Below are 107,436 nucleotides of genomic sequence, written 5' to 3'. Positions count from 1 at the left end.
CACAGCTCTCACTGACTGAGATAGTTATGTTGAAAAAGGAAGAAAGTAAAGAGAAACACATGTGGAAACTAACCTAAATTATTTACCACCAAATCAATAAACGGAGTTAGCAGTTCTGATGTCTGTCACAGCTCCTACAGGCCTTTTATTGGCAGGGGGGATGGAGAGGGAAGGACTTTTACTTTAATGGCTGTAAGAATTCTAAGAATGGCTGCAATGCAATCTAAGAATAAGCCATTATTTTGATGTCACAGACAGGATATATATTTCCATTTCATGCCCCATGACCCTTTCTGTCCCCTATCTCTTCTGGAGTTCTAAGGGGAAGAGGGAAGAAAGGTGTGAGTATAAAAAGCAATTTTCAAATATCTGTGGCAGCAAGTTTCTTTGTAGATAACTTTTTTACTGATGCACTGTTAACTTAACTGAATAACTATACATCATTTTGCATTCATTCCTGTAAATTAATTCAAATTTGTGGTCTTATCTTGGGATTCACACACTCACATTGATGCCACCATATTTCTCCTGTTGAGAAACCATAATGAGAAAATGTCACTCAGAGACAGCAATATTTATCACAATTTGACAACTGTCTAAACAAATTAAAACAATTCTTGAAAGCAACTAAAATAATGAATAGCTGTGAACTTCAAAGGCAACACTTTGCTTTACTAGAGAATAAATAGTGTCAAAAAATGGAAAGTAGCTCCAGCCCCACAGAGGTATAAGAAATCTCCAGTAATATGGCAAGGAGCACATGATAAACCAGTTAGTGTGAAAGATAAAGGGCTGCATTAGCTTAATAATCTCAATAAATCCTCTACTTAAAGAAGTTGAAGCGAGAGCCAAAGCATCTCCCTCCCAAAAGCACAAAGCAGTCAGTTTTGAAAAACTTCTAATTAGAGAAATTGAAAGGTTCAGCTGGATTTTTGAAAGCACTCCAGATATTTAGGAACATGGCTCCCACTGGATGCCATTGATTCTCATCAATCAGTTAAATGGTAAAGAAAAACCCATTTCCCATCCTTCCCTTTGTGTAAGTCACATGACAAAGATCACAGATTTTTGCTTTCTAGAATAGACTTAAAATTCCAATTATTACACAGAATGCCACTGAAATGCATAAGTAAAAAAGTTAATTAAGCTTCATTTTCAGTCAATCCAAAAAGCACTGCAGATCTAAACCCACTGAAGTTAGTACCTCTCTGTCATCAAGGTAGCAAAATTTAAGTCTCATCTCCATAGTAAACATAATTAGTCATTAAGAGTTTTAATGGAAAATCAATAAATTCTTTATTCTGCTCAAAATGTGGTTAGAAACCCACACTTCCATTTCTGTGACAGACTTGTATGAGCTCATTTGCACCATTCAGCCAAGAGAGACAAGAAAAATCAAACCCTGGGATATGGCATCCAGTCCTGGTAGATAGATTAAAATAGGCCTCCTTTTTCCCCAGGGCAGATTACAGTGTCTATTCCTTTGGTAAGATTAAAGGGTGAATTAGTGGTAGGTTCTCTTTACAGAAGTGAATTCCGTACACATCCAGGAGCCACACTCAGCTGCCCCATGAGCTCCTTGTTTTCTCAGTACCAATGATTAAAGCTGATTAATGAAGACTTTAGGCCAAGCACTGTGTCTTCTTGGCTCTCCATTCAACAAGCAAGATGCGATATGACGATCGGAAAAGTGTGTTTGCATATTTGCTTTACCTGTTATTGATTTGGCCAGCAATGCCAAAGTGGTGCTATTGTTTTGTTTAAGAAAGTACTTGACTAAAATATTAAAGAAAGCATAAATATTTTTTTAATGTATGAAAATGACAATTACATAGGTATGGTTATTAAAATAGAAATAAAACTAGCCATAACTTTTCAACTTTTTGTCACTCGGAAAACAGCAAAGTAATCTTATATCAATGCAGATGGGGCAGGAATAAGGGTAAAAATGCCACAAAACTTCATAGACTTTAAATGAAATTCTGAACCTTTACTCCAAGTCAGAAATTCAGATGAAGAAAATTTTTAGAAGTCAGGGAACAATGGATATGACTGAAAGCCTTTCAGATTATGTGAGTCCTGTACCATAACAGAGATTTTTAAGCCACACTCTAGCCTGAAATCAGTGTAGAGTTCGTCTTGGTCAGTGGCATGATGTGATTGAGATTTTCCACTGAGCACCCATTTTTATAATTTTGCCCAATTACTTTCTCACTCATGGCACATAATCCAAAACTTAATGTTCTTAAAATTCACAAAAGATGCAATTTAATAAGGAATAAAAAAAAATATTCCTTACAGGAAATTGATGGTTTTTCAATTCTCACCAGTTCCAAATTGTGAGAAAAAGTTGAAATATATGGCTAACTGTCTGTGAATTTTTTTTTTATTATTATTACTTTATGTGGTCACTATGAACATCCTTATGTGCAAAATTTCACATTTCATTTTTTTTTGTTTTGAAATTATGCTAAGTTAATCCCAAAAAGAGATTCTTGGAACCTATAGCCCAGATAGAATACTTATGTTGTTCTGATGAATCAATATATTTAAAACGTTTTATTTTTAGTCTGAAAAGGAATAGTAATAATTTATTTGGGGGGTCTGCTTATACTGGTCCCTCTTTTTAGGATACTGGTCAGTGGAAATAAGTCTTCCAAACACCCAACTTCTAATCAAAACCAACATTTATTCCTCCGCCCAGCAAATCTAGTTAAAACACTATTGCAACATAATTTTGTTGTTTGTCTATTTGTTTGGGAGGGTTGTTTTGCTTTGATTCACTTTGTTTTGATTCTAGGAGCGAGGGGTAAGGATGAGGAGATGAGGCTTTTGAGTGATTTTTTTCTCTTGGGTACAATCCGCATAAAATAAAGAATTTTTCTTAATGAGATTACTAATTATCCAATTCATGTGTGGAAGCAGCATTCAGTAAAGCAACTAGATTAAATTTGTCTTGAAAGAAGGCAAAAAAGATTTGAACACAAAGTTTTTACCCATTCTACTCCTACACTAGACATTTTGCTTCTGACAGCATTGGAATATTCTACTGGACTATAAATGCCCAAACACACAGTATCTGATATATAGAAATCTTTTTTTTTTACACCAAAGGTGTTATGGGAATGTTTGAAATTTGATTACATGTCACACAGCATAGAGATATCATTGTAGCAGAGACCAAAATGAGCAGGATCTCCCTGATGCTTACATTAGGAAATCTTATACTAGTTTGCAGAAAGGGTGTATGTGTGTATATATACACATATATAGACACATGTATGTATATATGTGTATATATAGGCAATGTTACAGTGTGTGCATGTCTATGTGCATGTGTGTGTGCACGTGTATATTATGCTTTTCTTTTTGCTGTCAAGTAAAATTTGAAATGCTTGCTTTTTTCAAGTCTTATGGGTTATAGTCAGTAATCCAACTGGAATCTAATTTTAGAAGAACATTGTGTAATATGGATGTCACAATTTAGATCCTGTCTTTGTTTTTCCTACCTAAAGACCAGATATTTAAACCATAAGACACCTCTTCATTGTCATCAGGCAAATATATCTGTTTAGATACAGATAAAAAAATACTAACTCTGAGGTCCATATTATGAAAACCTTTATTAAAATTTTATCTTTTATTTCATTTTTCTCCATAAAATTTCTATTAAGTGTGATATTTTTAGGTGTAAGCATCTCTTCAAAGTAAGAATATTGGGTAATATAAACAGAGCAGAAGGAAAACTTCTGTTATCACCTCAACTATTAATTTTTCATTTATGTTTTTTGTAAGAATCATTTATCCCTCTCTACAGCACCCTTAACTACATCAGAAGTGGAAAAGGCTTAGCAAATTCCTATATCCCAAATTATTTATAGTAATTCTTGACTTTTTGTGTTCTTCAGTAACTTTTTATTTTGCCAGCTTGGCTCACAAAAGTCATAAAAAGCACCAATGTGATACTTTTGCTGCTAAACATTCTTTCCCACAAGTATTTAACATACACCCACCTAAAATATCTACATATTCAAACTTTATTGAGGTTCTTAAGAAACAAAACAAATACCGTTGAAAGATTAACTTTTCCCACCATTCTTTAACTAAATCAAAGGCATTGCATTTTATTGTATTTTCCATTCATTAGTATAATTCCATTCCTCTAAAGCAGCAACAAAATACCTGCAGAACAAAAAGGACTCTATCATGACAAATAGGATCGTGCTTCATGTACTCATTTTACAGAAAAAGGTTTAGCCAGATAACTATATATACAACTGATTAAATGAAACTCATATTTTGTAGTATTTAACTTCATAAATTTAAAAATCAAATGAATGTTCCACTCTTCCTGGTATACCAGCATTAACCTGACTTATGGTGCGAAAAAACCCTCACTTTAACAATGATCAAAGAGACAAAGGATCCAAAACCAACAGACTAAAGTGTTATCAATAAAGAGGTAAAATGCCCTTATTTTGTGCACAGTGATGAATTCTATCCTATTTTTTTTACATTAGAATTTCAAATGAAATTGATACAAATACTGCAAAAGAATGATGGTTCTCTTCATTATTTCCACCTAGAGACAAGTTTGAATATAATAAAGTACATGCAAGTGACAGTGCATGATACAGTATATAAATCATACCTTTTCATTTATTACCATTTCTAAGGAATTAGTCCAACAGAATTCTATAGAAATCCTGTGCAAGGTGAAAAAATAATTGTCAAAAGTGTATAACGATAATAGTTGCCTGGTTAAACTAAGTCTCATCAGACATGAGTCATAAAACACTCCACTGAAAGCACACTGGTACTTCATATTGTTCTGAACAGTTTCACCTGTAGTCTGACACCTCACGTTGCTTTTATCACAATGCAATGATTCTGTTTCACAGTTTCTTAATCCTTGGAGTCTTTGGGTTGAATATTAAACATGTTTATCAAGACTAAGGATTTCTGGAAACAAAATGAAAGTAGAAGAAGCAGCACCACCTGCTGCTGATAATCAAATTGTGTATAAGCTTTCTTTTCTTCCAAATTACTGCAAGGCCACCCAGAATGCTCAATGAAGAGATTTATAGCTCTTGGTTTTCAGGACAGCCTTTCCATAAGGAGTAACTGTCCTCCCTTTCTTCAGTGTTGGACCTCAGTTGGTATCCTGACTAAAACTGGGGTTCCCATGATGCAAAGCATGAATGTGGATACATGAATTTCTGATTTCACTACTGAATAATCCTACTATTAACATTTCAAGTCATTATAATCAAACAGTGACAAGTGTTAAGTGTTCATTTACTAGAAACCATTTAAATATCTATTAGAGTTCTAACTGGATTTATTCTTTCTTTTTTATTTTCTTGTGCTTACTCATAATACAATGTCACTACTTGATGACAAATAATATTTCATACTGTGTATGTAACATCATTGTGTTGCAGAATCCCCCAAATACCTCAACAATGTCTTTGTTGCGCTATTCTCCCCATTTAGCACTTACAAGCTTTTCTAGTAACAACCAATAAATCAAAAAAACGGAGCTCTTGATATGTACAAATATAAAAAAATTTCAAGAAGTTTTGCTAGTTTGCAGTTCATGTAATGCCATCTTGACCATTCTCTTCCCCTCTCTCTATGAGCTGTCTAGAACAGTAAACTTTGCTCCATAAATAATAGTGTATTCATGCTTTTAAAGGCTTTTATATGCATTTATGGTAGGTAAAGGTTGGAAGAGGTAGTTGACTGATTTTCACTTTTATCTACTTTGATTTCAGTAAAGGGCTTTGTCACTCTGTATACATAAAGGCTAATGCACCCTTTGGTTTGTAGAATGTACTGAAATGTTTGCAACCCTCTTGGTATCAGGTCCAAAATGTGAAGCATTACTGTTAAGAGGGTATCTTTCTAATGTATTTGTATGTATAGTTTACACCTCTGTGAGGTCTAATAAAGGATTATGGTTAATAAAAAATGCGTTGAAAATTCATCATCCATGCAGATTTTGCAGCAATTTGCATTCTTCCTTTTTCTTCCCTGGCATACACATTTCAATTTTCTCAGAATACACCAAAATCAGGACATACCTTAGCAGGATGAGCAGGCTTCATTCATCCTAAAATAGAACTGGCATGGAAAGTGGCTCAAGAGCCTCGATGAAAGGAAGTGTCAGCAGATGAAATTATGGAACCTATGGATAAAATGGATAGAAGTGAATTACCAGGAACTAACTGTGTTCACGCACAGAGGAACATGACTGAACTCTGCTATACAGAGGTCTCTCAAAAGTTCCTTACCTCAACAGAACTAAGTGGTAGCCAGTGGATATAGACTATTTAAAAAATATCCAAGGGACATTTAAGGAAGTACAAAATACTGTGCCTTGTCTCTCTATCCTTCTGTTCTCAAGAACAGAATCTGTGGGTAGGTGAATAAATACTACATGATAAATATGGTTCCTGCAGGAAAAGGAAGATGGTTGTTGTGAAGTTAGTCAAGGAAGATCAGGGTGATCTTGTATTTTCTAAATGTTTGTAGATTAGGACCCTCATCCAAAGTTCTTTAAAACACTAAACTGTCACGAAAAGAGGCAAATTCTTCATACCTGCTGCACACTGCTGATTGAAAAGCATAAGAGAGACATCAGCAAGAATGGCCAGTAGACAGGTGGAGTGGCACCATATGTGAAATCTTGCTGCAGTCTGTTCCAGCACCCCCACTGTTCAGCCTCTCCCTAAATGAGCAGGAGAAGGGGTGGACACAAAGTTTATTGGTGATATTAAGGCAATCAGACTGATCAGGCATGATGAGGGTAAATCTATGCAGACTGTTCCCAGTTGTCAACTTGTCCTTCATGTGCTTCAAAACAGCTTTCAGGAAGATATTTTTCTATAATTTTCCAGGTGCTGAGGCCAACTTGCACCTCCACAGATCATGGCCCTCTTGGGTGGGTGCAGTATTTGCCTTTTCCAGTCACTAAACTCACACACTTTCCTTAATCTTTCTAATATGATAGAGAACATGCACTAATATCTAATATGATAGATGACAGCACTGTGCAGCTCCCTTACCTCCCTCCTATGTATCCTACGTTGTCCCAAATGCTTGTGTATCTCCATTTGGCTGAAGTGCTTCATAATTCCATCTGCTTTAGTTGTGGGAAATGTTCCTCTCTGCCAGTGTACTTGGGTCCTGGAAGGCCTGAGGACAGCCTTACCACTGCAAAAACAGACTAAAAAATGCCTCTGGCCCAGGAAGACCCTGAATTGTGAATCAATGGAGGGTAGGAGCTTCACTACATGCTGCCTTGTTCTAGTATTTTTCCCTAGATACTGATTTTAAAGAGCAAAACAATCTCCTGGATTGGTTATCCCATATTATCTTTACTCTGACTCCTTGTGTTTTTATCTTGCTGCCACAGTAGACATTATAGATTCTAAATGCACAATCTCTAAGTGCACAATCCCTGAATTAGTATTCTTCATACAAAATTCTCTATATTTAAATATTTACAGGCAATAATGCTTAAACCCACACTGTCTTATTGTAATACTTGAGCAATTTAGGGAGACTTTGGTTTAAAAATAATCACTCAACAATATTCAACAAATTTTCATTCTTACATTCTCATGAGGAGATGCAATTAATAGAGATCACAAACTGCGAGTTTGGCAATGTAGACAAAGAAAAGTTTAAAATTCATTAATTTGTAATCTTAATCACAGTTTTTTAAGGTTGTTAATAATACATATTGCATTACCACAAGTTTTTAATCTTACATCAACAACCTGTTATTAAATACGACTGGATGGTAAGCTATGCTAACTCAAGCAAAATAAGAATTTTCTTATTCATACATTCATAAATATACATTCCCTCAATCCACAGGGATTGAGGGAACGTATAAGAAATTACTAGCGGTTCAGAAAATATAAAACTTCTGTGTTCAGCCTCTTTCTTCAATTGTGTACTTCGTCAGATGCAGAGAATTTAAGTTATAGAAATTTTGATCTAAGAGTTGCTGCATATTAACCAAAGCTGGATATTGACTTACTTGAAAATCATCTTATTTACTGCCCTAACTTGAAACAGTTTTTGGATCACAACTAAAGAGAAAAATCAGTCTAGAAATCCACTGCTACATGAAGACCAGCAGGACTTGTGGAAGCTTAGTAAAAATTAGGACTATCAACACCAGCAGTTAATAACGTCATGGAAGACTTTATTTTATTAGTGCAAAGTTTACACTGAATATAAAGAATTAAACTAATTTTTTTATACATGTAAAACTTCATTAAGCTATGTGTGGTTTTGTCCTATGTTTTCATACTGCTTTACACTTGGCTAAAAATACCCTTTATTCTCACATTATTGCCTAAATTTTGGCTCTTACAACTTTATCTAAGAAGTGTATACAAGAGATACAATAAGTAAAAATACGAAGTCGATTAGTTGTGGTTTTAAGCCAGTGATTCATCTCTGTGAAAAGGAGTTACCTCTGACAAGTGTTTTCCCAACTGAGAGGGTGACAGAGCCATTAACATTCTCCACGGTTCACACATGTTGCACGATGCACCAGCCCTACACAGATTTTCTGCCGGCTTTCTGCAAAGAAGTCATTTGTCATCTCTGTATTTTGACAACCAAAAGGCTGAGAAGAAATTGAACAGACCAGGAAGAGAAGTGTTAGTCAAACTGAGATAAAACAAAGATTAAAGCAGGATTTTCAGATTACCACTGGGCTGGTTTTGTTTGGTTGGGGCATGCTTGGACTTAATCTTTAATAGAACAACCATTTCAATTAAAATACACTGCCTCTGTACCAGACTCCAAGTTCTCCAGGACTTGCTTCTCAGTATGTGCTCTCTCCACTAAGTAATGTTTTCCTTCTTTTTGTTTGCCTTTTCCTTCTGTTCCATATACCACCTATTCTTGCTACATGGTGACCTGATGCAATAAGGAAAATGGCAAATATCTTCCCAGTCCTTGCGACAAAAAAAAGCTGGTAAGTCTACTGATTTGGGCATGCTAGGAGCTAAAGATTTGAAAGCCATCAGGCTGAACATGGAATGAAACCACATTTCCCATTAATTCTACACACACCACAATTAGCTTAAAATGTGGGGGAGAAGGATGCAAAGCCACAATGCCAGAATTTTTGGGATGCCCAGCGCTACAGCATTAAGCATGCCCTCAGCATCTCATGGCACATAACACAACTGTAATCACTTGAAGATATTTTGGGTTCAAAAGCAGATGGAGCAGGGAAAACCAGTTATTTCTACCATTAGCAGACCACAGAGAAGCTGCCAATTTTTTTTCAGTTTTTGTCTAGGCTTTAGTATTCCAGATATAATTTTCCTTAATTCTTTCAAATTATTTAAGTTTCAGTCACATGCATCATTTTTATTCTAATTCAAATTACAGAGAATCAGTCTCTTACCTGTGCTTGAATTCACATGGTTTTTATTAAAACTACCTGCCTGCAGAATTGGTATTCACATATTGTGCAAGGGGGAGTTTTTCTTCATTTCACATTCTTCAAATCCTTCCTTTTCAAATAATGCTTTATATCATTGCCTTTCCTGCAGATTTCATCTGGATATTGTTATCATTGTTGGTACTTCCCAGCTTCAAATATTTTTTTCTACACATAACTCCTAGAGACAAATCAGTCAGTAAATTTCTTGGTAATTTAACATGCTGAAAACAATCCTGTACTGCTTTAAGCACATTCTGTTGTTGTTTTAGTAATCAATAAATGAGCAATTGACTTCAGACAAAACACTTAAAGTAGCCTTTTCTGCAAACAAATCTTACTATCAAACACATTTCCCACTGTTCTTCTTTTGTTTAAACAGCATTTATCTTTTTTTATCCATCTTTTAATCTTCATTCCAATATTACATATTCTCTGCTATGCCAACCAGAACCACTGTACCAGTTAATATTCAAACATGTCTTCCTGTACTTAATATCCCTTTTTGCTCTACCTATTTTGCCATCCATACTGTTTCTAATCTCAAAATCAAGATAATTTAATGGCTGAACTTGCAGCATGCTTACCCTATCCAGGGCCTCCCGTGAGTCAAGTAATTTCACCATCATCCTACAAACTTTGATCTCATGTTCAAATGTGGACACTTCTACTGCCCTCAGCAGTAACCACTGACACCTAGGGTTTTCATTTATATCAGTTCACAGCTTGTATTTTTGTACCCCGTAGAATGCCAGTGGCCAGCAAGTCTGGCTCTGAATACTTCTTTAATTTTGAGGATAAAGTCAACCCTCTTTCTAACCATTCTGAGATAGACTGGAACTCTCCTGGGCACTAAATAAAGAAAATCTCTGGTTTGAATGATTTCTCTTTTAGTCTTTCTGCATTTCTATTTCCTTTCTAAAAGGAAACAGACTGGTTCTTTAAACTTACTTATTCTAAGCTCCAGTGCAGTAACAGAATTACCAGGATAAAAATGTCATCCAAGTCTTTGGCCAAGACTCAGTAATGTATTTTAATCGGTACATAAATATATACCATAAGTAGGTTCCTTTTAAGAATCTTTCCCAATAATAAAAGTGATATTGATAGAATTGCTAAAATTCTTACTCCAGAAGTATTTTTCCCTGTAATAAAAGTCTATTAGTATAGATGCATTCCTGTAATTTTTGTGTATTTGTTGTGCTACTTCAACAGAAGGCTTTGCAATGAGTTTTATTCTTTTTTAATTTCTCTCTTCTTTTTTCTTCCTTCACTGACATTCTTCAACAATATTCAATATGTGGTACATTTAAACTGTATTTCATTTAAGGATTTTAAATTACTATATGCCTTTCAGATAAATTACAAATTATAAACTTCAGGCTTCCTATATTTCATATAGCTCAAAGTTTTTTCCCTGCCAGAGTACAAATCCTTTAACTAGATTTTGCTTGGCTATATTCCATTTATGCTCTCTTAACTTTTCTCTGTTCCTTTTCTTTCTTCTATTCCCTTGTCCAATGCAAAAACAAGAAAAAGACCAAACCCAAATCCACATATTCTCTTTCATTTTCGAAAGAGGATTCTCAAAGAGTAAGGTCATTCACTGACTCCTAGAAACACACAGATTTTTAATTTCCTTACAGCCTCTGTTTAACTTATGCAAGTGGATTTTTACTTTTCAGGTAACATTGTTGATTGGGGAGCTGCCCCCACCATTTGTTGAAGTCAGCTTCCTAGAAAGTGTCTCTATAATGACATGAAGCTAATACAATATAGAACCATATAATATTCTGAATTGGAAGGGTCATCAAAGTTCAGCTCCTGACCCAGCACAGGACAACACCAAGAATCACATCACGAGTCTGACAGCATTGTCCAAAAGCTTTTTGAACTCTGATGACCACTCCCCTGGGGAGCCTGTTCCAGCGCCGTACCACCCTCTGGGTGATAAACCTTTTCCTGATATCCAGCCTAAGCCTCCCCTGGCACAATTTCATGGAGTTCCCTTGGGCCCTGTCACCAGAGAGAAGAGAACAGTGTCTGCTCCTCCTCTTCCCCTCGTGAGGAAGCTGTAGACTGCATGAAAAGAACACTCTGTAAACGTGTGTTTGAATTTTCATCTGCAAGTAATTTTCCAGTACCTTGACAAATATTGCTTCAGAAAACGCCATTTATTACGTATCTTGTTCTGAAACTATCCTTGCTGGCATTATCTTTAGCATTCATCAGTACTGGAAGAGCTTTCTTTTTTACTCTCTGCTTCTTTTTCAACTGTTGCATTCTGCGTGAACAAGTTTCTTCGTACAAAAAAGTATCAGCACTAAACATCCCATCCCTCATGTTCTAATAATTACACATCCGGAGAATCTCTCAGAAAACATTTTCTACACTATATGCCTTCTGTGTGAGATTAAATCTAGGCCATGAGCAAGAAACTTTGTCTTTCTCTTTGCAGTGCTTACTATTTCTTCAAGCTTCCCAGCAACAAATAAACACAGTAATTTATTTACTTAAAGCTGAAAATTTCCAAATAATATTTAATAAACCTCCTTCATTATGCCTCTTACATTCCCATATGTGAGAAATGAATCATACAGTTTTCATTTTGTGGTGGATTGGATGGAATAACTTCCCAATATCACTCAGCACAATAGTGTCAGATACAGGTAAATTGTCCCTGGGACCTTGATTAAAAAAATCAGAATTTAACCCATGACACCACAGTGCTTTTCCAGTATCTTGTGATTTTTTCCTGACTTGTTACATCAGTTTCTTAAACTCTCCAAGCACCAGAAAGACCAAGAATCATTAGATGTATGCAGCACATGCTTGTGCAGATGAGAGATTCTCCAGCTGCACAAAAAGCTGACTTAATGTGCAATATATGATTTGAAAAGGGTTATCAATCTATCAGTGCAAACATTGGAACAAACAAATGCAATTTTTATTTGGAATGTCTCCTCCATTCTAAAAAATTTTGTTCAATATTTGGCTGAAAAGAATCCTCGATAATTTATAATAATACAGAGGATTCTTTCCTATCCAGTTTGCCCCCTTATGCAGAAATGTCTATTATTTGCCCAATTTCAGAATGTTCATACCATTACAGATGCTGCTCAGGAAGAGAATAAACCTGAAAAATTTTAACCTAAAAAGTTTCAGGAAACTGAAAGGCCAAATGGTAAAAATGTAAAAGCTTAAACATAACAGTAAATACAAAACACTCTATGATAAAAGCCCCTCTAAGATGCTCAGTTTAAAAATGTGTCATATGGCACCTCCGATTACTTAAGCCTGAACACATTATCAAGGTGATATGCCATATAATTTGAACATAACAAAAAAGTTGACAGTAACTAGTACAGATAATTACGTTATGAGATCATGGAGGAATAATTCTTTCTACTTCTGGAACTTATCACAGTGTTTTTTCAGAAGAAAATGAAGCAAAATTATCTTCATTTTGCATCAGACAAAAGGGAAAGACCAAATTCTAGCTAATTTGCTAAAAACCAGATAATTAATAACAAAACCAAGAGCAGCACTCAAGAATTCCAAGACCGGTTTTATATTCACTGTTAAAACCAAATATTTTGCTGCAGCCATTCTACTATTCCCAATTTGGGAAATAGAGCATCAAGTGTAGGATAGACCTGATGAGAAAGGTACTGAAACCAGGAGGAAGTGCTGTAAAGGCCTTTGACATTTTTACAATGTCAGTTACAAAGAGATTATCTATCTTTATAATTTGTTGTTTGTTTCTTTAAGATTGCCGCCTTTGTTTGCTGAAGAAATTATCTGTGTACTAAAACACTTACATAAAGTCAGCCCAGGCTTTTCAGAGTAACTTCAAAGAAAAATAAAGCTATTGTATCCATTTGAACATAGTGTTAGATAAGCATCTCAGATGTGTGTGTGTATATACACATATGGAATACATTTATCTCACCTATAACATCCTAAAAGTATGAAAGTCTCAGCCACTGGAATCTACCAGACTGCAAATTCAGAAGGTGACAGTAAGCTGCTATCCTGACACAAGCCTAGAAATCTCACTGAAAACACCACATAGTTCCATCCTCGGGTATCACCAAGTCCTTCTGAACAGAGCTGTAAACAAAAACACATCCAGTTTTCTACAACCATTGTAAACACTTACCATGCACCAGTTTCAATTGAAATCTGAACTATATAGCTACCCATAACAGGTTTCTTTTTATTATTCTTCTGTCAAAACAGTCGCATTGGTCTCCTCAAAAAACATAGATAGAAATTCAGCTACAAAGAAATGGTAAGGGGATTTTGTCTCTCTCTAATAGTCATTTGAGAAATCTATGTCGAGATGGGATCAAAACAGGAACTTAAATCATGAAAGTAATCAGGTGATACTGAATTAGGAGAAATCAGCAATGGCTACATATTTCTCAACTCTTTCTTTGTCAGTAGGGCTGCGCAACAGAGACTATGCTGCCAAAATGGCAAAATCTTCAAAAGAGACAAAAAACCTGAGACCGTTCAAGAAAATAAACCAATACTTATTGAATTGCTAACAGAGATCCCTCTTCTGACCATCTGGTCAGTAAGATTATAAGAATCTTGTATAAGGGAAGCAAGATCTTCAGACAAGCAAGCTGTAACAAGTACACTCTAATTTACCAGCTGATTAAAGTTTTCAAGTTCAATTGAAAAAGAGAATGCTTAAATAAAATCCTATTGTGAATACAATTCCTTCGGTCTCTGGAGAATAAAACTTAATTCATATAAGAGGAAAGACTAACACGCAATTTAAAAATGACTTATCAAAACCAAATGGAGACAATGAAAATGTGAATATACATGAATATTCCTAATGGAATTCACAGAGGGTTTTTATGCTTAATCAAATGAGATTTGGGCAGGTTTTGAATATGGAAAAGTCAATACACTAAATTCACATAATTATTCGTCATGCTCTCTTCTCAGAAGAGGACCGAGATTTTGCTTATTTTAAAGGCTTAGTAATGACATCTCTGTTTACATACTGGGTCAAGAAGAAAGCAGAAAGAGCATGGAAGCATATCATTATAGATTGAAGAGAAACATTCACAGAATCATGAAATGGCTTGGGTTGGAAGGACCTTAGATACCATCTGGTCCCACCCCCCCTGCCATGGGCAGGGACACCTTCCATTAGACCAGGTTGCTCAAAGCCCCATCCAGCCTGGCCTTGAACACTTTCAAGGATGGGGCATCCACAGCTTCTTTGGGCAACCTGTGCTTGTGCCTCACCACCCTCACAGTACAGTACTTCTTCCTAAAATCTAATCTAAATCCACCCTCTTTCATTTTAAGGCCATTCATCTCACCTTAAATTCAAGATCTGAAGATCAAATTTATAACTAAGAAGTTATAGTCCAAATTTTCAGATGGCTGTCTCAAACTTATATTTGGAAAATACACTACATATTATTTCAAGAATTTAAACTTGTCCTTTAAAAAAATGTTTTGCTATAGAAGATCAAGTGTGCAGTTTACATGTTGGCAAAGCAGCATTTTGAGGTGGAGACATTTGTCTCAAACTTCTCATTTCATTGTTCTAGAGCATGCAGAGGACTTCATCCAGGGCAGAAACTTGAAAAAAGAATGTCAGCTGACACAGTTACAGCTTTGGGGTAAAACGATTAATTTGGTTATCTATATAAACAAATACACATCTATCTCTGTAGCATTTTAGACATCATGAAGCACTGAGCAAGTGATTTCTGATTTCCACTAACTTTAGCTTCCAACTTTAGCTTAGCATCTGCTTGATTCACAATAGGAAAAAAAGTAAGAGAGGAACTTCCAAGAAATTTCTATCTTTCTCCACTGTGCATTTGCACTCATCCACCACAACTACTTGTAACTCCTGAAAATTTTCATTTTCAGGCCTTGCTCTTAAAACAGTAGAAAAAAAATGTCCTCTGAAAGTATCATAAACTTATTCTGCCATGGATATGATGAGGTATTTTAAATATTAATGCATTGCCTATTAGACCAAAATCTAGGACTGAGAAATTGTGACAAGGCTTCCCATATAGCAACTTATTGCTCGTGTAACATCATGCTATAGATTCAAAATTACAACCCCCATGTGATAAATTTCACTCATCCTAATACAAAAACACCACAGGGAAGAAAAAAATGAAAAAAGCTCTCATGTTTTGCATATAAATTTCATTAAACAAGGAGAAGAATTCTTCATCTTTAGCAAACTAAATTTACTTAACTATTTATTTCATTTCCAGTGGAGCCAATTCAGAGTAAAATGCATATTCAAAACTAGGGAAGGAAGAAGATGGAATTTCAGAAGCATTGAGGCTTCCACTGGAATGCTGTACTCAGTTTTTGCATCAAAGTCCATAAATTGCATCAAATGGAAAGTACCAAAGGGATGCAAAACTGACCACTGATCTGGGAAACATGATATACAAGAAAACATGAAAAGCTTGGGTTCTTTCAGTCTTGGAAAGAGAGGTCAGAGTAAATGAAACACATAAAAAGATGCCTTCTATTAACTGCATTGTCTGACAGGCAAGTGATATCAATGACTCTATACAGCACAGAAGCACTATTAAACACTTAGCATAATATTACAGATATGCATAAACTTGAGTTCAAAATTCAGATTCTGCACTTTTTAATTCTTCAAGGAAGATGTTTAAACCTGCTTTTAGTATAAATTTTAAATTCCTTTATGAACACAGCGTTATGAAAAGCTACGTAATTTACCTGAAATTAGAAATAATCTGCCTACAAATTTTTAAAGAATATTAACTCTACATGTATGTGGCACAGAAAGCTTTATTTTACATCTGAAAAACAAGAAAATATTTCCTTTGTGCAAAACCAATAGCTGAAATTTGAAGCAGGCAGAGATTTCGGATTCATACAGTATCCTTTCTATGGCTATATTATTTTAGGTTCTGTCTCTGGAAGAAATTCTCGGCAGAGACTCAGGGCTATGCAAGGCATGAAAAATGTTTGGCTCTCTAAAATAAAAAAATTTCTTGAAAATGCATGGTTTTGGTGACTTTCTATCTTTCAGTAACACAAAAATCAAGGCGAGTTCCTTACCTCCATAGCAATGGAAATCCTGGGAGTTTATACACACTTTAAATTAGAGCGTCACTGTGAAGATATTTACAGTTAGTAGGGTATTTCACTGTTATATTTTTTGTTGATTAGAAAAAAAAAAAATTTGATTTCTCCCCTTGGAGTTCCACAGATACAAAGCATCCAAAAGTGAAAATTTTTGCATAATACAGAATTCGGGAAAACCAGACAGGAAAGGAAAAATCAAACATACCGAGAGGAAACCTACAAATGAGAAAGCCTCAGCCTGTGCTGAGCAAGAAAGAGGAGCAGTGGCACCAAGGAGGAAACAGCCTGAGCAACTGAAGCACAGGGAACATTTGCCTGGGATGACTGACCAGGCTATCTCTAATGAAGCTTAAGCAGCACACATTGGTTTCTCTCCCCCTTGATTTTAACAAATCCTATTTTGCTTGCTTGCTTTCAGCCCTGCCTTTTTATTCCTCTTCTACCTCACACTACCCCTGTTTGCTCCTTAGCTTTACTTCTCTAACTTCTTGCAGCAATTTTAGCCTCACTATATTCAGTGAGCTTCATTGAATTTGGCACTCACCTGATGATTTAATATGACAGACACAGAACCTTAAGAAGGTTCTGAGAGAAGCTGCAGCTCCCTGACTTCAGTATAGCTGAGTGTATGACAGTTCAAATGTGCTGCAATTCTGACTAATGGAGTAATACCACTCATATGTTATGTGCAGTAGATGACAGCAGCTCGGAATATTTCAATTATACATCCCTTATATTAAAAAACTAAAAATAGTTCAGCTATAAGCCTGCCTAAGAGCCTCATCCAAAATAAAGTATGATCAGTTGAAGCCTCTCATATTAGTGGAACCAAAGAATGATTTCAGGTTGACTGGTGTTTGGTTTTGTTTGTTTTACTAGAAAGACATAGAGCATGACTATTCTGTAAAGCAAATATTTTTACAGTCCATCAAACTTGTAACAGATAAGTGAAAACACAAGTTGGGGAAAAACAGCTACAATCATTGTGAATGTATTCATGGCATTCAATTCAGAGAGGAAATCAAGACTTTGATGTCTTGTTTTGAGACTGGTTACCCGAACACATAGTGGCTTTCTGTACCTTACCAGCTACAGGTTTAGCTCCTACATATAACAACTGGTGAAGGCACTGTTAAAAGAAAAATCCTGAGTCTGTGCACAAGAATAAACTGGAAACTTATCCTTCCCAACATTATGAAAAACACACTCATGATATGGCACTGAGCTTTAGAGTGCTAACATTCCAAGGCTCATGCACCAGGCAACATTCCTGTCAGCCAATTTTACATGCCAGATGTCTTAGAGGAAATGAGATCCTGGAAGGGAGAAACCAATAGAAAAGAATACTAGATTTATTTCATGAAAACATGATCAAGTTCTCTTAGTACAGAGAAAACGATAGACCAAATTCTGAAGGTCTTAAACTGAGCAAAAATCCCACTACAGTCAAGAAATTTACTGATCATAAATCATAGATTTTGGCTTGATACGACTGATGCAAAACAAGACCTGTAGTATCATGCAGCTAATGAAAAATATTATATGGATAATATAACACTTCTCACAATCACTAAGCTCATAAACACATAGCAAATGGGATTTTAATCATTATCTTACGTGGGTTTCTAAATGAAGCTGTATTGATAAATGAAAATGTTGCCTAAAAGTTAATATGAAGAAGAGCACATGGGACCAACCAATAAGATAGAAAACCCCCCCCTCTATTTCCATAGCTAATCATAGAAGAGTTTGGGTTGGAAGGGACCTTAAAGATGATCTGGTTCCAACCCCCTGCCAAGGGCAGGGACACCTTTCACTAGACCAGGTAGCTCAAGGCCCAACCCAACCTGGCCTTGAACACTTCCAGGTATGGGACATCCACTACTTCTCTGGACAACCTGTTCCAGTGCCTCACCACCCTCAATGAAGAATTTCTTCTTAATATCTAAATGGGGTTCATGCATCTTCATTCTCAAACCATCTACAGGATGCTGTATCCCTGATCCTGAGTACTTGATCAGTACCTTGATATATTTCAGAGTAAGGTGTTTTACTACTTATTTTTATATCCTGCTATTCTTATGAAATTATGATTCTTGTATGTCATACTTCAATGGGAAAAAAAGTGTTCTACTATTGATTCTTTTGCTGTTTTTGTTTGTGTGTGTAAAATTTTGCAGGAAAGAGACTGAAAGTCTTCCACACATTTCTGCAGAATGAGATTCAAAGATGCTTGACCAGAGTGAGATGCCTCCAAGTAAGAACCTGAACTAGAGTAAAAAATCTTAACATTTAGCACTTGTTACTCTATGCAAGCCCCATGAAAAGAATTTTGCCTGATCTGTTTCATTTGAGGTCACATTTCCTGTCCCTCACTGACCTTTATCTATTGAAAGTGCATAGAGAAGAAGAGACATTAGTGCAAATTTGCAACTGGAAAATATCTAACCTTAAAAGTTAAAAATCAATCCTGGGGAAAGAAATTTTGGAGAAGAAAGAGTCATAAGAAATGATAAGTGTTACTGAAAAAAGAAGTTAGGAAAAAACATAAGTAGATACTGTCAGTGGTTTTGCAGTTTAGAAAGGTTAGATTGGAGATTTTTTATTTTTTATTTTCTGAGGTAATGCAGACATGCTGGAAAAGGCAGAGGGAGAAAATGCTTCTCAGCCATTTTGAGGGAGTGAAGAACACACTATCAACCAAAAGGAAATGATTGTATGAACAGGGTGAGCCAATATAGGTTTTTCTAGTGCAGGTTATGTGAAAGGACACACACCTCCTAGTCACAGAAATCAAAACACCTTTTAAATAAATGTACTTTAGTACACCACAGTATTAGTTACAACCACTGCACCTTAAATGTTACACAACTGCAGACACTTACTATATTTTTTTCATTTTTTAAACCATAATGAAAAATATTTAATGATTTTGCACACTTTACACACTAAAATGGCACGCAGAGGTCCTAGGAGATATTTTAATAGAGAGGGGGGAAGAATGCGGTGGTTTTAGGATCAGCATATCTATAATAAAATTATTAGGAATAACAAAAATACATCAATAAGGAAGTTGGGATAAACTTTAGAATTGTATTAAAAAGATTTAAAATATGGTTTCCTCACCTAAATAAAAATAATTTCCAATTTTTGACATATGAGGAAAGGGTGAGAGAACTAGGACCACTCAGCCATGAGAAGAAAGATTCAGGGGAGAATGTGATAAATCTCAGATGCAAGGCAGTAGGGAAGACAGAGCCAGGCAATTTTCAACAGTAACCATTGAAAGTTAAAGAGGCAACATAACATAATGGAAATTGCTGCCATATTTAATAAAAAGCCTTTTTTACTGTCAGAGAGTTGAACACCAGAACAGGTGGGCCAGAGAAGCTGTGAAGTCTTCACCCTTGGAGATGTTCAAGCCCACCTGCAAATTGACGTGAACAATGTGCTGTAGTTGGCTCTGCTTTGAGCAAGGAGGTTGATCCCTTCCCACCTCGATGATTCTATGATTTTGTAACAACAGAATAGAATAAATGAGGTTCTTTGGGAAAAATTATTGTATCTAATTAATGACTTGAATTTATACTTACCAAACGAAGTGCAATAGAAGTACAGATACTTTAGCAAGAAGCGGATAGGTGGACAAATCCAGACAGCAAAGTTTGTTGTGTCTCTTTCCAAAATGACCAGCCTCACTAATTCTAAAAGGACTATGAAAGCAAGAATTATTTTGAATTTCTAGGTCTAACAAGTAGCACCAAGATGTCATCTTATAGTATGTTCAAAGCAATTTAGCTGTATATTTAATGGCATTCAACATCAAGTGCAATGAGTTTGCCTTAGCCACATTAAAAATATGACAGAGCACTGAGAAAATCTAATATTCTTCTGTCCCATAAGGTCTTTACTACGGTTTCTTACCTATTTTAAAGCATTAAGTGTTGATGATTCCGTATCTGAACTTCCCCAAGTTTATGCTGGATTATTGTTAAAAAGAGGTTACTGATTAGCTAAAACAGCAACTGCCTCTTCATGATACCTATCTTGATAGCTTTGCCATAAAAATGGAATCCCATTTTCATGTAAGAACAAACAAACAAGGGAAGTGCCAACAGCGTGATGCCTTCTAAATGGAAATGTCCAGATCTTTTTGGTTTTATTGCCAAACTTCACAGAAGTGCAATGTAGACTGGTGGCTATCAATTAAGCACGATTTTTAGATGTTCCCCTTTGCAGAAGAATTACAGGTGGCTACAATATGCCAAGATGTCTCTTTGAAGATGATTTACTTGTGTTAGAGCCACATAAATCCCTGGAGTGAAGTGTGTCAAATGTAGACATTTTATGTCAACACGAAGATTTAAAGGGACCAATTTTATTTCTAGTATCCCTAGCAAAATAAAAGGTAATTATAAAGAAGAAAACTAAAACTATCAAAATAATGGAGAATGATCAAAATTACAAGAAGAATATTCCATTGCTTCCAAGAAGATGTTCCATATTTGGATTAACACACACATTCCCACGGTGGATGAGCCTTCCCCAACATTTTTTAACATCTTACTTGACCTACATTTAAAACCAACATTCAAATTCTCATATTCTCATGTTTGCAAATTAATAAAATTCTCCTAGAAGTTTCTAGTCCAATGTCCTTGAAAGCACTTTGATGATGAAGAAAGCAGTAACCAGCTGCTGCTTCACAGATGCTGAAAAAGCATGGAACAAATGATACTGATTGTAATGATATGTTGCAAAAGCAATAGCAGTGGAGCACTTCTGTTGAAGACAGCCTTCCTGTTAAACAGAAGACCAAGCACAGACTCTTCCTCTTGTTCTGTATAATATGACTGCTACAGATTGCAAATCTCTTAAAAAGCCAACAGGGTTTCTGACTAAAATTGAAAAGAAATGAGAAGAAATCCAGCTAAGGGCCAAACAATATGAGCTGAGACTCCAGTGTTAGTGGAAATTATATAAAGCTTTCAGTTAGCTTGTAGGAAATGGGAATTGCAATCAGACAACATCCAAGTACAGATTTCCTAAATTTAAGTTAATTTACTGAAATTATTTTATTTTCTTTAACTTTTGCTTGAGACTCATTTCTACTGACAGCTACAAATCTTTCTTACTTTCCTGTGTTCTGAAAGATATATCGATTTTTCTTAAAACATTCAAGGATATTTGATTGAAAACTGGAGGTTTTCTGCAGCCCAAAAAATGCCAACACCGAAAAAAAAGCCCAAAAAACCAAACCACCCAACCAAAAAACCAGGAAAATAAAAACCCAAGGAAAAAACAATATAAGTACCAATTAAGAATTAATTACACAAGATTTCAGTTTTCCAGTAGAGAAAAAAGTGTTCTTACATAGTGTTTGTTGGCCCAGACTAAAAACAATCTGACATGGTGCAGAATGAAGTCATACTAAAATCTTGGAGGACATACAAGATGTTAGCCATCTTAGGAGAAACAAGTAATTCAATCTGTTTGCCAAATTTAACACATTTAGAAATACTGACACTGACAATAACACTTAACATCTTTTAAGAAACCTTGTGTATGCTGAAGTAAACTCCTTTGTGGAGTCTTTCAAAATTTATCACATTTGTACAATGAAGGGAAACATGCAAACAGTTATTACCATTGCTGCTGTAAGTGACAGTTCTCCGAATATGTAACTTATAAACTGTGAATGGTGAATTGTTAACAAACACAGATCTTACGTTCTGTACAAAGGAAAATGAAGTTTTGGAATTGATTGAGTGGGTAGGTAAATAGTTTTATAGAAAAGAAATTCATATTCCTTGCTGAGAGATGATTCCAAAGTTTGCACCATCTCTGAATAGTCAAAGGCCATTGGCTAAACTACAAAGAAACACATTTAATAACAAAAAGGGAGGGCAAAAAATGGGAATAAGTGAACACTTATTTCAGACAAATTCAGATCACCAAGAACAAAATACTGTCACCAAAGGGCATGTAAGGAATTCATCTCCCTATCACTTGGGCTCCTAGAACTCTAATACAAACTACAGTTGGCATTTTTCATTTCTGAACCCATGTTTAATGCAGTTGATATTCACAAACCTGATGGGATCAGCTGCATGACTGAGCAACATCCTCACCGGGTCTAACCTTTTTAACGGGAATCAATCTGATAAGAAGGTAAAAACAACATTTTCTGTCAAAACCCCCTGGTTTTGAGATTACTGACAAACCCAACAGGTAGTCTTCTTAGAGGTTATTGAAGTCCAAGGTGCAGTTACTGTAGTAGTTGAATGCCAAATCAAGAAAAAACTCTTCAGCCTTGTTGTGACTGAGTTATGACACAGCTGGGGCAGTTTCAATATCTTAACACTTAATTCACTGACAGATAACAGGTAAAAAAGAGAGACCCCTTGGGGTGAAACTGTACTGCTTGTTCCTGAGAGAAATATCACCTCTGTGCTGTCTGTGCCTGGTTTTGGATAGGTCATATTGTATGAACCTCCCAAAATTATATCAGTTTTGGTGGGTATGCAGGTATACTTCCATTATCAACAAGGCCAAAGGTGCTGCCAGACTTTATACAGAACTTGACAGAGGCAGGCAGAAGGTGAGCCTTGATTTAAGGTCTTTTAACTTTCTTCTGCCTTTAAGTTCTAAGGGCTGTACTTGGCCATCGTACTGCACTAGATACTCTTTGATAGGGCTCACTTGACCTTATGTTCCTCCTCTTTTCCTGACAATCTTTTTCTTCAATTTGCTGACTGTATATGAGATGCAGTAAAACTTCAGTGACCTTAAATAATTTTGCTTCACTCAGGAAATTTCCACCTTGGTAGCTACATATACCCACCAGCTGAAGGGTTCCAAAGCACAAGCTTCATCTTGCTGACTTAGCTGTTCACAGGGGGAAGCTGCTTCCTAAATTCTAAAAGAAAAATAGCTGATTGAAAAAATGAACCCTGGTTTTTAAACCCATTACCTGCTTTCCATTATTTAATTGACATTTCCACAGGATTCTCTCTTACATGTATTTTAACTGCAGAGCCTGCCTCTTGCCTCGGGACCCAAATCCCCATGGTGCCATCCAAAATCAGATCATGCAGTAGAAGCAGGTGGCTCTCAGCAGAAACAAAGAACTACTCTGACAAAGTTCTATACTGTAACTCTTTTAAAGAAACTGTCAAAGGTAGTTGTTTTTCCTTTATGAGGGTCAATTTTAAAATGCTTTAAAATATGTCCTCCAACTGCAAGTTTCTTACTACATTTTCATTAAAATCAAGATTTTTAATTTAAAAAAAATCACTCTTTTTATATATATACACACACGTGATTAATTCTTACTGCATCTGGAATTGCTTACTGCTTTAATCGATTCTTTAAATTTTAGGACATTTGCTTAGTAAAGGTTACTGTGGGCAGATGAGACAGACTTCTAATGCCTATTTAAATTTAAAAAAGGAGGACATAATGAGTCAGAATTGTGAAAAAATGAAAGAAACTAAATCTAGTAGTTGGGTCTACATTTAACTAGAGTTATTTTAATTGGTTTTGGCAATATAAAATATAAATATAGCTATTTTTGGCAATATAAAATATAAATTATAGCTAAATATATTATCTATTAATTGTCATAACAATGCATTCATCTGGAAGAGAGATATAAATGTCTCTGGCACAAAAAAATTCAAAATCTAAGACAATCCTTCCCCTACCATCTTTTTCAGTGTTTTTCCATCACACTGAAATTCACATTACTCCAAGAAAAAAAAAATATTATTCTAAGTACAAAATAGCCAGACTCAGTGCAAAAGTCAGCTCTTCTGACTAGCTCTTTGTTGTTAAATAGAAAAAAGTTTAGATCTCAACAACAACAAAAAAAGGAAAGAAAATAAACCTGTCTTACTTTCAATTACCAAATTAAATAAATTTTTCATCATCTTTAAATAAATAAAATGCTCATCTTTGTTGCTATCAAAATGCTACCATGACAAATAGAAAACTTAAGTGATAAGAAGCAAAAAAACTGTCCATGAAGAAAATTAGTTTCGTCTCGCAGATCAAGTAGTCTCACAGTCATAAGTTATACATAGAACTTAAAAAAAATAACTGCTGTGGATTTTCTGTTTCAGCAGCTATTAATCTGAAAAACTCAGTAGTTCGAGTATGCTTTTTACTTTTTTAGATTTCTAGTAACTTTCTAGATTTTTGACAGTCATCCAAATGCAGCAGTACATAGCAGCAGCAAGTAGCTGCAGCGACGTTAATATCCTTTCTTGTAAAATAATACATTTAAAAGTCATAGTAACTTCAGCAGGAGTAATTATTTATGCTTCCAAGTACTGTGAGTTTACGCAAATTTCAAAGACATATTTTTGGACTATACTTGAACACTTTTAAACAAGATTTGGAGCCCAGTTTTGATCCAGTCTAAATTTACTTTTAAGCAGCTCTGGCCCACCCAAGGTACACTGACCCAGGCTGATCCAGTAAAGGTTGGCTTTTTGGGGGTTGGGTTACAATTTTTGTTTTCCTGTTTAACGAATTAAAATTGTTTTTAAAATAAACCAGCACATAAGCATGTTGTAAGAGATGTTAGAATAGTGTAACTTCTTGTGTTTTAAGTGTCTAGGCTTAGACAAAAAAGCTGATATATTCCTTCTATTTCACGCTCTATATGGCTGCAAGCACAAGAAGTCTCCAGGAAAAAAAAGAACTAACCATGACAGTGTTATGAACACTGGGCAGAATAAGTGTTTGTCAAGTTTGGAGTAGAAAGAACTGAGGGGTTAAAATTGGTGTTGGGGATATCCTTTCAGTTTTTCACCAGACAGGTATAAGCAATACATTAATATGTAACAGCCTTCAGTAAACAAAACTCTAGATGTAACTTCATCTATATTCATGATCCTGAACTATCTGCTGCTAAATCATGTTCATATCTATTTATGCTGAATATTCCCCATCTAGAAAAAAATCATAATATATAGGGCTGTAGCATCTATTTCAGTGTAGGATAATCAAAACTTATAACTTTGCCAAAAGAATTTGTTTTATCTGTATTTGGCCAAAGTATTGCAACTTACTCAATTTACAGAAACTATATTTCCATGGGATGGACTCTAATTTTTCTTTTTCTTCCCTATAAATGAAATTACAGTCTCTTTCACTTCTTTACTTCCAAATTAATGCTTGCTTTCTTCCTTTTAAATTATCTTATGTGAAAAACCATATACATAGTGAATTCTAGTGAAAGATCTGTGTATATCAGAAAGCAATGGAGGTGACACTTCTCATATTCCCAGTTAAGGCTGCCTAAAAGTCAGAAATGGAGGTATGCCCAGTGACCTTAAAATTTTGTCTTGCCACTTAAAGGAACTCAGGGTTAGCTTTATTTAACCACTGCTAATATTGCCATTATCATCATATCAGCCCATTTAGCCCATTAAAGCAACAGAAAATGAAAAAGTGAACTCTGACACAGCAGCAGTAGAGGCACCACTGCGTCCTACTGACCGCGGGAACACAAGACAACTTCCACTTGCAACCCAACCCAGAAGCTGATGTGCATCTGTCACTGATCTAAAGCCATATGCAAGGTATAGGACTGAGCTGTGGGAGGAAGATCAGAGTCCTGCTGCCTGTGCTACATCTGTTCACAGACACAAATTGCTACTGCCTGTGCTGTGTCTGTTCAAGGACAGAGGAAAAGTTTCAAAACTGAGTCAGTACCTTTCACCAGCACTAAATCCATATTTTGAAAAACAAGACATAAAAAGGCAATGATTATAATATACTAAATGAGAGACAGTACTCTAGGCCAACCATTATTTTTTCCTTCAGGCTGCAATTCTTTATGCCACTAAGCTTCTGGTGACTCACACCACCATATTGTACCAAAAATGCTCTCAAAATGAAAATTGCTAATGACTTCTTTTAGCCCAATACAAAACTAGGAAACAAGTGCAATTCAATGCAGTATTTCCAATAGCATCATTAACATCTTTCCATGTAAGTTTAAACTAATGGCACTCAAAGTTTTATCTCCTGCCTAAAGCTATTGTCATACTTTGAATAGCTATGATATAATATTTGGAAAAGAGTAGCATTCTTGCATATGGCACACTGCTTCACAGAGTTAACATACCTTTTATGTACTTGAATGGGTATTAGTGGAACACAAAAAGTCCTTTCCCTTCTTAAATATATTTCTATTATTTTTATGACTCCACTGCTTTGAAGTATTTGCCTTATTGTGAGCAACAATTTCTGGGAAATCAGTACTCTGATACCTGTTGAATTGGGAATAAACATGAGGAATTAAGAGATCTGTGTGCAGTCGCAGGACCATGATACTGTTATGATCAGAGAGACATGGTATGATGGATCATATATCCATAGAGTTGAAACAGATGGAAACAGGCTCTTTTACAAAGAACAAGCCACAAAGATGAAGCAGTGAAGTTGTCCTTTATGTGACAGAACATTTGGAATGCATGGAGACAACCGAGAGCACTGAAGGGCAGCCTGGCATGGGTGACATTACACTGGATATCTGCTCTAGGCTACTGGCAAGGAAAAACAAGCAAATGAGATCTTCTGCAGACAGGTAGAACAGGAGCTCTGATCAGGTGTACTATTTTCACTCAGTGAAAAGTAAAATATGTTCCTACAAAACTATAAAGCACGCAGATCACCTGACCCTTGGGCCACGGGCAGAAGACTAACATCACATTAATTTTGTGTCTTTTTCCCACTATTTTCAGATCAGACAATGTTAGGTAATAAATTCAGTTTCTATTCAGATACCATGCTAAACCACAAGTACATTTCTCAGTGAATAATCTGCAGGTGAATAAATTACTCAGGTCTAGTGAGGCACATGTAAAATATGCAGTGCAAATGTGCTCACTTCTCATCAGTTTCTGAAGCCAGACAGATATAAACCTAAGAACTGAACAGGATGGTGGGTGTCAGAGAGAAGTACTTGTTCCCCAGCCTTCTGCTAAACAATGGGGCTTTTTGCAAATCAATGTAAGACAGTATTACATTAATGTAATTTTTTCTTTTGAGGGTAAAATCAAATGCCAGTGACAAGAACTACTATTCACCATCATTGTACTAAATTTCCCTGATTACATATGAAATCATTAAACTGGAACAGGAAAAGACTTGTTATTATGTTGCTGGCAATACTACTGTAGTATACTACCTGTCCCAACTATGCAACAGCAGCTGATGAACAGATACACAGCTACATTAAAAAACATTATTAGGAGCTTTGATGGAAATAGAGCAGTGTAATCATTGTAACACAGTGTTAACACAGCACCACTGCTGCTAAAACACAAGAGTTACTGGAGTTAATCACTGGTTCTACTGTTGACATGAATAAGTTAGAAATGGGGTTAAGTGCTTTGTTGATATAAATGCACTTTACTTTTTATTCTCTAAACAGGATGAAGCAAATGTGATTATTTACCATCTCATTTACAGCAGTTCATTGCCACCCATTTCATAAACAGTATTTCTGCTACTGCAGTTTCTCTCTTTCAGAAGCACTTAGCACAAATACACTTCAACAGAATAAATTCTTTACAAAAAATATTTTTCTGGCTGTGTCTATATGTATTTTATATGAAAGGTCACACTGTAGCAAGTGTTCTAGTTAAAATGTGATAATTGTACATTTGTGAGTGCTTCAGAGAGACCTTATTTTGATTCTTTTGCTTAGTGCTTAACTAACACATTCAATTTCTGAAAGTGACAAATGAACCCCGAGAATTAATTACACAAAACCCAGTCACCTTATTTACCTCACCCAAGCCACCGTACACATCAGGGAAGTGAAGAATAAAAGAATGAAGTTACATGATTTAGCTCAAAGCTTCTCTTATTAGTTAAGTACAGGCTCAGCTCCTCTTTTAAACTTTGCCACTCAGTTTCAACTCCTACCACTGAATTACTCATTGCCTTATTAGTTTAGAAGGCATAATGCTCCAAACTCAGAATATTTTCAAGGACTGCAAATACATTATGTGGTAGATAAATTAATTAAAAAAGAATAAAATGTGTTCTATAATTTCCTAATGGTTCTCTTTGTCAAAATTATCCCCCCAAATCCCTTTTTAACCTATTTTCATTCCTCATTTTAAAATTATCTTAGGTTAAATTTGTAACCTCTTCCTTTAGCTTAAAAACAGGTATTGTATATATAGGCAACTATAAAACCTGGTGTTTCTTCACTAGCCTAAAGCTAAAACAATCTAACCCATATTTTAACATTTTTGAAAGTGAATTTGAAATACGCTAGAATAATGGCAAATTACTAGAACAGATACAGAAATTACTTAGAGAATTTTACAAGCTTTATTACACACGGAGAAAAAAACTCCAAACAAAACTGCCAGAAATTATCAGGAAACCTTAAAACTACAATGCTTCTTATGAAAAATGCAAGAATGCTGCATTGGAGAGATCATTCCAATTCTATGAATACACTATATAGAAGCAGCGGAGCATGTTACACTAATGAAAAAATGACCATAGATGTAACAAAAGTTTAAGCTGTAGAAGTGAAAGAATGGTTCTTAGCATCTGGAAACATAATTTTGTATGTCGCATGCCAGAAATAAAGTCGAAGGCAATACCTCTTGCATACCCACATAAGGCAGATGAAAAAATAGCAGAGTTCTGGTTATCACTGTTAAAATTTAAAAACATAGCCTCGATTCTCTTCACTCCAAAGAGTTTTGCTTATATATTAAAAAAAAAAAAAAAATCAAATACTGGGCTGCAGTCACACTCTCTCAGATATGTTGTGCATGAACCTAATCACCTTTGCAGGTATTTCATCTGTTTACAGGACACATTTTCCAATGGGTGAATATGCAGCCAGTCACGCTAAAAGAGGATTGTTAGGCAACTACTGTGCAAGTCAGCTTCTCGCTTTAATGTAGCCACTGGGACACTTCACTACCCAAACACAGGGACTGCACAGACTGAAGAGGGTTGATTTCTCAGTTTTGTGACTATCAAGCACCATATGAAAAACTGTATACAACATACTTCATGCTGACCCGAGCTTTATATGGAAAAAATAGAGAAAAAAAATATATTTCTGCATTTACTTTTATTTCAGGCATTAAAGTTGATTTGCAAATTAAATCTCCTTCCTAACTGGAAAACCCACAGGAACAGAAAGTGCCTAATTTACCATAGGTGTCTATATGAACCTTTGATTAAACTTTGACTTATCTATCAAAGAAAGAACTGATATCTCACCTATTCCCAGACGCATAGGACCATTAACACACAGAGTTCACTTCCATGAACTTCCAGAGTTATCTTGCATTTTCAACTCAATGTCAGTTTGAAAAGTGCATTTCTTTCCTAGGTTCTGCAAACAATATAATTAAACAAGATACAGTTCTAGAAATCTTGATTTTAATTTACAGAATAGCCAGAAATATTAGGGAAGGGCACACCATTTAAAAGCAAACCATGTTTATAAGAAAACACTACAGAAAAATAAAGGAGGAGGATAATTTTTGTGAAGGTGAAGAAGAAAGGAGCCATGGTCCTCTTTGCAGCTGCAGAATGATGTTAGAGATGCAGGTACACAAGGTACTATCAGTAAGTAGAGAGAGCTTCTGTTTGCTCAGCATGCAGGGGTCACATCAAGAAAGGACTTAGAGATGAACAGAAAAAATTAGCAGTTATGAAAGGAACCACTCTTACTCAAACAACAAAAAAAGCACTCTTCTCCAAATAGGGTACAGTGTAAGATCAGCTTGAACAGGAAAAAGTCACATTTACTTCACAGCACAACCCTTCCTCATCAGCAAGACCTACAAGCCTCTAAATCACAAACTAACCTTACAAGCTCCTGACTTGGTGCTTTCCACAGTACCAGCTGGCAGAAGTGATCCTCTAGGCCTTCCCTTTGGAAGCCTTCAAGGACATGTGTTCTTCTGCCCAGAGCAGTGAGCACAACCCTTTCCTACAAACTAGAGTGCTCACAATTACAGTCAATACTTAAATGCTTATCTTACGTCTTATTCTTCTTTTAGAAAAGTAGCCAGCTGCCTCCAAGACCCAGTATTACCAGACATTCAAAAGGGATGCAATGTAACAAAATTTATCACTGACCTTTGACTGCATTATCTACCTTTTGACACCCTTCGTCTACACTAACGTGCTCAGCATTTGGGGATTCCAATAACTGTTGCTAATAATTTCATAAACCACATGACACTTCTCCATGTGAATTTCCCCCCAAATACTCTTACTCTAGCCTGAGTTCTATTCAGTCATATGCCAACAACATTTGCTTTTTAAGCTTGTGACATTTTAACGTGCAAGAGGAGATATTTCATTGTCTGGCCAAGCTAGAAATGTTGAGGCAAAAAATCTCAATGAGACTCATTTTCAGTCCTGGAATACTCAAAGAAAACTAATGTTACTATGTTTTTAATATGTGTACTTGTACACAGTCAGTTTTACCTTAATGAAAAGCTATTGCTGGTCAGTACCAGAAGTATTTTGGATTTATATTCATTTTCTACCTACAAGATCTTTTGGACTACTACTATTTAAATATTGTGTCTGCTTTTTTGACCAAAGAATGCAAGAAAGATGCATTCAGACCTTTTAATTCTTAAAACAATTGTTCTATAGCAGATGGTATAGAGGGAATGCATTCAGTGACCCTACTTATGTACGTCATAGACTTGACATTTGTGAGACCTCAAGACCTCAGCCTCCAACACATGAAATTTCTATATAACAGAGACACCCCATGTTTGCAAATTATTGTAAATCTTGGCACATACATGTTACAAAACACTGCATTTTCATTTCCAGACTTAGTTCAACATCTAAACATACTTTTCAAAAAAACAATGGAGTACATTATCCACATAAATTTCTTATATTTGTATTTTAAACTATAATTCACAATTACTTTTAACATTAATAAACCCTACTATTTCTCTACTTTTTCACTATTCTAGTTCAATATCTGATGATATTGAACTAGAATAATGAAAATAAATAAAATTCTGCTGCTTCCTAGAACAGGTATATGGTTTACAATTATATAACTGTAAGTTTAGCTTCAGTCATCTCTTCTGGTTGATAAAATGCCTACTGATTTGACAACCTTCATCTCTAAATTATTTTGAGAAGAAACAAGTTAGTGTTTAAAATGGGGAGGAAATGTTACTCAGCTTCTCTTGATAATTAAAACCAATTTTTCATTAAGCACTACAGCTCTCACAAAAATATGTAAAGTTTATGACAATACCTAGCAAAATGTAGAGCTTGATTATTTCTAATGAAAAATTATGTAAAGAACTGCAATTAAGTCATCGGAAGCATGATTTTGCATAATCATCATGTGGAAAATACTGCAGGGATGATCTTATTCAATATAATCAATGTCATATGTAACTGTTTAGCTTTTGTACCCATTTTAGGATGCTGATGATAAACAATTTCCTTACCATTCTAGAAATGTTTGCCTGTTTATGAAAGAAAATTCGACAACAGGAAAAAATCTAGATGATTGCAGTTGACACATATTCCTAACATAAAAACACTGTTGGGTTTTTAGATTATCCATTACTTCATTTACAAAAATACTCAAGAGATTATGTAACCAGAAATAATGGTGCAAGGAGAGTGCCAAAAAAGGTCTAATACGTAATTGAGCTTGAGCAGCAGCTTACTATCAAAATATCATCATAATGGTTTGCTACAATGGTTAGAAACCTTTTTTCTTCTCTTTCAACTTACACATGCAAGGAAGCAAATAAAACAGCTTGGCATCTAATCTGGACATTTTCACCTCTTACCACAGAGCTCTTAACATATTACTCCATGACCTTGAGAACAAAAATATTCAGTTTAAAGACAATATTACATATTATATAAAAATCAGAAATAAAGTCAGATTCAGAAGTCAATTATGGCATATTTTTTGTACAAAATTGCCCAGAAGCATAGACCTATACCACATCAGTTAAATTCTCTTTATTTTCTTCAACTTCTGTTTCTATTCATGCTCAGCAACTCCACAGAATGTAATAAATATGAACTTGTTGCACATTCATCAAATATGAAATGAAAAAAAAAAAGCTCTTCACCACTTTCCACCCATGAATATATGGCTAAATATGTGGCACTTCATCATTTCCCACTAACAAATATAATGTTTCCATAGTCAAAAGTCTTGTGTTATATTTTCTGGAATGTTCTATGGCTTTATTAAATATAGTAACATAAAATATGTTAATGCAATTACATTTTAAAAGAAACATCATGATAAATGTGTATGAATTAGAACCCACAAATATAAATACTGAGAAGAGTTGTTAATGGTTAAAACTCTTCATGCAGAAAGCAGTGATATTGCAACAGATTTTTTACTTGGAAGACAAAGTACAAGTTTATCACTTCATGTTAAAAATACTTATGCTAAATGTTAAACTCAGACATTCATTCATTAAGTAAATGAACAAGAATAATTTTCACACAAAAGATCAGAAAAAACCAATTCATCCTGATCACTTACAGATCATGTTATTAAACTTGTTTCTGCTCACTTACACCCTGAAGAAAGTGCTTTTGTTGAAAATTACAGATTATTTGCTAGATGAACTAACAAATCAGGTAGGCAATGCAAGTTAAATATACATCTGCTGAAGGAGGAGATATAAATGAAAAGAAAGTTAAACTAAAAGCATACTAATATTTAGGAAAACCTAAATTTAGAGAACATATTCCTCTGCGGTGTAAAAGTGAATTAAGGATTTTAAATTGGGTGAGGTTGGATTGGACCTCATGGTCTTCTAGTCCAAGACACTGCCCAAAGCAGAGACATTTCCCTTATGTATGGCCAGTTTGTTGAAAGGCTCCCCAGTTCGATCCCGCGCTACTGAGGAAAGTTCTCACTACTCTGGATGCTCCCTCTGGACTCAGGAGCGTGGGATTCTTGAAAGCAAACCTTACGAATAGAGACTGAGGCAATGCCTACCTTGAGTATCCCAGATTTTCCATATCCTTTGGTGCCCAGCACCCTGCACCCATTCAGCAGCAGACACACATTTTCCAAATTCTTTCCTTTTTTTCTGCCGGTAAAACTGTAGAACTCACTTTTGCCCTTCACATCCCTCACCAGCTTCAGTTCCATCTTGTCTTGGCTTTTTCTAAGCCAGTCCCCACACCCTCAAGGCAGCATTTCTCTCTTGTCTCCTAAGTCCCTACTTCCACATCCTATATGGTTGTGACTGAGCTTTCTTATGAGCTTTGTATCAATTAACACAGGCCTCCCATCAGCTTCCCTTGACATTCAGATGAACAAATCTTGAGTTTAGAGGAGGTGATCCAGCAATTCTGGATCCCTCTTCTCTCCGGAACTATCACATAGGTTTGCCCCAAGCAGAACTCTAACCAAAGCAAAGTTTATTCCTCTGAAATTCAAAGCTGTGATCTTATTTGCCCTGGTTTTTTCTTCCAGGGTCCTGAACACCATCATTTTACAGTCACTGCAGACAAAGCTAAGACAACCTTCATACCCAGTTCCTAATTATTGACACCAGGTCCACTAGAGTGCTTTGCATCATCAGGTCTTCAGTCAGCCTGTGTCAAGGAGTCATCACCAGTGAGCTCCAGATGTCTCCTGGAATGCTTGTGACCTGCTTTGCTGTTCTTGCAGCAGGAAGGAATTTATAGATTTTATGATAAAATCCAATCTTAAAACCTGATTGTTCCTCACCAGAAATTGCCTAAAATGTTTATTTAAAATTAATGTTTGCAATTATAGATGGCAACTCTGAGCCAACAGGTAGTGGTCACCAAATCTGATCGTGACTGCATATTAGTAACATCTTAGAAATTGTAAACTAGTCCAACTGAATCCAATCTTAGCAGTTCAGAAATACACCTAAAGGCTGAAAATTCAATAAACACCAACATTTATGCATGAAATCTATGAAATTATTAATAGCTCAAGTTTCCACATATTTTTACTTTGGCATGGGTAAGCAATTGGTAAATGTAATCTCTGCCTCACATTTTGGTCAAGAAAAGCATTTGTCAAAAACATACATGAGATTTCAAGATTGTACCTACATAATATATCCCTACATAATTCAGACAGTGGTGGGCATGGTTTTTTCCCCCTCAACAGTCCCATTTTGAAGGGCTAGCTGGTTTGCAGTGTGATACAGTGAAAAAGGATTCAATACATGGTAAGGAACATTCAGATACTAAGTAGAATGAGACTGGCAAATCACTATAGATCCAGAAAGAACTACTATCCATGCAAAGTAGCAACAAGTCTTCTGGCTGAAGCTGTAATCCTTGTTGGCTCTATTCTTTGCATACATGTAGCACTTATAAAAATTATGATCTCGCACAGAACTATCACAAGTACTCAGCTGCCTCACCCCCAAATGCAGAGCACAAAGGGCAGGAACCCTTGCTCACTTTGCTCACTTAAAAGTCACTTACAACTCAATGTCCACAGCAGGCAGTGCCAGTCAAAATGAGAACAGAGTATGATATGGGAAGTGTGCTGATAACATCTCAGAGGATTAGACTTGCTGTCAGCAAATAATTATTCCTTGAATGAGAGTCAGTGTGGATGCAATTATGAATGGCAGACAGCATCCACCAAATTTGTGAGAGAGAATAATTGCAGCTCCAAACAATACTTCTTACCAAAACTTGGCTACTAAATGAATGACCAAGTTGAAGTCATAATGTTTGGCAAAAGTCATTGCAGCAGTACATTTATCAAAGAAGGTAGTTGTTGACTGCCTTTGGGAAAATGACAATATTTTAAATATGAAGTACATAAAACAAGTGTTAAACATAGGAGTATCCTAGGCTAACTATTTTAATACATTTCTTGGAAATAACTGAGTCTTATAAAATACAAAACTCTGGCTAAGGTAAACCTTTCATGATCCTATAGCAGTGCAAATGATGATTGATATTTCACTGACAGCAGTGCTATCTTCCATAAAAACCATCTCTGATTGAAACAGCATTAGATCATAACTAGAATAAGATAATTTGAAAGCAGGTTGGTTTTGCTTCTAATTAAATAATGTCTGGTGTAAGTCTTTACCTTGTGGTATTGTTCTTTGTAGACCTTGATGCTTGTCTGTCCAGTGGACTGCTGCCACAGCTAACAGTCCTGGCGCCAGTGTATATAGACTTGTTCAAAGCCTGCAGAAAGCACTGGATAACAATCCACCCATCTGGATTGTCAACACTAAAGCAGCAGACATCTGCCAGAGTAATTTGGCTGACTCTGACAGGCCCTCATTTATGGGAATTACCAGGCATGCTGGCATAAAGGGATGTAGTATGTCCAGAAACTTAGCTGATTTCTCCTGGACAGCTTCCATCAGAATCTCCAGTGTGACTCCCATTCTGTGCAGGAGCTCTTGAGAGCTTTTATAAGTATCTGGCTGTACTTTTGAGTATCAGTGGTAGCACAGTCTCTTCTGCAGACAAAGGTAATACACAGTAGAAACTGTATGATTAACAGCCTGCAATTTCTCTTCCTCAGAGTCTGTAAGACAGATGTTTCAATCAGACACAAAGTTCACATACTTGGGATGAAAAAGACCTGACTGGAATTGATATAACAGAAGCAGGTACAATTTGGTTACATTTCTGGCACGGATAATAAAGAAAATATGTTCAAGGATACGAGATTCACTAAATCATAACGTCACTCCTAGTCCTTGGATAGCAACCACAAGCATTGCAGTAATTAGGAGAACACAAATTGTAACGTTCTGTACACCATTGTGCTAATACCACATGAGTAGCACCACAGAAGGTTTGGGTTGGAAAGGACCTTAAAGATCATCTAGTTTAACCCCTTGTTTTTAGAGTAAACAGTAGAACAGCCAAAATCACAGACTGGTATGGCAAACCAAAAAGAGAATACCTGGTGGATCTTTTGTAGGTTTTAAATTTTACTTCACAATAACAGAATAAAAGACAACTGATTCTTTTTCCAAAATGCAGGAGGAAAAACCCAGACCCCACCTTAGGTACATAGCTCATTTCTGTGTGTAAACACCCCTGACTTTTGTGTTTATTTAAAGAATAACTCACAAAATAGCGTATCTCAAAAATGTACCTGACATCAAAAACAGTGTAAAAATATTTCATGGACTCATAATGCAACATTACTGTGCCGTAACTACCAAGACTCCAAACAACTGAGGCTTATACTCTATCATGAGAAAAAAGCATTAGTAGAAACAATTCAGATGAAATTCAATTGTACTTAAAAGAGAATGAAATGTAAAAAAAACCAAAACAAAACAAAACCAAAAACCTAAGAAAAACAAACAAACCCCCAACAACAACAAAAAAAACTTAAATAAAAATTGACATTATTGGTAAAAAAAAAAAAAACAGGCGACAAACAGTAAATTATTTGGATTTTGACAAAGTGCCAATTTACTGAACACTTGCTCTGCAAAAACGGAACTGTGGTAGAGTTGGTTTCATTCTTCTTATATCTCCACGACAGCAGCATGTCAACTCTCATCATGCAAATTGACTCAGATGATTCAGCTCAGTAAGAGAACCTGGACTGACATGTGTGGAACACAACTACATCATCAATAGGATCCATGAACAAAATTGATAATATTCCTTTAACTTAGCCAGACCCCTTTCATACAATAGCAAAGAAAAGAACTGCTGCTCCTCTCAAACACCAGCTGTGGTCAGTCTTAGAATTGCTGTGTACCATCCAGAACACTCACTGCCCTTTAGGGGGCTTAATCCACCAATGGTTCCAGCACCATTGCTAAAGAACTTTCAAGAGTCAACATTTCTAAAAAAGTGTTAGTGCCTTAGTGTTAGTTATGCAAAACAAATTACCTCAGCACTATCAAAACGATATGAACAGTAATGGTGAAGAGTAGAAATCACAGGAATTTTAGCAGGCATGCACTGGATAGCCAGCTTCAAAGCCTCTCACAGACATCCTGGGCTCAAATGAAGCTCAAAATTGCAGTTGCACCTCCTGCTCTTTTCCTGTATTTTTTTCTTGGCTGAAATCCTCTCATCTGCATGCAAAGGAAAGAGGCCCTGTCTTTCTTATCCTCTTTATTGTTCTCATAAGGAAGCTCCTGCTGTTGGTTGGTTACAGAACAATTGACTGTGGCTTGTCCACAACAGTTTTGTGGACTTCTCTCAGAAACGCAGATTTTTACATGAAAACAGAATATTTCAGTATCACCTCTGGTTTTTTCCTTAATTAAGATGCTACTACTGCTTGAGGAATCTTCCTTCCTCTTTTCCTCTTTCCACTTTATTGATTAATTGGGCATCATTAACAGACTTACATATGGACAGTTTTGCAAAAGGTCCTTCAGAAGAAGAAACTTAGTTGTTCGGGGGGGGGGGGGGGGGGGTTTAATTTGTTTTGAACAGCTCAGTTAATTCTAAACATAGCCTATTAGCAAATTATTCCTACAAGAACAGACCATTTTATACAACAAAAATAATTCTAAAAAAGGACAGACACAGTAACCAATATGCTTATCACTAACTTTGCTAGAAGAAACTATGCATAAATTGTTCTCTTCTGCTGCTGCACAATTCCTTAATATTTACATTTCTATGCACTTCCTGCAAATGAAATTCTGAAATGCCTTTCAAAACAAACAGCAGAAAACATTTTGAAGTCTTTCCAACTATGATATTAATTTATAACACAAACAAATGTAACATTTCATTCTATAAATACACATAACTATAATTCAACAGAGGACTGAAATGGATATCCTGGATCTTGGGCAGAAATTTGGTAAAAGTCATCTCATTTGTGGGGTTTCATCCCCACCCTTTTTTTGTACATTCTCCTGACAAATTTATAGAAGATAAGTTTAAAGTTCTCCAAATATTTAGAGCTGTGCTTCTGCACAAGTCCAGATCTGTCCTGTTATATGCAGAATTGAGCCTATTTCATGGTAAATCAATTTACTGATTCTAGGTGACTACCAATTCAGCAGGAGGAACAACACCACAGTGCCAGGCATTAGTCTTAATTTCCTACAGTCAATAATGAAGTGTGCTAATTACCTCTTATCTGCCCTGTAAACTGCTGATACACTCTTTCCATTATTAGCACAGAGAATCTCCACTTTAACACCTGCTTGTTGGGTTTGGTGGGAGGGGTTTGGAACTAAAACACTGAGGTATTTAGATAGACTAATACACAAGAAGGGATTAGTATTTTCACAACTCAGACTAAAATACAGCTGTTTGTATAAAATGTACAAGATTCAAACTAAAAATAAAACAAACAAACAAACCAACCTCCACAAATCACCTTTTAAAATCAGAAGTAGCAAGCCACTGGGCAAATTAACATTGACCAATTATTTTTGTGCTATTTTAAGATTCAATAAAATGATTTATTAAGGTTGCTTAAATAGCTTCTCTTGCATTGTGATGTTTTTCAATTCTGATATTAGAAAATAATTGACTTTATACAATACATACCTGCTTTATTTATTCTTCAGTCAATACTAGGCATTAGGTTCAAGCCTTTGTACATGGTAGTTACAGTAGTTACAAGACTAAATGATACTATTACAATCGTTATGTACCCCATTCCTAGAAGAATTCAAAATGAGTATAAGAGAAATTCCAGGCATGTTATCACCTAGATTTTATTTACTTCCATATACCACAGGAGATTTCAGATGTTAAGAGTTCATATTTTGTTGTAACTAGATGCAAAGTAGAAGCTAGAAGAATTTCTCAAAATAATTGTTATTGTTCTGAAAGCAGTACCGGGTTAATGTTTTCTATTTAAGAATAATAAAAAAAAAGTCACGAATAATGGTAAAATATAGAGGCTGATGTATCAGAACATTTTACATTTTTACTAAAATTGAAAGTTGCAGGATGAAGAAATAGAAGTGTAGATATCAGAGTGCTAGGATCCCCCAAGGCATTATGAAGAGCTGTACACAACACACATTGCAAATATGCAGGTGTACAAACATTTTCTGCCTGTTCAGCGCAGTTGATAAGTCACTGAATTAATTTACAGACACGTGCTCTGGATTTCTTGATAGCCTAGTTAGAAGTTTCTACTCATCACTAGAATCACCTTGGATCTTCAACAAACCTTAAAAATGAACTAGTTCAAGAAACAGTAGAAGATCCTGGGGCAAGTACCGTAAGTTTGCCCTGACTTCGTATTCTTTCACAGACATCAGCTTGTGTCTCATAGTAGACAATTAGATAGATGCTGTAGATGGACTTTGTGAATGACCCAGGTCAGTTGTACTCATTGCAGCTGTGCTTTGTATTAAATGACAGAGGCATTTGAAAGTGAGCCCCATGTGAGATGCTGCACACTTGTGGGTGCCAGAGCTTCAGAGAAGCAGACACTCCAGCCATCTACCCAATTACTGGGTTGATAGCTTGTTCTCCAACCTTTAATTGACAGACCAACGTATAAAAAGCAAACCTTGCAGCCAACACAGCTCCAAAGCACTCCTCCTGTTCTGCCAAGGCTGAGCTAAATGAAAAGTACCTGGAACAGCATACGTGGCTTTTGCTTTATTAATTGAACAAAACTGTACAAATACTTAATGTGAGGGAGGAATACAAATTAGCAAACAGAGATTGGATGAGAAGTATTAAACCATGTACAATCAACTCTCAAATTTGTCTCCTCTTTAGCCAGGCAATTAAAGTCAAAGAAAACACTTCAATTGCCCAGAGGCAAGTACAGGCTCTATAGCAAGGAAATGAAAATAATAAGAAGAAACAATTCTGTTTGTGAGAGAGGCTTTGCCCTGAAAGGATTAAATGCACTTTCTTCATTTGGAGAAAAGTGGGCACACCAAAAATTTTCCTTAGCCAAAATTTGCTTAGTCCAGCATGACATTTTCCTATGAAACATCTTACCAAGAAGTTACTTTGGCAAGGTAGGTGGTTTTCCAGGAAGTTAGCAGTGAGCAGTGGCGAATTCCCTAGTGCTTTGCCTTGAATGGCAGCATGCTTAGTGCCCTGCACTAACCTAAAGGAAAAAACAAACATGAAGTACCAGCTAAGAGGCACACAGCCACTGAATGTGTGGTTTCCATCACTGACATTAAGAGATTAACTAAATTTCAGCTGGCCCTATTTGCTTTCCAGATAACGCAAAAAACCCCAAACCAAAACAAACAAAACCAGACAACAACAAAAAACCCAGATCCAGACAACAACAACAACAAAATGACAGTATGCAGACACCTCTACCTTTTCTTCCATAGGATAATAGATACATTTCACTTTTTAAATGAAAAACTGAAGTTTAGTTTTCTTTCTACATTCTTAGCAATCATATTTGACTATGTTATATTTCTGGCTGAGAAGAATCCACTTTCAGTAAGAAAATACAGGCATAGTTAATTAGGAATTAATAAATATTTCTAGCCACTAACTCTGTATAATGCAACTTGACATAATAGACATGAAAATACAAATTAATTATTTCAACTTTAACACGGTAGCAGTCTAAGCCATCATCAAATTTCAAGAATTTCAACTCTTCAGTGAATCCAGTTTTGATCAAAAGAGATGATACATCACACCTTTACAACAATCCTGCTTACTTATGTAGATGAGTTCTTCTTTGTAAATTGCCTTAATCAGAGGTAAGGCTTTATAAACAACACAAATGGACATTACTTTTTCTGGTTTTCTGTGAACTTTGTTATACTAATCCACCAAAAGGAACTAATCTGTTCTAAAAGCATACAAAGAAACAAATTATCCATGACAAAGAAATGTTTTAGTTCTAAACAGCTGGGATTAGATGGATTATTGAAAAGGTTACTCTTTAATATGAGTCATTTTAAAAGAATGAACTCATCAGCCATTGAAGTAGTTTCCATTCAACCTGTAGAATATATAAAGTGTGCCATTCCAGAAATGGAAAGCAATTATTTACCACTGGAAAAGGTTTCTTAGAATTTGAGAAGTACCAAACCTCTCAAGCGTTAAGTAACTAAAAATGTGCATCACATCATACATCCTAATTCTCTCTCTTCTCTCTCTTTTTTCTCAAGGTCTTCTACTCTCAGTTTCGAAACCTCTGCAAGAAGTAGAAGATGAAGATATGTTGCTAGCTGCATTAAATCTAGGAAAAACTCTACGAAATGGAGATAAAACTATGAACAGGGGAGTGATACCTTTGCTGAAGCACTACAAGACTGAAGACAGCACTGTTTTCAATGAAAAGAATGCTGGAAACATGAAGTTTTTGGTGAGTTCAGCTTTACATTTTGGCTTAATTGTAAAATTGAAACTCATTTATACCCTTTTAGAAAGCAAGTACAACGATTTAAAGCAACAACCATGTAAATATACAAAAAACATCAGTTTAACATAACACAGTCAAGAAAAAAAATTCAACTCTATGTATCTAATGCCAAGATTCTAAATGTGTAACTTGGACAGTTGAATTAAATCTGATTTTTACTGATAGTAGCCAAAACTTGGAGGATGGGCAGGGGGGGGAACCTATATTTCTATTTGATGCATGTCCCTATATGCAGCAACAGGTTTTTAACTTTGCCAAACATGACACTCACTATTTAATTATGTCCATTAAACCATTTTGGCCAAAGATATAAAGGAGGCATTACTTTCAAGATATGATCTTGAAACAAAGAATACCTGCACTGTTGAAGTATAAAGTACCAAATGTGAACACAACTCACTTTAAAGATAAACCTCTTGTCTTCCCTCAAAACAGGACAGAGGTTCCAGACATGATTTCTTCAACCATGTTATGCCAATCAACTTGGGTAGAAAACAACTACCTTATCCTGCACTGAAGGGAACCATGGCTTTTCCAGCTGACACTGAAATTCAAAATATTCAGTCAACACAGGAAAGAGAGACCACAGATGAAGAAAATTCAGCTAAATTCCCTATAGGAAGAAGAGATTTTGACAGTAAATATATTTTATTTTTACACAAAAGATTATTTCATTCTGGTAAATTACAGTGCAATGTCAATATAGCAATTTGATAAAGGTTCATTTAGAAGCTCCATGTCTGTTATGATTCGGTGCACAGGGGAGGGAGTGTTTGTTAAATAAATATTTCCAGAGGCCATAAGAATTCTAGTTCTTTGATGATATAAACTTTCAGACTCTTATTTTTTCTCCTGTAGTCCTCAGGTGTATGCTGGGAAGAGTCTATCGACCTTGTTGGCAAGTGTGAAAACTACTGATCTCCACCACATTCTTTGAAGATTAAACATTTTATTCTGAATTTAATGTAATTTGAAGTTATGAGTGTTAGTGTGGTTGTACATACGCATAAAAAAAAATTTCCCATCAAATTGTAGAGGGATACATAATTCATTACCAAAAATAAGTGTAATTATTAACAATGTATTGTTACTAAAAAATAAAAGACTTCAGCATAATCCAGACTTGTAAGCAGTTGTCTAATACAATACACAAGATACTTTCAATTATTTACATATGAAAGGAAGTAATTCATTAATTTCACCTGTTTTCTTGCAAAATTTTACAACTGTCAACATACCATGTACATGAAAACAAAAACTTAGAGCTGAAAAAAGCGAGTTAATTTTGTCTGACCAGCAATCAACTTATTCTTACTTGCAGTTTTGGTCTGTTTTCTTTTTTTACCAATTTTGCTGTCCAAGTCCTTCTGAGAGCTGTTTGAAGTCTTAAGTCTTTTAGTATTTTTTTGCAAAGATGGTTCACTTTCCTTGTCACAGATTATTTTGTCGTTATTCAAATCCATCTGTTCATTCTCGGAGTTCTTGTTCCTTGGCTGACAACTCAGCTTTCCCATTTCTGTATAACTTCTAGTCTGGTGAACACTTTCAGAAATAGTTCCAAGCACTGGTACATCAAGACATGAATTTGTACCTTCTGTCATGTAAGAATATCAAAAACATATGTGAAGAAATAAAAAGTTACCTGAGAATATACATCCTTTTTCTATAAGGACTACCATGTTATTTTTTTTCTTTTAAATCAAAACTAATGTATTACCAATAAAACTAAGCTATGCTGGTCATTGCTATTACATTTGCTACGTGTTCATAAGTGCATTGCCAATTTAAAATTACACTGCTCAAAACATGTGATAACTGACTTAAGGAAGTGGATTTATAACTTTAAGATATTGGAAGAGAGGGTTAAAGGGCATAGAAATTTTATATATTGTATAGTTTATAGCGCAGTAAAACAAAATTTCCCCCCAATTAATGGCAAAAGTACAGATTTGACTTGGATTACTTTTGTAGAATAACAACAAATATGTCATATATGCAACATATATATTTTTTTTTACCTCAAGATAGCATCAACAAATTTTTCAAACATTTCTATTTTCAAAGCATTGACATTACGTTTTATTGCAAAAAGATTTAACTGGCATATGAGACATTGAGAACAATGAGATGTTTTTGTTCTTTTTGTTGAAAACATTTATACTGAGTTCTACTAAAGGCTTTTGGGACAGCATTTAAAATATTACCTATCACATTTATTTATTCAACCCTACCACAGCTTACCTGTGCATTTTCCATCTTTTGAACGTTGCTTTGGTACAGGATGTTTGCAGGTTGGAATTGCATGGGAATGCTGACCACTCATTTCACTCAAATCATTTTTATATGTACAGGCAAACTGGGATTTAATTGAAGATTGCTTCATCTGCAAATACCAATCCGCAATTAGCTTTTATTATTTACAAAAGAGAAAGACAACACCTACAAGACTAGTAAAATAATAAGCTTTCCCATTCTTCTCACAGAAAAATGGATATGCTCACATTAAAAAAGAAAATTAAGTATTCATTTACAAAGTGTAAGGGCTTTCAAGGATAATCATTTACTATTCTATTAGAAGTCCTAAAATAATTAAAAAATCTCTTCTTCAGCTCTTTCAGAAAGTTACACATTAACTCTCTCAGAGCTCCAGCTTAAAGTTTTCTCTCAAGTTAGGCCTTAGTCTTCCAATAGACTCCACTGTTTTGAGTAGGTGTCATAGCTACCACAGTCAATTTCCATACTTCTATAGGTCATCATCTATACTTACACCTGAAAGGGGAATATACAGTGCTATTTCAGATTTCCCATTTATTCACAAAACAAAGCTATTTCACCATTGAATGCCAATGTCTAACTCCACATTTGTCAAAGCACACTCATTTAGCTCAAGTCACAGGTAAAATTTCCTCAGCTTATTCTTAAGTTACAGTTTCATATCACCTGAGAATTTCAGGTCAAGCTTTGTACTTCCCATACCATTGATCATAAATGATATAGATTCTGCAAGACACATTCTGCCCCCACTTTCATCTGAAAGTGCACTGGATTATACAAATTACATTGAAAGATGTAGCACAAAGCAGATAATTACAATACATTTGGATTTTTAGCTAAAAATTTTAACACAACAAAGGCAAATTTAAATCAATTTGAGCTGAACAGGTGCAATAGCAAAAACATCAGAGAAAAGAACAAGCAATAAACACTGTTACAAAATAAATATTGCTATACAAATAGATAGCAGGAGTGATTTTGTTGAATAAGAGGTTTACAGCCACTTTTCTGATTAAAAGGTTTGCATTATGCAAGTCTACTTTTCTTCTTAGCACAAGCAAGATTAAAACTCAGAGTTCAGATTTGACCCTTAGAGATATAATTTTCTTCTAACTCAAATTCTCAGATTTAGAAGGGAAGAAAATAATGTTTCCAGAAGCTGCCTTTCACAGAGAACTTCATCCACAAAATTCAGTCACAATTTATGCCACTTTCATCACATCCTGCTTTCACACACATACATAACAGACTCAAGCTTATCACTGACATGCAATCTAGTTATCTCTTCATGGTACTGCTGTTGGCCAGGTGAACACACTGGTCTATTTGGAAAAAAATATCCCATTCATTTACAGAAACATAGTTGTTCTTTCTGGTTTAATATGCCTGGACACACATGGTTTTACTTTAATCCTCAGTATTCCCTTCAGGAGTCAAAAAGGCCAAATTTTCCCTGTTGTCCATCATTCTTAAACTTCAATTTATCTGGGCCAGATTACAGACTGAGACAACATGGAAAGAAAAGCAGATTTAACAGGGCAAACCAGCAAGCCTGACTCTCAACAACTCAAATCTCTTTCAAGTGTTAATCTACTTTGTACTTAAAATATTTACCACAAAATAAGACTATATACATAGACATTTCAAGGTTTGTGTGCTTCAAGATTAAACCTCAGCTCACTGACTCTAAGTAGAATCATAGAATATGCTGAGCTGGAAGGGACCCACAAGGATCATCGAGTCCAACCCCTGGCCCTGCACAGGACAGCCCCAAGAATCACACCATGTGCCAGAGAGCATTATCCAAAGACTTCTTGAACTCTGTCACGTCTGGTGCTGTCACCACTGCACTGGGAGCCCGTTCCAGTGCCCAGTCAACATTCAGGTGAACATCATTTTCCTAATATCCAACCTAACCTCCTTAAAAAGCTTCATGCCATTCCCTCATGTCCTATTGCTGGTCACCTGAGAGATCAGTGTCTGCACCTCTTCTTCCCCTTGTGAGGAAGCTGTAGACTGTATGTCATTAACTTTATACTCTTTTCAGAAAGTGTTTTGAAGTATAGAGCAGCTGTCTAGTTTAAATTTAATCAACATCACATTGTACAATTACAATATTAAGAAAATAAAGGGTTGCATCTCCTTTTAGCTTCAGGTTACTGTAATATGAATGAAAATATTTTCCAGTACTTGATATGTTTCTGAAAAACTTCACCTAAATCCTTTAAAAATTCCTCAATTCTCAATTATTTTTCAATAAATGAGACACATCAAAAATTATGCAATACCTTGAACAGCTTTCTATCACATTCATATTGCAAGAGGCAAATAAGCTACAATTTTGCTAAGCTGATGAATCTGTAATAAATACAGCATTAAAAACAAAATTTGAGCAAGAAAGTCTGATAGCTACCATTCTATAACCAACAATAAATGAAGTTATTTTTTTATGAACAACAGTGTTTCTTTTTTACCACTCCCATCTGACACTTCACTAATTCAGTTTGTAGGGATAGAAAATGTGGAGTCAAAGGACAGAAGTCAAGCTCAAATACTGAAAAACAGCATAAACTCATCTGTGTTTCAACTCCACTGAAGCTTGAAATATGTCTGTATTGCATCACCTACCATTCAGGCATTTGCAAACAGTACACAAACCTCTACCAAACCAGACTGTTGATGCTAGAAGTAATCTAGGGGGCATATATATAGTGTAAGACAACTTGTTGAAGCAGTCAAACATTTCAACTAGTCTGGGAATGTATATTCACTAGTATAAAGAACTGTATTACATTGGGTGAAGTAGCAATAAGCAAATTTTAACAGCCTGAAGGCAGCACAAAGGAGCACAAGTCTAGCGCTGAATTAGGAAGTAGAGCTTCACTGGAATGTTTTTAAGAAGAAAGATCAACCTAAAATTTACTTGAAGCACACAATGAAACCTGTCAACAGCTTGAAAAAGCTCTTAGGAAAAGAGCTCTTAGAGTTCTTTTAAATTAAATTCCATAAAATTCACTGCTTTAAGAGCACCACTCCAATGACCCACAGCTCAGGGAGAGAAAAAAAGTTGGGAGATCACTTTGCTAACTGAGTAGCTGCACACGAAGGGCATACAACAAACTCAGCCTTACTATGCCCCCTTTCCTCTTCAAAAGCAAGTGGGATGTTGCTCTTATTCCCATATGAAGAAAGAAATTCTGCTTCATTTCAGAAAAAAAAAAGGTTCACTGTTTTCACTCTTCAACTGCAAGAAGGTAGGAGAGAATTACAACTGGTTCAGCATAAGTAGGTCAATCAGAAGTCCTAATAAGCAGATAAAGCAGTACATTCTCCCACCTTGACATCTGTATCTCAAGAAATTTTTCAGTTGGTCAAGATGCCCATATAAAACATTCACTTTTATGTGAAATATTAATGGTGCATGCTCTATTTATTTCTAAAAGTCAGATTATAATCTGTTCCAGATCTCCTTCCAGCATCTGCACACAGACAGTACTGCCAATATTTAGTCACTAAGAATGTTGAGATTTGGTTTTTATACACTGGAATGGCATAATAGAATTTGAAAACCTACATCAGTAACAACAAACACATGTTTTTATTTTCTAGCCAAACAACTAGAGTACTATCTGGAAGAAAAGAAGAGATAAAAAGAAAATTTATTTTCTTCACCTTTACCCTTTTCCTTTTAGAAAAAAAAATCTCCAAGGAAAGTTGAAAGGAGGAGTTGAAAAAGGGAAGAGAGTACAAAGGGAAGAGTAACAAAACAATAAATGATCTTTCCCAAACCCATGGCATGTTATTAAAAAAATATCCTGGATAGCTCAGGTAATGGCAAGCTTTTATTGTACTGAAACAATCACTTTTTTTTTAGTGTGATATTGTACCAGCCTTCTGCTATCCCAAAATAACCTGCTACTGTTTTGAGAACATAAACCTCAAATCACCTAATTATTGGCTTTCAAACAAAACTCACAGCTATGGATCCTAAATAAAGTAGTTTAGGGGTTTTGTAGAAATAAAAATGGTATTTTCTACACAAATGTGGTTTATCAACTAACACCAAGTCTTTCTTCAGATTTTGTACTGAACTTAAAACCTTTTCCTTCCCTTCACTTCTCTAATAAACTATCAGTCAATTTTGGTGTTCTCCTTAATTATAGATAATTATACTTTGGAAATAAATATTTCTTGCAACGACAGATGAGACTACTACCTGAAGAAGATTGTTTTCTTTATTACTGTGACTCTTCTGCTCACAATTACAGTGGGCATACAAGAAAACTCTTGATAACTTCCTGTTCATAGTTTTCCAAGTCACAGTTTATTTGTACTGGAATCACAAACAGGCAAAACAATTCTCTCAAGTAACAGCATTTAGAGAACTAAGCAATGAAAAATAACAGCAGTGCATGAAGCTAGATATTAAGTCATTTTATAGAGACATGAAAAAGTCACATGAGAAAGGCAGACCAGGATTTTTGCTTTGTGGAGCTTTTTTCTTGGAAGGATTTCTATACACAGTAAAATTACAATGAACTTCAAGCATGCCAAGATTTGTTAGAGTTCTTAAGCCACAAATTCTTCTTAAAACTAAAACTGCAGCTATGTTCCCAATTGGAGGGAAATAGTGCCTCATATAGGAAAGGTTGTCTCTGGTTACATTAAGAAAAAAACACACCAAACTACTGAAAGTTCTTGCAGCTGTTTCAGGGTAAGTCTGTTAACAATACAGCAGGATTTCTAAAACAAAATATTAAAAGGCTAAAATAATCTTAACTTTACAAAAAAATATCTGTTACACTCTCATATATTGCATGCTTACAGCCTAATAACTTTGGTCCGTCTCTTCTTAACTCCTAAAGTTCTCAGTTTCACTCATTAGTGAAATCTCATTAGTTCAGGAACAGTACTTCACCTACAACTTGAAAGTCTCATTAATATTTTGCAGTGCAGAAGAAAGATGAAAATCTTATTATGCAACATTTTTGTTGTCCAAAGTTGCTCTTCAGCCTAAACAAGGCAGGTTATTGTAACAGCCTGTTCATTCCCCTCTCACACCACTAAGCAGAGTTTTAACAATGCATCGAAATCAATAAAAAACAAAAAAAAACAGGGTATCTACTCATTTCATAGAAATAGAAATATGATTCAAAAAAGCAAACATAAGGCTGGACAAACCCTTTTCAGATAAAATAACTTTCTCCTGTCCAATTAAGCTTCTTACATATTTCTGTAAAGCAAAGGAGTGGTAAGGACAGCTGACAAGAGACATAACTTAATACGTGTTCCACAGACCTTTCTGAATTAAAGACTCCTTCTACAAAATACCATTCACCAGAAGACACTTCACTTAAGCAATAGATAAACTTGAAACTAAATTGTCTCCCAAAGCAAGACCAAGTTTCATATCGTTATTCTTACCTACTTCTGTTAGAGGAAATGAAACAATACAACATGCTTGTTCCCCAGACTTCTTTCTCATCAAGCAATACGAGCAACACTTTTGCTTGTGAAAAAATACCATTATAGCTAGGTGATCTTTCTGTGTTTCTTCCTGTATTTAATGAGGATTGAGAGACAAAAAATATTTCTTTGTCACTCACTGTTGCCAGGAGTTTGTTTTGGCACAACAGAAATATCCACAAGATTTATTTTATTTCTGAACACCAATTCCAGTTCATAGCTACCTGTTTACTTTATCCACTGTCCTTATTTTTAGATACTAAAACACACATGTGTGATGATGATGTATCCTAGGTCCAAATATTATCAAACTGCATTCCTCCACACAATTCCACAGAAGCTGAGAGATCAGTTCCTCTTAAGGAAAGAGAGGGCACAACAGCCTTTTTTCTCTCTTACTTTTTTAAAAATTTATTTTTAATTCAGGTGTTTCTCTTTTTTCTTTCTAGATTTTACGAATTTCTTCATTTAACACATACATATTGATGGGACTCAGCATACAGCCAAAACTAATCACCACTACTGTGTTTTTCATCCCTTCTCAAATATCATGGAAAAGGTAACTTTTATGGGACAAGTCCTAATGAAACATCATTAATTTATACTATAGACTAACCACCTAACACCTATCAGAGGCAGCATGGTAAAAAGGTCCTTTGGGCAATTTTTTTGAACTAAAGCTACCATCACATATATGGCAAAAGCAACTTCGCTGAAGGATCACAGATATTGAGAAGAAACATCATATTGCTATTCCCTTATTCAAAAAGCAAATATCTGGTACCTCTTCTAAATCAGTTCCTAACATGAGTGCAGTATGCATAACAAAATTTGTAACTGTGAATTTTACAAGCAACCTGTACACATTTCAAGATGGTTGCATGGAATAACAATGGAGACTGACACTCACTGTAAGAAGGTGGCAACTATTACTACAGTACTTGAGATCTGCAGTCATGGACAAGGAATTCTTTGTGCTATGTGCCATACAGTAAGGACCAAACAAAAATTATTTCTACCAAGAGACATTACAATCCTAGACAAGAAATATATGGATTCATAGAGAAAGGAACTGAAATGAGTCACTGTAGTGGGCATTTATCTCAACAAAAAGCACTACTAAGGTTTGGGGAAAGGTTGATTTAAAGGTACTGAAAAAGGTTTGAAAGGAGTTTAATGAGTTCTGCAGATAGCTATAGGAAATCCCTTCAGCCATAAGAAACCGTGTAAAAGACAGCTAAAAGGATTCATCTGAAAATTAACAAATGAACAACAAAGACTGGTATTGCAGGCTGAATATAAGCAAGGACAGAGCAAAGCGCCAAATCAGAAAAAAATCACTGGATTCAGACAGGCTAAAACAAGTAGTTTATATGCACCACAACTTAAATGAACAGACTGAGATGTGAACAGTAGGATAGCACCTAGTGTCTAATCACTTTGATAAGAATTTTTTGGATAGCAATCTCAGTGAAGAAAGGTAGGCGAAAGTTGCAACTACCAAATCCAAGAAAAACACACAGCAGCACTTCAAAAAGTAAAATGGACACCTAATAAGTTACACTTGAGTAGACATAGAGACAGAAAAAAATTCCAGAAGTGCCATGGAGTGAAAATATAACAGATACAATACCTAACATGTACAGCACCTTCTTCAGTGTTAAATATACCAGGAAAGACAGACTTACCACCTCAAGATCAAGAGCTGGCTATCCACAGAATAGTATAGAATTGACAAAAGATGTCAGTTTTGACACAGGAACACTAAGGTCACTCTAGAGCTGTGAATTGCTGATAGCTGAAGTTGTTTGTAGATGTATGCAGCCACAAAGAAAATACAGAAAGAGAAGAGAAAGATAGGGGACTTAATTTCTTCATAACAAAAAAGAAAGAATATGGAGGAGTAGAAACATGCAAATTAAACTGTAGAAATTGTTAGAAAAGTAGAGAGAAAAAAAACCAAAAATAACATGAAAGACCAACATTTTAAGAAAGAAGTAGGATTTTATACGAGAGGGTGGAATTCAAATATGAATGGCAGAGAACTGAGTTTTAGTTATAGAAGTCAGTAGTTTGGCACCAACCATTTTAGTTGACTCATATTTTTGCTTGTTTCTGTCAAAAACTTGTCAAACCAGCAAATGTCTCAAATGTGACAGGTAATTACTTTTAGATAATAATTTTTGCACTTTGATACGGAACACAGCTCTTCTTGCATCCAATTACAAAACTTCCATTAATATAAGGGAATGATGTATCTCAGCATTTTATGCACACACCATGATACGTTTTTGTTATTTGATGAGTAAAGCTGCAATTTAAATATGTTGTTTACATAAAATTAGAGAAGAGCCTTTATCAATTTTTCATAATTTGCCTATGAGTTTTAAACTAAATGTCACCCTAATTAGTGCATGTATCCAAAATGCCCATCATTGATCCAATCCACAAAAAAGGACTCAGAATGAAGTTGGAGCATATTTAAAATGCATGCTGAAAACACTGACAGTGCTATTCATTTTAATGTCTTTCTACTTCTTAGGCATGCACTGTGTGTGCAAGCTTATCCAGTGTCCAGTGACAGAAAGATATTTTCCATTGTGCTGTTCTAGAACCAGTTCTGATGACTTAAAACACCTCTTCCTTATATACTAATAGGATTTGTATTTTTACATATTGTCAGGACAAATTTTGCAAAAAACATTATGCCACTACTTTTATTTAGCTTTCTGTTGAAATACAGCAGAAGACAAACTCTGCTTCCATCCATAGTCTCAACATTCAAGTCTAGCAATTTTAAGGAGAAATACTATGTAAAATGAAGTACACTGAAAGACAGCAGTTTTCAGAAATATTGTTCTTTTGAATAGAGCCCCTCACAATACCAACACGCTCTTGTAAAGTTCCATTTCATCTACAAAAAGCAAACATTAGCATCTTTATTTTACTGTTCACAAAGCAATGTTATGGAAATGTCCTCAGATTGATACAAACAAAAAACATCAAAAGAAAAAAAGCATTGAAAATGTCATTATTACACCTTTTCAATGTCTGTTTTATCAAAACTAAAATCAGGTGAGAGTATTCAGTTTTCTCTGTTTTCAGATAGCTTGGTTTATTTCTATGGTCCTGAAATACACAGATAGGTAAATGAACAGATTAACCCACTAAGAAATCTTCATTAGGAAGTACTTTTAAGTTTAAAGCCTCTTTTTTCTGGAGTTTTAGATATTTCTATTCATATTACAACACTGCTCTAGTTGGGCCAATTACTGCAAGTTAATCACAATTACATTTCTTCAGCTATGCGGTAAAAATCTCAAATATCTGGCTGAAATGTAATGCTGCTATTTTTATTTTATCACTATTATTACAATGCCTCTATAATGGCATAGCAATTACTACAGAGTACCTTAATTACTTTTTCATCCATAGATTTCAGAATACGTTGTCTAAGAGGTATTGGAGAAGATCCATCGGATCGTGCCGGAGAGCTACATTAAAAAGAGACAAGTATTTAGAACATGTAAAAGCAATTAGTTAATAAAAGTTTTTGCCATACCAAGTTCCTCAGAAACAGGAAGGCAAATATCTTCACTCTCCAAGCTTTACTTTGATTTCTACCTTCCTAAAGAACCACGTACATTGTGACAACTGAAGAGAGCATAAAGAAACCAAACCAACAGTTCCAATTTCTGGTACTCATTTTGCAGTATATTTCCAATACTGTAGCTCTGCAGACACAGTATTAGTAGTAGTAGTAATGCTGGTGATGAACTTCTAAGTCACCATTCTACTTACACCCCCATGAACAGCATCAGATTGATATTCAGTATAATTTTCCTCCTATTTGCAGACTTCTCAATAGAAATATTCACACAAAATGTTTCCACTCTTACATGCTATTATGTAACTAGTTATGTACATCAATGAAAAAATTTGATGCTTATGATGAAAAAAATTAATGATACACATAAAGGGGGATTTTTTTGGTCTTGCAATAAGAACTAAGCTATGCTTTCGTAAATGATTACTTCTCTCTTTAAGCTCATGGCAGATCAATGTGCATATGAGGACAGGTTTTTCATTAATAATTCATTCTTTACCTCAATTTATCCAATTTTTTTCATAAATAAAATTTGGTTTCTTTAGTTTGTTCTTTATTTTATTTCTAATTGTCTGTGGTGCAAAATTTGTGCCAGCCTTGCAATGGTTCTCCTATTTTAATTGCCAAAATATGTAGCTTCAAAATAGCTTCATCATGTTACTGTCTACACTACTGTTCTGGTTCATGAATCCTCTTTTTAACCCATAGTGTCAAAATTCTTAGCATCCTGTTCTTTCAACAACTGATGATTCCTCAGGACCGTGACCAAATAAATCATCACTGCTTCTTCAGTGCATGGATAGGGGAGTTTCCTTGTCAGTGCCCAGAGAAATGAGTTTTCAAGAGTCCTTCATAAAGTCTGCGTGGCCCAGAAATGTACTCTCTCAAAAAGTCCATGCTACAAAAGTATCTTGAAGATACAGAAAATGCAAATGAAGACTTAGAAAACCCTTGAAAACTCAAAACTGTTCTAAAATTGCTTTCCTTTTACACCTAATCTCACAGCAGACAGCACTGTGTTTATTTGCTTCGTCTAAGTAACATCAATGCTTTGTTAGACACTCAGATCCCTTAAAAAATGCAAACAAACTAACACAACAAAAGCAACCTCCTAAAACTCACCTGAAAAGTGTCAAAACAGAGGTGATACCAAATAAATTTAAACTTTCATTGTCACATAACAGATCCGCTTTGTTCTGGGTAGGAGGACTGACAGCTTCTTCATCCAGAAGAACTAGCAAGACCTTTACAGTATCTCTGCCACAATATGCAGTGCCATGATTTATGGAATGCAATTTTGGCTGCAAGTAAATAAAAAGGAACATAAAATGGCAAAGTTCAACAAGCCAGGCCAATAGCTCACCTCCAAAATCAATCCACATCAGCACAACATGTGAGAACCCCCTCCTTCCCTTTTCCAGTAAGCATTTATGGGGAACTTCTCCATGGGAAAGTTTCTCATCCCAAGCAATTAGTAGAGTTTAGATCACTTCCAGCTACAGGTATACACTGATGAGTAAGTCACATAGAAAAATATACAAATCTATGCTGAAACTGTGCAGCAGAAATGAGCATTCTATGCTCTGGTACACAAACACTTTCTGGTGAAGTCCAACCAGTCTGACAAACAATCTGCTAAAGCTGTTGGTTAAAAGCAAGATTTCCATCAAGATTTGACAACAGAGGTACTTGGCACAATTTCCTGTTGTTTGGGTGAGTTCCTCATGATTTTCCCCAAGAATAAAGAATTCCTTAAAGAAAAAACCAATCCACATCTGGAAGTGCTCAATACAACAGTCAGCAGTACAGATGGAGAAATCTGGAGCCACTGTGGGACTTTACAAATTGAAAGTTTGCTGTAATTTTCTTTAAAGGTACTAGGAATTCCATGGAGAAATTTAGGGCTTAATACACAGTGGTAGTTTTAAAAAACTGTAGGCTCTCTTATTTACTAATACACAGAAACATTGAATACCCTGACTTTATTCTGAAGGGCAAGACAAGCAATGAACTGCATTTATCTAATCAGTTAACTGCTTTTAAACACAGTCTTGAAAAGATCAAATTCTATTTTTCTCTCTATTTGATTACATCAATTAGTGTATGTAGCTTTCAAGAAACCATAGCAACACATGTCAGTCAGCTACTATAAGTTATAATCAATAGCTAGAAATAGCAATTACAGAAATGGCTGTTACTTGGCTTTACAGAATTGGCCTATTTCAGTACCATTTAATTTCCTCAAATTTTATTCTGAGTCTCTTCAGTCATTACATCACCATAACATAGATTAAATGTCATGTGTGCCATTGTGAATTTATCTTAATGAAAAAAGTAAAAATTTGGCATCATCTTGACTGATGATACACAAAGGAAAAAAAAAGTCTTTAGAAATAACTCAGAAATCTCAAGTACTACAACATCAGAGACTCAACTCTGTGTACTAACCATAGACAAAAGTCCAGGGCAAAATAAGAATTCCAGGTAAGACAACAAAAAGATCTCGGAAAGAAAAAAAAAAAAAAATCTTGTTTATAAATAAGCTTAAAAATACAAATCAAAATTTTTTTAAAATAAAATAGTTGCCCAGTCTTTCAAGAGTAGTGACCATTAGCTACTCCAGACTATTCTGCTTAGTTGCATCCAGAAACACCAGCCAGATTCCATTTACTGCAGTAATTTTCTTAGGAAGAAATTAATCATAATTCCTATTAGTCACTCATGCAGGCTTCAACACAAAGTAGTGCTTCCTGCTGCATAAAGTAATAACTTTTCCTGGAGCTCTAGATTCTTATAAACCAGGTATTTGCAGGAAAACTGAGCAATGATGGAAGAAAACTGCTACTGCCAGGGGAAAAGCAAATATTTTTCTAATGAAGTTACTCTTTTCAGGTACATTTTATGAGGAAACAGCCTTACTGGGAGCTAGTGGAGGTATAATTTTCACCTCTATACTTATTTTAAATTTGCACTCAAATAAATGATTCAGTCTCTTACATAGGAAAAAACCCCTAACATCCTATTGAACCAGAACTTATACTGAATTTAGATTTTTTCTGAAAAATTATAGCATCATGGGGTTACTCTATTAAGTGAAATCAAAACCAAACCTCCAAGATCTATGTAAAAATCTGAACAAAGCATTAATCTTTGCTGTCCTGAGATCTTAATAGAACAATACAGATGTTCTAACTTTTTATAGAGTTCAAATTAATTTGGGAAACTTATGGGATCTTTTCAATTTTGCTCTCTTTTTCCATTACAAATGGCAACCTATCCCTCTATATCTTTAGTAAAATGTTCTTCCACACCAAGCTCCACTAAAATATACCATTTGATATCACTATCTTAATATTTTTCTAAGTTCCCTTTTCCACCCCTCATCTCTGTGAATCATCTGTTTAAGGATAATTGTTAAAATAGACCTTCATCACAATCTTCACAGACTTCGTTTACATCAACAAAAAGAATTCCCCACACCAAAACCAAAATAACAAACAATGCTGACAAAGGCAAACAATTTACACATATTCTATCTCTCATCCCTTCACATTTAAAAAAAAATAAGGTTTCCCTCTCATCCCTTCACAATTAAAAAAAAATAAGAACACTTAGTCTGTTCTCTACAAATGTTCAGTCTACATTTTGGTCATTACCTCTCTCAACTACTGTCCTTATCTCTAACTCCTCAGGCCCCACAAAGGACTGCAGTGGTTGACCCTAGTTAGCTGCCAGGTGCTCGCCAAGCTGCTCTGTCCTTCCTCCTCCTAAATAGGACAGGAAGTGAAAAAAATGTTGAAAAAAGCTCATGGGGCCAAAATGAGGACAGGTTGTTCACTTACCAATTACCATCACAGGCAAAACAAACTTGACTTTATGAAATCAATGTAATTTATTGCCATTTAATCATAATGGGACCACATCCTTCTTCCCAGACTCTACATCACTCAACTTTTCCACCTCCTTCCCTCAAGTGGCACAGGGGGATGAGGAATGAGGACTGCAGCCAGTTCCTAACACTTTTGTCCCTTCTGTTTCTTCTTCCTTACATTCTTACTCTACTCCTCTATGTGGGACACCTCCCATCAGATACAGCCCTTCACAAACTTCTCCACTGCAGGTCCTCCCCACAGGCTGCAGTTCAACAACTGCTCCAGTGTGGGTGATTTCCATGGGGTGCAGTCCTTCAGGAACACGCTGCTCCCGAGTAAGACACCTGTGAGGTTGCAGGTCCCACCAGAAAATCTGCTTCTGCAAGGAATTCTCTCCATGGGCTGTAATTCCTGGCAAGAACCTCAGCCCATAAACCCACTACAGCACTGGATTTGTGAAGCCAAGTGCCACAGACACATCCAGACAAGTCATCTCCAATGGCTCTCATTACATCCATACCGTGGGGAGTATGGATGTACCGTGGGGAGTACGGATGTACCGTGGGGAGTACGGAGAAAAGGTTTAGCTTAACACCCACCATCTTCTGCTGTGCACCCAAGTGTCCTCACTGAAAAAAACAACAGCAGAATCTGCCCATCCCCAAGTAGGTGGGGTGTTCCAGCAATAACTCTGACTCAAGAATTGACAAAAAACCTCAATATAGAACCACAGGCTCACAAAACTGAGTTCATAAACTGCCCTCAGGTGCCCATCTTGAGAAAAATATTAACTCCACTCTGCTCTCAACAGGATAAGGTATTTATCCACATTCCTAACGTCATCAGAATACAAACATCTTTGCTATCTTCTGCCTCAACAAGGATACTGGTAAACACTCCTATGAGTTGTCAGACTATGAGCTTCTGGAGAACGGTAAGAAACAAGCATCATTTTGGAAAAGCAGTGGTGAATTTCTCTGAAGAATGAAGTTTCAATAAAATGCTTTTACCCGGCTTATAATGATCTACATAATTTTTCTAAATTTTATTGGCAACACAAGTAGCTAAATGAAGACAGAAGTGATGATATTTATAATTTTCTCAGATAAGAAAGAAACAAATAGAAGGATAGGAAAGGGAAACAGGGAAATACAGTGAAGAAATATTCATAGCACACAGGAAAATGAGAATGAAATATATACTCCAATATACTCAGTGGAAACACACATTTAAACCAGCTTAAACTGGCCAACAGGCTCTGGCTGGTTTTAGCTGTTTCAAAAAAGAAAAAGGATATTGAAGGTTTGAGTAAAATTTGTTAAAAATCTTTTGCTACCATGGCATAATTCCAGTGACTTCACAAAACAAAGCATCCTAACAATTCTAAACACATTCAAGGTGTCTATAATTTTTTTGTAATTTGCTAGAAAAATACATGGCATTAGGTATCTTATACATCAACAATGTAAAACAAAATCATTCAAGCTGGTTGATTTTTTCATCACAAAAAGATTATTATTGAAATCTGAATAGAATCAAAGTACATGAACCACAACTAGAAATCCTGTATTATACTCTAAACACCTGACTTACAGAACTTAAAATATCCTGATTCTTTCCAAGAAAACAAAATCATTGATAGTTTCATTAGTGTCTTGAAACACCAAAAGAGAAAAGGTTACACATGATTGTTTGGGGCTTTAACACCCCTCCAACTCCACATTTTACCATGTTTTAGACTTTGTTCATATTTAACCTTACTTTGAATGCCTTAGCCTTAGAAGTACTTGATGTTGAACTAATTAAAACCTGTGTGTTTTAATAAAAAAATTACTGATACATGTCCTCAAATACTAATTCTACTTTCATGAGGTTCTTTTGTTGGGAAATTTGTTACAGATTTACTTCTTTGAAATTAATGGCAAACCTGACGCTTCTAAGTATCTACACTTATAATAACTGGACAACCAAATTAAGCTTTGAAGATTATTTTATTTACAAGTTTGAGGTAAGAAATTTAGGTTATGTAAATCAGCTATTTGAAATCCACAGTGTAATCCTCAAGTATAAGTCTTCCAACAAGTTTAAAACCACAGCAGAGAGGAAATGACACTACTTTTGTACTGTTAGAAAAAGATTATAGATAGTCCTTTAAAAATGGAAACAGGCAAAAGACATTTACTTTCTTATGAAACTAAATAGTAAAAAGAACAAAAGAAGTCCCATTACCCGTGCTGGACTGACTCCAGTAGTGCTAGCAGTCAAGGTTTCCTGCTGTGAATCGATAATATTTTTAATCTTCAAATCCAAATCTTGTACAACTTCCTCTACTGCCTGACAGAAAGGATCCCCATTGCTTCGGCCTTTTATCAAATGCATCTTCACTGTTGACAGAATTCGCCCCCCTGCAATTCTGAAAATAGGCACAGGGTCATCTCCACATTAATCTTGGCAACACTTTAGTATACCTATTAATGCTGAACATAGCCAGTCTTCACTGTTAATCAGAGAGAACAGCTTTGATCTTTTAAATCAAACAGCAGTGGAGATGTATTGTCCAACACAATAGTTTGCTAAAAAAAAAAAAATTATTATAAGGAAAGGTAATGAATTCAGCATTTAGTAATACTCTGAGCTGCAACGCAAACTAACTTCTCCTTAGAAGTTCAAAGAAAAGTACTTTCTTTAAACCTACATTTACAGTTTTGCTCATAAACTGTTAAGTGTAAACAAAATTTTTCACTCAAACATGCATTCCTGTTTAATATCCAATTAGATTTTTGAGTCTTTCATGCTTTGAGAAGGTGCTCCAAAATCCCAATCTTCTTTCAATTTTATTTAATTATTTATTTATTTAAATAGATAGTAATAGATAGTACTTTAATTAAGATTTTATGAAAGAGAGAATAAGCTCCTTTAGATAAAAGTGTAACATTTTTTCCAGCCCCTAACCAGTATGTTTTACCATTGCTTGAGCAAAGAAAATAAAGCATCACAAGAAACACTCAGCCCTCCTGTATTATAATGTATCTCTTCCCAACAGCATTTTTTCCCTAAATTAGATTTACAGTCCACACCAAAGCAGAAATTCAGCATCGTGAGATGCTATTGGTACCCACAGAATAATTTTTAGATACATTTATGATGCTGCAAGTGACAGTTCTGTCAAAACCCAAAAGCAATGGCTTCATTACTCCGGGTCACATAGCCAAGAGTGACATGACTTATTTTTCAGCTTCCTCCATGCTTACTGGTTTCCTTCATGCTCCTGCCAGCTTGCCTTAAAAGGGTATCTTGCAAATGCAAATAAAGATTTATTTTGTATACATTAAATTCTGAAGATAAATTTTAGAATTACAGTTTGGAGAACCTTCATCAAATGAACCTCTCCATGTCTACAATCATATAAATATAAAATAATTGGGCAGAACTAGATAAGAACAGGAGTTAAGTCAGACAAAAAATAGTTTGCTTATATTGTTTCCACTTTAAATACATGGAGGGAACTGAGCCAGGGACCTTACTGTTTTGGCTTATTCTGGGTGAACAAGACTCCTGTAAATAACTTGAAAAACCTGACAAACATGCAACTATTTTTTGTGGGGGTTTTTTTGCTTGTTTGTTTGCTTGGGGTTTTTTTTATTGTCCTTTTATGGTTTTTAATATTTCCATGCAATTCTCAGCTTCAGCTTTTACAGACTAAAGATTATACAATTCACATTAGATTTTTCAGGCTTCATTAAACAGAAAAACTTATGCTTTGAAGAAATTTAAGAACAATGTATGCACTTGGCCAAAAGAAAAATCACCATGTCAAGTCTCTCTGTAGACTTGATCCTGTAGACAGATGGGTCTGTTAAGACCCATACAGATCTTGGAAAAGACAGTTTAAAGAAAAAAATTTAAAAATCTACTGTACCACTGCTCCAAATCCCACAATTCTATCTAACCACAAGAAAATAAAAAGTTCAAAGGGAAGGAAAAAAAAAAAATCCACTGCAAGTTGTCAAGAGGTAAGAGGAGAGCATTGCTGAAGAAGAGCTCTGTTTCAGAGATGCATATAGGAACTGCAGCCAAGTCTCCTGATACTTCTTGCCAGACTGATCTGTTTTCCTCAATCCTAACCTTACATTTTCCAAAATAATATCCTCAAATGAGAAAAGTATTGTATTAAATTAGGAGTATCTGTTCCATAAATACTGCACTGAACCTAGAACTGCAAGAAAAATGAGCAGGTGAAGGGATTGACTGAAATTCCCTGTGAAAACCAGGGTCACTTATTTCTATCTACAGGTATGTTGAACTTTACATCTTTATCGTTTGCACATATTTAAGATATATACACATATGTATGCTGGAAGAAAAAATATTATTGTACAACTAGTGCTGGGTACTAGCACAGTTAATTAAGATAATTATGCCCTTAATTTAAATGCTTCGCTCTGCATGTGACTCAATTACCTTATAGATTTTCACTGGGAAAAAATAACAAACTTTTGACAAAAACATTTTCATTTTCTATGTTTATTTTTTTGCCTTTATTGTCCAATGCCAACTAAAGATACTAGAAATAAAAGTTCATTTAATATCCTCTTCTCCCCATATTCCTTCTCCTTTTCCAGGAATGAGTTCCAGTCTCCTAACAGATATACAGAGTACTAACTGGAGCAAAGAAAAGTTTATTTACACTTCAACTAGAATTTATATCAACAGGCCAAGACATAAAATGCTGATTCAATGTGTGCAGATTAGTACTGAAATGCCCTGCTATAGCTTATGCCATTTTACACCAGAATATAACATAAGTTGTGTTGTGTCATTAGTCTTGCATATATATATGTTGAATATATACAATATATATTATAAATATTATGAATACATATAATATAATGTCATTAGTCTTGCACATATGTAATGTTGAATCTAGTTATTAGATCCATTTCTAGTGAGGTTCAAAAAGACTAACTAAAAGCATGATGATAAAAGTAAAATGTGGTAAAAAAGCACCTTGGGGTGTTTGGGATTTTGGGGGTTTGTTTGTTTTACAAAGATTGGCTTCACAAAGATTTACAAACCCTATTCCAGATTGTTCTGATATTACTCTTTTATAGATTTATTTTACTCAGAAGATCAGTTGAACTTAAACAAACTTTAAAATATCTGACATCGCACTAAAAAAATATTTATAGTAATAAAATAAAGTTGGAAACTGTTATCCACTTTGCAATTCCTAACAGCCAGAAGGACCACAAAGGTTTGTTTTAAATATGGAATTACATATGCAATATGCATCTCACGATAATTTTTACAGCAGCAAAAGTGAAGAATTTTTTCTCTTTTTAATTTTGAAAGTGGAGCAAGAAAACTAGTTGAATTCAAGAATGAACCTGTTACGTTAAACAAAACAATGCCATTTGTCTAAGGCAATAGAGAACTGGAAAGACCTTATCCCTTCTAGTCAGTGCTCCTGCTAAAAAGCTTTCTGGGACGTTTTATTCAGATCACAGGCTACTGATATGTGGTATTTTAGGATAAAGTGCTTCAGTATCACATCTATAGTCTTTTAAACTGCATTGAAGGAGGACCCTTACCAAATTCAGTCAGCAAATATAGTCACCAAATGCCACCATGACACATTGTAAAATAGCATTTTTTTTTTAAAGCTAGTAATACAATTCTGTTCAGAGTCACATGCAGCATTTGTCTGTTCCAAATGTATGAACCAAAAGAAAAATCAACCAGAAAACCAAATTCTATCTTTATCTATGATAGAAATAACAAAAGGAAATTCATCCGTGTAATTGTAAATGGAAGAAAAACCCCAACACTTTAGAAACAACCATCTTCCACTGTCCGACAGAGAATGTTTGAACAGATGCCTGAGGTCAATAGTACAGTGGCACCCTTCCAATGAATGGATCCAGCAAAGTCCAAACATGACCATCAGCAAGAAAATTCACAAATATTTTAGACCAACTGACAGAAGGAATGGCTTAACTTCTTCAGCTTTAACCAGCACTAAAACAAGCAGGATTCAGGTCACAAGTGTCTACATATAGATAAAATGAATCATATGTAAAGAATGCCTTCTTTGCACCAGCGATCCTAAAGAGAGTTTTAAAAGAATAGTACAATGTAAAACTCCACCTGTTACCCAGGCACTGGAAAAATCATATCTTTTGTCACTGGTTTCTTCTACTAAAAATATTCACAGATCTTGTGCCCACTTGAATCCTTTTTGCCTTACATCATCCGAGGCCCAACCTGACCCATTTCTATCTAATTTTCCTTATCAAACTATCTTTTCTTATGTAGAAGTAACTAATTTATAAGACAATAATAGCATACCTTGTCTATTCTGTTCCTACTGAGATTGCCAAATTAACAAGCTTCTCTGCTTACCAAAAATCTAAATGACATCGGCAAGAGCTCTTCTTACAGAACTCAGGCCTTAGTGTGAAAAGTTAATACAATGCAGGGGCACTTTTATTTATTTTCTGGAAATACATCTTTTTTGGAAAAGACTAAAACAGCATGAACAAAGAAAAAAAAGTCAAGAATATGGACAATACTCAAAACATGATAAAAAGCAGAACAGACTCCTAAAGTCTAACAGGAACAGAAAAGAATACATCAAAATTCTATTATACTAAGTTCAACATTTTTATTCATTTATTTCAAGTTCAACAGAGGTAAAAAAAAGATGACAAATACATAGTTATCTGATTTAGGTAGTGGGAACAAGTGCCAGAAAAGAGATCACAAACCCCCAGTGATCACAGGGTGGGAAGAGATCACGGCCTTTTTTCCTTGTTATGGATTTAAAAGATGTTTTAGAACTTGACAAAAACTGATCAGTTATCTAATTTTTTGGTTTAGAGCTATAGGAAGAGATTAGCAGTAACTCCATTCTCAAACACCAAGCAGCAAGATGTCAACTAGAACTTGATCTACCTGGGTAGAAGAGTGAGTCAAAAATAATCTAGGAAACAACACACTACAAATGCTTCTAACAGGGCAGTAACCGTGCCTTTAAAGCAAATCTAAAGGTTTATTTCTAATTATGTTATATGCATAAACTAATAAAAGTTAGCAGTTCATGTTAATTTAGATTTCAAGATTTCAACAATAAAATCGTATCAGTGAACTTATCTAGATTTTAAATACATCTGTAAAAAAAACCATATCAAAGCACTCAGTACTCAAAATTTCAACCTCAAGCAATGGATGTATGATTATTAATCTAATTTCCTAACAGATGTCAACATTAAGTGAAGACTCTTCCTTAGACGCTTTGGAGTTTCACAGTTTATTATATCCATAACAAAAACACAGCAAAAAACCAATCCTGTTGCAGAGTATTTTTTTCATGTTGCTGCTACTGCTGCTTTTGCTGTATGGGCTAAAATTTCTCTTTTAGCTTGGTGAAAGAAACTAGAGTGACTCTTCTTATTCTTCATCCCAAGCTTTGCTACCCAAGTCTGGTGACAAAGGTAGTATGAAAGTAAACAAGTAACCTTCCCAGAATAAGTCTTGATAAGCAGTCATTGAATCCCCTGTGAAAAATTCTGAAAGGCAAAGGAGCTCAGGAAAGCCGTTATTAACTATAATATAAATGATATTATACTATAATAATATTATGAGCACAAGACAAGTCCATCACAATACTTAGGAAAATATGCAGAACTATCAGCAGACCAGCTTGGCTAAACAGTGAACTGATGACAGAGCTTGAAGGCAAAAGGGCTTCACACAGAATGGTGAAGAAGGGGCAGATCACAAACGATCTAGAAACATCACCCTAGAATTTAGGGATGTTTTCAGGAAAACCAAAGCTCACCTGGAGTTGAGAATTACAAGGAATGTCAAAGGAGCTTCACCTGCTGAACAAAGAAAATGAGGGATCTTTGCTGAAAGGCAGATTTTGCAACAGTGTGGACATAGATAAAACAGAAGTACTCTGTGCCTTCTTTGCCTCAGTCTTCACCAACATGGTCTCCTGGACCTCTGATAAGAGAAATTTTTCAGAAATCCAGCAGTGGATAAAGATCAAATCAGGCTTCACTTGACAGTACTGATTACATTCAAGTACATTGAACCAAATGGACTGCATCCAAGAATCTTAACAGAACTGGCAAATACCCTCACATAAGACAACTTCATATCATCTTTGAAAAGTCATGGTGACCAGGTGAGGTCCCCAACAAATGGCAAAAAGCAAATCATTGCAAAAAAAAAAAAAAAAAAAAAGACCAGACGGACAGTTTGGGGGACCACAAGTTCAGCAGCCTCACTTTGTTCCTTAAGAAAATAATGCAAAGTCTTCTAAGAAAACATATCTGGGCATATGAAGGATTAGGTGGTGGCTGGTAACTATAAGCATGTATTTATCAAGTGTAAATCATACCTGACCAATCTGTTTTCCCCCTATAATTAAACTACTTGATTTGCAGACCAGAGGAGAATGGTGGGTGCCATTTAGCTTGGTTGTAGCAAGGCTTTCAACACTGTCAGAGAATACTCTCAACATACAAGTATTGATGCTACAGTCTGGATGGATGGACAAAGAGAGGAGTTAACAACTGGTTGGATGACCACGCTCAGAAGGTAGCAAACGTTGTAATAATGCAGTAACACAGGGGCCTATCCTGAAACCTGTTTTTTTTCTATTATCTTTGGCAGTGACTCTCTAAAAATACATGCTCATCAAGTTTGCAGATGACACCAAATTGGATGGAACAAGTCAATACACTTGAGGGCAGAGCTGCCATGGAAAAATACCTAAACAGACAAGAGGAACGGGCTGACAGGAACCATAAGAAATTCAACAAGACATGCAAAGTCTTGGAAAGGAATAACCCCTTGCAACGATACAGTCGGGGAGCAGCTCTGTGTAAAAAACCTGGGAGTCCTGGTGCATGTTCAGCAAGTGAGCCGTGAGCCAGGAGCATGCCTTGGCAGCAAAGAAGGCCTACAGTATCCTTGGCTGCATCAACAGTAGCGTAGCCAGTAGTCTGAGGAATGTGATTATCCCTCTCTAATCAGCACTCGTTGGACCAAATTTAGAATACTGTGTCCAGTTTTGGGCCCCCAGTCCAGGAAAGACACTGATAAACTGGAACAAGTTCAGCAGAGGACTGCCAAGCTGGTCAGGGAGACATGCCCTTTGAGAAGCAGCTAAGGGAACAGCTTGTTCAGTCTGCAGAAGAGAAGGGTTCAGGGGGATTTACTAAACAGCTTTCCAATACCTACAGGGTGGCAACCAAGAAGATGGAGCCAGACTCCTCATGTTGACAGACAGTGAAAAAAGACAATAGGCATAAACTGAAACAAGAGAGGTCGCAACTAAATATAAGAAAAAAACCCACAGCTTTTCACCATGAGGACAAAAGCAGTGGAATAGGTTGCCAAGAGGGAGATTAAAAACCTCCAAGGATGGAGACTGTACAAAGCTTCTCTGGATAAAGCCCTGATTAACCTGAGCTGACTCCATAATTGACCCTGCTTTGAGCAAGATGTTGGACCAAAAACTTTCTGATGTTCCTTCCAACCTGAATTATTCTATAATCCTAAATTTAAGCAATCCTATATACAATGTTTTGCATATGCTTGCACAACTTTCCAGCAACTTTAGACCACAAACCTCCAGGGCTGTGTGAACACAGTCCAATTAACTCAAAGATCCAGCACAATCCCAGACAGAGTCCAATGTGCTTTCTCTCCCCAAACACTACTGCACCCCGAGATGCAATTACAGCTTCTCAAAAGAAGCCCATAAGAAATAGCATTTTCCCTGTCGAGGGGAAGCTGAGAGCACTAACCCACACGATGAAGGCGAGCTATACGATGCTCCAGCAGGCTGCGGAGGCTGCAGGGGCCCGGGATGCAGAGCCGCTCCGAAGCGCTGCGCTCACTCCGATGGGGCGAGCTCGACTCGGCTCCAGCGTGAGCTGGGCGATGGTGACACCCAGTGGCCACTGCCTGCTCCGAGGGCAGCGCCCAACTGAGGGGAAAACACGCTGCCAACCTCCCAACTCTGCTACTCTACAGAATCGGTGGGGATTTTTAAACCGTATCTGTAAGGATACACACCCCACACACCTCCCCATACGAGCCATCAAGCACAGTAACCAACACAACAAATGACCTTCTGTCATTCAGCTTTAAGTCACACGCATTTTTTTAACAAACTTGGGAAAAGTAACTTCCAGAAGTTCTCTTGGCCTAAAAGAAAAGGGTTTCCAGAATGATGGATTAGCACTGCAGTTTCTCATTTATACCAACAGGAAAGAGTTTTCAGACCCTAAGGTGTATAATAATCATCTACTTCACTGACAAATATAACATTGATATGCTCCTTGTCAAGAAACAGGTGCAAAAATGAACATCGAAGTTCTCCATTTACTGTATAAACATTGTCTACGTCTTGTATGTACATATCTATAAGTAGTTTTAGCATTACAACTTTTACGGCACCTCCAAAAGTTAAGGAATATTCATGCTACTGATTCTTGACAGACTAGTGACTTCTTCTAGTCTTAGACATCTAGAGAGTGAGGAGAGGCAAACAATTTCAATACGCCAGAGATTTGTAAAAACATTCAGTCTTCAGTGAATACGCCTTGAAATTACCAAAGTTCATTTTGTCTTTCCATTTCTCCTGCTATCAGGAGTGCCATATTTGAAACAAACCATCGGTTTCATTAAATTTCCACTTACAGATTTCCCTTTGTCCATCTAATCTACTTCACTTTCTTAGTGAAGTAGTTTAGTGAAGTAGCTCCTCACTAAAATAATTCACTTTCTTAGCTGAATGATGGGGAGATGAAAAAGACATTTTTGTTATTCTCCGTAGGATAGCAGATACTTGGTTAAGCAACATCTCCTATTAAGTTCAGAATATTATTAAGCACTTCCCACCACTGTCCAAGATCTTCAATTTGGCTTCCAGACTCCCAAAGCAAAGGAATCAAGCAGATGAAGAAAGCCTCTTTTCAACATGTGTTCCACAATGACCCACCATTTATTTGGCTACTTTGTATTTTGTACAATTACAAGTTTCATAAGATCTCCACTGAAACAAAATCAAACCAAAATAACAGACTTATTGTTAAGTAAATAACAAAGTACAGCATTTTTCTTGTGGCATAGCCAATAAAGAGACCTGGTTAGGGCAGGTTGGCTAATCTTTGCATCAGAGAAACAGCAATGCTGCAGGACAGGTTGTCTAGTTTGCTCTTTGATTTCTCAGTGGGCTTCTACAGATGAAGCAAGTCAAGCTTCTGCTGCACTGCTGCCTTTTTCCCCCTCTGGTATTTAGTTTACAGCAGTAACAGAACTAGAGAAAATTTTTTTGCATAGAACTGCATCCTCTGGAACTCTCAACAACTGCCACATGACAGGTAGGACACAGAGACAGTCGTCATCCATGTGACATACCAAACACTTGAAAACATCTATAGACACATACATAAAAACCATATTTTACATTGTGAAGGTATAAAGCCCATATGGAGTATGAGAGGTACTATAAACACCACAGTACAGCCACCTTCCACTGCTGATCAGCAAGACAAACAGTGATACTTAAATGCATACAGCCAACTTAATGCACATGCCAGTATCTGACATTAACAAGATTTATATCCCAAAATAAATGGAACAGCAGGTGCAGCAGGGAAAGCTACACAATAAATATCTGAATGCTAAAAAGCATTTCCAAGCTCTAGAGAATTCACCCAGTGAGAAACTGGTAACTCCCAGCAACTATCCAAATTTTCTCACATTTAGACATCCTCTCTTTTAGACAGAGGGGTAATTAACAAGAGACAGCATCTCATGTTACACTTCTCTGGACTGTATTTACCTGAAAAAGTGTTTTTTCCATACTAAAAAGTTCATGCACATAACTATTTTTCCATTTCTCATTTTTTATCAATATATAGTGCCAGATACAATTTAAACAACGAAAAAGAGCATATACTACATAAGTTGAGCTAATAGTTTTCTTTAATCACCAGCACAGACAGTATGTCTCTGGCATCCAGGATGTTGAAATGAAAGAACAAAGAAGCAGAATAAAAAAGACAAAACTGCAAAACAACTTCAGAAACATTTCCCGCTTCCAGCTTCAATGGAAACTGAACATTAACTTAAATAAAGCTTACTTGTAACATTTTGTTTTCCACTGTGAGGATTAGATTCAATTTAAACTTAAAAAAAAAATTCTTTAATATCAAGGACAGAACTATTACAGCTGATTTGCCAAAGAACTGTATGGAAAAATTACTGATTATAAATGAAAAAATTATTAACTTCTATGAAGCTTAAGAAAATAGCTCTTCCCTCAGTAATAATGCCAGCACTTACCAATTCAAATCCCTGTGTTACATTTACACTTCTCTAATTAATCACACATTTATAAGCCTGCCCAAAAGACTACCTTCAGTTCTTCCAAAATGTTCAAAATCAGTGACTCCACCAGAGCCTCCCTAAGAAATAATTCTTATGCCTCACTTATATAGCTAAAATGAAAGAAAGAAAGGGCTAAATAACCAACACTGTCATTTGTTAGCAGCAATAAAGACTCCTTTACATAAGGGTAAACAGAATATGACCAAAAGGAAGCAATTAACTAGCAAGAAGTAAAGCACATATCAGTTTATGTACTTACCAGACTTCACAAGGTGGAATTCTTTGTAACTTCATTTACAACCAGGCAAGTAACCAAACCACCATACATATGTAATTTGGTAAAATTGAATACAAAAAAATCCCTCCAAAAATTCATAAGCTTACCCCAATTGTTCTTCAATTGTATTTCCAAATAAGGTTTAATTTTTAAACACTTATCTTTAGTAAGTCAATTATTTAAATTTCTTTTGTTCCTCCTCATTGGAACACAAGCAAAAGAAAAGGAGGTGCTCATCAAGACAAAAATGTAACAGAAAATCTATTACCTTGTATTTAAGATTTCACCAACAATTTCTTGCAGCTTGTCAATAAAATTAACAAAGCTGGAAAGCCCTTTTACATGGGCTCTTAAAGGATCATACAAAGAAGATGCAGAGTCTCTTCCTCCAAGTTCCATGGTCCGGATAAAAGATGTTGCCATCTATTAGGAGAAATATTCAGAAATATCAAACTGTAGACATTCATGAACTGTACACATGTTGAAAGTAAGTCTCTCCTACAGGTCTGCAAACTGTGTAACAGCTAGCTGATGGCAGAAATAACTTACCTGAAATCAAACAATGCCTCTTAATTGCAAGCTTTGTACATCTCACCATAAATATTTGCAAGATCAATACTTAAACAGTACAGTAATATTAAAAAAAGAACACAAGCCAAAGTAAAAATGACTCAGCTAATTTGATATTTACATCAGCCTTTTGAAAGCTTAGGACAAAAAACTTATTAAAACAGGGTACAGAACTCTTATTGTTGTGGCTGTTTAAATGCTCCTGCTGGCCTCACAAAACCTATTTTCGTATTCAGAGGGCTGCCTGTGACCCAAGAACAATTTTAACATAAGCATGTAGAAGTTCACTTCAGCATTATAACAGTTTTCAGAGATGCAAATAATGTGTACTCAAATCTTATCAAAAATGATGACAGCTAAGGCTTCTGTCATTCTGAAAGTGTCCATACATTTTGATATGCTGCAAGACATTGAAAAGATCTGCCAAAAGTATACCTTGGAGTACAAAATTTTAAGGCAACAGGGTGAAAGTAAGGGTAACAATCCAATGCACTTGACACAGATGCAGTAACATTAAATCTACACATAAATTTTCATTTCAGACTACAGAGCTAAATCATAAAGCTCTTAGGACAGGAAAGAGTAAAACTGGAATTACTCTAGCACAGAAAGTAAACCTGCCAGTATTCTTGTCTTTGTGCTAAAGAGTTCCTATGGATCAAGTACACAGTTCATAGGACCTTGCCTTCCCAATGGAAAATACTCCACTTTTCAAGATTTCTACAAAACACAGATGCCAGAAAAGATGCCTTCTTTACACGGTAAAGAAGTTTCCCCTCTGGCAACTGTGAAGATGGTAAATCCAGTCCACACAAAAAACATATATATTTTTATACAAAAAACAACAGAGCGTTAGGAACTAAAATAATTAAACCTGAAAACAAGACTTCACAAATTTTCCATATTTATTCAACCATAAAAGTTTGAGAATGCAGCTGCTTCAGTGACTACATACCCATACTGTTTTTAACTTGGACTGCTGTTGTCTGTACTGAGGTTACACTGCACACAAAATTTAATGACTATTTTGAATATGAGGGACTACAGTGGTTCTGTGGACAAAGAATTCTTATTTACCTTATTTTGACTATTTTTGAGATGGCTCTGTGCTGACAACAAGTACTGCAAGTATAAATGCACCTCACATACCAAACTAGACTACTTAGCAACCAGGAGCACTGGACGTGGATGCTGTAGCTTTTTTAATTCCTACACAAAGGCATTGAGAAAGACTATGCCCCTGTCTGGTGGGGTTTTTGTCCAGCTCTGCCTCAGAGTAAAATGAGCTGGGATATCCCACATCAGTCTCAAAGAGAGAATTTCAACACTGATCAAGCTGCAGGTGACATGAAAGTATCACCTTCCCCAAATTCTGAGTCAAATCTGAGAAAAAAAAATGCAATAATGCCCTTACAAATTTTGGCTTCTGTTCTACCCTACATTTCAAAGGCAGGGTTTTTTCACCAGCTTGCTCTAAGAAAAGAAATTTCTACACAGAAATACTTTAGGTTCCAGATGTCCAAGGTTTGACAAACACATAAAAATGCTACTTTATTATTTAACCAAAATATTTACAGCACTTTAGAACTGAAACATGTTGTAATGCATAGTTAACAGCTTGGTTTTGTTAATGTTAATACCATACTGTTATATTGAATGAATTCAACCTCATTTCTATATTGGGTCAGGTTTTGGTAGGCACAGGAGATAGAGGGGTTGCTGCTGTGAGAAGCTGCTACAAGCTTTCCCTATGCCTGCTAGAGCCAATGCCAGGCACCTTCAAGACAGACCCACTGCTGGCCAAGGCTGAGCCCATCAGCAACCACGGTAGAGCCCCTGGGATAACGTATTTGTGAAAGAAAAAACAAACCAAAACCTGCCCAACAGCTGCTGAAGAGATTGAAAACAAGTGAGAGAAACAACTCTGCAGTCACCGAGGTCAGTGAAGAAAGGGGGAAAGGTACCCCAGAAACCATAGCTGTGATTCCCCTGCAGCCTGTGGTGAAGACGATGGAGAGGCAGCTGTGCCTCTGCAGCCCATGGATGTCCACAAGAAAGCAGAGATCCACCTGCAGGCTGTGGAGGAGCCTATTCCACAGCCTCCATGCTGGAACAGGTGGATACCTGAAGGAGGATATGACCCGCAGGAAGCCCATGCTGCAGCAGGCTCCTGGCAGGACCTGTGGAGAGAGGAACTCCTGCTGAAGTAGGTTTGTTGGCAGGACTTGGGAGCCTGTAGGGGCTTCATGCTAGAGCAGTCAGTTCCTGAAGCACTGCACACCTTGGAAGGGACCCACAGTGGAGCAGTTTGCAATGAAATGCAGCCCATGGGAAGAAGTTTGAGGAGGACTGTCTCTGATGGGAAGGAGCCCACGCTGGAGCAGGGAAAGAGTCTGAGCAGCCCTACCCTTACAGAGGAAGGGGCAGCAGAGAAAGTGTGTGGTGATCTGAGTGCAACCCTGGCTCCCCATCCCCAAGCTACTGTGGGACAGGGGATAGAACAAATCAGGAGTAAAGTTAAGTCCAGGAAGAAGGGAGGAATGGGTGAAAGGTGTTTTAAGAATGGGTTTTATTTCTCATTACTCAAGCTTGATTTGATTGGCAAAACACTAAATTAATTTTTCCTAAGTCATGTCTGTTTTGCCTGCGACAATACTGTTGAGCAAACTTCCCCCATCTTTATCTGGGCCCATGATCATTTTGTTATATTTTCTCCCCTCTGACCAGCTGTGGAAGTGAGTGATAGAATGGCTTTGGTGGGCATCTGGGCAGGGTTAACCCAGTACAATTGCTTTTAGAGGTATTTGGTAAGCAGAAACATCTTCCTTCTTTTGCCTATTTTATTTTATATGCATACTCACAACCTCACTTGACACGATTAACCACGATTTCAGAATTTTAGAAGCAGTAATAAAAGCCTATCTTATATTCAGGTTTAAGACAGCAAACCTTTTCAGGACTTCAGTCACTGTTTTGGATGAACAGTCTCGATGTCTTCTTTCCAAAATCCCATTTTAGAACTCCAGATGTATACACACACAGACTATTTTTTCTGTCCATCTTGAGATCTCATGACCAAACAAGCACCCATTTTTTCCCACAGAATCTATTGTCTTTTTAGCTTTAAAATGATGTCCATGGTGCTATTTGACTTGGCTTGCAAACATCAGTGTTGAATATTAGATTAAAGCCACAGTCGCTGTTTAGAGAGCTACTTCATTGACCTCCAAGAAGTTTCATTTGACACACATACCAGGAAAATGGACATTTTTCTCTCCTGTGAGAGATGTTTCAGGTTAGTGAAGGCTTCTCTACCAAGTCCTCTGTCAGGAACATTTAGAATATGAGCCAATGCCAGATCATCCTTAGAATTCACCAAAAGGCTTAAATATGAACAGACAGACTTCTTTGCCAGGATTGTCACCTGCATGGGAAAAACATCACACAAATTGGTAAACCCATTGCTAAATTATGTTCCATTTTATTTTAATTAGATATGTACTGATGTAATTTTTGGAAGAGTAAGAATTCACCTTGCATCAACTCAAAATGCTACTTAATGCATGAGGGTTCTGGAAGTCTTGATGAAAACAAACACGATAAATAAGTTAGAATTGTACATATGGTACTTGAATATTCATAAGGTGTTTGAGGGTTGGATCTCTAGTCATTAAAATTGGTTATAAATATCTATTTAGAAACCTCCTCACAGACATTCCTTTTCTATCTCAAGGCAAATACTAGCACCATTAAACCATGTAAGAATTTGCCATTAACTTCCAAAAGACTAAGATTTTAAACTACTTGCCAGCTCTGCCACAGATTCAGTAATCTTTTTCTCTTGGCATACAGGGGATTTCAATCAAAGAAACTCCACTGAATGAGTTTGAACATAAATTGTGACCCAGCCCCACCCATACAACCAAAATATAATATTGTAATCACTAATATTGCAGCACTGTTCTGGACCCTGTGAGAACAATAGTCCCAGAACAGAAGAATCTGCAGTTTTGCAACAAACAAAGGAAAAAAAAAAAAAGGCCATTAACAAAAGAACATATAACAAGAAAACTTTTATCTGCTATGGAATATCTTCTTATACCACAGAATGTATACAACAAGAAGTAGTAACAAAATCAAACATGTACCATTGACAGGCTGCAAAAACAGTCCTCAGGAAAGGAAAAAAGAGCAAAGTATATTTTTACTGCACAAGTCAGAGCAGCAAGAAAGCCATTGTGGTAGTGGTAGAAGTGCTATTTAGGGGGAGAACCTCAGTTCAGAACATATCTTCTTGTTCAGAAATATTCTGTGTTATACCCAAATATTGATTTGAAATTGCCATTTATTAAGAGAAAAGCAAGTTTGGAAATGACTAAAGCTCCAGCATTTCAAACACTGTTAGAGAACATTCAGAGATTCTTATTTTGGTGGTTGAAAGGGTAAAGGGAAAGAAGCAACCCTTCTAGAGAGTCCTTAAGTCCTCTATTGGGACAGTCAAGCCTTGTTTGCTTTGCTACAGCTACCAATACAGTGGCTATTCAGATGCCATCCATATGAAAGATTGCTTCACTTATTTAATGCTTAGTCCAGACAATGTTTGAGTGATGGTGTACTTGCAGAAAAATTTATCCTACATCAAGTGTCTGCCATTCTGGACTGTCTTCCAGAACAGAAACTTCAGCACAGAGCCCCATACACACCTACAATATACTCAAGAGATACAAAGTTTGAATATGCAGGGTTTATTTTTTTTTAACCCAGTCACAACTGAGTAACAACAATCGGAAAATAAAACTATGTTATATTTCATCTTTTCAATAGATACAGAACATTACAAGAGACAAAAATAATTTTTACCTTCATATGCTCCTGGCCCTGTCTGTTGATTTGTGTAGGAGTAGAAAGAACAGAACCATTATTTTCTTGTGCATTCAATACACCAGAAATAAATTCCAACAGTTGAACCTTTAATAAAAAGATCAGAATAAACTTAAATATGCAGATGACTAGAAAGCAAAAATGGTTTTAAAACCTGGTGTAAACCTACCTCTCTGCCACTTTGCTAGTGTTTGAGGTTAGCACAGCCCTCAAAACCTACTTTTAATTTTAGTCTTTAAAAGTAGAACTGTTCTAGTAGAGAAATGAGGTGTAAGATTCAAATTAACTTAGAAATTATCTCAAACAGTTATGTTATACACTTGCACTAAAAGCCTCTGCTTATGCTCTGGAGAACATTTAATATGTTATGCCAAGCTTAGAAAGAGCTCATTAACTGACCCAGGTTCCCTGTCTTTCCCACGAAAAGGGAGAGGAAAAGAAAAACACATTAAAAAACCCCAGACTAACAAAAGACCTGCAATAAGCTACAACAGAGCTGTGACTGAGTGGCTGAACTGGAACTTCTAAAAACAAAATCTAACATGCAAATACATGTATTGTACAGAAGTTTTTGTTTAAAAAGCATGGTATTTTCAGAATGGTAATCATTAAAAATATTTTGGCTGCATATCAACATACAACCAAAACTCCATGACATGTTAATTACTAAGCTTTTTCCCAGTTTTATTAAATCTCTACAGGTTATTTTCCAATTCAATTTATGGCAAGGAGTGATTTATTCATCAGTTGAATCAGAGTTGTGGGACTGCACTATCCAGCGGAATAACAGAGAAATAATTTTTGAGTGAATTTAAGATTTCTTAACAACATTTAGTAATTTAAACTCAAGGGCTTCCCCTAAAGAAAAAAGTAACTTCTGAATAACCCAGAGCTCCTGCATATAATCAGAAGTGTCATAAATCCATAACTGGAACAAAAAATGTCAAAACAATATAAGAGGTCAAACAAACATAATACTTACAGGGGATATGCTTTCATCTTCAGGTAAAAGTCCAAGACTATAGCACTTCTGACATATGTCGATTAAATCGAACATATTGCTTCTTGCTAAGAAGGCATGATAGGCTTTTTTCACATCAGCATAATTTTCAGGTTCTTTCATGTTTTCATATGATAATCCTAGTTTGTCATGTAATAAATACTTCCAAGTTTCCAACACATCACTAAGTGATACTGTGAAGTCTCCATGGTGCTAACAGAACCAAAATAAGCAAAAAAATATTATGTTCCATATTCAGCATAGCTTTGAAAATAAATTTAAAACAAGCTACATATATATTTGAAAATCTATTATAATTTAAATTTATCTCAAAGTCTTACTTATAGTTGAAGTTCTTCTACTGCTTTGCATTTACAGTTAATTCTGTTGTATTCTGTCAGTATTTGCTCTTGATCTTTAAAATACCAGGCATGTATATCAAACTTTACTCATGACAAAATACTCTGAGTGTTGCATGACTGCTTCTTGGATAAAGTTCTTCATTTGCAGAAATAGTTTTCAGCATGGCAGACATTTACTTCCCAAAGGCAGAAAATATGGTTCCCTTACCTTGCTTCAAGCAGTGAACTGGGAAAACATATGTCAACTAAAAAAAGCTTTTCTTTCTTATTTTAATAGTTATACTTTAGCCTAACATTGACAGTGTTGCTACATAGTTCTAATAAATACATTAAAGCCATGCACACCCCTCTGTTACTAGTACTATAACTAACATTGACTATACAGTGTAGACTACACTCATCCTCTCAAAATTATTAGATTATGTTCTATGTGCCCCTCTTCCTTCTCCTCCAACTACTTGCTCTTACCACCTTCTCTTTCACTATTTGACTCCTCACTTTTGTCCACACCCTGCTCTTTAAACTTCTGTCCACACTACTGGTATCGAAAGCATTCCCCAATGTTCCAATGTATGGAAGCAAAAAAAAAAAAAAAAAAAAAGGAAAAAGAGTTGTAATTTACCATGAAACATGATATAAATGCCCTGTGACCAAGTAACAAGCCTTGCTTTGCACTGTCCATAATGGCAGATGGCTTCTGTCTAGAGCAAGGATTTAATTCTGTTTCATGACATTTCCACACTAAGCAAATTACTTATAAACACCATTAGCAACAGAACACAACATGAAATAAGAAAACATGAGAAATTCTAATAATTTAAGTTATTCCAGCCCAAATTATGCCTCCTTTGGTTTCTAGCATATCTAGTACAACTTTCTCAATAGACCTCATTAAATACACAATTCCAAAATCTTGGAAGTCAACTATTTTGATATTGTGTAGGCAAAGAACTACAAGTGAAAATTGAAGAACACTCACGCATATTAGCTTCAGAGCACTCTTTTGCCTTTTAATTTGTGCATGGGTTATGATAAATCAGCACTGTGAGCTTACATGTTATTCTACATATCACCAGAACATTTTTTCTGAAAAGCACCTGATTTTCATTTCAGCCCCTCAAAAAATTAAACATATATTCATATTATAACCTAATTTAAACAGATCAAAGCAGCAGTAGATGGGGGGGAAAAAAAAGTTGTTTTCTCACTTTATTTTGGATCAAAATCCTTCAGGATACCAAGTTAAAGTACAACTTCATAAGGTATCTAATAAATCAAAACCTTTCCTCACCAGATCAAGGGCCTGCAGAGATTAGCAAAGTTTATATTAGTGCTGCAAAAATATTTTAAATCCAAATACTGCATTCCCAGATATTAACCTTTGTGATCAGGCATTCACTGTGATGGCATATTCCATTACTTACACAGTCAATTTGTCAAGTCTCTGGTTTTAAAATTAACTTTAAAAATACTATGGTGTTTTGCAGTAAGCATTTGTCTAATAGCTTAATAGCTTAAGGAAGTTCAAAAAGTCACATGTTTCCATTCTATTATAGGCAGAACAAGTATTTTATTTCATAGGAATAGAACCAATAAGGTATTATAAAGCATCTTTACTTCCTGGTAGTGCAGTATATTAAGTTTCCTTGGGACTCTTGTCTTAGAATGTCTGAAATCCAGTACCAATATTCCATGCTTAAAGACACCATTTTTTACTATTTTGTAGGTATTGCAGATTTTCTAGTGCTAGCTACATAGCAAATCAATTTCTATTTTGACAGCAAATTATTTTAAAAATCAAAGTTGTGCATTTCAGCATCAACATGTTGGCTTCCACCTTCCCCAAACAAATGCTCATAAACCCTTTTTGGAATATGGTGTAAAAGACTGCTCTGCTTAACCACCAACCCTGCATTGCGTCTAATTCTGGTCTTTTCAGGCACAGTCCTAGACTGCAGTATTGTTTTCTGGCTTTGTCCTTGAGTTGGGCAATTCTGCACTCTTGTCACCCCTAGTCCTGCTCAGCCTTCGTTGTTTGCCTACAATCTCACACAGCAAAGGAGTTCCTAAAGTGTGGTACATAAAGCACACTGAAGTAGGATAATACAGCATTTTCAGTAAGTTTCACATTGTGTTGATAGTGCTGTGTACAGACTGAGAAACTGGTTCATGTGAACACAAGTGTGTGGACATCTGATAGCTGTTGGGTTGCAATGTGCAGAAACAGTGAAGTTACAGGCTGACAGCCCAAGCTTAGAGAAATGATAATAGTATAAAATAGTAATAAATAAAATGACAATGGCACGGGTACTGAACCCCTTTTTCTTTGGGTGGGTGAGGGGGGGTGTCAAAGGAAGAAGTACCAGGGCCCAAGAGAGCAGAGGTATGCTCTGTTTAAGGAGCACTAGAGAGCTAATGTATGTATGGGTCAGTAGAACAGTAGCTGCAACAGCAGAATCACAGAATAAGCAAAGTAAAAATTTTACTCATCCAAACAACAAACCAGCACATTTCTAAAGTGTTTTATCAATTATAGTGATAATAAAAACACAAGATTGAAAATTTAGAACCCTGCTGGTTAAAAACACACAAACCAAAAACCCCCACACATCCTATCCTTGCTCTCTTTTCTATCCCTCAAAACAGACACCTGCAATACTACAAAGAGAGGGGTGTGAGGGAGAAGTCCTATTGATAAGGTAGGGAAGAAGCATCAAGACTGAAGTAGCAAGAGTTTTAACACAGTTAAAACAACTCCAGTTGAGCAAAACAAAAATACATGAAACTAACTCATAGTTACTTTTTGATTATATAGTGTACAGGAAAGACAGTAGAACAGCCTCAGTATATAATTTTGTTTAAAAAGAAATCCAGGGAAATTATTACTACTCCAAACTTTTTTCTAACGAGCCTGTCCATTGAGGAGAAGGCTACTCAGCACTGCTGAGACCACATTTAAGTACTGTGTCCAGTTCTAGGTTTCCTCAGTATGAGGGAGCCACACTGACAGGAGTCAAAAAAAGTTCACGTATCATCCACAAAGATGATTAAGGAACAGGAGCACCTCACATATGAGGAAAGGCTGAGAAAGCTGGGGCTGTTTAAGAGAAAAGAATGCTCAGGGAAGATCTCCTCAATGCATACAAATATCTGAATGGAGGGGGCAAAGAGGATGGAGCCAGGCTCTTTCCTAAGGTGCCCAATAGTAGGATCAGAGGCAATGGGCACAAACTGAAACACACACAGAAGGTTCCCTCTGAACATCAGGAAATACTTTATTACTTCGAGGATGCCTGAGTACTGGCACAGGTTGTGCAGGAAGGTTATTGATTCTCCATCCCCAGAGACAATTTGAAGACACCTGAACATGGTCCTGGGCAACTGGCACTGCCAGGTTGCCCTATTTGAGGGAGGCTGGATAAGATGACCTCCAGAGGTCCCTTCCAACTTCAACCCTTCTGTGATTCTGTGAAAAATTAATCATGCTGAAGAACAGCCAAGACATCTCTTAGTAGCATAATTACAACCTACTACAACCAATATGTCATATAAAATTGCTACAAAGTTAGTTAGGAGTGTCTCATTACCAAAAGGGAGACAGATAGAAGAATTTAAGGGAATAACACTAAAAAACAACTCTGCATTTTTCTTAATTTGCCAGCATGGAAACAGGACAATTTGGGAAAACATTTTAAAAAATACAAGACACTGAACAGAACATAATATCCTTCAGCCAGCATACAAAATGCATTCATGGAAGCACAGAATAGAACTAAACCACACACCAAAACTGCTTTTATGGAGAACCAGAAATACACAAATACAAATTTCTAAAGAGAAAATATATTTCTAAAATCAACAATGAAGCACTTTTTCCTCCACTATCAAAGCTTTCATTCTAGAAGAGATTTAAAACACATTTAAGACAAGTCTGACAACTTAAACATGCAGATTCTGGAAAAATAATTGTTTTATACACTTCAGTTTCCCATCCCACTAGCTAAAACAACCATAGCCTGAAAACGACAGGTAATTATTTGACCTGATAACTCATCTTCTACCCCTTCTGATCCCCAGGTGCAAACAGTCAATGCAATTACTCTTAGCTGAACATCTTGAAAACTGTCACTCCTATTTCAAACCTTGAGGAAGGTTCTTCTCCTTGAAAATGTTCCTAGATTCTAGATCTATACTAATCAATCTAAGTAAAAGGTATTTGCTTCCATCACAGACCTTATGCCACTTGTCTTTAAGTCACATGGCCACAACTGTGCTACAAACCAAAGTATTTTCAGAGGCATTGCAAGGATAGAATTTTTTTTCATTCATCCCTGATATTTGATCCATGTTTATCACATTGTTTGCTACCCTTACTCTGGTGAAATTTAAGATTAATTTATTATAAAGCTTTCAAACTTTTCTGGAGTTCTCCAAAAAGCTTTGTTATTTTTAATTTCCACTGCAGATACAGGTAACAGTTAAAACACCAAATCCATTAAAATTGTCCAGGCTTCTAAAGAAAGAGAAGAGTATTTTGGTTGTTTGTGATAGGTCGGATGTGTCGGGTTTTTCTCAATACAGCCACTCAATAGCCTGTTAACAAAATTATTTTTATTGCAGTAATTGACTTCATTGTAATAGATTTCTATTCTACAAGTGTTATGTTGACAATATAGAACTATTGTATTTAAAGCAGAGACCTAACAAGGGACATGCCTACAGCTGTAATACTCTGCATCTTAGTTTGAAGTTTCAGTGCTGAACAAAATAAACCAGACATATTTTGCTTTAATACTGTGAACTTCAAAATGGATAAAATCTAAAGAAATTGTGCTTCAGAGGAAGCACATACAAATGCTAAAATAGTTTTAATCCACATATGCAAGCCAAGGTTTGTCTTATTAGACCAACTAGTATAATCAGAAAAAAAACAGATCAGGTTTTTGAACTCTTATTCTTTCTTCAGATCTGAAAAAAAAAGCTAAATATTTTGAAACTAAATTAATTGAAAGTAACTGCTATAATTTTTGTTAGATCATCTCTGAAAGAAAAGAATTTCTAGGAGAGAGGAATATTTTCTGGAGGAGGAAAAAAAAAAAAGGAGAAAGTAGAATAAATTAATTGCCTCTAGCGGAAGGGAAAACTTACTATAAGGAAAACAGGGAGCAATGAACCATAACCTTTCCATGTCTGTAAGTTTTGGCATACAACAGGACAACACATTATAGGTCCCAGAGCTGGCTTTGGAAAACTGTCTGTAGTTTTCCCTTCAGAATCACAACAAACATGACAGACAGTGACCACCTCCATATGTAGTTTTGCATCATTGTCTTTTATCAGTTCTCCAAGAGTTAATTTTGATGCACACTAATTTTCTCATTTTACCTACACAGCTATTGTGAGGACACCAGGACCCTGGCTGGAATTTACTACATTCTATGAAGTACAAATGTAGTATCTTGGGATTCTAGTATCCTTGCTGTAATGTTTCTGACAGTGGGGGATGACTTAATCAGTTTTATACTTAATGTTTAGACAAGAGACACCCCCAGTCTGCACATTTTACACTACAACATTTTTTCTGATACACAAACTGAAGCAGGTTTTCTGTTTGTTTGGGTTTTTTACTGGCTTAGGGATTTCACTTTGATGTGGTTCTTTCATTTCTGGTATGTTTGTTGATTTGGTATGTTTGCTTTAGTTTTCTTAAACTAAAGCTTTGTACTACACGTTTGATTCACTATGCAACATTTGACTAAGTCTTCCAACAACAGTCATTTGTTTTCATCAATAATTAAGTTAATTGACCCAAAAAGATACCTTTAGGTTACTAAAACAAATATTGCAATAGTTCTTGTTCAACGAGACACAGGCAAAGGCCTGATTGTATATTGCAACTGTTTCTGGTATGTTTCAGACATCCTCCAGCTCTGACAAGCCATAGCGCTTCTTTCAGAGACACTTTAGAGTTGTACCTCCCCTTCACCATTTGACAGACACTTCATGTACTCACACAGAGAAAGTCATATAATTCCTGCTGGTACTGGGTACACACTCACAACTTTTATGTACGTATATAGATCTTCACCTGACAAGTGTCAGGAAAAGCAGCAGCCAAGAACGGACTGTGGCAAATATGACTCAGGCAGACTATACCAACTCAGTTTTATACTCATGTTCTTCTCGTGTCATTCCAAAACATTTTCTGAGCACTCAGAAAAAAAGATGCACCCCAAATGTCCTAGTTCTCCCACCCTGATCTACAACACAAAAGAAACACTGGATGGAAATAAACAGAAGTTACGTGATCAGCAGAAATACACTAGTGTTTAATATTTGGAGCTTAAACATACATGTAAAGCACTTCCATACTCCCACCTGTCTTGCAGTTCCTTTTTCGAAGCCCTGATTCAATAGTGCACTTAATCATATTAATTTTCTTGCCTTGCTGTAGCTGGCCCTCAGACACACCTTATTTTAACACACAGCAAGGAAGTGACCAAAACAGCCATTTCAAGTTGGTGCCTAAGCACTAAGTGTAGCAAGGTAACCAAGTCTGAGATGTACCAAGAACACACTGAAAAGAATGCTAACCTGCTTGTTGACTTCAGCCATGGAGAGTTGTAACGCCATCAACATGCAGTCTGCTCCACACACTGTAGTCCTTTCAGAGTTGGAAAATAAAGGCCATTGTCTTCTGAAACACTTGACCAAGTGTAAAATTTTTTGCTGGGAAGTAGCCATTGCCACGAGTAGAAGATAGAGATAACCAAGAGAAAAATGACTGTAACTATGCCAGAGGCATATGCAGGTCTTCACCTCCCAACAAGCTGTGCAAACCCTGTTGTATCTTCTTAAAGTTCCTGGAATAAACTCTTCCAGCTAAACCAGACTTGCCTCACTGTGACAGAGCAGCTGTGATGATAAGGGTTTAAAAGTGCTTATGTATGTAAGGGCTTCTTGAAGCCCTTACTTGCCTTGTACATTATGCCAACATAAAGGAATGTTATCACAAATATGACAGTCTTTTTGTCTCCAAAAGCAGCCTCAGAGTGTCTTCAGTACTTTCTGCATTTGCTGTACATTCAGATGAGTGTCTATGAGGATGTTTCAAACCTGGAAAAAAGAGACTTAATATTTCTAAGACTTACTAACACAGACAACTCTAAACACCTTTGTTACCTTTATAGCCTTTTTCCTTTTTTTTTTTTTTTTTAATTCTATAAGCCATTATCTCTCCTGACAATAATTGGGAGCACTTCATGCTTTGGTCTTTCTCACCTTCTCGCATTTGTCGAGACAAGGTACATGACAATGTAGTACAAATTTGCCTTTAAACTTGTTCGTTTCTGAAACTAAGTCCCCTAGCACTGCAGTGACAGCACAGGAGCGATACACATTCCGTTTACTTCCAGAAGACAAAACTCAACCTTTGACCTTCTCTCACACAGCTGAGGCAGAGCCCATAGCGCGCTTGTTTTTTGGTGATTGGCACGACTCTAATAAGTGAGGAAGTGTGGGCAAGGGGCAGGGAGAGTAGGAGACACTGGGAAACAAGCACGACTGTAACAGCAACTTCTTACTCTCTAAAGTAGCTGAAGCAGACAACCCACTTTGTAATGTGAACATCACATGGGGGTCACAGAGGATGAAACAGGCGGGCTGCAGGACAGCGTGGGGCAGAGTAAAACCTCTCCGGAGGCTTTTCTTTCTCTCCACTCTGAGAGGTTTCCGAGAGACAATACCCGTCACTCCCAGCGAAACAGCCCGAACAAGCCAAAACCTGCGAAGCAGCCCTTAACTCCCAGAAGTCGGAACTGGCATTACCCTTGCCGCCGAGCGCTCCCGGCTGCGGCAGCCCGGTGGCCCCGCTGCCGTCCCTCAGCGCAGTCCCAGAGCGCTGCCGCCGAGCCGGCGGTGCCGCAGCGTGTCCGGGCTGGCGGGGCCGGGGCGCGGCGGCCGCGTTCAAATCCGCCGCGCTGCCCAATGGGCGCGGGGCCGCTGCCCCGGAAGCATCCGCGCTGCTCCCGCCGCCCAGGGGCGGGCCTTGCTGGGGAACGCCGGGGCCGGTGCGGGAGCCGGGGCCGGTGCGGGAGCCGGGGCCGGTGCGGGAGCCGGGGCCGCGGAGGTGCGTGTGAGGCGGGGCAGGGCCATCCCCATGCCGGGGGAACTGCGGCAGCCTGGCTGGGGAGCAGTAGCTGGACCCCGAAGGGAAAAGGAGGAAGTAGGAGGGAAAATGATGCGCGTGGATGGGGGGAGGTAACGGGCGCCCACGCGGCTCGGTTGCCTTAATCGTGTTTACTAAAGAAATGAAGGTAATAGTGCTCTTGGTATTGTCAAGCTGATCTGGTGACCGATAATTCAGGCTGAGAAAGTTGAGGTTGTTCAGCGTGGTGAAGAGAAGTTTGCGTGGAGACCTCACAGCACCTTCCAGCATCTCAAGTGGCACTACAGGGAAGCCGGAGAGGGACTCTTTGTCAGGAACTGTAGTGATGGAACAAGGAGCAGCGGGTACAAACTGAACAACGGGAAAGTTGAGTTAGATGTGAGGAAGAAATTCTGTACGGTGAGGATGGTTAGTCACTGGAACAGGCTGCCCAGGGAGATTGTGGATGCCCCAACTCTGGCAGTGTTCAAGGCCAGGTTGGATGGGTCATTGACAGCCTGGTGTAGTGGGAGATGTCCCTGCCCATGGCAGCGGAGTTGGGGACTAGATGATCTTTAAAGTCCATTCCAACCCCTTAACATTCTAAGATTCTGTAATGGCTTGTGTTCATGGGAAGCCTTAGAGGAAGAAAACTATGGGTACAGTTAAAATTTGCATTTGGCTTTAGGAACAAGGTTATGCAAGTTGTATGGCTAAAGTGCTTGTGGTAATATGGTGGTTTGTTGTATGACTTAATAACTAAACACACAACTATGGAGAGCATCTCTGTGTTTGAGTGATGCCTGTGTCAAACTTGGCTGGTTCCCAAGCAAAACATTCAGTCTTGGATGCTGAGACCTCCAGATCATTTACACACCAAAAGCTGTCAAAGGTCAGAGATTTCAAGCTGGTTGTCCACGTGGTGTATAGTTAAAGGTCTGATTTCCCAAAAAGACGTAAACTAATGTCAAATCTGTACTGGCACTAAAAGGAGTGATTCTGAAATCAATTGTATATCTTGGCCTCTTGTGTTCTAGCACGAGAACCTGATTTTCTTGAAAGCTGGTTGAATGCATGACACTGTTTTCATTTACAGTTTTGCAACCCTGGTTAACTTGGTTTTTAGTTATACACGCAGTCTGTAAAGAGGTAGACAGGAGAATTTGAAGGCAGCGATGTATTATTTCTTGTCATTTGGTTGAAAATGTTAAAATGCTGTATGTGACTTCTCTGGCACGTACAGTTACTTGGTTTTTTGTATTGGTGTTGGGTTGCCAAGGGTAGCACAAAATCTGCAGTTATTGCTGGAGTCTGTAGAGACAGTTTTGAATGTATGTTAGGTTAGTAAATATTTTGATTGATGAAACAAACATGCTACATCTGAAAATAATAAGCATAAGTGCAGATTTTGTGTTCTTAAAATTTTCATTTGCTCTGCCACAAATACTCCACATTTTTTATTTATGCAAATGAGTAATCTATATTTTTTTAATTTTTGTGTAGGAATGTAGATTTTCATCCTGGAGAAGACATCGCTTCTGTGATACATTGACTTAGTTCACTGAAAATGAAGCAAGATTCTACTAGAAACACTTCTTACACTGTGGATTGCGAGGATTATGTGCACGTGGTAAAATTCAATCCATTTGACAGTGGAGATTCGTGTTCCCTCCTTGCTTATGGTGGCAACAATTACGTGGTTGTTGGGACCTGCAGATTTCAGGTTAGTCTGTGTTATTATTGTTTTTGTTAGATGCCCTTGAAACTGACTTTGCCATCACAGCTACTGCAGGAAGACTGGTCATTTTCCTGTTTCCTCCTCTCTTTGTGGTAAGCAAAGGAGAATTTTACTTGTTTATTACACTAACAAGACTAGAATACTTCCTCTTCAGGAAAATATAAATATATATATATAAAATACACACTGATATGTCTGTGCTAATTTTATAGGTATTTCTTTTTAGGGATGAACTGTAGAAATACTTACCTAACTTTTTTTTTATCCCAATTGTCTTTACTGGACCTCCCTCACAGACTGTTGAAAACACTAAAATTTCTTACCTTGAAATTACTTAGAATTACCATATTGTGAAAAATCTTTAGACGTAAAATACTGAGTATTGTATATTTTTATACTGGATAAAATGTTTTTCATTAGATGGGGTTTTTTGCCTAGATGCTTGACAATCAGTTGGAGATGATTGCTTGTAATTTCTAAGCTTTTTTCCTTCATCTTGCCTCTTTATTATACAATAATTTTTGTAATTTTTCCATTATGAAAAATAGCGTAGCTGATATTTTTTTTATTATTATTATTATTGTTATTCCCCATGGTCTTACTGTTGGAAATTTTCTGAAGAGCACCTAGAGCTAACCACAAAAACATACTGATATTTGTGTTGCTCTCTATTTTGTTTCTGGTGTAGGCCTTGAAAAGGAAGTAATTAAAATTTTGACAACCACTGGTACAAGGTGTTTTTTCTATAATCTTCATATCCTCCCTTCCCTTCCTCATGTGGAGTCAATGAGTATTTCAAAGCAGGAGAGGAAAATGTTATTCTTTCTTCCTGTTGAGAAGCATTGAAAAACTGTGGATAATGTCATGCATCCTCAGCTGGGTTCTGCTTGACCTCTACGTTATGCCGAGGGCATACAGAGGTTTTTTACCTTAAAGCAGAATTGTAACATAGAGAAAATTGTGTAGAAATATCCTTTGAGGTGCTCCACTGGATGTTCTGAAAACTTTAAAAGCTTTTTAGAGGTCAACTTACTGATGGAGTCAGCAATCCCAACTCTTGTTTCATTTTTCCTTATCATGTGGTATCCTCACCAGTGGGAAGAATAAGCAAGCCTGTAATTAGGGTTAGATGATAGAGGGCACCTTTGTATCTCCTGCTGTTTGAAGAGTGATGCTCTGAAAGCAGCAGCATTTTTTCATGGTGTAAAACCAACTCGGAGAGAAGACAGCTTAAATTACATACTTGTCTTTTGTTCCCATTGTTTCTTCTCACTGCAGTTATAAGTGGATAGGTGTTATGAGTGGATTTATCTGTGAAGATACTACTTCTACAGAGAATGAACTCAGCATCTTTGTAGCTCAGTTCTGATTCTTGTGCTCTGCACTGGCCTCTGGCTTGAGACTGAAATCATTTAATGTATTTTTAAGTACTTAAATATTTCAAGTTAATACCTACTGTATGTTCCAGGTTTTCATTTTTAAGGTGTTATGATCTAAAAAGATCCCAGTATGTATAATTTTGAAAGCCTTTTAATTTCATAGCAGTCTGATTTGTTAGACATCATCAAGGCATTGTTCTGAATCAGCTAACTGCAATATTTCTATAGGAGGAGGATGCAGAAGTGGAAGGCATCCAATATAAGACACTAAGAACATTTCACCATGGAATCAGAGTTGATGCCATAGCATGGAGTCCTGAAACTAGACTTGATGCTATACCTCCCCAGATAAGGTACTTAACAATAAACAACTACAGTGAATCCTTGTCTCTTACCTGTTTTCCCTAAGTCCTTAATATTGGACAGTTCAAAGCTTACGAGTGAAATCTAACTCCTTAGAAATCACGAAGTCTCTGAACTCTTCAGTAGTACATTTTTATTCTTACAGTATTTTTTTTGTTCATTTGCTTGTTTTTTGTCCTACTTCTTGTGCTTCTTGACCTTCTTCCCAGTCAACAAGCAGTAAATAATATTTTTTTCATTATTTTTATGGACCTCAGACAGACATAGTTCTTTCCTTGTACATCTGTGAAGAAGGATTTCTTTTAAGAGCTTTGGTAAATGTGAGATGATTTGAATGGCCTCCTTTATAAAGCTATTTGTACTGGTTTGTATAATATGTGCTGTGTTTCAGAGTAGGTCAGATACTATTTGTGAGAGCCATTGAGGTGTAAATCTAGAAAATCTAGAAAGATAGGTATTAAATGTGAACTTAAGAATTAAAATGTACTCAGTAGTTTGTGTGATTCTTCAAAATTACCATACTTGCTTACTGCTCCATTTTGTACAGTCTTTTGGGTTAAAATATGTTGAATAGAAATTGGTTTATGAATTTTATATTTCAGTATTTTAAACCACTGATAATGAGGGTTGTTTCTTATGCTCTACCACTTAACTTCTTCCAAGGAAAGTTTCAGCGGCATTTATGAGAGATAGTTCAGGTAATTGGTAATTGATCCAGATTTAGCTTTGTAAAATGTCTTGCATTTCTTTCTGTGAATAAGTATTCTTGGCACTTGATGCACACTATTTTACAGATAAGCTCCAGTTATAACTCTGCTTGTTGCCAAAGCAGAAAAGTTAAGATAGATGCTTTTGGTTTTTTTCAAAATCTGATTTTTTCTTTGCATCTCACTTTGCATTTTTAAAATGAAGGAAAACTGATAAAAAGTCAACTCTTGTTGATTGACTGACGAGCCTTATTTTGTCTGTTGAGTGTAGGTTTTGTACTGCGGCCTCTGATAGGAAGTTAAGGCTGTTTACTTCTGACCTGCAGGACAAGAATGAATTTAAGGTAAGGGCAGATAATGTGATTTTTAAAAGATTATTTAGTTTTTAGTGAAGTCTAATCTTTAACTATCCTTGTGGTCCATTTGTGACAGATCCTAGATCCATCATCTCTAGGGATAATCACTGTATTGCAAATACCTTTCTATGTTTCAAGAGGGAATAACTGTAATTATCACCTACATGATCTTCTGATTTCCTTCAAATTCTTCCTGCAAAACAATGTCCCAGTCAAAGTACTACTATTAATTAGATGGTTTTGATATCCAGTTCGAAGTGGTTTTGGTGAGGTCTTAGCTAATGATAAGCAAAGCTAATAAATAAAAAAACCTGGGGGAGAGTCTTCCTTGGTTTTTATTGCTTTAGAATATGATAATGCCTGTTTTCATGAGAGGAGCTTATTGGGTATAAAGGAGAAAAACCCCAGACTTTTCTTTTTGGTGTGTTAATTTGTATTAGTAAGACAATGAGATTTGTCATACAGAAATTAACTGAATTGTAGATGTCATTTATGTGGCCATACTGATAATAGAATGAGTAAAGGCATGGCATAAGAAGCAAAGATGGATGTTACTAAATGTCTTGAAAGAAAATGCTCTTTATCTTGCTTCATACATGCACATACTTTTAATTTCCTTCTTTCAGTGTTGGTCATCTTACATGAATTTGCCACTGAGCAGTGGGATAACTGACATAGTTACAGTCAGCTTGGTGGGATTTCTGACAAAATAGTTCTAAAAGTTCTTAATGCTCTTTGCTTGTGAGTTGATGTCTATCATTCCTTATTAAAGTTATCTATTTATGTAGTATCTGCCAGTTTTGTGAATTTCAGGCAACATGCTTTAATGTTAACCTGTGAATTAAATCTTTTAACTTAGCAGAATGTAAAGTTTCTTCAATGTTGTAGGTAATGGATGGATAATAAGTTGAAATAATGAATAACATTGAGGTGCTGCAGCATGTCCAGAGAAGGGCAGTGGAGCTGGTGAAGGGTCTGGAGCAAAAGTCCTGTGAGGAGCAGCTGAGGGAGCTGGGGTTGTTCAGTGTGGAGAAAAGGAGGCTCAGGAGGGACCTTATGTCTCTCTACAACTGCCCTAAAGGAGGCTGTAGCCAGCTGGGGGTCAGTCTCCCAGCCAAGAAGTGATAGGACAAGAGGAAATGGCCTCGAGTTGTGCCAGAGGAGGTTCAGATTGGATATCAGGGAAAAATTATTCTGTTAAAGGGTGGTCTAGCATTGGAACTGGCTGCCCAGGGAAGCAGTGTGATCACTGTGTTCAAAAACCTTATAGATGTAATGCTTAGGGATGGACCTGGCAGTGTTAAGTTAATGTTTGGACTCAATGATCTCAGAGGTCTTTTCCAACCTTAATGATTCTATGATTGCTCAGTGCATATGCAATACAAATGAGAAGTGTTGGCTTGAATTTAACAGTAAAGCTATTAGCTTTATTTATGCCAGCTCCACCACTGAAATAAGCTGTCCAAGAAATTTATTAAGGATGTACTCTGGCTGAGGAAAAAGTAAAAATATGTATTGTTACTGGGACAGGCTTGGTCCAATGTTAGAAATAATCATAAAACAGCTAAAAAGATATATTTTTACTTACTAGTGAGGAACCCATTAATGAAAAGAAAGAATGTGGACTAGGGTGTTTATGTCAGTAAAAGTTGTCTTTGAGACTGTCTTCTGAGTTTTTTTGATAGAAAATGTGGAAAATCCTTTCTCTGGGCAATCATCTTAATTTCTTATACCTGGATGATCATTGTACTCTAGATTTCTTGTCAAGAAAAGTAACACCTAACTGATTTAAAGCACAGGCAAAATCCCAGATGTTCACAAATTCTGTGTGAGCTATGCTGATCTGGCTTTCAATAAAGTTTGATGGCTTTATTGTGGCTTCTTATTAACAGTTAACTGATACCTCACAAAACCCATTTCATAAACCTGAGGTTGAACTCAGGATGACCACGTGGAACATTTTGATCCATTATACGGTGCACACTTGACACGTGGGATCTTCAGGAGAGGTACAGAACATGGAAACAAAGCTGAAGGGAGTATGTGACTATGTTCAGAACGTAATCTTCGAACATTTTGTCTTTTATAGTAAACAATTAGTACGTGTTGCTTCTGGAGGGACAGATGGAGTAATCTTACTCTGTTTTCCCAGTGGAAAAACTGTCTTGATGTAATTATCAGCAAGGAACTTGAAGCACACTTGAGTTTTCCATTACTTTGTCGACACAACTAATCCAAAATTTATGGGTTGGATCAAGCCCAGAACAAAAAAACAAAAGGTAAAATATGACTGATGGATCTTCATGAAACCTTTTTCTTCTTTTGAGGTTTTCATTTGGAAATGAATTATGGCTTTCTTGTCCTGCTTCAAATTTTCCTTAATAAAAAGCATATTTCATCAGAACCGTAGAAGTAAAATGAGGCAGGATATTTGAATTCAGAATGCTGAAAATTGTCAAAAGACTTGGCATTCTGTCTAAATAGTTTAGCATCATCTTAGGATCTATTAGTTGTAGTATAATCCATTAGGTTTTAATAAAATAATGACTTATTGGAAAAAAATAAGTTGGCTGCTGCAAATGTTTCTGTATTGAATTGATGAGGCATTCATAAAACTTTTAGAGAGGGGGATTTAGTTCTTGTGTGTGCTTGAGATTTTTTTTTTATCAGTTCTGCGTTTGTTCCTCAGAATAGCTACACTTAAAGGTGGTGTGTTTTTGTGTCAGAAAACTGTGGAACTTGTTTTCATTCGACTTTGTTTTCCTCTGCAATCTCTCAGTCTCATGCTGTTAACCAGAGGATATTTTTGTCTCATTTTTATGATACCTTGCTGAGCAAAACAAAAGCAGCTATGCCTTGAGACTTAATCAGTGGGACTGAATAGAAGAGATTGGAACAGTAACAGATACATCTACACATGGACATTTGCCTGACTTAAAATTTTGTGAGATTTCTGTCAAAAACACCATAGATGTTTTTAATGAGAGATTCAGAGATCAGAGTTCTTTAATGTAGGTAGATCATGCATACATTCATTTCCTGGTCATTCTCCTCTTTCTGTCTGAGATTTACTATCTTCTACCTTCAAAATTCACAGGTTGAAAAAATGATAAAAAGCTCTGGTCTGATTCACTTATCTCTGTCAAGCAAAAGCATCAAACTGACCTCTGTGCTAACTACAAGGAATAGTGGGGAAGTCTTTCCACCTACAGTATGAATATACACATGAATTAGATATTTTAAAGAAATCCGGTTACCGATAAACACTTTCTTTACCTTCTAAAAATGATAATTTTATCTTAACACACATCTTTCCATTAGCAGGTCTGTTAAGTACATTGGTGGAACAGTCAGCTCTAAGGTAAAAGTATTTCTCTTTTCTGGTTGGCAGACATTTGATGGCCACTCAGATTACATTAACGATTTGGTGTTTGCTCCCAATGAAGGTCAAGAAATTGCAAGTGTAAGTGATGATCACACCTGCAGGTATGCATTTTTGTTCAAAACACTATTAAAACACTAATACTGGATTTTTTCTATGTGTGAATTTTTTCTATGTCCACTTAAATAAATAAGCTTTATTTATTATTTATTTATTTTTAGTGTGCCTTCATGGCCCTCTAACAGGACTAGTCCACTAACAAGACAAGAAATGGACTATTCTTGTTAACTTAGGCTGTGGACTGGCTTTTTGTTGTGACTTGTGAGTGGTCTTTTTTCAAAGCAGTATTTTGAAACACCTAGATTCAAAATTAAGAAAACTGTTGTCTTGGATTTGCATACACTATTTTTCCTCCTTCTGGGGTAGGAATAAAGTGAGAATAGGAGAGAACAGACATGCATAGCTCGGCACTGAATTATACAGACTCTCTCTCTGTATACTGTCATCAGGTAGGTCAAGTTTAAAACCAATGTATGTATGTGAAGTTGTCCACGTACCCAAAGTTATTAGCCTTACCAGGAGATGGGATGACATAGCCTGAAGACAGCACCATACTAATACAGTGGTACTGGCAGCTCAAAATGCCATGATTACAGCTACTTCATACCCAGGTGTTTGGATATTTATAACTGGAAGTAGATAATGCTGTGCAGCATGCTGGGTAAAGGTTTTTTATGCAAGAGTTTGTCCTTGTCAAAAGGTCATCCCTCTTCCGCTTCTAGTAGTGTGCATGAATCTATTGTGCTGCTCTTCTTAGCCCTCCAGTGCAGTTGGAGAGATCAAGAGAGCAGCTGTGCAGGCTTTGCAGGTCATCGCAGTAGAGCAGCAAGAGAGCTGAGAAAGTGTCATCTTTGACTTCCTTTACTCTGATGAGTAGGCAGTTTTTCCATAGATGTCTAGTCCATCTTTCCAGCAAAATCATTAGGAATGAATAATAGAAATGTATGACTTACCTGTGTCTTGTTCTGATTTATTTCCTATCCTTGATTTCTTTATTAAATTTAAACTCATATTTGGCTTATTCAGCAAAAAACTGTTTGACCGTGTGGCCTTCTTCTGTTTATTTTATGAAATGCTCAGCTTTCCTGGGATGAAAGAAAACTGTTTTAAAACCAGTTGTCTAATTGATACTAATTTAAAAGGAAATATAATTTATGTAATTAATATATACTAACACGATTTCAGCTTAGTAACTATGAAAGACATTTTATGCCATAAACCATGAAGTCTTTGGTTAAAAGCCATGGGAAAGAAGTAGGATTTTTTTTGGCTACTTGAGTTCTTATTTTTTCCATTCACGCATGTGGGGCATGAAGACTTTTTCTATTGAATTTAAAGGTTACACTTTCAAAACTAATGGAAAATGCATTCCTTGGGACTTACCAAAATCATTCTTTACTTACTCTGTAATTTGCTTCAGTAGTAATGTAAGAAGAGGAATAATTCTTATGTCTGTACTGAATTTTTTAGCCTAAAATTGTTCTCAGGATACAAAATCTGCTAATGCCTGTGGAACAAAGTTCTAGAACAATTAGTCCAAATCTTGAGTTCCACTTTTAAGTCTTAAAGTTTTAAAACAACATTTGAGTATGTACTGACTATATACAAGCATGTTTAGGTCTTCCCTGGTTTTTACTCAATAGAAAGTTTAGGTTTAAGATTATCAGAGACCTCTAAGGAAGTGAAATTTCCCGTTTTCATCCACTAAATAGTTTTGCCACAAGCTGCTGCAGCTGTGACATCTTGGAGTGGGGTTCAGTCATTTTGGTTGGAGGACAGACAGTGTAAGTGGGATACTGGTTATATTCAATGTTCTTACCTTTAAATTGCTGCTGTGTCACTCTGAAATTCTTGCTGTTTCTTGCACATAGTCTTTATTGGCCTTGATCTCACAGCACAAACCTTTTTTACAGCTGTGAAGTAGAACTGAACTAAAAATGCTCTTGCATAAAAATAATTGCAGTGGTCATGTGTGGTAGGTGGTTGTGAAGGATGGTGTTTTCATCATGCCAGTGTCCTCCCTGACATGACTGGCTCAGGTGTGAAACTCCCCCAGCCCGAGGAAGGTCCCATCCACACAGGACATTCACACACAGGCCTGAAGGTTTTCACCCCCGCTGCTGGGCCATAACTGGCTCAACTACACTGCCGCAAGAGGCAGCTGTCATGGCATGGAAGGGGTCATAAACCATCACAGACATGCAAAGCACCCCCAGACTCATTTCTGGGGCCTTCCACCTCAGGACTGCATGTGATCCACAGTGTTGCAAAAGATCCACAGTGTTGGAAAAGGCAGGGTAAAACTTCCCCCCAGGGCAGGTGCCTGGGCATTCTCACATAAAACTGAACATGTATTAACCCATCAAACTTTGGGGGTCTCTCCCATCCCTGATGGCTGGAGACTGCTGCCATCACTTTGACCAATGGCATCAAAGTTGCAACAATCAAGTTTCATCACTGGATCCATGGGTGATGGTATCTTTCTACTATTACCCATTCTTTTTCTTTCTTTTCCTTACACATTTTCTTGTTATTTTTATCCTTTTATATTGCTATGTTACTATAGATAATAATAACCAAAACAACTACGTATCTCCTTTTCATTGCAACCAAATTGTTCTAAAATAAACCCATATATGTGTATTTATGAACACCAATCATTAATTGTCATTTCACTCTAAGCTACTGCAAGGGGTCTAGTGACAAGAACATGACTTACCCTTGCCTTCTGAGCTGGGTCGTAAAAATGGCAGAGGAAATAGCTAAAATAGCTGATGTTAATAATGTCATAATATCATAAAAACATGCTTAATGAATAAGAAAAGATATGATGGCTTTAAGGAATATTTCATTTAATTCTTTGAAACAGCAAGGCATTATACACTTCTTTGAATGTTTGCATTAAGTGTAGGAACTTGTGCATCCCACTTTGTTAATGAGATCCGTGTGTGTGCAACTGTCTGTGCACCACTCTTCAAAAAAAAATTACTGCTGGCTTTTTCATTATGATTTGGAAATGCAGTCTAGGAGTCTGCACAGATTCACATGTACGAATCATTTTGTTCTGATACTTAATGAAGCCAAAAAATTGTGGGAAATGTTTGGAAAACACCATGAGTTCAACTGATACCCTCCGCTGTTGGTGGTTATAGACACTATCTGACATTTCTGGAATTACTTAATGCAAAATACCATCCTGTCAAAACCCACTAATCTCATATCCGTGCTAAAAATGAACCTCTTGATTGTTAAAAGGTTAATTCAATCTTACTGATAATTACCTCATACTCCCTCCTTATGGAACTGAAAGGTTACTGACAGTGTCAGGCCCTTAATAATACCAGCATGGCAATTTCTTCTGGTCATTGACTACTGGAAGGGCTTGTATTTTAAAAAGCTGAAAAAGACTCATCCATCCCTTTCTCTCCCTCAGTCTCTCTTTTAACTATATCTTAAACTACATCCTCTTCCTTTCGAGTGCGAAAGAATGTACAGTTGAATTATCTTCCACATTATCTGTGAATGTACTTGCCCTTTGATTCCTTTCTGAGTTCTGTTCATTGCCTTAGGCCATGGCTCACGTCACTTCATAGAGAACTTTGTGAATTTATCAGTCACTGTGAAGTTCAGCCTTCTCTATTGCACGTAGGATAAATGCCAGTCCATGAGAAGGTTGATTTTGCTCTCTAAACAGGGATTAGGGGGAAAGGTTTGATGTCACTGAAAGCTAAATTAACTAGAGTCTTAGAATGCATTGTAGTGTTTCATCTGGTTTTAGGGGGGGGCTTATCTGTAATGTGGTTTTTTACACGGTACTCTCATGCCCTAGTTATTTTGTGTAGATTTTTCTCTAGACAGTATGAAGGAAAGCTACTGGTAACTCGTTTGTGCTTGAATCTTACCTTGTTTATTCAATAAATATTTCAGGTTTTGGCTATACTAAAAAGTTGTCATTATCACTTATTTCTGCCTCCAAAACCATATTCCATTTGCATCCTCCCATTCCTAGTGCAGTCAGGTATGGATTTCTGTCAAAATTTTTATAAAAGTTCTCTGATTCCATGTTCTTTCTTCATCTGTTTGTATGATTGGATTTTCCAGTGTTCCTTCATATAAGAAATGTCATACCAAAATACTTTTTCCTTCTGAGGTGTGCTGGTTACATTTTATCAAGCTAATTGTGCATTATAATTTATGAAAATAAAGAAGCCTTGAACTTTTTTCAGAGTCCAGTCGTTGAATTTGCACACTTTTTGTATGCATCCCTGTATGTCCCCCAAATGTAGTCCTACACGATTCTGTTACATTGTACAGCCATGGTGCAAGTATTAATCAACTGGTGTTGCACAGTGCAAGAATTAACTGGTCTCCTGGTCAGCTTAAAAAAAAAAAAACCAACCAAACTTTCTGGATCAAATGTTTGGAACATTATTTCAGTCTGGTCTTAATAAACTTTTAGTTAGGAAGTCTTCAAAATATGAGGATGATGTAGTAATTTCCTTTGTGACACATTATGGCTTATGTTAAGAGTCACACAGCCCTAGAATGTAGTCTAGCCTATAAATTGGTTTTAAATAGAAATCATTGCATTAGATTTGTTTAGAAGTTACTTTATATTTTAGAAAGCCATTGATAGTTGAGTTTCCCAGTAACAGTCATACCACAGAAGCATTTAGTTTACATCTACATTGGGAACAATAAGCTGATAGCTCTTAACAGCCATTTTTTCTGTGGTTGAAAGGACAGAATTAAAGCTTCACATTTTTTCAAAAATGATGCATGGTCTCTGGTTTTGCATTAGATAACTTTAAAGGTATTTCAGTAGTGGTAGTAGAAGTGTGTATTTCTTGGACTTAGTCCTGAGTGTGCATGGCCTGAAATGTGTATTAGTGAAGAACAGTCCGTGGAGATACTGCGCTGCCTTTCCTGCCTCTACCGACGCTGCAGGGTATAATTGCAGCACACAGTTAGCAGTGAGAAATAGATCAATGCTTGCATATCCAAGTAGATATTACAAGAAGCTAGAGATTACATGTTTTTTAATGCCAAGATCTGAAATACTCTAATTGCTAATTGTTTAGGAACAGTGACATTTCCTTTGATCGCCAGAAGAAAATGGTGAACATGAGTGAGCTTTCTGAAGGAATATTTGTACATTTCCTCTGTGAAAAGACTTCATAAAAACTTAAATTCTTTGTCAGTAAAATAAACTACTAGAAATTATTGTGAATATTACACCTTTCTCTACTTCTGACCAGACAGAGGAATTTCTATAGTTCACTTTTGCCTTTCATGTCCTGCCTAGTACCCTCCAGATCTCTGATAGCCACATCCATGTGGAGTTGGCAGAAGACCTTAGAGAAAGCCCGTGTTGGTTGTGTGTTCCGCGGTATTTACTAATCTCTGCACGTTCACATTCCTTTTCTGAGATCTCCTCATTCCTTGTGCTCAGTGAGGAACAGATTCACTCTACCTTTGTGTGATCACAGTAACAGGAATCTTTCCCTTCTCCATAGTCCTCTAGGCATTTCAAGAGTGATAGGATTTTCCTCACACATGGAATATGTCTGATGGAGATATAAAGAAATGTATTAAAGTTAGATATTAAAAAAAACCCAACAAAACCATGTTGGACATGAGTAATCTTTGAATAATGGATCAAATATAGTTGATCATGCTTTGTGGTTGGGAATCAGATGTCAAGGTTTATTCTAGCCCCTACCCACTCACTAAAATTGTTTGAAATCTTTTGTTGGAAGAATTCCCATTTTTACTTCCATCTTCAGGGGATTTGAGAAATGCCTGAAGATTGCAATCTGGTTTAGTTCTTTCACTACAGCAAATGATGATTTTTATCCAGTTAGCATTTGGTTCTGCTAGTTAGAATTATTCATAATTCAGAAACTTAGAACATAAAATAAGGATCATCTCCATTGCAACAAGACAAGTTTTAAGAGTTCTAATGAGGTACTTTGCCAGCTGTAATAAAAGTCCACTGAATGAAGAAATTACTGCACATATGCATCCATATTCATGCATATGAGATATAATATAGCTGCTACAATGGAATTTGAATGCCTTCAAGCTATGACATAACTGCAGTTTTCATTTGTTTGTTAGTTACAGGATTTGAGTGACAAGAGAAATGTACTAGTATCTCAAGAATTTTCTTTAACAGTATTTGCAACTATCTGTATTTGAGTTGGTTTAAGTTTTCTGAGTACTGCAGTAAATAATTTCTCAGTCCTTAGTTACTTAAAAAATAATTATTTTACTGAGCAGATTTCATGTTATTTTTGACACTATACGTTGATCAAACTTGGGTGCTTATTTCAACTGTGTTTATTCAAACTTTTCTCCAATAAATTTTTTGTGGAGTTTTTTTTTAAATGTCAGAAAAGAATACCACAAGCTCAGTGACAAGTCTATGCCACAATGTTTTGTGGGAAGAGAAGGAGAAGTAAGAGAGTGACACAGTGCAGGGTTACAAAAGATAAGAATGTTTGAAGAAAAACAGACAGTATTTTACTTTGGTATAAAATCACGGGATTTTTAGTAAAGCTTAAAGAGCTTTGAATGGGAGACAAAATCCTCAGTCTTTTTGGATTGATTTATGTGATAGAAATGTGGACAAAATGGGGAGGCAGCATCTGTAGCTGATTTAGTTATGATTACGAGTAATTTAGTAATTGAAAATCAGTTTGGCTAAATTTTTGGGGTTTGCACATTTTTTACTTGTGTTTTTCACAAAGAAACATTGAAAAGAGTTAATTGAACACATATGTAATTGTATAGACATGATGTGTTCAGACAAGGATCTGTGTTGATATGTATTGCTTGGTTTGGTTTTGGGGGGTTTGGGGTTTTTTTCCCCCAAAACTAAGTTATACCATATTTGGTATCAATAAAGAAAATGTAAGAGAGGGTTTTATCCCTTTCCCTCCCCATACTGTTTGTCGCTAACAGTCCTGCCATTCTTACAAAGTAAAAAATACAAATTTGGTAACTTTATAAATAACAAAGTTAGGGAGGTAAAAAGCATAAATTTCTGTCTCAACACCTAATAACATCACTCATTTCAGGGAAGGAAACATAATGGCATATTCCTTTTGCCAAAATGATTCACTGTCTTCTGTTGTATCATAATTTTCTCCCTGCACAGTAAATACACATGGGAAGTGTTGATTTGACTTGGACAAATCTACAAGGCAAAATTTTTGGCAGTAGAAGAAAGTGTTGTATGTTTCTAAATTACCTAATCAAGTAGATATTTCATTTTTTAAACACTTGTCAGGTTTTTGTTTTGACTTTTTTTAGTAAGGACACTGATTCTTCAAGATTAGAGACCCTGTGTTTTCTACGGGGAGAACAAATATTTGATCTATTGTGGTTTGGCATAAGAAAACAACATTGTTCATTAAACATATTTACTTTATTCCCATATATTTTGTCTAGACTTATGATGTATTAGTTAAGAGTTTTTTTAAATCTCTTAAATATAAGGCTCTAAGCACCCTAGTGAGATATAAACTGAAAAAGTCTGGAGGAAGTCAGCAAAAATCCTCTAGAATAAACAATAATAGTACGTAGCCACTCATCTAGCTCAAAAGACTGGGCAGAACACTGCTTTTAAAATTGGCTGTTTCTCAAGTTTTGCATGTCAGCAAGGAAGGATATATGTGTATGTTTCAGTATCCAAATGCATATAAATAGTATGTGGTTCAGACTGATGTTCACAACTGTGATGTCTTTGTCCTACAACTGAGATACTGATTTTGTAGGAAAAGAGGGAGTTGAGCAGTGGCTGTGAGGTAAAATAGGCTCAGTTTGGGGTTTGTTGCATTTTAGAAACAAAGTAGCTCCAGGGCTCATTAACACTCATATTGAACACATCCAAAGAAAACTCACCCATTGCCTAACCTAGTTTTGGTGTTTCAGCATACACTTTCCTGTCAATCCATATTGACCAAATAGTGTTGACTTTTAAAATTTTTTATAGCTGCCAGATATGTACTGTAGGTGTTTCTAAAGGAAAAGGTTCAACTGGCACATGTGATTTATCTAATGCTCTCCAAGACCCTTTGTTGGCTAGTGTTACCTCTGCCATGGATCCTTCTGTTTGCCTTAGCTTCATTTCTGGTTTCTTATATTTCCATTACTCAATCTTGTCTTACTAGGAAAAACTGGAAACTAGTATATTAGGCAGCCAAAATACTTTAATAAAGGGTCTTACCCTTTACATGGCAATACAGATGATTCAAGTTGTTTGGTACCTCACTTTAGGTTCCTTGTATCAACTGGACCAACACTGACCTTCCTGATTTGTACTGCCTCACTGTTATTTATGGTACACTACAAAGGCTGTAGTGTTGACTCATGAAAAAGTGGGAAGATCTTATTGAGATTTCATGTCTAGATAACTAAAATGTCAAATTATTTGAACAATTAGTTAAACAGAATCAAATTAGTTAAACAGAGGCTCTGCTTAGCTCATCAGTGTTAAAATACATTATCTGTAGCACTGGCCACTTTCACTGACCTTCAAATGATACAGCATGAACACTATTTCATTTGGTCACTTCCTTTGTGAACATATTGTGGCACTTGAAGTTAATGTATTTGCAATCAAATGGCAATAGTTTAGTACTTTACTTTTTTTTTCTTTCTTTCTTTTCTCTCTAGGGTCTGGGATTTGGAAGGAAATGAGAAGGCCCATTTTGTTTTACGTTCTCCTGGAATGAGTGTTTGCTGGCATCCTGAGGAGGCTTTTAAGGTTGTGGTTTTCAGCTTTTTGCCCTCACCACCTTTAAAATAACAGGAGGGGGGACACACCTAAAGTATGAATTTTTGATGCTGTAGTAACATTGAAGTTTGAGGAGCTGATTTACACTGTAATTGAATATTGGTTGGATCTGCTAATATGGAGTGACTGTAAATGAATTCTCATTATCATTCTTGTCATTTTACTGTCAGTCCCTTACTCCTACCATCAGAAATATTCCTTCTTGATTATGTACATCAGTTGTTGATAACTGTTCTGCTGATTGCATAATTAACTTACAGTTACCAGAGAAGAGCTCAAGTTTTTCTCAGTCACGGTAACATGGTTCACCAATAATGCAGACTCTTTATAGAACATGCCAAGCATTGAAAAGTATCTGTTTGAAGTTAACAAGGGATTTTTGTTGTTGTTGTTCTTGCTTGAAGTGTATGAAATATGTTCTGAAAAATCAAATCAATAGACTGTGATTTTATACTTATCTCTTTATTGTACTGGGGAGGATTAATCAGCTGGTATGTACCCAAATATCCAGCTTTATTAATGGTCTAGTCCCTGCAGTCTTGGATTTATTATTCCTGTTGTGCCTATCAATAACTGCCTTAAGCAGCTACAAATGGTTGTTCGGGTTACCACAAAAACACATACCAGAGAAAAGCAGTCAAATAAGATATCAAAATATTTACATAGCAGTAGGAAAGGAGGCTCTCTAATCTCATCACACTTTCCACCAATATCAATATCCATCCTTACAAAGAAAGGAAGCTGTTCACTAGGAAAACTGTTGATTCAGGTGGCATCAGAATTGAATGGGTTAGCTGCTGTTTGCTACTGGGCAACTTTGTTAGCACAAAAAAATTAATAGATTTTCCAAAAAAATATTGCAATAATCCACCAGTCTTACATATTATTAGCATGTCTTTTCTTAGACCATTATCAAAGACAGGCACAGGATTTTTTTTTTTTTTTTTTTTTTTTTTTTTAAAGAAAAGCCCATTCCAAAAGCTCATAAAACTTGATAGATTTAGTTCTTCCTGAAAAGCTTATTGCAGGTGAAAATGCTTACTGCACCATGACCTTCAGTTTTCAGAAAAGCATGTTTTGGTGACAGTTCTGTTTTCCCAAACAAACTTGGGTGATTGGAGCACTGGTTTTTTTATGCTTCTCTGTCTTTCTTAACTATTTTTCATGACTATATGAAAACCATTTCTTCTCATGAAGAAAAATCTCATTTCATCATCTGATCATTGGAACGGGTTGCCCAAAGAAGTTGTGAATGATCACTCCTTGAAGGATTCAAGACCAGGTTGGATGGAGCCCTGAGTAATCTGGCCTAGTGGAAGGTTTCACTGCCCATGGCAGGGGATTGGAACTAGATGATTTTTAAGTTCCCTTCCAACCCAATCCTTCTATGATTTTATAATTTAATCAGGAACCTCTTTCTATGATATTTAAAAAACAACTGCTTGAGTGTTACTGTAAAGGAAAAAAGTTTAGATAAAATCTAAATCATAAATTTAGATAAAATTTATGGGAATGAACTAAATATATTTAATGAACAATGTTGTTTTTTTAGATAAAATCCATGTTACAGGAGGAAGTAAGAGATGTTATATAAAATCAGTAAGAATGAATCCAGATTCCACAGCCACACTAATTAATACTTTGCTTAGAATGATAGAACCACTTAGGTTGGAAAAGACTTCTAGGATCCTTGAGTCCAACCTTTGATCAAACACCATCGTATGAACTAAACCATAGGACTAAGTGCCAGTCATTTTTTGAACACCTCCAGGGATGGTGACTCCACCACTTCCCTGGGCAGCCCATTCCAGTGCTTGACAACCCTTTCTTTTTTACAGCACTTTGTCAGTCAGTTCTTTGTGCTCAAAACAGAAACTGTTAAATGTTAAAACAATAACTTTTTTGCTTTATAAAAGCACAGTGCCTTGGTGGTTATGAACTGCTGTTTCTAACCACTGAAATTATACACATAGATATCTATAGATATATAGAGATAAAATAATGTAATCGTTGGGTATAACAGTGTAACAGTAGTATAGATTAAATTGGTTTTTATTTACTGGTGAAAGAGCATCCCGGAGAATGTTTTCTGGTATGAAGTGAAAAACTGTATTCATTTAGTATTATTAAAATTTGATTGAATGAATTCTAGGTTTTCTATAGAGTAGAAAAGATTTAAGTTCCATTACATGCTAAGTTTACCACATTTTATAAATTTCTTTCAACAGCTGATGGTGGCGGAGAAGAATGGAACAATACGATTCTATGACCTGATTACACAGCAGGCCATTCTCTCCCTGGAGTGTGAACAAACACCACTGATGTCAGCAGACTGGTGTTTAAAAAATACTCTTAAAATTGGAGCAGTTGCTGGAAGTGATTGGCTGATCTGGGATATCACTCGCTCCAGGTCATTTTATACCCATGACATAGGTTTCTTTATTCTCTTCCTAATCAGTACATGAGGAGATGCAGGTACTTGGCTAATACAGCATGGCAGTCACAGAATCACAGGATGGGTCAGGCTGGAAGGGACCACATTGTGTCAGCTGGTCCAACCTCCCTGCTCAAGAAGGGTCATCCTAGAGCACAAGGCGCAGGATTGCATCCAGGCGGTTCTGGAATACCTCCAGTGAGGGAGACTCCACACTCTCTTTGGGCAACCTGTTCCAGTGTGTGCTCACTGCACAGTAAAGAAGTTCTTCCTCGTGTTCAGGTGGAACTTCCTGTGCATCAGTTTGTGCCCACTGCCTCTCATCCTATTGCTTGGCAGCATGGAGCAGAGCCTGGCTCCATCCCCTTGACACCCCCCCCTTCAGATACTGAGAGACATTGATGAGGTCCCCTCTCAGTCATCTCTTCTCAAGGCTGAACTTCCCCAGCCTGTCCTTGTAAGAGATGCTCTAGTCCCTTACTCATCTGTGTAGGCCTAATGCACTGTATATTGTATAAACTGTTCAGTAAATAAATGAACAATTATCAGGAATTACAATACTGATACAAACCATTCCCTGGTATTCTTTGTTTCATCTTTATCAATATTTTCTGTTAAACATAACATTGTCTTTTTGTCCATTTGAGATAGCATCTCACTACTATTTACCTCTCACTGTATGTGTTTGTTAAAATTTCATTCCAAGTCATAAATAGATAACTATTGATCCATAATAAACTGGACAACTACTTCAGTTTTCCTACTCCAAACTGAGATTAAAGCTGCAGGAATGCTCTGATTTTCCCTCAGCTGCTTCACAGAGAGTAGACAATGTGTCCCCTTCAGTGTACTTTTGGTACTTAGAGTATGAGCTGTAGTTGTTTGCAGAACAGTTTTTTACCCTGAATGTCTGTTTTAGTTATCCACAGGATAAGAGACCTGTCCATGTTGATCGAGCCAGATTATTCAGGTATAAGTGTTGTCTCTATTTTGTGGGTTTTATCTATTTAAATCTATGTCTGTGCAGTCAGTTGTGAGTTTAGTAACCTGGTTGTGTCTCACTTAAGTTATTTTTAGGGGGACTTGGTCTATAAACTGTGAAATTTGTGAATGACCCACATTTATGTGTAGCATTTGTGTGATTTTTTTGTTTGTTTGTTGTTTTTTTTGTTTTACAACAATGTGCATATGGGGCTGTGGGTGGGGAATCATTTACAAGCTAATTCACTAAATGTATTTCTCTGCTGTTAGTAGAATATGTGACATCTTCACACAGTTAGTGACAAGGGAGGGAACTCCACTTTGTGTGCACTTCTGCTGGTATGACAGGGGTATTTGGAAAGTACATTCATTTTACTCATAGGTGGATTCATTCTATTCATAGGTGGTCCCGAGTGAATGAAAATCTGTTTGCAACCACTGGATATCCAGGAAAGACAACTACTCAATTGCTGGTTCATCATTTAGGACATCCCCAGGTAAATTTTTAACTGGAGTTGCATCTGTTTTCTGGAGATCAGGCTCATGTTACTTAAAAGCTACAATAAAAAACTAGCCCAAGCCATCCAGAACTGCTGCTGAGTGTACCTATTTTATTTTATTTTGTTTTGTGGCATTCATGCTAAGGAAAAAAAAAATTGCAGCACACTTAACCTGCTCTTTTAAAAGCTGTTTGATCTATATGTTTTAGTTTGCTTTGCCATATCGATTCTGAGGGGAAGAAAAATACCTTTAACCTGCTATTTAATAAATCTGGCAGTATTTCTAGTTCCAAGGAGGCTAAAACCAGCTAGTTGTATATTTTTCTGGTTTTAACTAATTGTATTTTAAATCATTAATGAAAATGCAAAGCATAGGAAATATTTTGGTTTTGCTGGAGTCAGTATGTATTTGTAATGCTTACAGTAAAAATATTACATCCAAACATATTAGTTGTGAGTACATTGAAATAATAGAAGTAATTTCATTTAAAAAGGTTTCTAAGTTTAAGATCATGCCTTTATAATAATAATGTTTATACTAATGTAAATAGTTGAAACTATTTGTTATTGTGGAATATTTTGCTGTGTGTTACTTAAATGTAGTAAGTAGCTACCGGAACTATGTTGCAGAGAATCAGATTTTTCAGTTGAATTTTGGTTGTATTTTACCTGTATTTGTTTAGGAGTATTGAATCTGTGGTGTTTATTTGTCTATGCAAGTTGGTATCTGCAGTATAGAAATCGTTTATAAGGGAAGTTGTATTGATCTCTCTCTCTCTCTCTCTTTGTGTTTTGAAGCCCATTCTTACTGGAACTGCAGCTGTAGGATCTGGTTTGACATGGCACAGAACTCTTCCATTATGTGCAGTCGGAGGAGATCATAAAATTTTCTTTTGGGTAACTGAAATGTAAAATAAGCATTTGCCTTCAGTATGAAACTTGACAGTGTAATGCCTTTTTTTCTAGTAAAATAAAGAAATCTACTCTTTGTAGTGGTTTTCTCTTGGACAACAGAAGAAAGAAGCAAGCAAGATATAAATCATTGGTGTTTGATTTTTAGCTTGCAAGTACAAGAGCTTTTGTAAAATTGGTTATCATACATCTGATACTTGGTTATTTCTATTAAAATAAAATGTACTTTTTAAATATGATATTTGGTGTGAAATGAATTTTTAAGGGATTTTAAGAGATTTTGTGTCCCAGCATCTCAGCCTGACAATGTCACTCAGTTAACACAGCTCAAGTACTCTGAAATTGTGCAGAGTACCTGCAGAAAGAACACATCTCTATATTAACTTTCCTAACCATGACTATCTTACAAGAAAAAAAATATGCAGTAATGTACTGTCATAAAAAGTTGTCCCTGGACATTTTTGAATAAACTAGTTACCGCTACCAGTGAAGAAGCTAATGGTAAAATCAGAATGAGAATTTGAAGCAGTTTTATATCTCTAAAGATGACAGAGGGATATACTTCAAGCCTGTCAAACAGCATAGTGAGGTTTTTTTCTGCTTAAAGCCTTTTACTTCCAGTCTTTACAGGAAAATCAAAAGGATTCTGCTTTCTAGAAACATATTTTTCCTGTCCTTCCCTTACAAGACCCAGAACTGAAGTAAAAGAAGAAAAAGACAGAGATAACTCCTGTTTTGAGTATGTTTTTTGCATGCTTTTGCAAATGAAAGGATGTCAAGATGTTTCAGCTAGTGTAACAGCTCATTACAGCATCATAGCCATCCTTATTAGCTGTAGTTAGATTTTAGAATATTCTTTTGTTTGTTCCTATTTACGTAGGACACATAAAACCAATTCAGAAGAAGGACATCAATAAGTGAGATTAGAGTCACCTTTTAAAATAAAAACCTGTATTGTATTTCTCATAATCCTTTATCTTTGG

General features: G+C 36.3%; 3 protein-coding genes across 3 annotated transcripts; 2 read left to right on the top strand and 1 right to left on the bottom strand.

The window, feature by feature from the left end:
* Positions 1 to 41,660: 41,660 nt before the first annotated feature.
* Positions 41,661 to 42,877, top strand: PMCH (pro-melanin concentrating hormone; the record flags this gene model as incomplete). Its single annotated transcript, XM_082280126.1, has 3 exons — positions 41,661 to 41,912; positions 42,405 to 42,606; positions 42,828 to 42,877. 3 exons carry the CDS (start codon positions 41,661 to 41,663, stop codon positions 42,875 to 42,877), a joined length of 504 nt encoding a protein of 167 aa, XP_082136252.1.
* Positions 42,878 to 43,228: 351 nt separating this feature from the next.
* PARPBP (PARP1 binding protein) lies at positions 43,229 to 83,436 on the bottom strand (the record flags this gene model as incomplete). The annotated part of the gene is made up of 10 exons (XM_082280016.1): positions 43,229 to 43,563; positions 44,211 to 44,352; positions 53,122 to 53,203; positions 54,439 to 54,617; positions 59,418 to 59,601; positions 70,148 to 70,302; positions 73,703 to 73,873; positions 75,310 to 75,417; positions 76,313 to 76,543; positions 83,287 to 83,436. 10 exons carry the CDS (start codon positions 83,434 to 83,436, stop codon positions 43,229 to 43,231), a joined length of 1,737 nt encoding a protein of 578 aa, XP_082136142.1.
* Positions 83,437 to 84,743: 1,307 nt separating this feature from the next.
* On the top strand, positions 84,744 to 106,648 carry NUP37 (nucleoporin 37). The gene is made up of 10 exons (XM_082280626.1): positions 84,744 to 84,820; positions 86,342 to 86,561; positions 88,184 to 88,308; positions 89,297 to 89,369; positions 92,773 to 92,867; positions 101,506 to 101,596; positions 103,855 to 104,036; positions 104,980 to 105,030; positions 105,445 to 105,538; positions 106,340 to 106,648. The coding sequence occupies exons 2-10, from the start codon at positions 86,406 to 86,408 to the stop codon at positions 106,451 to 106,453; spliced, it is 981 nt and encodes a 326-aa protein (XP_082136752.1). The 5' UTR covers positions 84,744 to 84,820; positions 86,342 to 86,405; the 3' UTR covers positions 106,454 to 106,648.
* Positions 106,649 to 107,436: the final 788 nt, after the last annotated feature.

The sequence above is a fragment of the Coloeus monedula genome, assembly GCF_965178545.1.
Source record: "Coloeus monedula genome assembly, chromosome: 4".
Classification (NCBI taxonomy): Eukaryota; Metazoa; Chordata; class Aves; order Passeriformes; family Corvidae; genus Coloeus; species Coloeus monedula.
The sequence above is the reverse complement of the archived record's forward strand: the minus strand, read 5'-3'. Positions and strand labels throughout refer to the sequence as shown.

Coding starts and splice junctions, on each gene's coding strand:
- NUP37 (XM_082280626.1), top strand. CDS start 86,406: ATGAAGCAAGATTCTACTAGAAACACTTCTTACACTGTGGATTGCGAG. Junction 88,309..89,296: donor GCTATACCTCCCCAGATAAG/GTACTTAACAAT, acceptor TGTTGAGTGTAG/GTTTTGTACTGCGGCCTCTG. Junction 104,037..104,979: donor TGGGATATCACTCGCTCCAG/GTCATTTTATAC, acceptor TGTCTGTTTTAG/TTATCCACAGGATAAGAGAC.